The 144,179-nt window shown below is 47.8% G+C and overlaps 1 protein-coding gene and 1 long non-coding RNA gene across 2 annotated transcripts; one reads left to right on the top strand and one right to left on the bottom strand.

The window, feature by feature from the left end:
* The first annotated feature begins 43,086 nt into the window (after positions 1-43,086).
* Positions 43,087-136,152, top strand: LOC141053926 (uncharacterized). Its single transcript, XM_073551096.1, has 3 exons — positions 43,087-43,620; positions 86,530-86,638; positions 130,894-136,152. The coding sequence occupies exons 2-3, from the start codon at positions 86,578-86,580 to the stop codon at positions 133,407-133,409; spliced, it is 2,577 nt and encodes an 858-aa protein (XP_073407197.1). The 5' UTR covers positions 43,087-43,620; positions 86,530-86,577; the 3' UTR covers positions 133,410-136,152.
* Positions 89,952-94,533, bottom strand: LOC141053951 (uncharacterized). Its single transcript, XR_012221298.1, has 2 exons — positions 94,336-94,533; positions 89,952-90,587 (listed from the first exon to the last, which is right to left on the bottom strand). It is a non-coding gene; the product is annotated as an uncharacterized lncRNA (long non-coding RNA).
* Positions 136,153-144,179: the final 8,027 nt, after the last annotated feature.

Here is a 144,179-nt window from a genome sequence, read left to right as displayed (position 1 = left end):
TCTACCACATTTCTGTCTAGTCTCAAGGTTCTTCCTTGACCCGGCTCTGGGCTTCACCCTACGTTCCGTTGCTAGCTCTGTACTCTGTCTGACCCGGCTCTGGGCTTTAGCATACGCTCCGCTTCTCTTTCACTTACCCGGCTCTGTGCTTCTGCCTATGTTCCGCTCCTGGCTCTGTACCTAGTTTCTTCTCTGACTCGGCTCTGGGCTCTAGCATGGGCCCTAGCATACGCTCCTCTTCTTTGTCTGTACTCGGCTCTGTGCTTCTGCCTACGTTCTGCTCCTTGCTCTGTACTTTGAATTGCCTTGTTTCTCCGCATGCCCTTTGCACGCACCTGGTCTCGCCTTGCCCGCCTGCCTGTGCCTCAGCCGTGCCCGCCTCAATCGTGTCCGCCTGCTTGTGCCTCAGCCATGCTTGCCGGCCAGTGACTTAGCTGTGTCCGCCTGTTAATGCCTCAGCCGTGCCCGCCTGTCTGTGCCTCAGCCCGAGCACCTAGCCAGTGCCCCAGCCATGCTCTGTGCTTCCTTGCACTCTCGCTGTCCCTGCACTGTGCATCGCGTGCCTCCTAGCTCGCACAGGCCCTAGCCTGAACCCTGACGTGCCTCCTAGCATGCACAGACCCTAGCCTGAACCCTGGCGTGTCCCTTGGCACGTACAGACCCTTGCCTGCACCCTTGGCATACCTCCCAGTGTTTCTCTAAGTACGCGCAGGTCCTGCCATGAACCCTGGTGTGCTTCCTAGCATGCACAGGCCCTAGACTGAACCCTAGAGGGTCCCCCTAGCATGCATCCTGCCTTGAACCCTGCCTTGGACCCTGGCGGGTCTTCTAGCACGCAGCCTGCCTTGAACCCTGCCTTGGACTCTGGCATGTCTCCTAGCACGCACCCTGCCTTGGACCCTGGCGTGCCACCTAGCACGAACCCTGTCTTGGAACTTGGCCTGCGCTTGCACGCACCCTGCCATGTATCTCCGTGTCTTCGTATTTATGTCTTGAATCCGATTAAACCCTGAGACCACGCTTTATTGAAGATACCCTGTGACCATGTTTTGTCTTGTCTTGTACCAGGGGAAGAGTCTTGAGGAGATCATTTGCATATTCCCAGTGCCTTCTGGGATAAGTGAAGAGTCTCCGCGAGCTCAACGATCACTGGGTTTTGGCCGTTGCAGCTGAAAAGAGGAAATCGGAGAAACCAGGGGAAGAGTCTTGAGGAGATCATTTGCATATTCCCAGTGCCTTCTGGGATAAGTGAAGAGTCTCCGCGAGCTCAACGATCACTGGGTTTTGGCCGTTGCAGCTGAAAAGAGGAAATCGGAGAAACCGCGCGCCGACAGGCTCATCTTTCATCTTTTTAAGAAATCTCAAGATGGAAGAGGCCAGGAGCCATTTGGTGAGCTGCATTTCTTGCTACATGTTCACAGATTTACCAGTGGAAAAGCCAAACTTCACATGCCACAAATGCAAGCTTGTGACCCTGTTGGAGGAAAAGTTGCAAAATCTCGAAGAGAGGTTAGCTACGTTGAAGATCATTAAGGAAGGTGAAGAGTTCTTGGACAGAGCAGAATTATCTCTTCATGTTACAGAAAGAGAAGAAATTCGAAGTGCACCTGAAGAAACAGAGGAATGGAGACATGTGACCCAGAGAAGCAGGAGGATCAGGAGGCAGTCAGCACCCATACTGCTCAGAAACCAGTACCAGGCTCTCACGCAGGAAAACGATGAAGAAATACATCAGGATAAGACTTTGCCAACAAACAGCAACCTTGTACGCCTTCAGAGTCCTCCTGGATGGAGAAAGAAAAATGTTGTGAAGAAGAAACGGAGAGTGGTGGTCATGGGGGATTCCCTGTTGAGAGGAACAGAGGCCGCTATCTGCAGACCGGATATAACTTCAAGAGAAATGTGCTGTCTTCCAGGTGCAAAAATTAAAGATGTGTCTGACAGGATATCAGGACTCTTCAGACCTACAGATGACTACCCATTCCTGCTACTACATGTGGGAACAAATGACACCGCAAGAAACGACCTGGAAACCATCTGCAGAGACTTTGAAGACTTAGGCAAGAAAGTGAAAGAACTGGGAGCGCAGGTGGTCTTCTCTTCCATCCTCCCAGTGGATGGCCATGGAACAAGGAGGTGGAATAAGATTCTGCAGGTGAACAACTGGCTACGTCGATGGTGCCGTCAGCAACGATTTGGATTTCTGGATCACGGAGTGAACTACTTATACGATGGACTACTTGCTAGAGATGGGGTGCACCTTACGAAGACTGGAAAGCAGGTATTTGGAAGTCGCCTTGCTACACTTGTAAGGAGAGCTTTAAACTAGAACAACATGGGAAGGGAAGCAAAAGACCAGAAAAAGCCATACACCTGACAAATGCTACTGAGAACTCTGCTATTAGAAGTGGAAAGGAAGAACAAAGACGAAAGAATCTAATTAAAAAAAATATTGGAGAAAGAGAAACCAATCACAAACTAAAATGTTTCTATACTAATGCACAAAGCATGGGCAACAAACAAGGAGAATTGGAACTACTAACACAGGAAAAGAAATATGATGTCATTGGAATCACTGAAACTTGGTGGGACAATACACATGATTGGAATACAAGACTAGAAGGATACAACTTATTTGCAAGAAACAGACTTGATAAACGAGGAGGGGGTGTCGCATTGTATGTTAGAAATGCGTATATCTGCACAGAGATTGAAGCTTCAGAGACTGGGAGTTCTGTGGAAACTGTTTGGGTAAGAATACAAGGACAGAACAATGGAAAGGACACCATTGTAGGCATTTACTACAGGCCGCCTGTGCAAGCTGAAGATATGGATGAACTCTTTATGCATCAAATGGCCAAGTTCTCCAAAAAATATGACATAGTTGTCATGGGAGATTTCAACTATCCAGACATTTGTTGGGAATCTCTCTCAGGCAAAACTAACAGGTCAAGGAAATTCTTATCCTCTCTTGCTGACAACTTTATCTTCCAAAAGGTAAAGGAGAAAACAAGGGGAACTGCTACCTTGGATCTAATCCTTATAAACAGGGAGGAAATGGTTGAGGAGGTAAAAGTGGCTGGGACCCTAGGAGGTAGCGACCATGCTATTTTAGAATTTTGGATAACTAGAGGCGGAAGACCTGTGAAGACTCAGACGTCAAGGTTAGATTTCAGAAAGGCAGATTTTAAGGGATTCAGAAAGAGAATTGGAGGGATCCAATGGCTGGATATCCTTAAAGACAAAAATGTCCAGGAAGGATGGGAAATCTTGAAAAATGAAATTCTCAAAGCACAGTTGTTAACAATTCCGAAAAGAGGGAAGAATAGGACGCATTTAAGGAAACCAGGATGGATGAACACAGAACTTAAGCACATGCTAAAAAGGAAGCAAAAAATGTTTATAAAATGGAAAGAAGGAGGCATATCTAAAGAAGAATATAATGCTGTCTGCAGAACCTGCAAGGCACAAATCAGATTATCTAAAGCTGAAAATGAATTGAGGCTTGCAAGAGATGTCAAAAGCAATAATAAAGGATTTTGGGGATATGTCAAAAGTAAAAGAAAAGTCAAAGATGCTATAGGATTTTTACAGGATGAAAATGATGAAATGGTAAGACAGGATGTTGAGAAGGCTGAACTTTTAAATTCCTATTTTGCATCTGTTTTCTCTCAGAAAGGAAATGTAACATCAACTGTTATTCACTGTCCTATTAAGGGAATAGAAGAATCTAGGATATCTATAAACAGAAAGATAGTGAGGAAACACTTAGCTAACCTAAATGTATTCAAGTCTCCAGGTCCAGATGAATTACACCCCAGAGTACTGAAGGAGATAGCAGAAGAAATTTTTGAACCCCTCTCCATAATCTTTGAAAATTCTTGGAGAACAGGAGAAGTGCCAGAAGACTGGAGAAGAGCAAATGTTGTTCCTATCTTCAAAAAGGGGAAGAAGGTGGACCCAGGCAACTATAGGCCGGTGAGTCTGACTTCTATACCAGGAAAGATCTTTGAACAAATTATTAAACAACATGTATGTCAATACCTGGATAAGAATGAAGTGATTAAACAGAGTCAGCATGGGTTTGTAACTAATAAGTCATGTCAGACTAATTTAATTTCCTTCTATGATGGTATTACTGATTGGGTGGATCAAGGAAATGCTGTAGATATAGTATATCTTGACTTCAGCAAAGCATTTGACAAAGTCTCTCATACAATCCTTATTGAAAAAATGACTAAGTATGGAATGGACAAGGCAACTGTTAGGTGGATTCATAACTGGCTTAGTGATCGGACCCAAAGAGTGGTCGTAAATGGCTGCACATCCAGTTGGAAGAATGTCTCAAGTGGGGTACCACAGGGCTCTGTCCTGGGCCCTGTATTGTTCAACATCTTTATCAACGATTTAGATGAAGGAATTGAGGGTAAACTGATTAAATTTGCTGATGACACAAAGCTAGGAGGGATAGCTAATACTAGAGAAGAGAGAGAGAGGATTCAAAAAGATTTAAATAAACTGGAGAAGTGGGCAGCAACTAACAGAATGGTTTTTAACAGGGAGAAATGCAAAGTACTACATCTGGGCAATAAAAATGAAAAAAGCATATATAGAATGGGAGGAATAGGGCTAAGTGACAGCACATGTGAAAAAGACTTGGGTATACTAATAGATCACAGACTGAATATGAGTCAACAGTGTGATGCAGCAGCAAAAAAGGCAAATGCAATTCTAGGATGTATTAACAGAAGCATACAGTCTAGATCACGTGAAGTAATTATTTCCCTCTACTCCTCTTTGGTCAGACCTCATCTGGAATATTGTGTCCAATTTTGGGCACCACATTTTAAAAAAGACATCAACAAACTGGAGCAAGTTCAGAAAAGAGCGACCAGAATGGTGACCGGTCTGCAAACCCTGTCTTATGAGGAAAGGTTGCAGGATTTGGGAATGTTTAGTTTGCAAAAGAGAAGACTGAGAGGAGACTTAATAGCTGTCTACAAATATCTAAAGGGCTGTCACATTGTAGAAGGATCAACTTTATTCTCATTTGCACAAGGAAAGACTAGAAGCAATGGGATGAAGCTGAATGGGAGGAGACACAGATTAGATATTAGAAAAAACTTTTTGACAGTTAGAGTGATCAATGAGTGGAACAGGCTGCCACGAGAAGTGGTGAGTTCTCCTTCAATGGAAGTCTTCAAACAGAGGCTGGACAGACATCTAACTGGGATGATTTAGCGAATCCTGCTTTGAGCAGGGGGTTGGACCAGATGGCCCAGGAGGTCCCTTCCAACTCTACGATTCTATGATTCTATGATTCTATGTTCCTGTTGCCATACACACACACACACACACACACAAGTGTCTCCCTGAGCCGGCCGTCTGGTTCCAGCAGTCGTGGTGACTCACCCCCTTGGTCTTTCCCCTGACACTCCCTGTATAGGGGTGGTTCCTCACAAGGTCAGCTCGCCCTAGGTGGGTGGGTGCTATGGCAAAGAGGATCCACTCTAGAAATCGACTCAGCAGAAGCTGACTCTGTCACACTGCCAACTTTGCAAAAAATCTGAGTCAAGGTAAAAAGTGCAATAATTTGACTGCTACATGTATGAACCTTCACATGCGCAATCAACATGATTCTCTGCGCAAAAATGCGGACCTCAACAACCATCAGCTGCCCCATCAATCACATCTGCTGCTTCTTCCTCCTCCTCTGTTACCATGCCAACTATTGAGATGCAGGTGTTTGACAGCAGAACCTTGGGTTCTTTACTTGCTCCAGTCACACTGTCTGAGAGGCCACCTTCAGCTGTAACGGAAGCGGACATGTCATCTCAGAGAACGATCACACCACAAGTTTCTCAATCCACAGTAATATCTCCGCTTGCACCTCTCTCACAGTCCAGCAGTTTGTCCGGTTCACCATACTCCACACTCTCACATCACTGGAGCCAGCCCATGGTTCCACAGTTTTGGTCACATAAAAGATTGTTCCCTCCTACGCATCACAAAGCTAAGAGGTTGAACTCCACCATCTCCAATTTGTTGGTCACGGAAATGCTGCCTTTCCACCTGGTAGAAGCAGACGATTTCTGAAAGCTGACGGCCGTTGCAGTCCCCCAGTACCAATTACCCCCTCGCCATTACTTTTCTAAGAAAGCTGTGCCTGAGCTACACCTGCATGTCGCAGACATCATCAATTCCTTGACTAAATCTCTGTCTGCCAGGAAGCATTTCACCACAGACACTTGGACGAGTAAGCATGGCCAAGGGCGTTACATCTCACTGACTGGACACTGGGTGACTCTGGTGGCTGTAGGGGGCAGGAGCTGCTCCACAAGTTTTGGAATCCACAAGGCTTGCAGGACAAACCTCTACATTTAACACTTCCTCCACTGCTTCTGCCTCCCCTCCTCTATCTCGTCCAACTGCGCCCTCAACCTCTACCTTAACGAGACATGAGTTCCAACAGTGCAGAGCAAACCCCCACCACCTTGATAATGCACAGCCAGGGCTCATCTCAATCAGGCAGTATTAAAATTGAAATGCCTTGGAGATCGCAGTCATACAGCTGAAGAGTTGTGGACAGCTCTCCAGGCCGAGTTTGATCAATGGCTGTCTCTGCTGAACCTGCATCCAGGGAAGGCCGTGTCCGATAACGGTGCGAACCTGGTGGTGGCCCGATGGTGAGACAAGATCACACACGTGCCTTCCATGGCTCACGTCTTCAACCTGGTGGTACAGCGTTTTCTCAGCCACTATCTTGGCCTGTGTGAGCTGCTCCAAAAAGCATGCAAGATGTGTGCTCATTTCTGCCGTTTGCACCCTTCTGCTCACCGACTTGCATCGATACAGAGGTCTTTGTCCATGCTAGTTAACAGGTTGATATGCAATGTGCCGACACAGTGGAATTCCATTCTGCACATGTTGCAGCAATGAGCCCTGACGCAGTATGTCATGTCGTATAGCCTGGGCCAACGCAGTACGGATGTGGCACATATCTTTACAGAGTGGGCATAGATTAAGGACCTCTGCACCCTTCTGCACAGTTTTGAAATGGCTACTAAGATGGTTAGCGCTGACGCCGTCGTCATCAACATCACTATTACGGTCATCTATATGCTGGAGCAGACTTTGAAAATCCTGCGGAAGATGGTGGTCCCAGGAGAAGAGGAAGCAGAGGAGGATGCCGAAGGGATAACAATGTCTTTAAGTTCAAGACTGTCGTCACACAGGTGGGTGCCAAAGGAGGGTGGATTACTGCGATCGAGGGTGGCTGGGGATAGCAGACAAACATATTGAAGGTGCAAGATCCGAGGAACAAATGGAGGAGGAAGAGGTGATAAGTAAGCAACTGTCAGATGAAGAGGATATTCCTCCCCTCTTTGCTGTTCGTGGTTGGCGGGAGGGGATGGTGGAAACGAGCCTCATTGTTACCCAGCCACCAACACATTATGGGCTTTGACCTCATGTTAGAGCCAAACATATGAGTGCCTTCTTGCTGCACTATCTGCAACATGATCCCCATATAGTTATGAATAACTACAGTGTTGCCACGTTATTAGATCCATTTTATAAAACCAAATTTTGCCAGATGATTCCCGCCCTAGAAGGGACCCGTGAATGCTGGAGTATCGAAACAAGCTTTTACATAACCTTAAGAGAGCTTTTTCCCAAGACAGCAGTGAAGCCCACAGTTCGTATCGCAGATGTAGACTTCCAACCTCCGGCACGTTAATTCGTCAACGCCAAAACAGTAGCAGCAGCAGTGGCGGATGTGGAAGAAGCAATTTCTGTGGGTCCTTTGACACTTTTTTTAGGCAAGCTCGTGCGCCAGCACAACAGAGTCCAAGTCTTACATGTGGTGAACAAATGGAGATGATGGTGCAGGAGTATCTCAAACTAAATATCAATACCATCAGGGAGGGTTTGGACCCTTCACATTTTGGTCTTACAAAATGGATGAGCATGTCTTCGGAACGTGTTGGTGGTGTCCTGACGGATAAGCGGAGCCGGCTGTCCCCTGAAAGTGTAGACCACTTAACTTTCATCAAGATGAACACACCATGGATTTCCAAGGACTTTTGCACCCCAATCACAGACTGTAGAGACTAGGTGATATTGCATTTTTTAGTGTGATGCATTAATGTCACGTAACTGTACTCTGTGATATCTTTAGTGTGGCTTCTATGCCTGCTGCTGCTGATGTTAACACAAATTTGTGGAAATGTGAACACTCATGGTTGGTCTACATCTGCTGGGTTAGAGTACCAAACCAAAAAGGATGTGGTGGAAATAACAATGTAAAATAAATAACCTATGCACAGATAAAAAAATATACCCATATAAACTATGTAAAATATAGGTAAAATCATGTTATAAAAAATCCATGCGTCCAACCGACAAGAGTGAACAGCCACTCAAAATTAGACCCAAAACTTGAATAAGGTTTAAGAAGGAATTATGTTGTGAATTCGCTTTCTGGCCTCCCTCTGGTTATTACTGAAGGTAGTGGAGCTGGTCAGATTGACAGAGGGGTTGGGTTCGAGTTCTCTTTCTGGGCTCCCTCTGGTGGTTACTGGAGGTAATGGAGCTGATCTGATTGACAGAGGTCTGCCACCTGATAATGAGGATGACGATTGGAGATCTGGGGTTTCAGATTGGGATTTAAGACAGCCGACTCCCTCTTTCCCTGCTTGTGATTTTCCTCCTGTGCCTCCTGAGGTCTGATGTCTCCAGCTCTGTCCCTGCATGGTTCAGCCAAGTGATTCATTTGCTTTTCTGTTTGCATTTGATCTGGTTTTGTCTATCTCTGCTTTGTGCAGGTCAGCCAGCTCCAGCTGGGGCTGTGCTGAATCACCACCCATATGTACTGCTTGTGCCAGTTTGTTTTGTCCCGTTAGATTGGTATATTCTGAAAGCAGAGCAAAAGGAGACCAGAGTGCTGATATAGTGGGGGCGAAGTCGTGCGACTTCAGTGTTTTTGTGCATCAGATGGGTTGGACTTTTTGCAGGGGTTTTTTGCGTGATTGCAGACAATGTCTTTTCTTTCCTATCCTGTCTAGTTAGTGTGGGCCCCATCATTTGCTCAGTCTATTTTTCTACCTGTGTTTGTGTTTTCATCTTGTCTCACCGACAATATATGTTTGGGGGCTATCCATTCCTTTGGGGTCTGCTCTGGGGCAGTTTAGATTTCCCCTTTCTTGCTTTAGGCTTAGTTAGCTCTCCGGCTGTGCTGAGACGTCTAGGATCATCGTAGGTACGCTCCACAGCTACTGCTAGTTGTGTGGATAGGATTAGGGATCTGCAATCCGCTTAGTTACCAACCTCTCTGGTTTTCTGTGGCTTAGCCTGGGCCTGCTCTCCTCCTCGGTGACCCATTCATAACAGAATTAATAGAAAAAATGAAAACTAAAATATCCACTAATATATAAAAAGTGGAAGAGACAATAATGTTGGAAGAATAAACAATGTAAATAAACATCTGCTGGGTTAGCTGTAGTGGAAGACCTGTCAATCCCAATTATACTATTCTATTCTCGTGACATTTATGCCACTTCTGTGGTTAAGGCCCTCACTTGATTAAATGTGAACTCCTGGTATGGTGTCCATCTGCTGGACTGGGTGTATTGGAAGAACTGTCGGTCCCTATTATACTATTTCTACTGTGGTGAAATTGATGCCACTTTTGTGCTGTTTGCTAGTAATTTTTGGAAATGTGAACATTTTTCTAGTTGGGAGTCCATCTGCTGCTCTGCTGGATTGGGTGTAGAGGAAGACCTCTCGGTCCCTATTATACTATATTTCTACTGTGGAGAAACTGATGCCGCTATGGTGGTGTCTGCCAATAATTTTTGGAAATATGAACACTCCTGGTTAGGTCTCCTAACTCTCTCGTGTTGCCTCTAGCAGTAGGCCTCCAAGACCATCAGGCCTCCACTTCCTTGGACTCCACTACCCGTGTTACTATCCTTAAATGTTTCTGACAATGGTGGTCTACGAAACTGATATTTGTGGCACCTAAGTGTGGCTCAGCATGAAAGCAGTTAGAGTTGTTGCATGTGGTATCAGGGCTCCCAGAAAAGGAGGCCTACAATGATCCCTCACCCACCTCGTCTTACTGTGACGCTCAGTTAAAAGCTGTAAATGCTGTCCCAGACCCCGATGATACCTCATGCCTGGCTGATTGCTGTACTGCTATGCTGTAATTTGTACTGTGGGTAAATTGAGGCTACTTTCCTGGTGTCTGCTCCTAATTTGATGTGTTTTGGCAGAAAATGGGACCGTTATAAGGTGTTGTGCATGCGTTTGTGTTTGCCTCCCATTGACCTGCATGGCATTCGGCTATAGTCAGCGAATATTCAACAAATTAATCAGCGAATATTACAAATTCAGCGAATGTAATCCAAACCGAACACTTAAATATTCGCTCATCTCTAGTTACATCCTGAAAAGGAAGTCGGAGGACTTTGAAACACACACATAATAAAAAAAGCGTAAAATTTATTGAGTCTCCTGGATCATTACTGTGAATTTTCACCAACAGCTCAGAGGAACCACTATATATTTTCCTATATGTTCCTTAGCATTTCTGATGACTTATCCTTAGTAAAAGTCATCAATATCAAATCAATGGGGGGGTAACACTCAGCATCTCCTGTTACCAGCTGTGGCAGCAGCCAGATGTAAACAGTACACAGCGTGTAACAGCACAGCTCTGGAACCTTCTATCCATAATTCTAAAAGGTTTGTTTTGTGCCATGTCTCATCATGCATCACTAAATGATCACCATTCCCACAGTGAGGCACGGTGGAGGAATCATGAGATGAAATAAGTTTGTAAAAAATAATAAGTAGACTATATATAAGGGGGATGCTTATGAGCAGGGGAAATAATAAAGGAAAAAGAAAAAAGGAAGAAAGAAAAAATCATAAAAAAAGGGTTTTTTTTGGTTATGAGTGGATGGAAATTGATGCTTGTCAATGTAAATATAGCAGATCCGTTTTATAATTTAACCCTTTGGGAAATCTGGTTTCACGTTTTAGGATCCAGTGTGATTCACATTTGAAAAGCGCTTTTCTTCAATTTCTTCCTCGTGATGGACAATTGACCCTTTCTATGCCTGTGAACATCAGGGGGGATACGTCTCCCTGGTGTGTGTCTGGGAAATGCCTGGATAGCACTTACAATGAGCTTTTCATTCTGGCAAGCATGGCAGCGTATAGGGAACGTGAATCTGTCTGCAGAGCCCCATAGATAATTATGCTAGAAACTTCGTGCAGTGCCTCCTCATCCCCACTACTCCCTAGGTTAGGGTTCCCCAACTCCAGTCCTCAAGGCCCACCAACAGATCATGTTTTCAGGATTTCCTTAGTATTGCCAAGGTGATAATTGCATCACCTGTACAATACAAGGGAAATCCTGAAAACATGACCTGTTGGTGGGCCTTGAGGACTGGAGTTGGGGAACCATGCCCTAGGTGATGCCATTAATGAGGACGCCCACTGACCAATGGGAAGAAAGGGGAAGGGGCGTTCGGCCACACCCTCAGGGGTTAAACTCTGGTGCTAGGGTCGGAGACTTCCTCTTCCTCCCGGCTGACCACAGCAACAAGCCAGCAACAGTACTTACTGTTAGCGTGGGTGGTCTGGAGCCAGAAACTCCGGGAGTGGACCCTCTGGACCGTGGCACCGAGGGGCCCCGGGCGAGCTGCCAAGTGGAACTGACCCCTATACAGGGACCGTTAGGAGCAGGCTCAGGGGTTCGAGAACCACGGTAGCCGGTACCGAGAGGGGCGGCTCAGGATGGACCGGAGTAGGACTGTGAGACTGAAGTATAGAATGACAGAACAAGGCTGGAACCAGGAGGCCGGAATGGAGTGAGACAGTAGACTGGGCAGGAGTAGGAACACAGGAGAAAGGAAGGAAGGAGGACGGAAGGAGTGAAGCTGGATGGAACTGGAACACCGGAGGCAAGACTAGAGTAGGGCGGCAGGACTGGAGCAGGATGGAGCAGGAACACTGGAGGCAGGACTGGAGTAGGATGGAACAGGAACACTGGAAGCAGGACTGGAGTAGGATGGCAGGACTGGAGCAGGAACATGGAGGCAGGACTGGAGTAGGATGGAACAGGAACACTGGAAGCAGGACTGGAGTAGGATGGCAGGACTGGAGCAGGAACACTGGAGGCTGCTGCGGAGAGCAGACGAGAATGGAACTGCAGGAGCAGAGAGCACACGATGGAGCGAGGCCAGGGTGCTAGGAAACACAACGATCAGGTGCCTCCCTCAGGGGGAAGCGGCCTGATATGGCCCCGTCTGGTCAGCCATTGGTCCAAAGGTGCTTCCGGGTCAGGGCACAGCCGGAGCATAAGCAGGTGGGAGGCGCGGCCACGGCCTATGGCGCATGTGCATAGCATGTAGGGATGGCATCGGCCGCGAGCCCGTCACAGGTGACCGCTGCAGCCGTCGGATGCGAAGAGGCTGCGGCGTGGGAGTGGAGGCCGACTGCAGCGTGGGAGCGGAGACTGGCAGCGACGTGGGAACGGAGGCCGGGTGAGTATGACGGAGCGGTGTAACAGTACCCCCCGGAGGTTAGCAAGAAACCTCTTGAGGATACGGGGAGCATTGATGTTCTCCCGAGGCTCCCAGGATCTCTCCTCAGGACCAAAGCCCTTCCAATCAACAAGAAAGAAAGTCCAACCTCTAACCCTCTTCATAGCGAGAATGTTCTGCACTTCAAAAACATCATCGGCACCCACTGGCTGAGGACCAGGATCAGGCAAGGAATGAAAGCGATTCAGCACCACAGGCTTCAGGAGAGACATGGAAGGTGTTCGGGACCCAGAGCGAAGCAGGCAACCTCAATTTGTAGGCGACTTCGTTAATACGTCCCAGAATTTCAATCGGACCGATGTAGTGTGGTCCCAATTTGTAGGAGGGCAGTTTCAATCGGATGAATTTGGAGGAGAGCCAGACCTTGTCCCCAACACGATACGGTGGAGGATGCAATCTCTTTTTGTCGGCATAGTTCTTCATCTGATCAGCGGATCTCTTGAGTGACGTGTTGGTCTCAGCCGAAATCATGGAAAATTCAGAGGACAAGGCGTTGGCCGCGGGTACCTCAGAGGCCGGGGTTATTGGAAGAGGAACACCAGGATGTCTGCCAAAAACAATGAAAAACGGAGACTTGGCCGAGGATTCACCAGCATGGTTGTTATAAGCGTACTCTGCCCAGGGGAGTAAGTCGACCCAATCGTTCTGGTGGGCGTTGGAGAAGTGACGTAAGTACCCCGTAAGCGTCTGGTTGGTATGCTCTACCTGTCCGTTGGACTGCGGATGGTAGGCCGAGGAGAAGTCGAGGGAAACATTCATGAGCTTACACAGCAATCCCCAGAACTTGGAGGTAAACTGAACCCCTCCGTCAGACACAATGCGTTGAGGTAGTCCGTGAAGTCTGAAGATTTGGTGAATGAAGACTTTGGCCAGTTCCGGCACTGAGGGAAGACCGGGCAGAGGGACGAAGTGGGCCATCTTGGAAAAACGATCCACCACCACCAAAATGACTGTGCAACCTGAAGAGCGGGGTAGGTCGGTGATGAAATCCATGGCAATGTTTTCCCAAGGAACCGTAGGGACGGGCAACGGAAGCAACAAGCCGGACGGAGGTCTCCGTGGCACTTTGCTTTTAGCACAGGATGGACAAGAAGCCACAAAGTCGAGTACATCTTGGCGAAGCGTGGGCCACCAGTAGTGACGCGTGATAAGGTTTAAGGGTCTTCCTAGTTCCGGCGTGGCCGGCCAGTTTGGAGGAGTGCCCCTATAGAAGGACCTTTCGCTTGAGATTCTCTGGCACAAGCATCTTGCCAGGAGGGGGAGTAAGCCAGTTCACTGGAGCCACGGTGATGATCCTAGTGGGATCAATGATATGCGAAGGTTCCTCCGTGGATTCATGTGGCTGGAAGACCCTGGACAGGGCGTCTGCTTTGGTATTCTTGTTGCCAGGACGGAAACGGAGCTCGAAGTCAAATCGGGCGAATAATAAGGACCATCTGGCCAGGCGAGGGTTAAGTCTCTGGGCAGACTGGAGGTAGGCCAGATTCTTGTGGTCCGAGAAGATGACAAAGGGATGGACAGCTCCTTCCAGGAGGTGACGCCATTCCTCCAAGGTCAACTTGATGGCCAAAAGTTCCCGGTCGCCGATTGAGTAGTTACACTCGGATGGAGAAAAGGCCTTCGAGAAGAAGCCACAAGGGTGCAGGCAACCGGAGGTGGTTCTCTGGGACAGTACTGCCCTGGCACCCATCGAGGAAGCGTCCACCTAGAGTACAAAAGGTCGATTGCTCTCAGGGCGAAGCAGGACCGGAGCCGTGGAGAAGGCCCGTTTTAGGGTCAGAAAGGCCTCTTCTGCCTCAGGAGACCAATCTTTGGGAGTAGACCCTTTATGGGTGAGCGCAGAAATGGGTCTTGTGATCGCGGAGAAGTGGGAAACAAATTGTCGGTAATAATTGGCGAATCCGAGGAATCATTGTATCGCCTTTACTCCGACGGGTCGAGGTCATTTGAGGATGGCAGACAACTTCTCGGGATCCATCCTTAGACCAGTGTCGGAGATAATGTATCCCAGAAACGGCAGAGTGGTCTGTTCGAAGAGACATTTCTCGATCCTCGCATACAAGCACCAGGCGGACACTCTTTCTGTGGGACGAGAGGTCCGGCGAGAAGACGAGGATGTCATCTAAGTACACGACCACACAGGAGTACAAGAGATCCCGGAAGATCTCATTGACGAACTCTTGAAACACCGCAGGAGCATTGCAGAGACCAAAGGGCATGACCAGGTACACGTAATGGCCGTCTCGAGTGTTGAAAGCGGTCTTCCACTCGTCACCTGCACAGATACGGACCGGATTATAGGCTCCTCTGAGGTCCAGCTTGGAGAAGACCCGAGCCCCTCTGAGACAGTCAAAAAGCTCCGGAATGAGTGGAAGAGGGTACCTGTTCTTGATGGTAATTTCATTCAAGCCCCTATAGTCAATGCACGGCCGTAGAGTTCCGTCCTTCTTTTTGACGAAGAAAAACCCGGCTCCCGCGGGCGAAGAGGACTTCCGTATAAAGCCTTTGGCGAAGTTCTCTCGGACATACTCAGACATGGCGGTAGTCTCTGCAGGAGACAGAGGGTAAATTCTGCCCCTTGGAAGGGTTGAACTGGGAACAAGTTCAATTGGGCAGTCAAACGGCCGATGTGGAGGAAGGACCTCCGCCTCCTTCTTATCAAACACATCGGCGAAGGAGCTGTAGGCTGGAGGAAGACCCGGAAGGTCTGGTGACCGATAAGCGACCGCCAGACGGACAGGAGTCAGACAGCGAGCTTGGCATGAGTGACCCCAGCGGAGTATCTCCCCAGAGAACCAGTCGAGAACAGGCTGATGAGTCCTTAACCATGGGAGACCGAGTAGAATGGCGTGAGAGAGCTTATGCAAAATGTAAAACTCTATCTTCTCTCGATGTAAGGCTCCGACTTGCAACTCCACCTCTTCAGTGACCAAGGTGACGGTCACCTGTAGCGGTTTGCCATCCACAGTGGCGATCTGAATAGGGTTAGATAGAGTGACTACAGGAATTTGGTATTTGTCCACCTCTTCAGGCCGAATGAAGTTACCTGCCGAGCCCGAATCCACGTAGGCCACCTCGGAACCAAGCCTCCCTCCTGAAACCAAAAGCACAGAAATCGTAAGGGGTTGAGAGGGATCATCATCACCTAGGGAGGCCTCTCTTACCTGACCTAGGTGGAGTCGTTTCCCTGTCTCTTAGGACAGGTGTGGACATAGTGTGACGAATCACAGCAATAAAGGCACAGACCTTGTGCCCGCCTCTCTCTCTGACGCAACTCGGCCAACCTGAGATGGTCTATCTGCATGGACTCAACCGAAGAGAGAGAATAGGACCCAGCCGAATGGAGATGTCAGATCGGGTGAAAGTGGAAACTGACCTGGTGGACCTCCTGTCTCTAGCTGACTCCCGGGCGCGCTCCAGGAAGCGTAGGTCAATGCGGGCAGCAAGCGAGATAAGGTCCTCTAAGGTGGATGGGGTATCTCGACCTGCGAGTTCATCCTTTATTCTGCCTGAAAGACCGCGCCAGAATGCCCCCACCAAGGCCGCGTTATTCCAGCTGAGCTCAGAGGAGATAGTGCGAAAGCAAATAGCGTACTGTCCGACCGTGAGAGTGTCCTGGTGTAAGTTAAAGAGTGACTCAGTGAGAGGCTAACTTGACCCGGCTCATCGAAGACCCTACGAAACGTATCCAGGAAAACCGGGAGACTCGAGACTACCGGGTCGTCACGTTGCCAGAGCGGGTTCAACCAAGATAGAGCCTCTCCCTCCAGATGGGACATGATGAAGGCCACTTTGGCCCGATCTGGGGGATATTGCTGCGGCAGCCATTCAAAGTGGAGGCTACACTGATTTAAGAACCCCCTACAGAGCTTGGGATCCCCGGTGAAGCGAGGCGGCTTGGCGAGGCATCGGGAGAGCTGTAGACGCGGGAGGAGGAGTCGGGACTGCAGTGGCAGCCTGGAGGGCCGACAAGCGACTGTCAAAGGAGGCCATGTAAGACAAAATGTGGGCTTGAGTATCTTGTTGCTGACCCAGCTTCTGTTGGAGACTGGCCAGCTGAGTGGCATTTCAAGGATCGGCCACCTGTAAGGTCGACAAACGGGTGTCCATAGACTTCATGACCGACATAATGCAACCCTAATTTTCCCGTAGGAATAGCAACTCTTTCTGGGTAGCAGCCGTAGTACTGGCGGAGTCCATGGCCTGATCGTACTGTTAGCGTGGGTGGTCTGGAGCCGGAAACTCTGGGAGTGGACCCTCTAGACCGTGGCACCGAGGGGCCCTGGGCGAGCTGCCAGGTGGAACCGACCCCTATACAGGGACCGTTAGGAGCAGGCTCAGGAGTACCAGAACCACGGTAGCCGGTACCGAGAGGGGCAGCTCAGGATGGACCGGAGTAGGACTGTGAGCCTGAAGTATAGAATGACAGAACAGGGCTGGAACCAGGAGGCCGGAATGGAGTGAGACAGTAGACTGGAACGAGAAAGAATGGCAGGAGTAGTAACACAGGAGAAAGGAAAGAAGGAGGACGGAAGGAGTGAAGCTGGATGGAACTGGAACACCGGAGGCAGGACTGGAATAGGGCGGCAAGACTGGAGCAGGATGGAGCAGGAACACTGGAGGCAGGACTGGAGTAGGATGGAACAGGAACACTGGAAGCAGGACTGGAGGACGGCAGGACTGTAGCAGGATGTAGCAGGAACACTGGAGGCAGGACTGGAGTAGGATGGAATAGGAACACTGGAAGCAGGACTGGAGTAGGACGGCAGGGACTGGAGCAGGTTGGAGCAGGAACACTGGAGGCTGCTGCAGAGAGCAGACGAGAAAGGAACTGCAGGAGCAGAGAGTACACGATGGAGCGAGGCCAGAGTGCTAGGAAACACAACGATCAGGCGCCTCCCTCAGAGGGAAGTGGCCTGCGGCCTATGGCACATGCGCATAGCATGCAGGGATGGCATCGGCCGCTAGCCCATCACAGGTGACCGCCGCGGCCGTCGGATGGGAAGAGGCTGCGGCGTGGGAGCGGAGGTCGACTGCGGCGTGGGAGCAGAGACCGGCAGCGGCGTGGGAACGGAGGTCGGGTGAGTATGACGGACCGGTGTAGTACACCTAATGTTACTGCACCCATCACTAATACACTATTAACACCCCCAACGCCTGCCCATAACGCTGCTGCGGAGCGTGCTGTCCGGTCCAACCCGACCGTTCAGCGCGCTCTGCAGGAAATATAGTACATCTCCAACACATGTAACACTTTAACTCTATCCACACACTACACACTGTCAACCCCATTTCAATAATAATAAAAAGAAATAAATAAAAAAATACATTAACCCTTGACCTCCTATATACTGCCATTAATCTTAAAGATAGCAACGTAGGCCACCTCCCATGCCCCACAGCACACCTCTACTTTTCACAGCCCTGTATACACTTAGTGAACCCCTCATGGCTGACGTGAATGCCCCCAACACATCCTATAATAGCAGCGGTTCCTGGCGTAGACGCCGCAGGACCTCCCGCTCCTCCTCCCGTCACCATTCCCACTATCCCTCTAAGAGTCTTTCAATCCCGTTACCACCGCAGACACGGATCACATAGAAGCCGCCACAGATCTCGTTCCGCTAGATGGCGTTCCCTTGTCATATTCGATCGGTCCGACAATCTAAGTGTCATGATAGGCGATCGTGAATCGTCACCGAGGGCTACCAGCCAGTCCAACCACCAGATTAAACCCGGAGTTCCCCCATCGGGAGTCACTCGGGCTCGGGGACACGACAGAGATCAGACGTCACGTACCCCATCTCTGGCTATTAGCCTGGAAGATCTATCCTAACCTCCCAAGGCTTCTGGTCACGGCAGACACCAAACCTCAACCAACCATACAGCGGGAGTCGGAGTTCCTCCATAACCTGGAGTCACCCGGCCGGAGTGAAATAGTGGTGAGTGTTCTCATCCCAGCGATCTAAATGTTGTCAATCACTCAGGAAATAACGATGGTGGTTCCGCCTGGCGGTGGTACAATGTACAGTTCCGCAGGCGCCTGGCCCTACAGCCCAATCTAGGCTGGAGAGTAAAAGCAACAGATGTTTGGTTACAACTGATGATGGCTCAAAAGCAGCCCCCTTTTTCATACGCGACCACTAACTACTCCGGATTTCAAGGGTTGCACGTGACCAGAGGCCTGCTTACTATTTAAAGTTACATCTAAATTAGCGAGCCTACGCAAAGACGTACATCTCTGTGGAGTTAACAGGCATTTACAGTATTTGGCAGTATTATGGGCCAGAGGCATGAACGTGGCTCCAAATTATTAATATACCAGGATACCATATAGAAGTCATATAAATAGCCCCCCCTTTTCCATACGCGACCACTAACGACTCCGGAATTCAGTGGCCACACGTGGACCAGGGACCTGCTAACTTTTTAAGGAAGGATACTGCCGTTTGAACTTGTCTTGTTAATATTGAGACGAATGCTCTGCATCAAGGTGTACCTGCCAAGCAAGTGTAGCGCTTGACAATCAAAAATCGGTACACCAAGTTATATATGCGTCCCAAAAGTGGACTCAGTGGATGGTGGATTAAGAGTCCCTGGGGTGGAGCCAGCGGACAGCGGAGTATGGGATGGCGTTACACTAGTTTCGGGTATCACTCCTATGACACACATTGGTGAATGTTGCAAAATTGATAATGAATCAATGCCGAAAAAGGCATCTACTATGAAAACAAAATCAATAATAATTCAACACAAATCAAGAATGTTTCAATGCCGAACGAGGCATCTATTACAGAAGCAAAAGCAATAATGAATTAATGCCGAATGAGCCATTTATTTATTACCCTCTGCTCAGCCTGTGGAGGCGGACACCCTGCATCAAAGGGTACCTGCAAAGCAAATGTAACGATTACGAGGTCCGTAATTCCGCCTTTTGCCGGTGCACCCCGAAAGCTTTCATTTGTTAGGCTGTAAAGTGGACCAGCTGTTTTATTTCGACATGTGCTTGCCAATGGGCTGCTCCATTTCATGCCACTATTTCGAACTTTTCAATGCCTTCCTAGACTGGGTAGTGCAACACGAAACAGGTAGCAATTCAACAATTGACTACCTCGACGATTTTTTGTTCGTCGGGCCCAGAAAAAAAAAATAGGCATAATCCCGGTGGGTGTAACCGCCATAGGCACCTGGCTTTTATCCCAATAACGAAGCTGCCCAGCAGCCATATCACGGTTTTAAATACGGCTTTTTATCCCCTTCAAATTTAGTCAAATAATCTAAAATCCGTGCGCGCTAAATAATCTAAAATCGGCACGAGAATGCCCCAAGATTTTACCTGGGCAAATTGGCGTTCCCATTTACATTATTGCCATTCAAGAATTTCACAGTCTCGCCTTTAGGTATTGTTCCCGAAAGGAACCCAGAAAATATCGGCTAATACATCACCTTTCCTACCCAAAATGCGATTCGGTTAACGACATAATACCCCCAGAAGACACTTCCGTAACCTACGCTTCATTTGACAGAGCGGCCGAACTCGTGCGTGAAGTGGAGCCCGGTGCCCTGCTTGCAAAATCCGACATACACTCACTGGCCACTTTATTAGGTACACCTGTCCAACTGTGTGTTAAGACTTAATTTCTAATCAGCCAATCACATGGCGGCAACTCAGTGCATTTAGGCATGTAGACATGGTCAAGACAATCTCCTGCAGTTCAAACCGAGCATCAGTATGGGGAAGAAAGGTGATTTGAGTGCCTTTGAACGTGGCATGATTGTTGGTGCCAGAAGGGCTGGTCTGAGAATTTCAGAAACTGCTGATCTACTGGGATTTTCACGCACAACCATCTCTAGGGTTTACAGAGAATGGTCCGAAAAAGAAAAAAAATCCAGTGAGCGGCAGTTCTATGGCCGGAAATGCCATGTTGATGCCAGAGGTCAGAGGAGAATGGGCAGACTGGTTCGAGCTGATAGAAAGGCAACAGTGACTCAAATTGCCACCCGTTACAACCAAGGTAGGCAGAAGAGCATCTCTGAACGCACAGTGCGTCGAACTTTGAGGCAGATGGGCTACAGCAGCAGAAGACCACACTGGGTACCACTCCTCTCAGCTAAGAACAGGAAACTGAGGCTACAATTTGCACAAGCTCATCGAAATTGGACAGTAGAAGATTGGAAAAACGTTGCCTGGTCTGATGAGTCTCGATTTCTGCTGCGACATTCGGATGGTAGGGTCAGAATTTGGCGTAAACAACATGAAAGCATGGATCCATCCTGCCTTGTATCAACGGTTCAGGCTGGTGGTGGTGGTGTCATGGTGTGGGGAATTTTTTCTGGGCACTCTTTGGGCCCCTTGGTACCAATTGAGCATCGTTGCAACGCCACAGCCTACCTGAGTATTGTTGCTGACCATGTCCATCCCTTTATGACCACAATGTACCCAACATCTGATGGCTACTTTCAGCAGGATAATGCGCCATGTCATAAAGCTCGAATCATCTCAGATTGGTTTCTTGAACATGACAATGAGTTTACTGTACTCAAATGGCCTCCTCAGTCACCAGATCTCAATCCAATAGAGCATCTTTGGGATGTGGTGGAACGGGAGATTCGCATCAGGGATGTGCAGCCGACAAATCTGCGCCAACTGTGTGATGCCATCATGTCAATATGGTCCAAAATCTCTGAGGAATGCTTCCAGCACCTTGTTGAATCTCTGCCACGAAGAATTGAGGCAGTTCTGAAGGCAAAAGGGGGTCCAACCCCTTACTAGCATGGTGTACCTAATAAAGTGGCCAGTGAGTGTATATGGGCATTTGAAGACAAATCAGGAGACCCATTGTGACTGTCCCTCTGGGATTTTGGATTCACCTCCCGAGTGGCGGCCCTCGGCCTCAGGGGTGACCCGTTTAACCTATAGCATTGATACTTATAGTGCCCATGACGCTCACAATAAGTACAGTAGGCACAATCTCTAGATGGAAGCCCTCCAACACCTGGGCGACTAGAACGTGGTTTTTGGGGACACTGCTCGACTTACGGATGTCTCGCGTGGTGCATGGGATTGGCTTTTTAGTTCCTTTAAGGCTTGGCATACAGAGTCAAGGACTTGGACAAGTGCATCTGTGGTAATAGGAGTATGACCGAGAGTAGGGGCTGGCACGTACTGTGTGACCTGCATAAATGGAGCATGTGAAGGTGGAGATACGGTCGATATTCCAGCAGCCAGGTCTAGAGAACAAGGAGCAGGAGCATAGCTGGGGCAAGGTGAGTCATTACCCATTACCCGCAAGGCTAGAGCTTTAAAGTCTAAGAAATAGTGAAAATAACATGCCACTCAACTTAAGATGTCCTTAATTAGAAGACAAATTTTTATTAATGCAGTCTGTACAAAACGTTTCGGCCTATATGGCTGTCACGGGGTCCTTCTCCGAAACCACACAATCAACAGAGTGAGAGAAGAGTGAACAATCCCAAGACCTTTATTACAGGCAAAATTAGAAGGTCCATAAACAATCCACCACACTGAGGATACAATAGTCCAGAACAAGAATGTAGTCCAGTAACAGGATAAAATGTCCAGGGAGACGAGATTCCAAAACTCTAGCAGAGGATAAAATGGGTCCTTCTCTCTGAAGTGCAGTCTTTACACAAACCACTCCACACAGGAACTGACTTCTCCAGCTCCTGTTCACCCCACCCCCTTCCTTGTGTCCAGGGGTAGTCAAACAGGTTTGGGCAGTTTCCAGGCCTCCCAGAGGAGAATAAAGGAGCCTTGGGGATTAAAGAACTACAGGGGGTTATCAAGAGACAGATCCAGTCAGGCTATAGACATACAGGAAAAACACTATGAAAATAAGTGAACTAGAAATATACACAAAATGATATCCACATAGCCTATCACACCATCACAACCTCTCCCCTCAATAATAAGTGAGCACGCTATGAGGTCTGCACAGACCTCTGGCCTCACTTTAGTCCACATTGCTCAACCATTTATAGTTCCTTGTACAGTGGCAGGGGTAGGTCGGCCTGGGGAGCCTATGGTTCTTCTTGTCGAGACAGTCCATCGGCGTTCTGGTGTTGGCTTCCCCGCTTGTATTGGATGGAGAAGCTGTAGGGTTGTAAGGACAAGCTCCACCGCAGCAATCTTCCATTGTCCCCTGATATGCGGTTCAGCCATGTGAGGGGGTTGTGGTCTGTAACAATTGTAAAGTCTCTGCCATACAAGTATGGCTGCAATTTTTTTAGCACCCATACGATGGCAAGGCACTCCTTTTCAATAGTGGCATAGGCAACTTCCCGATCCAGTAGTTTCCGACTGGCAAAAGCAACAGGATGTTCTTCTCCGGCGGCGTTCACTTGGTTAAGTACTGCCCCAATCCCAAAGGTGGATGCATCTGTCTGCACGAGGAACCTGCGCTTATAATCCGGGGCAGCCAAGACAGGAGCAGTGACGAGTGTGGTCTTTAACGCTGAAAAGGCATCCTCGCATGCAGTCATCCACGTCACATTCCTAGGCATGTTCTTGCGGGTCAGGTCGGTTAGGAGCTTGGCCAAGGAGCTGAAGCTAGAAACAAATTTGCGATAGTAACCAGCAGTTCCTAAAAATGTAAGTACCTGCTTTTTAGTCTACCGAGAGTCCACAGGGTTCTCTCCCTTCGAACTACTGTTTAGCCGGAAGGTCCATGGGCCTCTCACTCTTCTGAAAGAACATTTGGAGGGAGACATCTCAGATACCGGAATGCCCATCATTCCCTATGTTCTAGAACTCAGAGACCGTCTCACCCAGCTAGCTACCTTCGCTAAAGAACATCAGCGAATGGCCCAGTCCAGACAAAAAACCTGGTATGACCGTAATGCCAGGACCCTGGAATTTATGGAAGGACAGCAAGTGCTCATGATTACTGCTTCCCCTGCCAACAAGCTTCAAGCAGTGTGGGAAGGCCCTTATCAGGTTGTCAAGAAAACTAATGACACTATGTTATTGCCCTGGACTCTAGTGGTCGACAACAGAAAACCGTCCACATTAACATGCTGAAAGACTACCACGACCGATCTCTGTCTGTTCTAGCTGTCTGCCACCCCCCTAGTGATACCGCCGACGACGAGTATCTCCCCGATCTCCTCAAGGTTGCCCAAGCGGGAGGATCACTGGAACAAGTGCCCCTGGGCTCCCATTTATCGGATATACAAAAGGACGATATTGTTGCCATACTAAGGCCGAGGGCTGCTGCTTTCTCCTCAAAGCTGGGGAAGACTACTCTCACCAGCCACCATGTGGAAACCCCCGGACAACGCCCCGTCCAGCAGGCTGCCTACCGGGTTCCAGAGGCTGTTCAAGGCATGATAAAGAACGAACTGGAGGAGATGAAACGACTGGGAGTTATTCCGCCATCTCACAGTTCTTGGGCCTCTCCTGTCGTCCTGGTCCCCAAGAAGGATGGTACAACACGATTCTGCGTTGATTACAGATGATTAAATGATGCCACCAAGAGTGATGCTTATCCCATGCCCAAGATTGATGATCTATTGGATCGTCTGGCCAGTGCCCAATTTGTGACCATGTTAGACTTGAGCAAGGGGTACTGGCAGATACCCTTAACGGAGGACACTCGGGAGCGCTCGGCCTTCAGTACTCCATTTGAGCTTTTTGAGTTCCTGGGACTGCCCTTTGGGATGAAAACTGCCCCCACTACTTTCCAGAGACTGATAGATCGACTGTTACAAAAATGTCAGGACTTTCAATCCAGAGAAAACACAAGTGAACGGCACCAAGGCATCAATCCACCAGCAACCAGCCCTGGATCAACCACAGGCACACAGTATGCAGCATGCTGCTAGGGATAACGGTGCTCTGCATCAGAAAAAACATATAAAGTATATGAATGAAGAAACAAAGATGCGGCACTCACCCAATTTGCAGTGTAGTGTTTCTTTATTCAACCATTAAAGGTCACACAATAAAGGACAGGCAGGTAATATGAGGCATGTGGTGAGAAAAAGTGGACGATAGCCGTTTCGCGTACACAGACGCTTCAACAGGTCCAGGTGTGTAATTACGTGATGTAATTTCCTTAAATAGGTATATGACTAAAGGTACTGTCACACTTAGCGATGCACCAGCGATCCCGACCAGCCATATGACGCGGTCAGGATCGCTGGTACATCGCTAAGTGATCGCTAGTGAGCTGCCAAACAGGCAGATCTCACCAGCGACATCGTAGCGGTCGGGGGTCGCTACTTATCTGTCACACTAGGCGATCCTGCGTCCTCCCGCCCCGCTCCACGCGCGTCGCTCGTCTCTCCACAGGAAGCGCCGCAGGAAGCTGACGACGAGAAACAGTCCAGGACGTTCTCGCGCGATCAGCGATAACCAGCGGGGGAGCCGGTCGGAGGTATCAGACACAGCGATATCGCTAGCAATATCGCTATAACGTCACAAGTTATAGCGATATTGCTAGCGATATCGCTAAGTGTGACAGTACCTTAACAGCAAGTGAACAGTTAAAATCATGAACAAACATTTTCACATTAAAAACAAGTGACATAATTACATCTTCATGCTGACTAAAAAAGTAATGAAAGGATCACAACAACCTATTTTCTTCTTATCTTTTCCAAAAATTCTTTTTGCAATGAAGCAAAAAATTGTTTTTTAAGAATTTTTTTTTAAGAATTTTTTTCAAAAGATTTTTTTCTTTACAGAAAGATAGACAAATCCAACCTATCATTCAGTCCTATTGGATCCTGCACTTTTAATTTAATTATCCATCTGGCTTCTTGTCTCATCAAGAGTTTATTATGATTACCACCTTGTGGTGGAAATTTTACCATTTCTAAACCAGCAAAGCGTAATAATTCAGGGTTGGAGTTGTGTTTTTCTTGCATATGTTTTATCAAGCGCAAAGACCCTTTTCCTGTACTAATAGAATGATAATGTTCACGAAATCTTGTTGCAAGTGGTCTAATAGTTTTTCCTATGTAAAAAAATAAACAAGGACAAAACAAGACATATACCACAAATTTACTTTTACAAGAAAGAAAATCTTTTACCCAATGCTGAACAGGTCCGATTTTTAGAGGATTGGAAGTCATATGTAAATGACTTTAATTACAATTACCGCATTTAAAATTCCCTTTCGTGAATTTTTTTGTAACCAATTTTTATCAAGGGGGAGCAAACGATTATGTACTAGAAGATCAGCTATATTATGAGTGCATTTATATGCAAATTGCGGAGCCAAAGTACTAATTTCATTCAAATCTTTGTCAGAGCGTAAAACATGCCAATTTTTTCTAATGGCTGTGTGTATAATCCTGTCGATGGAGCTATGTTTAAAGCTAAAGAAAAATCTCTTTTGTGGATTTATTTCACTATTCATTTGTTTTTTGTGACGTCTGGTGACCCTTTTTAATAAATCACTTTGTGAAATGGCTTTGACTCGTTCGTGAGCTTCATTTACAACACCAATAGGATAACCTCTCCTCAACAATCGTGTTTTTAATTCCTCAATTTGTTTATTACAGATGTCATCATTATTGTTCAGTTTCCTTAATCTAACCATCTGACTGAAAGGAAGCCCTTCTTTAGTATGCATGGGGTATGCACTATTAAAGTGTAGGAGTGAATTAGTCGCGGTTGGTTTTCTATGTACCTTGGTGATCATATTACCATCTACAATATCGATTTTTACATCCAAAAATTCTCTGTTTTTCTGCCCAAACTTTACATATGCGCATATTCATGAGTTTTAATGAGCGGTATCACATGACCGCTGAAGGCAGAAAGAGAGAGCGCGGAGAAGCTGGGGGCTCAAGAGACAGCATCAGGACGGGTAAGTATAGCGATACTCACCTGTCCTGCGTCCATGGCTGCTTGCTGCTGTCTGTCATCTGTCAGTGACTTCAGACAGCAGAGGACGCGGTGACGTGGTTAGTGCGCGCCGCGCCCCCTGCAATCTGAACGTCACTGACCGATGACGTGCCAGATAGCGGTGAGCAGCCATGGACGCAAGACAGGTGAGTATCTCAGGTGTTAGCAGTGACACCGGCACCTGACACCCAGCGACGGAGAGGTGAGTATGTTTTTTTTTATTTTTACATGCAGCAGCAGCAGCACATGGGGGCATAATCTATTAAGCATCTTATGTGGGCAGCATATGGGGGAATAATCTATGGAGCTTCTTCTGGGACACCATATGGGGGAATAAACTATGGAGCTTCTTATGGGGTCAGCATATGGGGGAACAATCTATGGAGCTTCTTCTGGGGACACCATATGGGGGAATAATCTATGGAGCTTCTTATGGGGTCAGCATATGGGGGAACAATCTATGGAGCTTCTTCTGGGGACACCATATGGGGGAATAATCTATGGAGCTTCTTATGGGGTCAGCATATGGGGGAATAATCTATGGAGCTTCTTCTGGGACACCATATGGGGGAATAATCTATGGAGCTTCTTATGGGGTCAGCATATGGGGGAACAATCTATGGAGCTTCTTCTGGGGACACCATATGGGGGAATAATCTATGGAGCTTCTTATGGGGTCAGCATATGGGGGAACAATCTATGGAGCTTCTTCTGGGGACACCATATGGGGGAATAATCTATGGAGCTTCTTATGGGGTCAGCATATGGGGGAATAATCTATGGAGCTTCTGGGACACCATATGGGGCAATAATCTATGGAGCTTCTTATGGGGTCAGCATATGGGGGAATAATCTATGGAGCTTCTTCTGGGGACACCATATGGGGGAATAATCTATGGAGCTTCCTATGGGGTCACCATATGGGGGAACAATCTATGGAGCTTCTTCTGGGGACACCATATGGGGAAAAATCTATGGAGCTTCTTCTGGGACACCATAAGGGGGAATAATCTACGGAGCTTCTTATGGGGACACCATATGGGGGAATAATTTATGGAGCTTCTTAAGCGGGAAGCATATGGGGGAACAATCTATGGAGCCTATGGAGCTTCTTCTGGTGACACCATATGGGGGAATAATCTATGGAGCATTTCCCACCCTAGGCTTATACTCGAGTCAATAAGTTTTCCCAGTTTTTTGTGGCAAAATTAGGGGGGCCGGCTTATACTCGGGTTGGCTTATTCTCGAGTATATACGGTACATGCTGAGATGTGATTGGGGTCTGGAGCTTTAAGAGCACTGGACAATGTATTTTGGTATTTTACAGACGGAGGTAGATGCAGCAATTAGAGGTTACAGACTTGTACTTGGGGTTATCTCCACAGTGTGTCACGGCACATGCACAAGTACTTATAGGTGAATGTAAAAACTGTGGTGAATCCAGTCAGAAATAGTTTAGATGTGGTGAATCCTGTCAGCAATACTTTAGATGTGGTGAATCCTGTCAGCAATACTTTAGATGTGGTGAATCCTGTCAGCAATACTTTAGATGTTGTGAATCCTGTCAGCAATACTTTAGATGTGGTGAATCCAGTCATAAATACTTTTTCGATGTGGTGAATCCAGTCATAAATACTTTAGATGTGGTGAATCCTGTCAGAAATAGAATGATGTCTGTACAGGTTAGAGGGAACTCAGGCTTTTACGCCTGCAGGAGATCTTGAGGTAAAAACCTCCTCCACGTTTGTTCTGCTATCCCTGATGGCATCCCTCAGACTAAAGAACATCCTACACTTGCCTGGAAAAACAGCTCCTCCTATTGACCATGTGACTAGGAGCTGGCCAATAGGAGACCGAATTCACATCTCAGCTCCTTACAAAACAATAATTCAGTCATTGTACAGTTTCACCTTTAGATGGCGACAGAACACAGCAAATGAGAAATGCATTGCATCTAAAATGAAGGTGACGAGAAATGGAGAATTACAGCTCACAAATAATGTAGAGAGCCAGTTAGAGAGTGAGCAGTAGTGTACAGAAGCTACTCACAATTCAGTATTACTTAAAGGGACAGACACACTCTGGACTGGGTCACTACACAGTCACATCGGGAGATGTGACCGCTCTACCCGACCTCCTGTGATACACTGGGGGAGATATTACCTCATGTCAGTGTATCACGGAGCTGCACTGAGAGTTCACCAGAGTTCATCACTACGGTGCTCTCCCTTTACGGCACTACCGCTGTGTGAGAACTTTCCCACGCAGCGGTGCCGTGACAGCACGGAGCCGATCAGCTGATACAACATGGGGGTGATTATCTCCTGTCAGTGTATCTCCGGCGACCAGGTAGAGCGGTCACATCTACCGATGTGACTGTTCTACACGTGAGATCGCTGTGGGACAATCTGGGTTACCTTGGACTATGGTGGACAGGAAGTACGTGTTGGTTTATCATTATACATTATTTCTAGAAGAGGGCGTCGGGGATTTGGTGTGCGGTGAGTATAATGGGTTTTAATTTCTATGTGAATATGTATGTATTATAGATCAAGATGTATGTATTATGTGAATAATGAATATGTATGTAATTTTACTTTTATTTTTTAACAGTGAGCACAGGCACCGGCAGATGATACTACTCTCCCATCAGCGGCACCTGCTGTCACTGTTATCAGTGACACCAGACATAGCCGGATGGGAGCAGTAGTCTCATGAGGGACATGCCTGCTTCACCTCTGCGGGTCACAGTCAGCTGCGGAATCACCCTGACATCTGCCAGCATGATCCCGCAGCGCTGTGACCGACAGTACCGGCATTAGCGTTACCGCACACGCAGACACCCGCACACATCTGCAGACACCAGCACGCACTCACCTGCACACACACAGGCACCCGCACACACACAGAGACCCGCACACACAGACACCAGCACACACACACAGACACCAGCACATACTCGCACACACACAAAAACCTGCACAAACACGCAGACACCCACAAGCACACGTAGACACCCACACACACACCCGCACACACGACGCAGACACCTGCACACACACACACAGACACCCAGACACCAGCGCACACGCAGACACCCGCAGATACCTGTACACACGCAGACACCCGCACGCACACAGACACCGGCACACACACGCACACACCCGCAGACACCTGCACACACACAAACACTTGCACACACGCAGACACCTGCACACAATCGCATGCATACGTAGACACCCGCACACACAGACACCCGCACACAAATGCAGACACCAGCACACACGCAGACATCCGCACACACGTAGACACCTGCACACACACGCAGACACCCTCACGCACACAGACCACACACAGACACCAACACACACAGACACCTGCACAAAGACACCCGCACACACATGCAGACACCCACACACACATGCAGACACCTGCACACATGCAGACACACACCCACAGACACCCGCACACACGCAGGCACAGCTCCATTTCTGGTCACAGTGTACTCATACATGTCGGCGCGTATGTGATGACGCTATTGGGTACGCGGCAGTCCAGGGTGGGCGGACGCAGTCGGAGCTGCGCAGCTGTCAGGGAATGATGGCCGTGCACAACTCCGAGAAAGCTCCCGGGCTCCGACACCGATGTTGTCACGCTCACCTCCTCCCCGGCACCTGGCACGCTCACCTCTCTGGCTCTGGTCTGCTCTGCGGCGTCTGCGGCCGCTGTCCCGACCGCCGCTGTCTCTGCTACCTCTGCCCGGGGCTCTCCATCTGCCGATGCCGCAGCTCCACCGCTTGCGGCGCCTTCGGTCCCCGCCGCCTCCCGTGTCTCCATGCCGTCTGGGCCTCTCCAGCGCGTCCGCTCCTCTCGCTCCGCCCCCTCTGCTGGCACCTGTCAATCATCCCTCTGGCGGCCGGCTCCTGCTCCTTCACACAGGCGTACTGTTAGATACGCCCCCTAGACCTGGCATCCTATCTCCTGGTCCCATGGTTCAGCCGCACTCTGACCCGGAAGTCCTCTAGCATGTCCTATATCAGGCAGTCTCACCCTCTGCTCACTGCCTATCATTTGTGGTATCGGGTCCACGCGCTCCTGCGTTCCTCTTCGTTCCTGCGCTGTCTACCTCTCCGTGGCCTCCGCTGTTCTTCCTGTTTGTGACTTTCCTGTGTTCCCTCCTAGATCCAGTCCGCTCCTGCTTCCGTCCTCCTGCTCCGGTGTCCTGTCCTGTACCGGTTCCTGCCTGCCGCCATTGCCAGTCTCGTCTGCCGTACATCACCATTACCGCAGTCTCAGCAACCATCCCTGTGGCCGTCGTCATCTCTCATCTGGTCGTCTGTATTTCCCTGCTTGCTTACTTACCCGGCTGTTCCTAGGTATCAGCTTCCGCGGCGATAGTCTTCCTTGGGTCTGCCCCTAACGCTCCCTGTATAGGGGGTGGTCCACCTGGTTCAGCTCGCCTGAGGGAGGTTCGTCATCGCGGTCCTGAGGGTTCACTCCGGAGGTCCCCCAATCTCAAAGTATAGTCAGGCCATGGACCCCACTGGTACCCCGACCCCGACCCAAAAGGAACTACTGTTCCTACGAGAGAATCAGATGAGGATAATGTCCTTCCTCAAGTCTATGGAGTCTCGTCTGTCCTCCCTTCGGTCCTCAGATCCCACCAGCGCCTCCCAAATGGCGGGTCTCCAGAGGGAGCTCGCTCAGCAGCGCGACACTCAGGCACATATTTTAAATTATATGGCCTCGGTGGATAACCGTCTCCTGGCCCTCCAGTCCGCAGCCTCTGCTCCGGTCCAGGCGGCAACCCCCCACCCCGTCTGGCGAGACCTCCACGGTATAATGGGGATCCCAAATTATGCAGAGGGTTCCTAAACCAATGCCTGCTCAACTTCGAGCTGTCTTACCCGCAGTACCCTACGGATCGGGCCAAGGTGGCCTTTGTTGTATCTCATTTGGAGGGGGAGGCTCTAGCTTGGGTAAATCCTCTCTGGGAGCGAGACGATCCCATTGTCTCCCAACTCTCCAATTTTTTAGACACCTTTCGGAAGGTGTTTGATGAACCGGGATGTTTGGCCTCCACTACCGAAGCGTTGTTTAATCTCCAACAGGGCACTCTCTCGGTAGGCCAGTACGCCATACGCTTTCGCACCCTATCCTCTGAACTGGGGTGGAATAACAAGGCCTTGTTAGGGGCTTTTTGGTGGGGGCTCTCTGGCCGAATCAAAGACGAGCTGGCGGGATGAGATACTCCAGCCTCCTTGGAGGATTTGATCTCCTTGGCCACCCGTATCGACCTCCGCTTTCAGGAGCGATCCCGAGAGGCTGCTAGAGAGAGGAGGCCTCGCATCCTGCCAGCCGCTCGTAGACCACCCCGCTCCCACTCAGTGACGTCCTCGACGGCTTCTGCACCGGAACCATGCAAGTGGATCATCTCAAGCCGGTGGAGGAGCGTCGGAGAGAGAGGATTGATCAGGGGCTCTGTTTCTATTGTGGGAGTGCATCCCACTTCCTCCGTTCATGTCCCATACGCCTGGGAAACGCCTCCGCCTAGGTCAGGTAAGAGAGGCCTCCCTAGGTGATTGTGATTCCTCTCTACCCCTGATTCTTTCCGTTCTTTTGCATGTAGGCTCCAAACGATCTTCTGAGTGGGCCTACATTGATTCGGGTGCTGCCGGCAATTTTATTCAGTTTGAGGCGGTTAAAAGACTTCGGATCCCTGACCGATCCCTGGAGACTCCTCGGCAGATTGCTTCGGTCGACGGTCGACCCCTGCGGATGTCCGTCACTCAGGTCACTGAAGAAGTGGAACTGCAGATTGGAGCCTTACACCGAGAGAGGATAGTCTTTTATGTTCTGCCTTCGTTATCTCACACCATCCTCTTGAGCCTGCCCTGGTTAAGGACTCATGAGCCTGGGGACATCCTGCGTTGGGGACAGTCGTGTCAAGCCGAATGTCTGTCTGCCGTTCAACCGAAGAACGTCATGCCTTCCGCTCTAGTCCCTACAGGATTACCTTTGGCCTATTGGGCCTTCGCGGACATCTTCAGCAAGAAGGGGGCGGAGGTTCTGCCCCCGCATCGGCCCTATGATTGCCCGATCGACCTGGTCTCTGGCTCTACTCCACCCCGTGGTCGGATCTATCCTCTATCTCCCTCCGAGACCCAGGCTATGACCGAATACATCCAAGAGAACCTGGCCAGAGGTTTCATTCGCAAATCATCTTCACCGGCAGGAGCAGGGTTCTTTTTCGTCAAGAAGAAGGATGGTTCCCTTCGTCCCTGCATTGATTACCGGGGTCTCAACGATATCACCATCAAAAACAAATATCCGTTGCCTCTCATTCCGGAGCTATTCGACCGTCTACGGGGAGCACGAGTCTTCACTAAACTGGATCTCCGAGGGGCGTATAATCTGATCCGCATTCGCCCCGGAGATGAATGGAAGACCGCCTTCAATACCCGAGACGGCCACTATGAATATTTAGTCATGCCCTTTGGCCTGTGCAATGCTCCCGCGGTATTCCAGGAGTTTGTCAACAACGTCTTTCGAGACTTTCTCTACTCCTGTGTGGTGGTGTATTTGGATGATATCCTTGTGTTCTCCGCGGACCTGGCTTCCCACAGAAAAGACGTTCGCCAAGTCTTACTACGCTTAAGAGAGCAGCGTCTCTACGCCAAACTCGAGAAATGCGCCTTCGAGCAGTCGTCCCTGCCATTCTTGGGATACATCATTTCCGACTCGGGTCTCCGCATGGACCCTGAAAAAGTGTCCGCCGTGCTCAAATGGCCGCGTCCTCAGGGAGTCAAGGCGATCCAACGATTCCTTGGGTTTGCTAATTATTACCGGCAATTCATCCCACACTTTTCTTCTCTGACCGCTCCTATCTCCGCCTTGACCCGTAAAGGAGCCAACCCTCACCTCTGGTCCTCGGAGGCCAAGGATGCTTTTCTGTCGTTGAGACAAGCTTTCGCTTCCGCTCCCGTCCTACATCGTCCTGAAATTAACAAACCATTCATTCTCGAGGTGGACGCGTCAGCCACAGGAGCCGGGGCAGTTCTTTCCCAGAAATCTTCCTCCGGCCGGCTACTCACCTGCAGTTTTTTCTCTAAAATGTTTTCCACCGCCGAGAGAAACTACACTATTGGTGACAGAGAGCTAATTGCCATCAAATTGGCTTTGGAGGAGTGGCGGTATCTCCTGGAAGGAGCTGTTCATCCGTTTAAAATCTATACCGACCACAAGAATCTGGCATACATCCAGTCAGCACAAAGACTTAACCCCCGACAAGCCAGATGGTCGCTGTTCTTTGCCCGGTTCGATTTTGAGCTTCATTTCCGTCCCGGTGACAAGAATCTGAAAGCTGACGCGCTATCCAGGTCTTTTCTGGTCTCCGATACTGAGGAAGAGCCATCACACATCGTAGATCCTGGTAAAGTCATCATGGTTGCACCCATTAACCTGACTTCTTTGCCGCCCGGTAAGACCTTTGTGCAAGAGAGCGAGAGAAAGCGAGTGTTACGCTGGGGTCATGCCTCCAAGCTGGCCGGCCAAGTGGGTCTCAAGAAGACACTCCTTCTCATCTCTCGTTTTTACTGGTGGCCATCTCTTCTTCAGGATGTCCGAAGTTTTATCGCTTCCTGCCCGTCATGTGCCAGAAACAAAGTTCCTCGGCATCTACCGTCTGGTCTCTTGCACCCGCTTCCGATTCCTTCGGTCCCATGGCGACACATCGCAATGGACTTTGTTACTGAACTGCCACGATCTTCTGGTCACACCGTCATCTTAGTTGTGGTGGATCGATTTTCCAAAATGGCCCACTTTATTCCGTTGCCAGGGTTACCCTCCGCACCAGAATTAGCAAGGATTTTCGTCACCCATATCTTCCGGATTCATGGCTTCCCCAAGCATATCGTTTCCGACAGAGGGGTGCAGTTCACCTCGCAGTTTTGGAGGGCCGTATGCCGTATGATGGAGGTAACGTTGGATTTCTCCTCTTCCTACCATCCTCAGACTAACGGCCAGGCAGAACGAACAAATCAAATTCTCGTGACCTATCTCTGGCATTTTTCCAATGCTCACCGGAACGACTGGTCCAACATGCTCTCATGGGCCGAATTCACCTACAACAATCACTACAGTGAGTCCTCCTCCAAGTCACCCTTCTTTATTGTCTACGGGCAACATCCAGGTGTTCCTTTGCCGGTACGTCCTGTCTCGGGTGTGCCGGCGGCCGATCTTCTGACCGAGATCTCCAGGGTCTGGCAGACCAAAACCGCGCTTGATCAGGCTCAAGGCCGGATCAAGAGACATGCCGATAAGAGACGCCTGGATTCCCCACGGTACCAGCCCGGAGATAAAGTATGGCTGTCTTCTAAGTTCGTCCGCCTGAAGCAACCCTCGTATAAACTGGGTCCTCGGTATATAGGTCCGTTTGAAGTCTCGGCCCGTATCAACGATGTGGCCTACAAGCTGAAACTTCCCGCTTCGCTCAGGATTCCAAATTATTTTCATGTCTCTCTCTTAAAGCCTGTCGTACTTAACCGCTTTCACCCCACCACCGGCTGTCCTCCTCCGCCTGTATCTGCACAAGATGTCTTTGAAGTCAAAGACATTCTCGCAATGAAAAAGTCCAGAGGTAAGACCCTCTTCTTAATTGATTGGAAGGGTTTCAGTCCAGAGGAGAGATCTTGGGAGCCTCGGGAAAACATTCAGGCTCCTCGTATCTTGGCCAGATTCCTTTCCGGTCTTAAGAAGAGGGGGCGTAAGGAGGGGGGTACTGTCACGCTCACCTCCTCCCCGGCGCCTGGCACGCTGACCTCTCCGGCTCTGGTCCGCTCTGCGGCGTCTGCGGCCGCTGTCCCGACCGCCGCTGTCTCTGCTACCTCTGCCCGGGGCTCTCCATCTGCCGATGCCGCAGCTCCATCGCTTGCGGCGCCTTCGGTCCCCGCCGCCTCCCTTGTCTCCATGCCGTCTGGGCCTCTCCGGCGCGTCCGCTCCTCTCGCTCCGCCCCCTCTGCTGGCACCTGTTAATCATCCCTCCGGCGGCCGGCTCCTGCACACAGGCGTACTGTTAGATATGCCCCCTAGACCTGGCATCCTATCTCCTGGTCCCATGGTTCAGCTGCACTCTGACCCGGAAGTCCTCTAGCATGTCCTATATCAGGCAGTCTCACCCTGTGCTCACTGCCTATCATTTGTGGTATCGGGTCCACGCGCTCCTGCGTTCCTCTTCATTCCTGCGCTGTCTACCTCTCCGTGGTCTCCGCTGTTCTGCCTGTTTGTGACTTTCCTGTGTTCCCTCCTAGATCCAGTCCGCTCCTGCTTCCGTCCTCCTGCTCTGGTGTCCTGTCCTGTACCGGTTCCTGCCTGCCGCCATTGCCAGTTTCGTCTGCCGTCCATCACCATTCCTGCAGTCTCAGCAACCATCCCTGTGGCCGTCGTCATCTCTCATCTGGTCGCCTGTATTTCCCTGCTTGCTTACTTACCCGCCTGTTCCCAGGTATCAGCTTCTGCGGCGATAGTCTCCCTTGGGTCTGCCCCTAACACTCCCTGTATAGGGGGTGGTCCACCTGGTTCAGCTCGCCCGAGGGAGGTTCGTCGTCGCAGTCCTGAGGGTTCACTCCGGAGGTCCCCAATCTCACAGATGTGTGCACCACAGGCCCACAGCGCACAGCACATTAGTGTACGATGGGGCCTGGTGAGCAGAACCACAAGAGACGGGGCCCTGCGGGCTCCCCTGTGTGCCGCTGCTCATCAGGCCCCATACAGCAGATAGGGCAGTAATGCCCTGATGGCGGCCCGGGCCACACGTCAGGGCTGAGAAGGAAGGAGCGCTGTTTCTGGGAGGTAAAATGAGCAAATAAAGTGCAGTAGAAGATTAGCTCTTATCGTTACGCCGCTCCTCGTGCGGTGTCAGAGATGAGGCGGATATATTCTTCGGGGTGCTGTGATTACAGCGATGCCGGATGTCTATGGCTTCTATGTTTTGCTGCTGTCACACACTAGACATGCTCGGAGAGCTGTCACTTTTGTTGGAGATTTCTTGTGACTGTTTCGGGGGATAATATTTAGTGATCGCTTTGTCGGGATCCCTCAGATTACTCTTTCATCTGAAGGACCGATGTTCTTAGGTGTGAAGCACCATATGTCTCTAATCAATTGCTCCGTCGAGAAGGATAACACAGACACGGGCTGCATAATACCACTCGGGATGCCTGCCAAGACGCCTCTGGCTTATCAGTTAGGCTTCCGTCTTTTATAGTAAAGAATTTAGACATTTACAGACATGCGCAGTACAAATGATTTTACAACTTGTTTTCTACAAAGAAAGTCACTTAGGCGAAAAAGCAGAGGTATTTGACCTTGGTTCACAAGGGAGATGTCTGAGACATCTCCTCGAAGAACAGATAAGGTTTTAAACAAGAGAATGCAACATAGACAGAACTCAATTTAACTCCTTCAGTTCCTATCATTCCCCCCTTTGACATCTTCATTTTCCACAATCTGGAACACTGGATCCTGCAACAACAGCGGATAGTGGCTCGTTCACCAGGTACTATCCCAGGCCGACGGGTTGCCCAAGGGAGACAGGTCTTCTACCTTCTCCATCCCCCAGATACTGAAGCCACGTCCATCATTGCAAGAGTACGCTCCTTCATGCCAGAAATGAGATGTCAACCTGAAACATCGGGATTTCCACAGGTGGGAGTTCCTTTCTCATATCCAGATGACTCGTTGCAAGGTATATTACCTGAAATATTCAAACAAGTTTCATTATTGCCCTGGGGAAATAAATTGGAATACTCCCAGGACGTGTTATGCAACCTTCTTTCTAGCAGTATTGGTTTGAAGGCATCAGTAGAGTGGGAAGTTACATTAAAACTAACTTGTAGGCCATACATTGGAATTTGCCCCAGGTAGGTTAATCGAGTTCTATTCCTGGGTAACCAAGCCCCCCCTTTATATGCCAGATATTGAAGGTATGTATTACTTCCTGAAAGATTACCCTGCCACCAAGGGTATCCTACCCATCCCACAATAGGTATACCGACAGTTGTGTTCCATAACTTCACATTATTTGTGGCATTATTAGCAAGTGTATCAGAACAACTGGTCCAGGCAAATAATTCCTCGGGTGGCACAGGAATAACAAGGAACGGAATACTGGTGGCTGATACTGGTGAATGTGTGCAGATCCAGCAAATGATTTGACCAATCATTCAGTAATTTTTCATGATGTTGTATAAACTTATTATTCAAGGACATTGGAGAATTTAGATTGTCCCACGCAGCTACCATTATTACAGATAATGCAACAAAACCAAACCAAAACATTATGCACTCTTATGCTTTGTTAACTCCTGTGGCTAGTTTGCAATGCGATGCGTGGATCCAGGTTGGTCGTCCTTCCAACTTAACAGAAGTAGGCGTTGTTAGGAGTACTTGGTAAGGTCCTTGATATCGGGGTTCAAGGGTCTTTCTGGAGTGTTTCTTGACATATACGTAATCACCAGGTTGTAGACAGTGAGTTCCTTCCACACTATCTGGATCTGGAGTGGAAGAGAAAACTAGAGAATGCATTTGAGTTAAATGCTTTTGCAACTGGATTACATAACTTGTCAAATTATCCACATTGAGTGTTAAGACCTGTGGGTAGTACAACCCTGTGTTCGGTGGTCTTCCAAACAGTATCTCGAAGGGTGACAGTTTAGTTTTCCCCGTGGGTGTGTACCTTACTGAGAATAATGCTAATGGGAGACACTCTGGCCATGGTCTATGGGTCTGCTCCATGGTTTTCTGTATTTTTAATTTCAGTGTCCCGTTCATTCTTTCTACCTTCCCTGAACTCTGTGGGTGGTAGGGTGTATGAAATGCTTGTTCTACACCTATCATTTGCATTACATTTTGCATTACCTCAGCAGTAAAGTGTGTACCTCTGTCTGATTCAATTGTTTCAGGGACACCGAATCGTGGTACTAGTTCCATCACCAGTTTCTTTGCAGTGGCTCGAGCTGTAGCCGTTTTCACCGGGTAGGCCTCTGGCCATCCAGAGAAGAGATCTACACATACTAGGATATTTGCATACACTCCTACCTTGGTAGCTGTATGTCGTCAATCTGCCGTCTCTGAAACGGGTAGAGAGGCCTAGGTGTCGCTTTCTTAGGGACTTTTACTGTTTTACCTGGGTTGTGCTGTGCACAGATGAGGCATGATTGTACAAGTTTCGCGGCTGCGCAACTGAAGCCAGGAGCGATCCAGAAGGCATCTACCATGGCACACATGTGACTTTTTGAGGTGTGATTGGGGCCATGTGCTGCTTGCGCCATGATTGGGAACAGGGACTTTGGTGGGCACATTTTATCCTTATTCTCCCATACTCCATTTGAGTTCAGCTCAGCTCCCAGTCTCCCCCGGTGTACCTTCTCTGTTTGGGCAGCCTTTTGCTGGAGGGATTTCAGGACATCTAGACCCAATGTGGCTGGAATACGCTGACTCCCCGCCACCGTCCACTGCTCTCTCTAGGCCGCCTTGTGCTATTTTAGCAGCCTCGTTCGCCCTTCTATTGCCCTCTACCTCAACGGAGTCACCTTTGTGTGTGCTTTTACCTTGACAATGCCAACCTGGACTGGTAACATCAATGCCTCCATCAATTGTTTCACCAGCTCTGCATTTTTAATGGGCTTCGAATCTGTGAAAATATTAGCGACTTTACCTGCAGCGGCTCTACACGCCTCAGTGAGTGCCTTCAACTCTGCCTCCTGCGCCGACATGTGAGGAGAGAGTGGTTCCGCTCGGATTACCTCATGTGAGGATACTACTGCATATCCAGTGTAGAATCGTCCATCCTGGTGGTATCTGGGGCCATCTACAAAAAAGAAACTCAAAGTCTGCATTAGGAACAGGTTTTTCATGAATGTGTGCAAACCCAACTGTCTCCTGACTCATCAGTCCTATGCAGACATGTTCATGCGTCATGTCAAAGTATCTTTCCTCACGCGCTAATATGGTCACCAATTCCCCCTTTTCTGAATCCACAGGCAGGAGGGTGGCTGGATTCAGAACGTTACATCTTTTGAGGAGTGACATACTCAGGAATTAGTAGAGCACACTCAAGTCGGAGCTGTCTGGCCATAGACAGATGTTTTGGTTGAACTTGTACGAGTATGGCATGGATGTCATGTGGGGAATAGATTGTCAAAAGAAACGTCAGTGTCATCTCACATGCCTTCCCTATTACGTCTCCACTTTTTTCCTTGTGCTCCAGCATACATGACAGGTCGTCTTATCGTCCTTGTTTGCTCAATTTCTTTAGCTACCTTAAGGAGGTCTTTCGGATCTACATGTCTCCATTCAGGTCTGGCTGTCTGTACTGCGTCTCGTAAGTCTTTGTTCATACCGTCAATGAATGCATCCACCAGTATTCTAACATCAAGTGGGTTTATGCAAATGTACCCCATGTCTGCCCATTTCAGCTGTAACCGTCCAAGGTATATCTCTACCCTCTCTCCTTTTTGCTGTGTCACATTAGTCAGGAGTACAGACTGCTCTGATTGTTCCACTGCAGCCCATTGTCTTAGTGACTCACAGTACGTCTCCCCAGATCGTGCAGATTTATCATCCATGCCCCAAGCCTGATTCTTTGTCACATCTGTGTGTCTTAATTATATGATCTAGTGCGTCACCTGCCTTTAAACTCACCAACCTCTCTAGGTCTGCCCAGGTACACTTATATGTCTGCTGTACTTCCTTTATGTGTCTGTAAAACGGGAATGGTTGGTCTTCAGGGTCAGGCAGCTGCTTCAGCAAAGCTAGCTGGTCAGAGGGGCTCCAGGGATAATACACCTGTATCTTTCTTATTCTAGTCACACTTCTAGGTCCTGATGGGGTTGGCCATCTGATGTCTACTGTCAGCTTACTCCTCAAGGGCCAATGTCCCCACTACCCACTATCCACACTATTATGTCAGCTTCTTATGATCTTGTCTGGATAGGATTTAGTGCAATTCGCTTAGGTCAGTAGCACAGGTCACACAAGTAGCTATTCAGTCTGGGTTTGTCTGAGTCTGACCACAGTGTTTACAAGTCCATCTGTTTTGTCTGGGTCTCTGGTTACACTTTGTCAATCAAACATTCATAATACACCTTCCACACTGCTGCACATTCTCAAGCATCATTTATTCACTTGCTATTTTCTTCCCTTGTCTGTGCCTTTTTGTACATCCAAACATTCACACTCTGGTATTTTTGCCTTTTTCAATATTTGTCCCACTTGTTTTACTGCTTCCTTCCTTCTCTGTCTCTTGTAATTTGACACAATTTGCTATACAAATCAATCACACAACTAGAAGCAGGTTCAAACACATTAATGACCAAGCAATCACTTACAATTCCCTTCTAAATTAGGCACCATATCTTACTTTTAACTTCCAATCTTCAATTAAGTACTGTTGCTTTAAAATGCACAAATCTTTCAGCGCGTACCTTACGGATAGAATTACAGAGAATTTTGAGCACAGCTCACACTCAGCAGAGATAAGAGCGAAGGGAGAAGAAACTACGCAGCGGTATCCTTCACCCCTCCCGTCAGAATGCAGCGTCGTCTTTCACAGAATTCTGTAGTTCTTTAGACTTATCAAAATCAATTTCTACAAAGAAACTCAAAATCACGGGATTTCACTGTAAGGGCAGATAACTGTATAATGAGATTAACCATGCCTTGCCCTTTTTCTGGCCAAATGCATTCAGGAAACTTTACAATGTAATGCCACATATAACACGAACTATATCATTACTCAATTCATTCAGTCTCAGATGTAGATTTGAAATATCTATAACGCATCTGTCCGGGATTCCACCACAACTAGAAAGGTCACAAATCTCTTGACACAAAAATGATGTGTGATGATTCATTCATACGTGCTCATTCACTGATTTTTTTTTTTTTTTTATACTCAATTACTCATCTCTCATCTTATTCAGAGGTTCTCATAGACATATATACAAGGATTCACACAGCCTGCCTATCTTGCACTTTGGATTTGATTAATACTTCTTCCAGGTTCTTTGCTGCACTACTTCCATATCTATCCTCAATTATATCACATAACCGATTTCCTTCTTCAGGTGTCTTTCCCTGACTGTTCCCCATCTTATCTTTTATTCTTATCCTGTCTCTCTTGTTGTCTTCCTGTTAGTCCCCTGCCTTAGGTGGTGTATTGGGTAAGCTCAAGACTAGGCTCTACTATACCTCGTTACCTTCTTCCTAAGGTGCTAACAGGCTAAATGGAGTGTCTGTTCCTCGGTGTACTACGTGTTTCGTGTACTTATATGCTATGTAGCATCCGAACAGAAATACTCCCACAACACACAGGATTGTAAATAAAGTGTCCATCTACTGGGGTTCTTCAGTCATATCCTGTCACAGGCTCATTTCACGGTCCTGTGCTCATTCGGTCACACTCTTATCTGTCACAAGCTTTATTCGTAAAGGGTGTTGATTTAAGCTTAGGCGGTGACCTCCCCGAAAGGACGCTGTCACATGACCCAGTTAGGCAATATCACCACTCTTTGAACGAATACCTACTGTGCAGCTTATTTGTCTACTTTTCACAGTCCTTCAAATCAAGGCAGTCACTCAACAACCTCCTCTATTCCTAGTGCAGAACCGTCTATTGTGAAAAACTTGTCCGTCCGGGCTGCGCAGTATGAACTGTTCACCCAGCCTTATATTCCGTAATGTCAGACCTCTCCCATTTTGATTTGCATCAGCTCTTTTTCTAAAAATAGCTGTGCACACACAGAACCTACAGTAACCTCTCATTCGAGCAGAAATTACATATGCGTGTCACACCCGATTTCCTCAGAGTTCTTATATGGACCTGATTTTACGGCCCCCTCCTCTACTAGATTCCCCTTTATACGGACCTTTGTTATAATGATAGATTATGAAGAGCAGAGAAGAGAAAAATTGATCTCTTACCTGGCCAGGTGTTTAGGTCTGCTGTTCACAATTTCATCAGTAACTGGTGTGGTCTGTAGATCGGGTAGTCTTGGAGAGGTGCCTATATCAGGTCCCTGTTCGGGCGCCAGGAAACTGTCGGGATCCCTCAGATTACTCTTTCATCTGAAGGACCGATGTTCTTAGGTGTGAAGCACCATATGTCTCTAATCAATTGCTCCGTCGAGAAGGATAACACAGACACCAGCTGTATAAAACCACTCGGGATGCCTCTCAAGACGCCTCTGGCTTATCAGTTAGGCTTCCGTCTTTTATAGTAAAGAATTTAGACATTTACAGACATGCGCAGTACAAATGATTTTACAACTTGTTTTCTACAAAGAAAGTCACTTAGGCGAAAAAGCAGAGGTATTTGACCTTGGTTCACAAGGGAGATGTCTGAGACATCTCCTCGAAGAACAGATAAGGTTTTAAACAAGAGAATGCAACATAGACAGAACTCAATTTAACTCCTTCAGTTCCTATCAGCTTTTTCTTCAGATTTATCAAATGCAAAACAGAAACTCACTTATTGTTTTTATATGTTATTTTGCGGTAAAAGTGACGACAGCGATTTATTCTTCGGGTCAGTATGATTATAGCGGTAAAACATTTATATCTTTTTACGCTTTGCTACTTTTACACATTAAAATCATATTTTGCAAAAATAAATGAGTTTCTCCGCCGCCTCCTTCTGAGAGCTGCGTCTTTGTGTGTCGCTGAATGGCCGTATTGGGGCTTGTGGGGCGATTTGGCGGTTTCGTGTGTGGATTATATCATTTCTGTCCTTCCATATCACTGTGGACGCCGTTTTCTTATATTGCTGGTGTTGTTGTCGCCTCTGTGTGAACATTTTACCTCAGCACTGCTGCTGGCTCAGGGCAGTGTTCCCTTATCCAACATGGCTGCCGCGGCGTCAGTCGCCCTATGAGCAGCACTGACCGGGTCCTGAGGTGCTGAGGAGAGTCCTATGGCCGGGGCTGGTGATGTCATGGCCGGGGGTCTCCCAGGCTCGGCTCACGCCCCTCTCTGTCTAGTGGCCCCTTCCCCCTCAGTTTGGCCTCGTGTTCCTACCTCCAGGCCTCTCTTCTGCTGAGCCCCCGACCACTTGTCTTCCGGCGTCAGGGCTTGGTGAGTGTTCTCACGGTGCGGCTTCTCACACTGCTCGCCTTCCCTTCCTGCGGTTGTGTTCCTCTCACTGTCTGCACAGCTGATGTCGCTCTGTCTGGTGGCGCTGACCTCTGTCCACACAGTCACTATGGAGCCGCCATCCACACTGGCTTGTAGTCTGTGCCCCGGGTGCCATGTCTTCTGCTGAGGAGGCTCCGGAGGAGGACGGTCCCCAGGATCAGTGCGAGCCTCGTCCTCTGTCTATAGAAGGGCCGAGAGTTACTGGACAGGCGCCTTGAAAAAGTCTTCATTCCCCGGGAACTTCTCCTCAGCTCTCACATTACACCCACAAACCTCTATGGATTCTATTGGGATTTTCTATGATACAAAGAAAAGGAAATAATACAGGAAGGATTAAGAATTATTCTACAACTATAAACCCGAACATTGTGCCGTGCATTAGTATTCAGCCCCATAGTCAGTGCTTCATAGGACCACCTTACCCTGCAGTCTTCTGGGGTCTGTCTCTCCACCTTTCTCTGCAGTCTTTTGGAGTCTGTCTCTCCTTTCTCTGGAGTCTTTTGGGGTCTGTCTCTCCATTCTCTGGAGTCTTTTGGGGTCTGTCTCTCCATTCTCTGGAGTCTTTTGGGGTCTGTCTCTCCACATTTCTCTGCAGTCTTTTGGGGTCTGTCTCTCCTTTCTCTGCAGTCTTTTGGAGTCTGTCTCTCCTTTCTCTGCAGTCTTTTGGGGTCTGTCTCTCCTTTCTCTGGAGTCTTTTGGGGTCTGTCTCTCCTTTCTCTGCAGTCTTTTGGGGTCTGTCTCTCCTTTCTCTGCAGTCTTTTGGGGTCTGTCTCTCCTTTCTCTGGAGTCTTTTAGGCCTGTCTCCACCTTTTGGGGTCTGTCTCTCCTTTCTCTGCAGTCTTTTGGGGTCTGTCTCTACACATTTCTCTGCAGTCGTTTGGTGTCTGTCTCTCCACCTTTCTCTGCAGTCTTTTGGGGTCTGTCTCTCCTTTCTCTGCAGTCTTTTGGGGTCTGTCTCTCCTTTCTCTGCAGTCTTTTGGAGTCTGTCTCTCCTTTCTCTGGAGTCTTTTAGGCCTGTCTCCACCTTTTGGGGTCTGTCTCTCCTTTCTCTGCAGTCTTTTGGGGTCTGTCTCTCCTTTCTCTGCAGTCTTTTGGGGTCTGTCTCTCCTTTCTCTGGAGTCTTTTAGGCCTGTCTCCACCTTTTGGGGTCTGTCTCTCCTTTCTCTGCAGTCTTTTGGTGTCTGTCTCTCCTTTCTCTGCAGTCATTTGGGGTCTGTCTCTCCTTTCTCTGCAGTCTTTTGGGGTCTGTCTCTCCTTTCTCTGGAGTCTTTTAGGCCTGTCTCCACCTTTTGGGGTCTGTCTCTCCTTTCTCTGCAGTCTTTTGGGGTCTGTCTCTCCTTTCTCTGCAGTCTTTTGGGGTCTGTCTCTCCTTTCTCTGGAGTCTTTTAGGCCTGTCTCCACCTTTTGGGGTCTGTCTCTCCTTTCTCTGCAGTCATTTGGGGTCTGTCTCTCCTTTCTCTGCAGTCTTTTGGGGTCTGTCTCTCCTTTCTCTGGAGTCTTTTAGGCCTGTCTCTCCACCTTTTGGGGTCTGTCTCTCCTTTCTCTGCAGTCTTTTGGGGTCTGTCTCTCCTTTCTCTGCAGTCTTTTGGGGTCTGTCTCTCCACATTTCTCTGCAGTCATTTGGGGTCTGTCTCTCCACATTTCTCTGCAGTCTTTTGGGGTCTGTCTCTCCACCTGAGGCTGAGTGCACACGTGCTTTTTGGTCCTGCGGATTTCTTCCATTTTTGATGCGGTTTTCCCCCTGCGGATTTGGTGACAGGGGAGATGGAAAACCGCACAAAAGAAGTAACATGCTGCGGATTTTGTATCGCGGAAAAATCCGCAGCGTCTGCACAGCGGTTTTTTTTTTACATTGATTTTAAGGCTACTGTACATCACAATGCAGAAACGCAACGTTTCTGCGCGGTAAAATCCGCTGCGGAACCGCTGCAAATCTGCATCGTGTGCACACAGCCTGACTCTGGAGTCTTTTGGGGTCTGTCTCTCCCACCTCTCTCTGCAGTCTTTTGGGGTCTGTCTCTCCCACCTTTCTCTGCAGTCTTTTGGGGTCTGTCTCTCCCACCTTTCTCTGCAGTCTTTTTGGGTCTGTCTCTCCTTTCTCTGCAGTCTTTTGGGGTCTGTCTCTCCTTTCTCTGCAGTCTTTTGGGGTCTGTCTCTCCACCTTCCTTTGCAGTCTTTTGGGGTCTGTCTCTCCCCCTTTCTCTGCAGTCTTTTGGGGTCTGTCTCTCCCCTTTTGCTGAAGTCTTTTGGGGTCTGTCTCTCATCTTCTTTTGGGGTCTGTCTCTCCCCAGTTTGGGGTCTGTCTCTCCTTTCTCTGCAGTCTTTTGGGGTCTGTCTCTCCTTTCTCTGCAGTCTTTTGGAGTCTGTCTCTCCTTTCTCTGGAGTCTTTTAGGCCTGTCTGTCCACCTTTTGGGGTCTGTCTCTCCTTTCTCTGCAGTCTTTTGGGGTCTGTCTCTCCACATTTCTCTGCAGTCTTTTGGGGTCTGTCTCTCCACATTTCTCTGCAGTCTTTTGGGGTCTGTCTCTCCACCTGAGGCTGAGTGCACACGTGCTTTTTGGTCCTGCGGATTTCTTCCATTTTTGATGCGGTTTTCCCCCTGCGGATTTGGTGACAGGGGAGATGGAAAACCGCACAAAAGAAGTAACATGCTGCGGATTTTGTATCGCGGAAAAATCCGCAGCGTCTGCACAGCGGTTTTTTTTTTACATTGATTTTAAGGCTACTGTACATCACAATGCAGAAACGCAACGTTTCTGCGCGGTAAAATCCGCTGCGGAACCGCTGCAAATCTGCATCGTGTGCACACAGCCTGACTCTGGAGTCTTTTGGGGTCTGTCTCTCCCACCTCTCTCTGCAGTCTTTTGGGGTCTGTCTCTCCCCCTTTCTCTGCAGTCTTTTGAGGTCTGTCTCTCCCACCTTGCTCTGCAGTCTTTTGAGGTCTGTCTCTCCACCTTCCTATGCAGTCTTTTGGGGTCTGTCTCTCCCTCCTTTCTCTGCAGTCTATAGGGGTCTGTCTCTCCACCTTTCCCTGCAGTCTTTTGGGGTCTGTCTCTCTCCCTTTCTCTGCAGTCTTTTGGGGTCTGTCTCTCTCACCTTTCTCTGCAGTCTTTTGGGGTCTGTCTCGCCCACCTTTCTCTGCAATCTTTTGGCATCTGTCTCTCCCACATTTCTCTGCAGTCTTTTGGGGTCTGTCTCTCCTTTCTCTGCAGTCTTTTGGGGTCTGTCTCTCCTTTCTCTGCAGTCTTGTGGGGTCTGTCTCTCCACCTTTCCCTGCAGTCTTTTGAGGTCTGTCTCTCCCAACTTTGCCTGCAGTCTTTTGGGGTCTGTCTCTCCCGCTTTCTCTGCAGACTTGTGGGGTCTGTCTCTCCACCTTTCCCTGCAGTCTTTTTTTTGGGGTCTGTCTCTCCACCTTTCTCTGCAGTCTTTTGGAGTCGGTCTCTTCTTACTCTGCAGTCTTTTGGGGTCTGTCTCTCCTTTCTCTGCAGTCTTTTGGGGTCTGTCTCTCCACCTTTCTCTGCAGTCTTTTGGGGTCTGTCTATCCACCTTTCTCTGGAGCCTTTTGGGGTCTGTCTCGCCACTTTTCTCTGCAGTCTTTTGGGGTCTGTCTCTCCACCTTTTTCTTGAGTCTTTTGGGGTCTGTCTCTCCCACCTTTCTCTGCAGTCTTTTGGGGTCTGTCTCTCCCACCTTTCTCTGCAGTCTTTTGGGGTCTGTCTCTCCCCCTTTCTCTGCAGTCTTTTGGCGTCTGTCTCTTCCTTCTTTCTCTGCAGTCTTGTGGGGTCTCTCTCTCTTTTCTCTGCAGTCTTTTGTGGTCTGTCTCTCCCACCTTTCTCTGCAGTCTTTTGGGGTCTGTCTCTCCACCTTTCTCTGCAGTCTTGTGGGATCTCTCTCCCTCTTTTCTCTGCAATCTTTTGGGGTCTGTCTCTCCCACCTTTCTCTGCAGTCTTTTGGGGTCTGTCTCTCCCCCTTTCCCTGCAGTCTTTTGGGGTCTGTCTCTACCCCTTTCTCTGCAGTCTTTTGGCATCTGTCTCTTCCTTCTTTCTCTGCAGTCTTGTGGGGTCTGTCTCTCCCTCTTTTCTCTGCAGTCTTTTGGGGTCTGTCTCTCCCACCTTTCTCTGCAGTCTTTTTGGGTCCGTCTCTCCCACCTTTCTCTGCAGTCTTTTGGTGTCTCTCTCTCCACCTTTCTCTGCAATCTTTTGGGGTCTGTCTCTCCCACCTTTCTCTGCAGTCTTTTGGGGTCTGTCTCTCCACCTTTCTCTGCAGTCTTTTGGGGTCTGTCTCTCCACCTTTCTCTGCAGTCTTTTGGGGTCTGTCTCTCCACCTTTCTCTGCAGTCTTTTGGAGTCTGTCTCTCCTTTCTCTGCAGTCTTTTGGGGTCTGTCTCTCCTTTCTCTGGAGTCTTTTGGGGTCTGTCTCTCCACATTTCTCTGCAGTCGTTTGGTGTCTGTCTCTCCCACCTTTCTCTTCAATCTTTTGGTGTCTGTCTCTCCTTTCTCTCCAGTCTTTTGGGGTCTGTCTCTCCTTTCTCTGCAGTCTTTTGGAGTCTGTCTCTCCTTTCTCTGGAGTCTTTTAGGCCTGTCTGTCCACCTTTTGGGGTCTGTCTCTCCTTTCTCTGCAGTCTTTTGGGGTCTGTCTCTCCACCTTCCTTTGCAGTCTTTTGGGGTCTGTCTCTCCCCCTTTCTCTGCAGTCTTTTGGGGTCTGTCTCTCCCCTTTTGCTGAAGTCTTTTGGGGTCTGTCTCTCCCCAGTTTGGGGTCTGTCTCTCCTTTCTCTGCAGTCTTTTGGGGTCTGTCTCTCCTTTCTCTGCAGTCTTTTGGAGTCTGTCTCTCCTTTCTCTGGAGTCTTTTAGGCCTGTCTGTCCACCTTTTGGGGTCTGTCTCTCCCACCTTTCTCTGCAGTCTTTTTGGGTCTGTCTCTCCTTTCTCTGCAGTCTTTTGGGGTCTGTCTCTCCTTTCTCTGCAGTCTTTTGGGGTCTGTCTCTCCACCTTCCTTTGCAGTCTTTTGGGGTCTGTCTCTCCCCCTTTCTCTGCAGTCTTTTGGGGTCTGTCTCTCCCCTTTTGCTGAAGTCTTTTGGGGTCTGTCTCTCCCCAGTTTGGGGTCTGTCTCTCCTTTCTCTGCAATCTTTTGGGGTCTGTCTCTCCTTTCTCTGCAGTCTTTTGGGGTCTGTCTCTCCTTTCTCTGCAGTCTTTTGGGGTCTGTCTCTCCACATTTCTCTGCAGTCTTTTGGGGTCTGTCTCTCCACATTTCTCTGCAGTCTTTTGGGGTCTGTCTCTCCACATTTCTCTGCAGTCTTTTGGGGTCTGTCTCTCCACCTGAGGCTGAGTGCACACGTGCTTTTTGGTCCTGCGGATTTCTTCCATTTTTGATGCGGTTTTCCCCCTGCGGATTTGGTGACAGGGGAGATGGAAAACCGCACAAAAGAAGTAACATGCTGCGGATTTTGTATCGCGGAAAAATCCGCAGCGTCTGCACAGCGGTTTTTTTTTTACATTGATTTTAAGGCTACTGTACATCACAATGCAGAAATGCAACGTTTCTGCGCGGTAAAATCCGCTGCGGAACCGCTGCAAATCTGCATCGTGTGCACACAGCCTGACTCTGGAGTCTTTTGGGGTCTGTCTCTCCCACCTTTCTCTGCAGTCTTTTGGGGTCTGTCTCTCCCACCTTTCTCTGCAGTCTTTTGGGGTCTGTCTCTCCCCCTTTCTCTGCAGTTTTTTGGCATCTGTCTCTTCCTTTCTCTGCAGTCTTGTGGGGTCTATCTCCCTCTTTTCTCTGCAGTCTTTTGGGGTCTGTCTCTCCCACCTTTCTCTTCAGTCTTTTTGGGTCCGTCTCTCCCACCTTTCTCTGCAGTCTTTTGGTGTCTGTCTCTCCACCTTTCTCTGCAATCTTTTGGGGTCTGTCTCTCCCACATTTCTCTGCAGTCTTTTGGGGTCTGTCTCTCCCACCTTTCTCTGCAGTCTTTTTGGGTCCGTCTCTCCCACTTTTCTCTGCAGTCTTTTGGTGTCTGTCTCTCCACCTTTCTCTTCAATCTTTTGGGGTCTGTCTCTCCCACCTTTCTCTGCAGTCTTTTGGTGTCTGTCTCTCCCACCTTTCTCTGCAGTCTTTTTGGGTCTGTCTCTCCTTTCTCTGCAATCTTTTGGGGTCTGTCTCTCCCACCTTTCTCTGCAGTCTTTTGGGGTCTGTCTCTCCCCCTTTCTCTGCAGTTTTTTGGCATCTGTCTCTTCCTTCTTTCTCTGCAGTCTTGTGGGGTCTCTCTCCCTCTTTTCCCTGCAGTCTTTTGGGGTCTGTCTCTCCCACCTTTCTCTGCAGTCTTTTTGGGTCCGTCTCTCCCACCTTTCTCTGCAGTCTTTTGGTGTCTGTCTCTCCACCTTTCTCTGCAATCTTTTGGGGTCTGTCTCTCCCACCTTTCTCTGCAGTCTTTTGGGGTCTGTCTCTCCCACCTTTCTCTGCAGTCTTTTTGGGTCTGTCTCTCCTTTCTCTGCAGTCTTTTGGGGTCTGTCTCTCCTTTCTCTGCAGTCTTTTGGGGTCTGTCTCTCCACCTTCCTTTGCAGTCTTTTGGGGTCTGTCTCTCCCCCTTTCTCTGCAGTCTTTTGGGGTCTGTCTCTCCCCTTTTGCTGAAGTCTTTTGGGGTCTGTCTCTCATCTTCTTTTGGGGTCTGTCTCTCCCCAGTTTGGGGTCTGTCTCTCCTTTCTCTGCAGTCTTTTGGGGTCTGTCTCTCCTTTCTCTGCAGTCTTTTGGAGTCTGTCTCTCCTTTCTCTGGAGTCTTTTAGGCCTGTCTGTCCACCTTTTGGGGTCTGTCTCTCCTTTCTCTGCAGTCTTTTGGGGTCTGTCTCTCCACATTTCTCTGCAGTCTTTTGGGGTCTGTCTCTCCACATTTCTCTGCAGTCTTTTGGGGTCTGTCTCTCCACCTGAGGCTGAGTGCACACATGCTTTTTGGTCCTGCGGATTTCTTCCATTTTTGATGCGGTTTTCCCCCTGCGGATTTGGTGACAGGGGAGATGGAAAACCGCACAAAAGAAGTAACATGCTGCGGATTTTGTATCGCGGAAAAATCCGCAGCGTCTGCACAGCGGTTTTTTTTTTACATTGATTTTAAGGCTACTGTACATCACAATGCAGAAATGCAACGTTTCTGCGCGGTAAAATCCGCTGCGGAACCGCTGCAAATCTGCATCGTGTGCACACAGCCTGACTCTGGAGTCTTTTGGGGTCTGTCTCTCCCACCTTTCTCTGCAGTCTTTTGGGGTCTGTCTCTCCCACCTTTCTCTGCAGTCTTTTGGGGTCTGTCTCTCCCCCTTTCTCTGCAGTTTTTTGGCATCTGTCTCTTCCTTTCTCTGCAGTCTTGTGGGGTCTATCTCCCTCTTTTCTCTGCAGTCTTTTGGGGTCTGTCTCTCCCACCTTTCTCTTCAGTCTTTTTGGGTCCGTCTCTCCCACCTTTCTCTGCAGTCTTTTGGTGTCTGTCTCTCCACCTTTCTCTGCAATCTTTTGGGGTCTGTCTCTCCCACCTTTCTCTGCAGTCTTTTGGGGTCTGTCTCTCCCACCTTTCTCTGCAGTCTTTTTGGGTCCGTCTCTCCCACTTTTCTCTGCAGTCTTTTGGTGTCTGTCTCTCCACCTTTCTCTGCAATCTTTTGGGGTCTGTCTCTCCCACCTTTCTCTGCAGTCTTTTTGGGTCCGTCTCTCCCACTTTTCTCTGCAGTCTTTTGGTGTCTGTCTCTCCACCTTTCTCTGCAATCTTTTGGGGTCTGTCTCTCCCCCTTTCTCTGCAGTCTTTTTGGGTCCGTCTCTCCCACTTTTCTCTGCAGTCTTTTGGTGTCTGTCTCTCCACCTTTCTCTGCAGTCTTTTGGGGTCTGTCTCTCCACCTTTCTCTGCAGTCTTTTGGGATCTGTCTCTCCCACCTTTCTCTGCAGTCTTTTTGGGTCCGTCTCTCCCACTTTTCTCTGCAGTCTTTTGGTGTCTGTCTCTCCACCTTTCTCTGCAGTCTTTTTGGGTCTGTCTCTCCACCTTTCTCTGCAATCTTTTGGGGTCTGTCTCTCCCACCTTTCTCTGCAGTCTTTTTGGGTCCGTCTCTCCCACTTTTCTCTGCAGTCTTTTGGGGTCTGTCTCTCCACCTTTCTCTGCAGTCTTTTGGGGTCTGTCTCTCCACCTTTCTCTGCAGTCTTTTGGGGTCTGTCTCTCCACCTTTCTCTGCAGTTGTGAGGGATGAGGGAGACTCCATTTTGGATTTATTAATTCAGGCCCAGTATATTGTCCAGAGATCTTCCTCCACTTATGAAGTGGCCCCCACCCTTGGGAGAAGTACGGAAATCCCCAAAACAACAGAACTTATGCCAAATGGCCCCCCGTAGGCAGACTGAAATATAAGGCAGCACCCCCCCATAGGCAGACTAATGTAAGGCAGCACCCCCCCATAGGCAGACTGAAATATAAGGCACCACCCCCCGTAGGCAGACTGTAATGTAAGGCAGCACCCCCCCGTAGGCAGACTGTAATGTAAGGCAGCACCCCCCCATAGGCAGACTAATGTAAGGCAGCACCACCCCTCCATAGGCAGTCTGTAATGTAAGGCAGCACTCCCCATAGGCAGACTGAAATATAAGGCACCACCCCCCGTAGGCAGTCTGTAATGTAAGGCAGCACCCCCCCGTAGGCAGTCTGTAATGTAAGGCAGCACCCCCCCATAGGCAGACTAATGTAAGGCAGCACCCCCCCTCCATAGGCAGTCTGTAATGTAAGGCAGCACTCCCCATAGGCAGACTGTAATGTTAGGCAGCACTCACCCCCTTAGGCAGACTGTAATGTAAGGCAGCACCCCCCCGTAGGCAGTCTGTTAGGTAAGGCAGCACCCCCCATAGGCAGACTGTAATGTTAGGCAGCAGCCCCCCCCCCATAGGCAGTCTGTAATGTAAGGCAGCACCCCCCATAGGCAGACTAATGTTAGGCAGCACCCCCCCCATAGGCAGTCTGTAATGTAAGGCAGCACCCCCCATAAGCAGACTGTAATGTTAGGCAGCACCCCCCCCATAGGCAGACTGTAATGTTAGGCAGCAGCCCCCCCCCCATAGGCAGTCTGTAATGTTAGGCAGCACCCCCCCCATAGGCAGACTGTAATGTTAGGCAGCACCCCCCCCATAGGCAGACTGTAATGTTAGGCAGCACCCCCCCCATAGGCAGTCTGTAATGTTAGGCAGCACCCCCCCCATAGGCAGTCTGTAATGTAAGGCAGCACCCCCCATAGGCAGACTGTAATGTTAGGCAGCACCCCCCCATAGGCAGACTGTAATGTAAGGCCCCCCATAGGCAGCCTTTGTATTATAATGCACCTCCATAAAAAAAAAAATACCTCTCTTCCTCCCACCTACTGCGCTGCTCTTATCTCCTGCTCTTCTCCTGACAGCGGGCGCCAGGCAGTGACGTCATTGCACCCACTGTCAGTGTCTGCATCAGATGCTGAGAGGGAGATGATGGGAGAAGGAGCACTCGTCAATGCGTTCAGTTGTATTGGCTGGATGCTGGTGCAAGAAAGCTCTTTTGTGCATGCCACACAAGAGAGTGGTGGGGTCTCTCAAACCATGCTAGGAAGGAAAAAACGGATTAAAAACACATGTGACATGCACAAATATGAACAAGTCGGTAAGACAACGTTCACACCACCCACTAACTGAGACACAACAAAAATACTCTGCAGTAAAATATATGACAGTAATCAGCAAGTGCCAGATAACAAATACAGGGTATTTAGTCGATACGTTTTTTGCAAAAAAATGTATACCAAGCTGCTTCTCCGCAGTCCCATATACCCATCATAATGTACATATCCTCCATCCCATAGTCCCGTGCCCATATACCCATCACACATATCCGCCATCCCATTGTCCCGTGCCCATATACCTGTCATACATATCCTCCACCCCATAGTCCAGTGCCCATATACCCGTCATACATATCCTCCATCCCATAGTCCCGTGCCCATATACCCATCATACATATCCGCCATCCCATAGTCCCATGCCCATATACCCGTCATACTTATCCTCCATCCCATAGTCCAGTGCCCATATACCCATCACACATCCTCCATCCCATAGTCCAGTGCCCATATACCCATCACACATATCCGCCATCCCATAGTCCCGTGCCCATATACCCGTCATACATATCCTCCATCCCATAGTCCAGTGCCCATATACCCATCACACATCCTCCATCCCATAGTCCCGTGCCCATATACCCATCACACATCCTCCATCCCATAGTCAACCATTATGACATCATAATGAGGGGCGGGGCTTGATACACACACACTGTTTCCCCCTTATGTAGATAGGTGCAAAATTGTTTGGTGAATTGGAACGCGCGGGGTTAAAATTTCACCTCACAACATAGCCTAGGACGCTCTCGGGGCCCAGACGTGTGACTTTGCCAAATTTTGTGGCTGTAGCTGTGACGGTGCGGATGCCAATCCCGGACATGGACATACATACACACACACACACACTTGAGATTTATATATTAGATATATATACATAGATAGATATTATATAGCCACACACACACATACATGTATATATATTACATAGTCTCCTTTATTATGTATATTGCTGTCCCTTACACAGTGCCCTCTCTTGTTATGTACAGTACCGTCCCTTACATATCGGATTATATAGAGCCCTGTTTTTTATTACATACCGTCCTGTCTTGTTAGCTGTATAATGCAATGATCGCTGATTAAGCATGGGAAAGCTTCCTTTCTAATGGAGGAGCTGATGGACTGGTAGTTTGGTCACTGGCTCCTCGATCAGCAGTCATTTTATATCTAAAAAGAGAGGGGACTATGTAATAAAAGAGGGCACTGTAAATAACAAAATTAGCAAGAATACACTATGTATGAGACAGCACTATACATAACAGCAGAGGAAGCTATATAATAAGGGACGGCACCATATATAACTAGAGAGGATGGTACGTAATAAGGGATGGTGTTATACATAATAAAAGAGGAAACTATGTAACTAAGGATGGTGTTATACAGAATTAGTGAGTACACTATATACTAAGGGACTGTGATAGACATAGTGAGTACACTATATACTAAGGAACTGTGTTAGACATAGTGAGTACACTATCTAATAAGGGACTGTGTTAGACATAATAAGCGATAATAATGTCTTCCTCCACCTTCCCCTGTTCCTAAGGCCATTATAAGTTCCCCTTCTTCCCATCCCAATCCCCCACACCCCTCATTGTCCTCCTCCACTCGCATCCCATTATTGTCCTCTCCCCCACCTCATCATTGCCCTCTTCACCACCTCCATAATTGTCTTCTCCCCCACGACTATCTTTCCTTTCTACCCCACCACTCCCATCATTGCCCATTCCACCACCTCCATCATTTCCTCCTCCTCCTCCACCATGCCCTTTCCACCACCACCTTCATTGCATTCTCCCCCACCACCCCATCATCATTACTTTTTCCCCCACCACCCCATCATTGCCCTCTCCATCACTCCATCATTGCCTTCGCCTTCACCCCATCACTCCCATCATTGCCTGCTCCATCACCCCATCACTCCCATCATTGCCTGCTCCATCACCCCATCATTGCCTTCTCCCCATCACTCCCATCATTGCCTGCTCCATCACCCCATCACTCCCATCATTGCCTGCTCCATCACCCCATCACTCCCATCATTGTCTGCTCCATCACCCCCATCATTGCCTGCTCCATCACCCCATCACTCCCATCATTGCCTGCTCCATCACCCCATCACTGCCTTCTCCCCATCACTCCCATCATTGCCTGCTCCATCACCCCATCACTCCCATCCTTGCCTGCTCCATCACCCCCATCCTTGCCTTCTCCATCACTCCCATCATTGCCTTCTCCCCATCACTCCCTTCTCCCCATCATTGCCTTCTCCATCACCCCATCACTGCCGTCTCTCCATCACTCCCATCATTGCCTTCTCTCCATCACCCCCATCATGGCCTTCTCCCATTACCCCCTCATGACCTTCTCCCATCACCCCCTCATGGCCTTCTCCCATCACCCCCTCATGGCCTTCTCCCATCACCCCCTCATGGCCTTCTCCCATTACCCCCTCATGGCCTTCTCCCATCACCCCAGGCATCATGGCCTTCTCTCCCCATCACTGTCTTCTCCTCATGTCCCCATCTCCTCCAGGGCCAGGCTAACCTATACACACACAGACATACATACATACATACACAGACATACATACACACACATACATACATACATACATACACAGACATACATACACACACAGACATACATACACACACATACATACATACATACATACACAGACATACATACATACATACATACATACACACACAGACATACATACACACACAGACATACATACACACACAGACATACATACACACACAGACATACATACACACATAGACAGACATACATACACACATAGACAGACATACATACACACACACAGACATACATACACACACACAGACTTACACAGACACATACATATACACACAGACACCACCTCTCACCTGTCCGCAGCATTGCCCGCGCTTCCTCGCTTTGACACAGCAACGGCCGCTGAATGATGACGTCATTCAGTGGCGCGCTACTCTCTGTGTCAGTCAGAGACAGGAAGCAGGACGGGTCCTTGCAGCTCCGCTCCTGCTATTCCCTCTTGCAGGCAGTGGAGCTGCTTGGATCGCTCCCTGGCCGCCGCTACACATGAGGGCAATCTGGCCAGGGGCCTCCCGGAGCCTCGGGCCCGGAGAAAACTGCCAGATTGCCCTCATCATTAGCCGCCCTTCAGGGGCCCCCTAGAGGCTCTGGGCCCCGGTGCAGTGCACCGGTTGAACAGACGGTATGTCCACCCATGTCTGAATCTATGCAATGTGTCTAGGTTGCAACGTCAGGAGTTTAGAAGGCGTAATAAGCTGTGTTTTTTCGGTGGGGACGCCTCTCATACTAGTTCTGTCTGCCTTAAACGAGAAAAGCGTTTTGCTCACACCCTGATCTGTTCCTTGTCTACATTTTCCGCTAAGGCTTTTGTAGATTCAGGAGCAGCTTTGAATCTGATGGATTTGGACTTTGCTAAACCTTGTGGTTTTCCCATGATACCCCTGCGGACTCCTATCCCTTTGAGGGGTATTGATGCTACCCCTTTGGCGGAGAATAAACCCCAGTTTTGGACGCGGGTCGCCCCGGACCAGCAAGAAAATTGTAAATTTTTGGTGTTGCACAATTTGCATGATACTATTGTTCTGGGGTTTCCTTGGTTGCAAACTCATATTCCTGTTTTGGATTGGAAATCTGTGTCTGTGGTGTGTTGGGGTTGTCAATGTGTTCTTAGTGATGCTCCTGTTTTCTCCAACTCTCCCCAGTCTCATGATATTCCTGACTATTTGGCTGATTTTTCTGATGTATTTAGTGAGAGTAAGTCTGCGTCTTTGCCTCTTCATAGGAGTTATGACTGTGCAATTGAGTTAATGCCCGGGTGTAAATTTCCCAAAGGTCGGCTTTTCAACTTATCGGTACCTGAACATGATGCTATGCGATCTTATATCAAGGAGTCATTGGAGAAGGGTCATATTAGACCATCCTCTTCACCTTTAGGTGCTGGGTTTTTTTTGTGGCCAAGAAAGATGGTTCATTAAGGCCATGTATTGACTATCGTTCCCTTAACAAGATCACTGTTAAATATCAGTACCCGTTACCCCTGATTTCTGATTTATTTTGCAGAGTTAAAAGTGCCTGTTGGTTTACCAAGCTTGACCTCAGGGGGGCGTATAATCTTATTCGCACCAAGCATGGGGATGAATGGAAGATGGTGTTTAATACTCCGGAGGGACATTTTGAGTACCTGGTGATGCCTTTTGGGCTCACTAATGCCCCTTCTGTCTTCCAATCTTTTATGAATGATATTTTCCAGGACTTTGTGGATGTTTTTGATCATTTATCTGGATGATATTTTGGTGTTTTCCAGTGATTGGGATTCTCATGTGGAACATGTCCGGACTGTGTTCCGGATTTTAAGGGAAAATTCTCTGTATGAATCGTAGAATCATAGAATCGTAGAGTTGGAAGGGACCTCCTGGGCCATCTGGTCCAACCCCCTGCGCAAAAGCAGGATTCGCTAAATCATCCCAGACAGATGTCTGTCCAGCCTCTGTTTGAAGACTTCTATTGAAGGAGAACTCGCCACTTCTCGTGGCAGCCTGTTCCACTCATTGATCACGCTGTCAAAAAGTTTTTTCTAATATCTAATCTGTGTCTCCTCCCATTCAGTTTCATCCCATTGCTTCTAGTCTTTCCTTGTGCAAATGAGAATAAAGATGATCTTTCTACAATGTGACAGCCCTTTAGATATTTGTAGACAGCTATTAAGTCTCCTCTCAGTCTTCTCTTCTGCAAGCTAAACATTCCCAAATCCTGCAACCTTTCCTCATAAGACAGGGTTTGCAGACCGGTCACCATTCTGGTCGCTCTTTTCTGAACTTGCTCCAGTTTGTTGATGTCTTTTTTAAAATGTGGTGCCCAAAACTGGACACAGTATTCCAGATGACTTCAATAATGACTTCATGTGATCTAGACTGTATGCTTCTGTTAATACTTCCTAGAATTGCATTTGCCTTTTTAGCTGCTGCATCACACTGTTGACTCATATTCAGTCTGTGATCTATTAGTATACCCAAGTCTTTTTCACATGTGCTGTTGCTTAGCCTTATTCCTCCCATTCTATATATGCTTTTTTCATATTTTTTGCCTAGATGTAGTACTTTGCATTTTTCCCTGGTAAAAACCATTCTGTTAGTTGCTGCCCACTGCTCCAGTTTACTTATATCTTTTTGAATCCTCTCTCTCTCTTCTCTAGTATTAGCTATCCCTCCTAGCTTTGTGTCATCAGCAAATGTAATCAGTTTACCTCAATTCCTTCATCTAAATCATTGATCAAGATGTTGAACAATACAGGGCCCAGGACAGAGCCCTGTGGTACCCCACTTGAGACATTCTTCCAACTGGATGTGCAGCCATTTATGACCACTCTTTGGGTCCGATCACTAAGCCAGTTATGAATCCACCTAACAGTTGCCTTGTCCATTCCATGCTTAGCCATTTTTTCTATAAGGATTGTATGAGAGACTTTGTCAAATGCTTTGCTGAAGTCAAGATATACTATATCTACAGCATTTCCCTGATCCACCCAATCAGTGATTCTGTCATAGAAGGAAATTAAGTTAGTCTGACATGACTTAGTAGTTACAAACCCATGCTGACTCTGTTTAATCACTTCATTCTTATCCAGGTACTATACTTACATACATGTTAAGGGATCGAAGTGCCTCTTTGGTGTACAGAGGATTTAATTTTTGGGATTCATTTTGTCCCCGTCTGCTATTGAAATGGACCTGGCCAAGATACAGGCCATTTATGATTGGGTTCAGCCCACTTCTTTGAAGGCTCTCCGGAAGTTTTTGGGTTTTGCTACTTTCTACCATAAATTTATAAGTAATTTTTCTGGTATTGTTAAACCACTGACTGATTTGACCAAAAAGGGCGCTGATGTGGTGAATTAGTCTCCAGAGGCAGTCTCGGCATTTCAGGAGCTTAAGCGGAGATTCACTTCTGCTCTGGTTCTACGGCAAACTGATGTCTCACTCACATTTCAGGTGGAGGTAGATGCTTCTGAGATTGGTGCAGGAGCTGTTTTGTCCCAAAAAGATCCGGTGACTTCTAATGAATCCCTGTGCTTTCTTTTCTCGAAAATTCTCCCCATCTGAACGTAACTATGACGTGGGGAATCGGGAATTGTTGGCCATGAAATGGGCATTTGAAGAGTGGAGACATTGGTTGGAGGGAGCTAGACATCAAGTTGTGGTCCTCACCGACCACAAGAATTTGATTTACCTTGAGTCAGCCAAGCGCTTGAATCCTAGACAGGCTAGGTGGGCCTTGTTTTTCACGCATTTTAATTTTGTGGTCTCTTTTCTTCCAGGCACTAAGAATGTTAAGGCGGACGCTCTTTCTAGGAGTTTCTTTGCGGACTCTCTTGATGTAACCGAACCTACTACCATTCTAAATGAGGATGTAGTTCTTTTCGCCATCTCACCCGATTTGAGACGTACCCTGGAGGAATTTCAGGAGGACAGACCTGAACGTTGCCCTAAGGGAAAATTGTATGTCCCTGACCAGTGGAGGAAAAGAGTAATGTCTGAAATTCATTGCTCCGCGTTGGCTGGTCATCCAGGTATTTTTGGTACCAGAGATTTGGTGAGTCGGGTCTTTTTGGTGGCCTGCCTTGTCTCATGATGTCAGGAATTTTGTGCAGTCCTGTGGGACTTGTTCTCGATCCAAGCCTTGTTCTCTTTCTTGTGGGTTGTTGATGCCCCTGCTGGTGCCCAGGAGGCCATGGACCCATATCTCAATGGATTTTATTTCCGATCTTCCTGTCTCTCAGAGAATGACTGTTATCTGGTTGATCTGTGATAGATTTTCTAAGATGGTCCATCTTGTACCACTCCCAAAGTTGCCATCTTCTTCTGAGTTGGTGCCCTTCTTCTTACAACAGGTGGTTCGGTAGCACGGGATTCCTGAAAACATTGTGTCGGACAGAGGAGTTCAGTTTGTTTCCAGATTTTGGAGAGCTTTTTGTTCCAAACTGGGAATTCAGTTATCTTTCTCCTCTGCATTTCATCCTCAGACCAATGGGCAGACCAAGAGAACAAACCAGACTTTGGAGTCCTACTTGAGATGTTTCATATCTGCTGATCAGGATGGCTGGATCTCATTTTTGCCCTTGGCCGAATTCGCGCTAAATAATAGGGCTAGTTCTGCCACTTCGCTGTCGCTTTTTTTGTAACTTTGGGTTTCCTCCTCGATTTTCCTCAGGGCAGGTGGAATCTTCGACCTGCCCAAGTGTGGACTCTGTGGTTGAGAGAATGCAGCAGATTTGGGACCGAGTGGTGGATAAGTTGTCCCACTCCCAGGAGAAAGCCCAACGGTTTTCTAACCGGTATAGGACCATTGGTCCCCGGTTTAAAGTGGGTGATATGGTTTGGTTGTCTTCAAAGAATATTCCTATGAAGGTTGCGTCTCTAAAATTCAAGCCAAGATTCATTGGTCCTTATAAGATTCTGGAGATCCTTAATCCCGTTTCTTTCCGATTGGCTCTTCCAGTTACGTTTAAGATCCATAACGTGTTTCATAAATCTTTGTTGAAGAGGTTTGTGGAGCCAGTGGTTCCTGTGGCGGCGCCTCTGGACCCTGTATTGGTTGAGGGCAATTTGGAGTACGAGGCAGAGAAAATATTGGATTCTCGTTTGGCCAGACGGAGACTCCAGTACTTGGTCAAATGGAAGGGTTATGGCCAGGAGGATAATTCTTGGGTCTCTGCTTCTGACATTCATGCCATAAGATTGGTTCGTGCTTTTCACCGGGCCCATCCTGATCAGTCTGGTGGCGTGGATGAGGGTTCAGTGACCCCTCCTCAAGGGGGGGTACTGTTGTGAATTCGCTTTCTGGCCTCGGTCTCCCTCTGGTTATTACTGAAGGTAGTGGAGCTGGTCGGTTTGACAGAGGGGTTGCAGGTTCTCTTTCTGGGCTCCCTCTGGTGGTTACTGGAGGTAGTGGAGCTGATTTGAATGACAGAGACTTGCCACCTGATAATGAGGACGACGATTGGAGATCTGGGGCTTCAGATTGGGATTTAAGACAGCCGACGCCCTCTATCCCTGCTGGTGATTTTTTTTGCTGCCTTGCCTCCTGAGGTCTGACGTATCCAGCTCTATCCCTGCATTGTCCAGCTAAGTGATTCATTTGCTTTTCTGTTTGCAATTGTTCAGGTTCTGTCTATTCCTGCTTTGTGCGGGTCAGCCAGCTCCAGCTGGGGCTGTGCTGAATCACCACCCATGTGTTGCTGCTTGTGCCAGTTTGTTTTGCCCCCTGTTAGATTGGTCTCTATTGCTTTGCTTTCAGAATCTACCAGAGTGCTGATATAGTGGGAGGTGAAGTCATGTGATTTCAGGGTTTTTTGCATCAGTCGTGTTGGACATTTTGTAGAGTTTTTTGCGTAATTGCAGACAGTGTCTATCCTTTCCTGTCCTGTCTAGTCAGTGTGGGCCCCATCATTTGTTCAGTATATGTTTGGGGGCTATCTATTCCTTTGGGGTCTTCTCTGGGGCAGTTTAGATTTCCCCTTTCTTGCTTTAGGCATAGTTAGCTCTCCGGCTGTGCCGAGGCGTCTAGGATCATCGTAAGTACGCTCCACGGCTACTGCTAGTTGTGTGGATAGGATCAGGGTTCTGCCATCCGATTAGTTACCAACCTCTCTGGTGTTCTGTGGCTCAGCTCAGTCAGGCTACAGTATAGTTTCCCCACAAAATCCTTTATACAGTATAAAGTCCCCACATTGTCCTCCTTACAGAAAAATTGGACTCACATAGTCCTCCATACAGAATATTAGTCCCCACATAGTCCTTCATACAGAATAATGAGCCCCATATAGACCTCCATACTGTAAAATGGGCCCCACATAGTCTTCCATACCGAATAATGGGCCCCACATACAGTGTGGGAAATAATTATTTGAACCCCTGCTGATTTTGTAAGTTTGCCTACTGACATGAACAGTCTATATTTTTAAGGGTAGATTAATTTTATTATTGAGAGATAGAATATCAAAAATAAAATCCAGAAAATCACATTGTATAAATTATATTATTTGCATTTTGCAGTGAGAAATAAGTATTTGATCGCTCTGGCAAACAAGACTTAATACATGGTGGCAAAACCCTTGTTGGCAAGCGCAGCAGTCAGGCTTTTCTTGTAGTTGATGATGAGGTTTGCGCACATGTCAGGAGGAATTTTGCTCCACTAGATTTTGAGGCTGTCGCTTGGCAACTCGGATCTTCAACTTCCAGCATAAGTTTTTTTAGGATTGAGATTTGAAGACTGGCTAGGCCACTCCATGACCTTAATGTGCTTCTTTTTGAGCCAATCTTTTGTTGCCTTGGCTGTATGTCTTGTGTTCTTGTTTTGTTGGAAGACCCGGCCACGACCCATTTTTGCTGTCCTGGCGGAGGGAAGGAGCTTTGTCACTGAGGATTTTACGGTGATGCAGTGAAGTAGTCCTGTGCCTTTAACAGAGAAACACCCTCAAAACATAATGTTTCCACCTCCATGCTTGACAGTGGGGACGTTGTTCTTTGGGTAATAGGCAGCATTTCTCTTCCTCGAATCACGGCGAGTTAATGCCTAAGACCTCAATTTTTGTCTCATCTGACCACAGCACCTTCCTTCTCCCAATCACTGACAGAATCATCCAGGTGTTCACTGGCAAACTTCAGACGGGCCTGCACATGTGGCTTCTTGAGCAGGGGGACCTTGCGGTCACTGCACGATTTTAAACCTTTAAAGTGTAATGTGTTACCAATGGTTTTCTTGGTGACTGTGGTCCCAGCTGCCTTGAGATCATTAACAAGTTCCCCCTGTGTAGTTTTAGGCTAATCTCTCGCATTCCTCATGATCAAGGATAGCCCATGAGGTGAAATTTTGCATGGTGCCCCAGATCGATGTCGATTGACAGTCATTTTGTATTTCTTCCACTTTCTTACTATTGCACCAACAGCTGTCTCCTTCTCACCCAGCGTCTTACTCAGGCGTATCTAAGGGGGGAAGCCGGGGCATGTGCCCTGGGCGCAGCCAGCAGGGGGGCGCAGTCAGGCCGCCTAATGCGGTGGTCCACATTGTCTCCCCCGGCGGCTGCATTCTGGCACCCCCCAGACTCTGAGTCAGCTGTTCTCTGTGCCGACTGTCAAGCTGACAGCCGGCACAGAGAAGCTGCAGCGCATCGGCTCCCATGGAATCATTATGCTTACATCTTGGAGACGCAAGTACAATTGAAGCTCTGACCGCCGGGTCAGAGCGACGCCAGCTGCGTGATCATGTCATGTGATCACGCTGCTGACGTCACTCGCCGGTGCTGCAGAGAGGCATATGGGTGTTAAGTGCTCCATTGGAGCTGAAGACACCAAAGATTAAATACATGGGGGTAGATTTAAAGTGTGGGGGGGAATTAGGAGTGAAGATGGGGGCAGAATTTGAGTGGGGATGGGGAGTGTTAGGCGTCGGGTTTCTGCATCTACTCTGCAGGAATCAGAGCTTCGCATTCTGCGGTCTCCTGCTGTCTATCTCCCGCAGAGTAGATTGTTTTTAAGCAGATCGCTCCAGAGACTAAGTCCCTCTGTTCTCCTACTGGGCATGCTCACGAGACGGTCTCCCATTGGAGATCGGGAGTCATGTGCCCAGGTCCTGCTCCAGATCTCATTGGTCCATCTGGAGATCTGGAAGCTTCCGGAAGGTCCCGGCTATAAAAAGCGCGCATGACCGTTCGGCCATGCGCTAGTATAGTCTCTAGTTGCTACTGTGTGAATGATGATGGATGTATTATTCTGGTGAATGTCTCATTAAGATCCCCTCCCTCTGATATTACAAATGTGTACAGGGACTTAAATTAGAGTCAGCGCAAGCGCGTGGCAAGCCTCAAGCCACTTCTCCATCATCCTCAGTGCTAGCGTCCGTCATTGCGCCTGCTTCTTTGCTTTGTCGACTAGTGGCAGTGTCCTACGTCGCGCTGCAGTTGCAGCCCTCTTTGGCGACCGCAGTAGCGACGCCGCACGCACAGTAGGTCTAGACGGACGCAGCTCCTCTGCCTTGGGTCCTGCTCCTGTGACCACATACTGTGTGTGAATTTATCTGAGGCCTGTGACACTAACAGGCTCAGCTTTTTGTATGTTTATGTTACAGTGCCTCTGTGACTTAACAGAGTCCGCTTTGCGCACTTCGGGTGAAGTTGAACCCGTGAGCATTATACCGCCATATAGCACGTCTGCCAATACTCAGCAGCAGTTATAACACCTTCTGCACGGTGGACCCAGAGCGGCGAACACACCTTATTATTTATTTTATTTAGTGCGTTCCGCCGTTCCTAACAGGGAGATTTGTTTTGTGTGGGGAGAATTGGAGTGGGGATGTGGGATTTAATGTGTGGGAGGGGATTTGGAGTGGTGAATGGGGGATTTAATGTATGGTGGGGAGATTTGAGGACACAAAATGAGGTGCAAAGGAGGAGATGGGGGCATGTTTGATGAAACAGTACTTGGGAATTGGGGCATGTACGAGGAAACAGTACACGGGAATGGGGGGCATGTATGGGTGAATGGGAGGCATGTACGGGGGAATGGGAGGCATGTACGAGGAAACAGTACTGGGGAATGGGGGGCATGTACGAGGAAACAGTACTGGGGAATGGGGGGCATGTACGAGGAAACAGTACTTGGGAATGGGGGGCATGTACGAGGAAACAGTACGTGGGAATGGGCGAGCAAGTACGAGGAAACAGTATAGGGGAATGGGGGCATGTATGAGGAAACAGTATGGGGGGATGGGTGCAGAAACAGTATGGTGATTGGGGATGAGTGCAGACAGTATGGGGAGGGAACGGGGAATGTATGCGAACACAGTATGAGTAGTGATGTGAAAAATGTATGTGGACACAGTATGGGGAGTGAGGGTGATGGGATGTGTGCAGACACAGTATGGAGAGTCAGGGGTATGTGTGAGAAGACAGTATAGAGAGTAAGGGGGTAAATATATGAGGAGACAGTATGGTGAACAGGGGGATGTGTGAGGAGACAGTATGAGGAGGGAGGGAAATAATATGAGGAGATAGTATGGGGGGAAAAAAGTGAGCGGGCACAGAATAGAAACTGAGTAGTGGGGGCATAGCATGGGGGGGACATTGTAAGGGCACAGCCAGAAGGGGATAGTATACCAAGGAGCGGGAGTGTGATGAGAGAGTACAGTATAAATACTGGGCCCTATAGGGGGGACACAGTATGAGAGGACAGTGTGAAGAGGGGGGTCGGTATGGAAAGGTGAGGTCAGTGTAAAGAGCATATATCCATAAGAGGGACAGTGCAGGGGTCATATTTTGTGCAGACAATATAGTGAGGGGCATTTTTTTATTCAGGAGCATTATAATGACACTTCTATCTTTAACGGCATCTTGTGGAGATTTGCTGCTGAAGACCGGAGAAGATGGAAGTCTGCAGAGACGAGATGTGGACGAGAAAACTCATCATGGGGTCTGGACAAGATGAAGAAAAGGAGAACAACTACAGAGACTACGTCATCTATAAGGTACCTGAATGTAAATGTTATTTGTGATACTGACTTATTCTCATGTTTTTATTTATGGTAGGAGCTTTAAAGGGGTTGTTCAGGACTGTGATGAGTCTGCAGTCATTCTATGTGACTGCAGACTTCTGAATTCTCACAGTGCTCACTGAACGCTGTCAGGATTCTCTCGTGCTGGCGATTTACATACATGTGGTCACATGCTGACTAGACGTGTGTGGCCTCACTCAATTAGAATGAACTGAGCGAGGTCAGACACGTCTAGTCGGAATGTGGCCAGAAGTATACAAATCAGATGCTTGTGCTGACATGACTGTCCACCGGTACGGGAGAATCTTAAATGTGTGCAGTGCATTTGTTCTGAGAATTCAGAAGCCTGCAATGTCAGGATTCAGCTCTGCAGGTTCCAGTAGTCATCACATGGACACTTCATTCATATGCGATTTTCCAGGACGTCCCTCCTGACAGCACCAGGGAGGACGTCCTTCGCCTCCTTGCAGGGACAGGAAGAGCACACAAGAGGTTAAAACAGTCTCCACCCACATTCCCTCAGTGTTTCTTCCTGTCCCTGCATGGAGGGACGCACAAGAGTATTCGTCTTACCGGAGGGGTCCAGGGGGATCGGGCGGCCCAGCCAAACCTTCCTCCTGTGAAGCGGCCCCAACGCTGAAACCCCCCTGGGTAGAGCTGCTTCCTCCCGCAGTGGAGGCTCTCAGCTCCGACGCCGGCCGCAGCGCGGGGACAGGAAGTCGCGTGGAGGGAGACCAAGGCGCACTTCCAGTGATGTCAGAGCGCCGGAAATCCAGGCCGCCGGCGGGCGCTCTGAAATAGCAGAGTGCGGCAACAGCGAGACAGGCAGCAGCAGCCTTCCTGACCTCGCAGAGGCTCAGCGAAGGATGGAGGACCAGGGAAAAGGGTCGATCCGGACGGGGTAAGTGTGCTTAGCGCAAACCGACCGACCGAGACCCTGACTTCCCTGACTGGAGCCTGACTGTCCCTCTCTTGCACTATGCAGGAAAAGGCACAACCAATAGCGCCCACTCCCACAACCAAACAGACAGGGAAAGATCCAGGGAAAACCAATAGGTGTCCTGTATGCAGGGTTAAGCTCTCCAGCAAGCACAAAAAGATGTGCGTCACCTGTACGGTCAAAGTAAGAGATGAAATCGCTGATTCGAGAGGAGGTCCAGACTTCCATGGCCACCTTTTCCCAGCCTTTGCCAGCCAATCCAGGTCCCAGTGCCAAGCGGACCTGACGGGAGATGGAGCTTAGTTCAGAGGAAAATTCCTACTCCTCAGAGTCGGATCAGGAAGAAGGCAAAGTGCGCGCTAATGAACCAGAGCATGGGAGAAGATACCTCTTTTCCTCGGACGATACAGACAACCTGATACAGGCCATCAGAGACACAATAGAGGAGGTCCAGAAACCTCAGTCCAGACAGGACATGATGTTTGGGGGCCTTAGGTCGCAGAGAAAATTAGTATTCCCAGTGAACGACCATGTGAGAGCAATGGTCCTGGAGGAGTGGGTGGAAGCGGAAAAGCGTCTCGTGATGTCCTGGAACTTTTAGAGACGTCGACCCTGAGGACATTAAAGTGTGGGATGAAGTTCCCAAGATTGATGTCCCTGTAGCAAAAGTGGCCAAGAAAACAGCTATCCCCTTCGAGGACGCCTCTAGCCTGAAGGACCCCATGGATAGGAAGGTGGATAACCTATTAAGGCGGGCCTGGGAGACATCTGCAGCCTTAATTAAAAAAAATCGTAGCAGCTACTTCGGTAGCAAGATCTATGTCTTTATGGTTGGGGCAGTTAGAGGAACACCTGACTAATAAAACCCCAAGGGAGGAAGTTATAGATTCACTCCCAATTATGAAGTCAGCCACAGCCTTCCTAGCCGATGCATCGGCGGAATATGTGAGATTCTCGGCCCGAAATGGCTCTTTGTCAAATTCGGCTCACAGAGCTATCTGGTTAAAGACCTGGTCAAGTTACAGAGCCTCTAAAAACTAGCTCTGTGCCCTTCCCTTCTCCAGGTTAAAGGTTTTTGGCCCAGCATTAGATGACATATTGGAAAAAGCATCCGATATAAAGAAGGGGTTTCCAGAGGAAAAGAAACCTAGGGACCAGCCCTTTCGTAGACCTGGTGGATATAGAAGACAGCAGTACTATAGATACCAGGGGAGTTCTCAGAGGGGTTCCTACGGTAGCACCCACTCTAGAGCTGGAAGACCTAGAGCTCCCCCTTCTGGATCACGTACTAGATCCAGAAGGACATGACTATACCAACATAGGGGGTCGGCTCAGAGAATTCAGTTCCCAGTGGTCTCGGTTCACAAAAAGTCAGTGGGTACTGAGAACAATAGCAGAGGGTTACCAAATCAGTTGGTTTCCTGTTCCTAACAAGGACAGAACTCCCTACAGATCGTCCGTCATGGATAACCGAATCCCAGGCCAGCGGACCGACTCAGGTAGCGGGGGGTTCTCCTACCTCGGTCTCGCTGGGGGCCCTGGATGCGCCACCGTGGGTCCGGGTAGGATTTCCACGGCAGTGGTAAGAGCAGGCGGAGACAGGGTCCGGCGGTCGCCTTCTCCACGGGGCCGGTGAGGTAAGCGGGTCCCCCTGTGTCTCCTTCCCCCGGGGGTGCGGTCCGTTCGGGCGGGCGCCGCCGGCGGTGTCCCACAAAGGGAGCGGCGGTTCCGAGCCGGCGGCGCAGTCCTAGCCCCTTGCCGCGCGTCCCCGCGGCCTCTATCGCGCGGTGGAAGTGACACGGCGAAGGGGGCGGGGCCTAGCGCCGAAACCGGAAGTCGGATGCCGGCGGCTTCCGGTTGTGGTGAACGCGCGCCGATGCGCGCCCGCCGCCTGAGGGGGCCGGGCACCTGAAGGGGAGGGGGAGGATCGCGAGGAGCGGTCCAATGGGGGGCCCGAACACCGGACAGAGTTCCTGCTAAACCGGAGGGGGAGCCTTCTTAAGACAGAAGGCATTGCTGCTGAGGTGCTTCTGGAGGCCCAGCAATGGACACAACAGAAGCCCCCATGGACCCACAAGAGGTGCAGCCCGTGGCAAAGCGCCCCAGTGACCAACCTAAGAGGCGGAAGGAGGGACGTGCGAGTGGACAGAGCCACAGCAGTTCCTCTAGGTCAAAGGATCCTCCTGCAGCCCCCCATGATCCGGTACCTGTCCTCATCTGCAAGGGTAAGAGATCTGCGTGAATGTACCCTGATGCAGTGTCCCCTTATGTGTTTGATTCTCAGGGGAAGAAGGCCACAGGGAAGCAGAAGCACAAGGAATGTGCCCTCTGTAGTTGCCCCTTACCAGATGGCCACCCCAAGAGATTGTGTCAGTCTTGCGTGAGACAGACGGTAGGGACGGAGATGAGGGGTAGAACGTGAGTGGAGTATCAGACTCTTACACTCTTCCCTATTTATGCAGGTAGCGGAAGAAGCTCCAAGCTTCGCTACAGACCTGAGGCAATTAATCAGGACTGAAATAAAAGCCCTATCAAAAGAAGATTCTTCTAAAAGAAGACGAGCTAGTGTTTCAGGCTCAGAGTCTTCAGTCGGCCCTAGGAAGGAAGATATCTCCTCAGAGTCCTCCGCCTCCTCTTCTTCTTCCGAAGAGGATTCCAGCCGGTTCTGCTTTCCCTTGGACCAAATGGATAAATTAATTAAAACCATAAGGTCAACCATGGGGGTAGAAGAAAAAAAGACAGAACTGTCTGCTCAGGACATTATGTTCGGGGGTCTAGACCCCAGAAAACAAAGGACTTTTCCACTAAACGAAAGAGTCCAGAGCCTGATAGACAGGGAGTGGAAAAAACTGAAAAAAGGGGGTCTATGCCGCTTGCTTTCAAGCGTAGATACCCCTTTGAGGACCCAATAGTAAGTCGATGGGATAAGGCCCCCAAGCTGGATGCAGCGGTAGCTAAGGCCTCAAAAAAGTCATCTATACCCTTCGACGATATGGCCTCCCTTAAAGACCCCCTAGATAAAAAGGCAGATTCCTTTTTAAAGGGCACATGGGAGATGTCAGCAGGCGCCCTAAGGCCAGCAATAGCAGCCACGTGCGCAGCCAGATCCATGATGGTCTGGCTGGATCAATTGGACTCTCAGCTAAAGGATGGAACCTCCCGAGTCTCCATCCGTAAGTCTCTTCCAATTATCCAGAATGCTGCTGCCTTTCTGGCAGATGCCTCGGCGGACTCAGTAAGAATGGCGGCCAGGTCTGCAAGTTTGTCTAATTCGGCCCGAAGAGCCCTCTGGTTAAAATGCTGGCCAGGAGATATCCAAGCCAGGTCCCGTCTCTGTTCTATCCCCTGTGAGGGTGAATACTTGTTCGGCTCCGTCCTAGACGAACTGTTAGAGAAGGCCGGGGATGAGAAAAAGAAATTTCCGAGTCTGCCGAATACATCCTGGAGACGTCCTTTTTCTAGGAAAGGGTATTCCCGCAGGAGACAGGCCAGAGATCAGAACAGATGGGACAACAAAAAAACCAGAGGTACGGGCTTCATGTATGGAGGAGGGGGGCGCCAAGAAGGTCCATCACGGGATAATAAGAAGCCGCCCCAATGACTAGTGGCTCCGGTAGGAGGAAGATTATCTGCCTTCTACCCGGCCTGGGCCAGAATCTCGAATAGCAGCTGGATACTGGGGGTGATAGCTACAGGACTGCACCTAGAGTTCTCCTGCGTTCCCCAAGATCGGTTCAAGGTAACTCCACTCAAATCTTCCCCGCTAGAACAAGCTGCCCTGGAGACCGAGGTCCTCGAGCTACTGGACAAAAAAGTCCTGACGAGAGTTCCAGAGGAAGAGAGGGGGAAAGGCTTCTATTCCCCCCTGTTCTTGGTCCGTAAACCGGACGACTCATTTAGGGCTATATTTAACCTCAAAGCCCTCAATAAATTCCTGGTCGTACGTCCGTTTAAAATGGAAACAATTAACACCGCAATAAAAATGCTGTTTCAAAACTGCTTCATGGTGGTCCTAGATCTGAAAGACGCTTACTACCATATACCAATTTGTCTAGCACACCAATCTTTCCTTAGACTGGCGGTTCAGTTGGATGGGTCAATCCAGCACTTCCAGTACGCGGCCCTACCCTTCGGGGTGGCGGTTGCGCCCCAAGTATTCACCAAAGTGATGGCTGAGGTGATGGCCCATCTGCGCGAGCTAAACATTCTTGTCGTCCCCTATTTAGATGACCTCCTTATAATAGGCAGTTCAGCCGAGCAGTGTTTAGAACAATTACAGAAAACAACGGCGGCTCTAGAGCGGTTGGGATGGCTACTTAATATCAAAAAATCCCGTTTGCAGCCATCAAAAATTCAACAATTTCTAGGCCTAACCCTAGATTCAAAAAAGCAGGAATGCCGTCTGCCCCAGAGAAGCTGCTGCACCTACATGGCCGGGTCCTGAACGCTTCCAACAACCCCTCCATGTCCCTCAGGAAAGCCATGTCCCTGTTGGGTTCCCTCTCATCCTGCATTCCCGCAGTCCAGTGGGCCCAAGTTCATACGAGAACTCTACAGGGCGAAGTTTTATGGTATCAGAGAATCCTGGGGGGTAACTTAGAAGGTCGACTGACCTTATCCAGAAACACAATAGAGTCCCTGGAGTGGTGGCTAGAAAGAAATAACTTGTCTAGAGGGGTCCCTTGGGAGTATAACATTACCCGCGTGGTCACCACAGATGCAAGTCCTTCCGGTTGGGGGGCGCATATGGAGGAAATTCTGTTCCAGGGCCTATGGGAACGAGATCAGATACAAATGTCTTCTAACTTGAAAGAATTAACAGCGGTAGTACTCGCAGCTAAAGAGCTCCTTATGTATCTACAGGGCCATCACGTACGAGTTCTCTCGGACAATCGAGTGGCTGTGGCCTATATCAACCACCAAGGCGGAACTCGATCCAGAACTCTGATGAATGTGGCGGGACAGTTGTTCCAGCTAGCAGAGCGTCATTTTTTATCTCTCACGGCTCTTCACATAAGAGGGAAAGAGAACATCGCGGCAGATTTCCTAAGCCGCAATCTGTTAAAACAAGGAGAGTGGGCCTTAAACCCCTCCATTTTCGTTCAGATTGTGCAGAGATGGGGTCAGCCAGAGGTGGATCTATTCGCCACCAAGGAGAACTCGAAAACGACACAGTTTTGCTCCCTAAATCCCAGGGAGACTCCTCTGGCAGTAGATGCGCTTCTGATAAAATGGGACTTCAGGCTAGCCTACGCCTTTCCTCCCCTATCTCTACTTCCTCTGGTGTTGAGGAAGATCAGGAAAGACAGGGCAAGGGTCATAGTCATCGCCCCGTTCTGGCTCAGAAGAGCATGGTTTTCGAACCTCAGGATCATGTCGATAGACGATCCTTGGGTTCTCCCGGACATCCCGGACCTTCTGTCCCAGGGCCCGGTCTTCCACCCTCAGGTGCCTGGCCTACATCTCACGGCGTGGAATTTGAGCGGTCACTGCTAGAAAGTAAAGGCTTCTCCCCAGACCTAATTGACACTCTACTAAAAAGTAGGAAAGTGGTGACAACTAAGATTTACGTAAGAATTTGGAAAAGGTTCCTCGAAAGCTCAAATATAAATACTGGTGATTCCGTCCCCATAGGCCAGATCTTGGAATTTTTACAAAAAGGGCTGGACTTGGGTCTCTCCACCAGTACCCTTAAAGTACAGGTATCCGCCTTAGGGGCCCTCTTTAGCTGCAACATCGCGGCTAATTATTGGGTCAAAAGATTTATCAAAGCAGCGAGTAGATCCAGACCAATAGTAAAGAATAGACTCACGCCATGGGATTTGAACCTAGTCCTCACAGCTATGACAGAAGCGCCATTTGAACCCATCTCGTCAGCCTCTATTAGGAGCCTATCCCTCAAAATAGCTTTCCTAATAGCCATAACGTCAGCCCGTAGGGTAAGCGACATTCAGGCATTGTCTAGGCGCCCACCTTTTCTTCAGGTAAAAGAGGATAGGGTAATACTTAGACCCGACCCAGCGTATTTACCAAAAGTAGCCTCCAGCTTTCATAGGTCGCAGGAAATAGTCCTTCCATCCTTCCTCCCTAAACCAACTAATGAGAAAGAGGAGAAGCTACACACTTTAGATGTTAGGAGATGCCTCTTGGAGTATCTAGCGGCTACCGATCCCTGGAAGAAAGACAATGCCCTCTTTGTCTCCTACCAAGGCCCTAGGAAAGGTCTTAGGGTGTCCAAAAGTACACTAGCCAGGTGGATTAGAGAAGCAATCTCGTTAGCTTATGCCTCAAAAGGTAGAGTAGCTCCGGAGAAATTGAAGGCGCATTCCACCAGAGCCGTGGCGACCTCGTGGGCCGAGAGATCGGAAGTCTCCATCGACCAGATTTGTAAGGCGGCCACTTGGTCCTCTCCGAGCACTTTTTATAGTCATTATAGACTAGACTTGGGTGCCTCTGCAGACCTCTCCTTCGGTATCAGGGTTCTGCAGGCTGTAGTCCCCCCCCTAAAGTAGTGATTACTCTCTGTAATTCTCTCAGGTGGTGCTGTCATGGACGACCGAATAAAGTCTTAGTTACTCACCGGTTAACGGTATTTTTCGGAGTCCATGACAGCACCCATAGATTCCCTTCCCTTAGTTAATTTGGGTGTGCACGTCTTCCCTTTGTACATATCCACGGGTGATAAAGATTTAAGTATTGATAGTGTTGTACATATAATCATGCATTAACCTTGGAGGTCCTCTTTTTATACTCTGTAATCCAACTGATGCGTGGGAGAGGTGCCGCCCTTTTGTATCTGTAGGTTTTCCTGTTCCTAAGAAGGGCGGATCCCCTCTCTCAGGTGGTGCTGTCATGGACTCCGAAAAATACCGTTAACCGGTGAGTTAACTTTCTCCCCTCAGAGTAAAAGACGACTCACAGATGTAGGTCGACTTAACAGACCTGGCCAACTCTGGCGTGATAATTCCGGTTCCCCGGGCAGAAATAGGTGCGGGTCACTATTCATCCCTATTCGCCATCACGAAACCATCCGGAGAATCCCGCACCATTATAAACTTAAAACCCTTAAACGCCTGGGTCGCGTACAAAAGATTTCGGATGGAGTCAATCAGATCCACAGTCCATCTGATAGACAAGAATGCCCTGATGTGTACCCTGGACCTGAAAAGTGCCTACTATCAGATACCAATTCACCCAACATCACAGAGATTCCTGAGGTTTGCAGTAAGACTTCAGAATCGGACCTGCCACTTTCAATTCCAGTGTCTTCCGTTTGGTCTGGCTTCGGCGCCTTGAGTCTTTACGAAGCTAATCGCGGAGGTGGTAGCATTCCTAAGAAATCAGGGAATAATCATCATTCCATATCTGGATGACTTCCTCCTGGTGGCAAGATCAACAGAGGAACTGCAGCGGCACAAGGAGAAGACAATAGAGGTTCTAGAGTTCCTGGGCTGGATCATAAACAAAGAAAAATCAGACTTGGTGCCAGAAAAAACTTTTGGGGGGTACTACTGGACTCCAGAAGCAGAACTTCCTTACCAGCAGAGAAACAGAGGAAAATACGAGACAGCATGAAGAAACTTCAAAAAGGTCACGTATCCATCAGAGTAGCAATGCGTGGTCTGGGCCTCATGACATCCTGCATCCTTTGTGTCCGATGGGCTCACTTCCATTCAAGAACCCTTCAAAAAAAGAAGTACTTGCCGCCTTTGATCGTCACCAGGCCTCCCTAGACAGGAAAATATCCTTGTCTCCGGCAGTAAGAAGATCCCTGGTGTGGTGGATGAAGCAGGAAAACCTGAGGAAAGGTGTCCCCTGGATCACCTCCCCATGCGTCGTAATCACCTCAGATGCCAGCAAATGGGGCTGGGGGGCACATCTAGACGGCAGAATTCTTCAAGGGGAATGGCCGGCAAACATGCGGTCCACTTCCTCCAACTACAAGGAACTTTACGCCACATGGGAGGCCCTAAGAAGAAATTAAGCCCGACTGAAAAACCAACACGTCAAGATTCTATCGGACAATGTGACGGTGGTGTCCTTCCTGCGGCATCAAGGGGGAACCAGGCATTGGAGGCTCCAGGACCTTTCAAAGAAGATTTTTTTCTTGGACAGAGAAATCTGTTCTATCAGTAACAGCCGACCATCTCGAAGGATCCCAAAATACAGTGGCAGACTATTTAGGCTGAGTGTAGACGTACTTTTTGGCCCTGCGGATTTTTCCGCGCAGAATGGAAGAAATCCACAGGTCAAATGACCTGCATTTTTCCTGCGGATTTCTTCCATTTTTAATGCGGTTTTCCTGCGGTTTTTGTGCGGTTTTCCATTGCGGTTTTCCCCCTGCGGATTTGGTGACAGGGGAGATGGAAAACCGCACAAAAGAAGTAACATGCTGCGGATTTTGTACCGCAGGAAAACCGCGCGGAAAAATCCGCAGCGCCTGCACAGCGGTTTTTTTTTTCCATTGATTTTAAGGCTACTGTACATCACAATGCGGATATGCAACGTTTCTGCGCGGTAAAATCCGCTGCGGATCCGCTGCAAATCTGCATCGTGTGCACACAGCCTTAAGCAGGCAGAAGATCTGTCCCACAGAGTGGGAGCTGAACACAAAGCTCTTCCAGAGCCTATGCCAGCGCTGGGGAAGACCGCACATAGACCTCTTCGCAACCAGCAAAAATACCAAGACGTACAGGTTTTTTTCTCTGAATCCATTGGACAATCCAGAAGGGGCAGACGCTCTAAGCCAGAAGTGGGGGCAAGCTCTCTCATACGCATTTCCCCCAATAGCTCTCATTCCAGCCATCCTCAGAAAGATTCAGGAGGATCAGGCAAGAGTGCTACTGATGGCACCTTATTGGCTGAAAAGGAGCTGGTTTCCACTCCTGGGGATTATGGCAGAGGATCAACCAGTCCGGCTTCCACAGAGGGAAGACATCATTCACCAGGGGCCGGTCTTTCACCAAGACCCAGGAAGACTTCACCTGTCAGCCTGGATCCTGAACGGCAGATCTTGAGGGCTCGAGGCCTGTCAGACCAGGTCATCTCGACTATTCAGGCCTGCAGAAAGCCCGTAACTTCTGCGATATACCACAAAATATGGAAAAGATTCTGTCTAGATTGTGGCAGGCCCGACTCAGCAGAAGGAAAACGAGACATCCCAAAGATACTAGATTTCCTTCAGACAGGCTTTAACCCCTTCATGACCAAGCCTATTTTGACCTTAATGATCAGGCCATTTTTTGCAATTCTGACCAGTGTCCCTTTATGAGGTAATAACTCAGGAACGCTTCAACGGATCCTAGCGATTCGGAGACTGTTTTTTCGTGACATATTGGGCTTCATGTAAGTGGTAAATTTAGGTTGATAATTTTTGCGTTTATTTGTGAAAAAATCAGAAATTTGGGAAAAATTTAGAAAATTTAGCAATTTTCAAATTTTTATTCTGTTAACCCCTTCACCCCACCCCATTTGGCGAAAATTTTGAATATTTCGCAATTTTCCAACTTTGAATTTTTATGCCCTTAAATCACAGAGATACGTCACAAAAAAAACTTGATAAGTAACATTTCCCACATGTTTACTTTACATCAGCACAAATTTGGAACCAAATTTTTTTTTTGTTAGGAAGTTATAAGGGTTAAAAATTGACCAGCGATTTCTCATTTTTGCAACACCATTTTATTTTTACGGACCACATCACATTTGAAGCCACTTTGAAGGGTCTATATGATAGAAAATACCCAAAAGTGACACCATTCTAAAAACTGCACCCCTTAAGGTGCTCAAAACCCCATTCAAGAAGTTTATTAACCCTTTAGGTGCGTCACAGGAATTTTTTGAATATTTAAAACAAAAAATGAACTTCTAACTTTTTTTCACAAAAAAAATACTTCAGGTTCAATTTTTTTTATTTTACCAAGGGTAACAGGAGAAGTTGGACTGGAAAAGTTATTGTGCAATTTGTCCTGAGTACAATGATACCTGATATGTGGGGGGGAACCACTGTTTCGGCACATGGCAGAGCTCAGAAGGGAAGGAGCGCCGTTTGACTTTTTCAATGCAAAATTGGCTGGAATTCAGATCGACGCCATGTCACGTTTGGAGAGCCCCTGATGTACCTAAAAAGTGGAAACCCCCCACAATTGACCCCCTTTTGGAAACTAGACCCCCCAAGGAACTTATCTAGATATGTGGTGAGAACTTTGAACCCACAAGGGCTTCACAGAAGTTTATAATGTACAGCGGTACAATTAAAAAATCATATTTTTTCCACAAAAATGATCTTTTCACCCCCAATTTTTATTTTCCCAAGGGTAACAGGACCCTAAAAGTTATTGTGCAATTTGTCCTGAGTACGCTGATACCCCACATGTGGCGGTAAACCACTATTTGGGCGCATGGCAGAGCTCGGAAGGGAAGCAGCGCCATTTGACGTTTTGGGCTGGAATTGAGATCGGACACCATGTCGCGATTGGAAAACCCCTGATGTACCAAAACAGTGGAAACCCCCCACAAATAACACCATTTTGGAAACTAGACCCCCCAAGGAACTTACCTAGATGTGTGGTGAGAGCTTTGAACTCCCCCAGTGCTTCACAGAAGTTTATAACGCCCGGGCGTGAAAATAAAAAATTTGTATTTTTTCCACAAACATGATCTTTTAGTCACCAATTTTTTTTATTTTCCCAAGGGTACCAGGAGAAATTGGACCCCAAAAGTTGTTGTCCAATTTGTCCTGAGTACCCTGATACCCCATATGTGGGAGAAAACTACTGTATGGGCACACGTCGGGGCTCGGAAGGGAAGTAGTGACGTTTTGGAATGCAGACTTTGATGGAATGGTCTGCGGGTGTCATGTTGCCTTTGGAGAGCCCCTAATATACCTAAACAGTGGAAACCCCCCACAAATGACCCCATTTTGGAAAGTAGACCCCCTAAGGAACTTATCTAGATGTGTGGTGAGCACTTTGAACCCCCAAGGGATACACAGAAGTTTATAATGCCTGGGCATGAAAATAAAAAAATCGTATTTTTTCCACAAACATCAATTAGTCCCCAATTTTTTTATTTTCCCAAGGGTAACAGGAGAAATTGAACCCCACAAGTTGTTGTCCAATTTGTCCTGAGTACACTGATACTCCATATGTGGGAGAAAACTATTGTATGGGCACACGTCGGGGCTCGGAAGGGAAGTAGTGACATTTTGGAATGCAGACTTTGATGGAATGGTCTGCGGGTGTCATGTGCGTTTGGAGAGCCCCTGATGTACCTAAACTATTGAAACTCCCCACAAGTGACCCCATTTTGGACACTAGACCCCCCATGGAACTTATCTAGATGTGTGGTGAGCACTTTGAACCCCCAAGTGCTTCACAGAAGTTTATAATGCTCGGACGTGAAAATAAAAAAATCATTTTTTTCCACAAAAATGATATTTTTGCCCCCAATTTTTTATTTTCCTAAGGGTAACAGGAGAAATTGGACCCCAAAATTTGTTTTGCAATTTGTCCTGAGTAGGCTGATACCCTACATGTGGGGGTAGAACACTGTTTGGGCGCATGGCAGAGCTTGGAAGGGAAGGAGCACCATTTGACTTTTTCAACTCAGAATCGGCTGGAATTGATATCAGATGCCATGTTGCATTTGAAGAGCCCCTGATGTGCCCAAACAGTGGAAACCCCCCAATTCTAACTCCAACCCTAACCCCAACACACCCCTAACCCTAAACTCAGCCCTAGCCCTAACCCTAACGGGAAAATGGAAATAAATACATTTTTTTTAATTTTATTATTTTTCCCTAACTAAGGGGGTGATGACGGCGGGTTTGATTTACTATTTATGGCGGTTTTTATTTTCGGCAGCTGTCGCACGCTAAAAGACGCTTTTTATTGTAAAAATAGTTTTTGCATCACCACATATTGAGAGCTATAATTTTTCCATATTTTGACCCACCAAGTTATGTGAGGTCTTATTTTTTGCGGGACGAGTTGACGTTTTTATTGGTACCATTTTCGGGCACGTGACATTTTTTGATCGCATTTTATTCCGATTTTTGGGACGCTGAATGAACAAAAACCAGCGTTTCATGAATTTCTTTTGGGGGGGTGCGTTTACACCGTTCCGCATGTGGTAAAATTGATAAAGCGGTTTTATTCTTCGTGTCAGTATGGTTACAGCGATACCTCATTTAGGTCGTTTTTTTCATGTTTTGTCGGTTTTATGCAATGAAAACTATTTTATATAAAAAATAATTATTTTTGCATCACTTTATTCTGCGAGCTATAACTTTTTTATTTTTATTTTTTAGGGAGTTCGCTAAAGGGGTTAACTAATGGGATAGTTTTATAGGGCAGGTCGTTACGGACGCGGCGATACCTAATATGTGTACTTTTATTGTTTTTTCTTTTATTTCCAAAAAATGGATTTATTGGGGGAATATATATTTTTTTTTTCTAATGTATTTGGCGATTTTTAAAAAAAAATTATTTTAACACTTTTTTTTTTTTTAACTTTATTACGTAGTGCCAGGTGGGACATCACTGTCCTGTGACAGATCGCTGGTCTGTCACATCACAGATCACTGTGACAGATCAGCGATCTGTCACAGGCACTGCTGCAGACTTCCTCATGCCTGCGCTTTGCAGGCACTGAGGAAGTCAGCTCCCTACAGGCCCCCCCGTTGTCATCTTGGATTCGGGGGCTTGTAGGGAAACAGACCCCCGCAGCAGCGCTGCACATTGCGCTGCCGTGGGGGGCTCAGGGAAGCACGGAGGGAGCCCCCTCCCTGCCGATGCTTCCCTTTAACCCCCCGGTACACCGCGATCACGTTTGATCGCGGTGTGCAAGGGGTTAACGTGTCGGGGGCGGTCCGTGACCGCCCCTGACACATTGTGCCGGGTGTCAGCTGTGATAATCAGCTGACACCTGCCCGCTATCAGCGGCGCTCACCACGTGGGTGCCGCTGATCGCGGTAGACGTACTATCCCGTCCATGGGCATAGGGGCCCGGGTCCCATGGACAGGATAGTACGTCTGATGTCAGGAAGGGGTTAAACCAGAGAGTTATGTGACACAAAGTGGTTACTAAATAACATTTCCCACATGTCTACTTTACATCAGCACAATTTTGGAAACACATTTTTTTTTTTGTTAGGAAGTTATAAGGGTTAAAAGTTGACCAGCAATTTCTCATTTTTACAACAAAATTTACAAAACCATTTTTTTTAGGGACCACCTCACATTTGAAGTCACTTTGAGGGGTCAATATGGCAGAAAATACCCAAAAGTGACACCATTCTAAAAACTGCACCCATCAAGCTACTCAAAACTACATTCAAGAAGGTTATTAACCCTTCAGGTGTTTCACAGGAACTAAAGCAACGTGGAAAGAAAAAAAATGGACATTTTAATTTTTACAACAAAAATTTTCATTTAGCATCAATTTTTTCATTTTCACATGGGCAACAGGATAAAATGGATCCTAAAATTTGTTGGGCAATTTCTCCTGAGTACACCGATACCTCATATGTGGTCATAAACCACTGTTTGGGTACATGTCAGGGCTCAGAAGGGAAGGAGCGCCATTTGACTTTTTGAATGGAAAACATGCTGGAATATTTAGCGGTTGCCATGTCGAGTTTGGAGAGCCCCTGTGTGCTAAAACTTTGGAGGTCCCCCACAAGTGACCCCATTTTGGAAACTAGACCCCCCAAGGAACTTATCTACATGCATAGTGATCACTCTGAACCCCCCAGGTGCTTCACAAATTGATCGGTAAAAAAAAAGTACTTTTTTTTCACAAAAATTTTCTTTTAGCCTCAGTTTTTTCATTTTAACATGGGCAACAGGATAATATGGATCCTAAAATTTGTTGAGCAATTTCTCCTGAGTGCACCGATACCTCATATGTGGTCATAAACCACTGTTTGGGCACACGTTTGGGTCCGGAAGGGAAGGAGCGCTATTTGACTTTTTGAATGGAAAATTAGCTCCAATCGTTATCGGACACCATGTCGCGTTTGGAGAGCCCCTGTGTGCCTAAACAGTGAAAAACCCCCACAAGTGACACCATTTTGGAAACTAGACCCCTTATGGAACTTATCTAGATGTGTAGTGAGCACTTTTAACCCCCAGGTGCTTCACAGAAGTTTATAACGCAGAGCAGTGAAAATAAAAAATCATTTTTTTTCCTCAAAAATGATTTTTTAGCACGCTATTTTTTATTTTCACAAGGGTAACAGGAGAAATTGGACCACAAAAGTTGTTGTGCAATTTGTTCTGAATACACCGATACCCCATATGTGGGGGGAACACTGTTTGGGCGCACGGCAGGGCTCAGAAGGGAAGGAGAACCATTTGACTTTTTGAAATTAAAATTACCGTACGTCGTTAGCGGACACCATGGCGTGTTTGGAGAGCCCCTGTGTGCCTAAACATTGGAGCTCCCTCACAAATGACCCCATTTTGGAAATTAGACCCCCTAAAGAACTTATCTAGATGCATAGTGAGCACTTTGAACCCCCAAGTGCTTCACAAAAGTTTATAACGCAGTGCCGTGAAAATAAAAAATATTCTTTTTTCCTCAAAAAATTATTTTTTAGTGCGCAATTTTTTATTTTCACAAGGGTACCAGGAGAAACTGGACCCCAAAAGTTGTTGTCCAGTTTGTCCTGAGTACGCTGGTACCCCATATGTGGGGAGGAACTATTGTTTGGGCGCACGTAAGGGTTGAGAATGGAAGTAGTGACGTTTTGAAATGCAGACTTTGATGGAAAGGTCTGCGGTCGTCGTTACGTTTGCAGAGTCCGTGATGTGCCTAAACAGTAGAAACCCCCCACAAGTGACCCCATTTTGTAAACTAGACCCCCCAAGGAACTTATCTAGATGTCTGGTGAGCACCTTGAACCCCCAAGTGCTTCACAGAAGATTATAACGCAGAGACGTGAAAATAAAAAAATCATTTTTTTTCCAAAAAAATCATTTTTTAGCCCCCAATTTTTTTATTTTCCCAAGGGTAACAGGAGAAATTAGACCAGCAAAGTTGTTGTGCAATTTTTCCTGAGTACGCTGATACCCCATATGTTGGGGTAAACCACTGTTTGGGCATACGTCGGGGCTTGGAAGGGAGGGAGCACCGTTTGACTTTTTGAACGCAAAATTGGCTGGAATCAATAATTGCACCATGTTGCGTTTGGAGACCCCCTGATGTGCCTAAACAGTGGAAACCCCTCAATTCTAACTCCAACCCTAACCGCAACACACCCCTAGCCACAGCCCTAACCCCAACACATCCCTAACCCTAATCCCAACCCTAACCATAACCCTAACCCCAACACACCCCTATCCCTAACCCTAATTCCAACCCTAACCCTAATTCCAACCCTAAACCTAGTTCTAACCCTAATTCCAACCCTAACCCTTATTCCAACGCTAACCCAAATTCCAACCCTAACCCTAATTCCACCTTAACCCTAATTCCAACCCTAACCCTAATTCCAACCCTAACCCTAATTCCAACCCTAACCCTAATTCCATCCCTAACCCTAATTCCATCCCTAACCCTAATTCCATCCCTAACCCTAATTCCATCCCTAACCCTAATTCCAACCCTAACCCTATTTCCAACCCTATCCCTAGCCCTAACCCTCTTTCCAACCCTAACACTCTTTCCAACCTTAACCCTAATGGAAAAATAAAAATAAAAAAAAATTATTTTATTAGTTGATCCTGCCTATGGGGCTGATAAACAGTGGGTTTATTTACTTTTCATTCTATTTTGATCACTGTGAGAGTTCATCACAGTGATCAAAATGAGTGAATGAATCTTCAGCCGGCGGGCGCACTGCGCATGCGCCCGCCATTTTCCAAGATGGCGGCGCCCATGAAGCAGGACCGCGGGACATCGGGAGCTGGAGAGGAACATCGGAGGTACTGGGGGGGGTGAAGGGGGGGGTCGGAAGGTGGGGGGAGCCTAGAGAAGGGGGAGGGGAGCCGATGATGACGGCGGCGGCACATTGCCGCCGTCAGTCGGTATCGGGGGCCGATCGGCCCCGTGAGTCGGTGGAGGGGGGGTCGGATCACGGTCTGCAGCCATGTCCGATGCTACTGCAGCATCGACCATGGCTGGGTTGTAATATTTCATCAATTTCTGTTGATAAAATATTACTATCGCTCTGATTGGCTGTTTCACTTTTAACAGCCAATCAGAGCGATCGTAGCCACGTGGAGGCGAAGCCACTCCCCCTGTGGTGAAGAGCAAAGCCCCCTGTACTGCGGGTCGGATGACCTTTCAGTGACCTCGGTCACCTGACCCGCAGGGGAGCTTTAAACTCATAGGCGTCACTGGTCAGACTGGCACATGTTTTTATGACGCCTATGTGGCGTCATTGGTCGGGAAGGGGTTAATAAAGGACTTAGGCCTAGCACGCTGAAGGTCCAGATCTTGGCATTAAGCTCTTTTCTCGATTACCCCTTGGCTTCCCACCCCTGGGTAATAAGATTTATCGGGGCTACTCAGCGGTTACGTCCCACAATAAGGAGGTCAGTCCCCCCCATGGGATCTTAGTCTTGTCCTTCGGTCCCTTTGCTCAGATCCCTTTATCCAAAACCAGTAGATGCTCATTTCACATCGAACCATGAAGGTAGCATTCCTAGTGGCTATCACCACGGCTAAACGTATAATCGAGATACAAGCCCTATCCATCTGAGATCCATATCTCCAAATCTGGGAGGATCGAATAATTATAAGACTAGATCCCACCTTTTTGTCCAAAAATTTCGTCTGTTCAAAACCTAAACCAGGAGATAGTCTTGCCCTTGTTTTGTGGGAGCCCCTCAAACAACAAAGAAAGAGCCCTACTCGAATTAGACGTACGCCAGGCAGTTATTGACTACATCAAGGTCATGGAGGGTTGGAGGAAGGACCATAAACTTTATCCTTTTTTGGGGGAAAAAATAGAGGGAAAAAGGCCTCAAAATCCTCCATCGCGAGATGGATAACGTCACTAATCAGTTTGATATATGTCTCTCAGGGGGTCCCCCCACAGAAAGGTTAAAAGCTCACTCAACACGAGCGCTATCAGTTTCTTGGGCAGAAAGGACAGGGGCCTCGGTAAACCAAATCTGTAAGGCCGCAACCTGGTCCAGGTTGGACACATTCTGTAAGTATTACAAATTGGATGTGTTGTCTAACCAGCAGACTGCTTTCGGGAGAATGGTTCTCCAGGCAGTCATCCCACCCTAAGGGGATACTTTGGTATTCTTCCTGGTGCTGTCAGGAGTGACGTCCTGGAAAATAGGCATTAGACCTACCGGTAATTATGTTTCCAGGAGTCAATCCTGACAGCACGGATAGTTCCCTTCCCGAATTAATTATGTCATATGTTGTAATATGATTCTGTAAATAAACTGTTCAGTTGCATCATCCACGGTGTGGTACTTGGAAAAACACTGAGGGAATGTGGGTGGAGACTGTTTTCAACCTCTTGTGTGTTCTTCCTGTCCCTGCAAGGAGGCGAAGGACGTCCTCCCTGGTGCTGTCAGGATGGACTCCTGGAAACATAATTACCGGTAGGTCTAATGCCTATTTTCATACTTATGGTCCTGTGACAACGAGCTTCTCTTCCTGCTTCTCTGTTTTTCACTGAGCATTTAGAGCATTAATCAGGGAGAGCAGCTCGTCCGTACATGACTAAGGGCAGAGACACACTGCCGTATTTTTCGTCCGAGAATCGCATTGTAAAACTCGCACTGGCTGTTTTACTTTTTTTTAAATAACATTTAGGCTATGTGCCCACATTGTGTTTTTGATGCAGAATATTCCTTAGCGGAAACGCACACCCTCTTCCCGGGAAAACGCATGCGTTTTATGAAGCGCTTTTGTAAGCATTTTTGTAAGCGTTTTAGCATGCGTTTTCCTGTGCATTTTTGCAATACAATTGAATGTATGCGGAAACGCGTGCGTTTCCGCAAAACTAATGAACACACTGCTTTTTTTCCGCTTAGAGTTTCCGCAGCGGAAAAAAACGCACCATTAGCACAACATGTGCGTTTACCATTATAATTACATTGGATGCTTTTCTTAAGCGTTTCCGCAGCAGAAACGCTTGTCTAAAATCGCTGCAGAAATGCTTAAAAAACGCAACGTGGGCATACAGCCTTACATTCCCTGTAAAAAAACGAAAACAAATGAACAGTATGTGAGGCAGTGACTGCTGTCACAGGTAGAGGTCACTGTGTGTTCTCCCCAGGATGCGCACGGAGGCGTATGGAGGCCATGTTGGGTGCATTGCAGACAGCTGTGATTGCAGAGGAGACTAAAAATAAGTGTTAGTCTTGGGCATGCTAGCATCCAGGGCAGAGTTGGGAAAACCTGCTCTGGGTTTTTGTATTTTGAAACAGACTGCAGGATGGTAGTTGTGCAGTCCGTTTCATTCCAGGCCCGGGTTTTCCATGTGACTGAAGGCCACAGATCCCATTTAAAATCCCTGCAGTAAAGGGTTTGGGTGTGTCAGGTCCAGTGTCAGTCTGGTGTGTGCTAGAGGGCAGAGCAGTTGGCTCTGCAGTGCTCCATCCATGTGAGGCAACACAGACACGCGGAGCCATGCAGCTCAAAGGCCTGGCACCCACAGCGGTGCAGTCGGCTACGGCAACTGGTCTCGGAGGTGGACTGTCCTGTGCCCGGCGGTGAACTGGAGGTAGACTGTCTTGTGCCCGAAGGAGGACTAGCGTGTTTATCGCCTGCAAACTTGAGGGCATGGTTCCCGGCTCCGATCTGGAGGATACTGGGTACTATTCAGTGCTGTGAATTGGAAATTAATGCTACGCACTTGTGTGAATTGGACATTAATGCTGTGAAGTAACTGCATTAAAGAGACTTTGTGTTGGAACTTTTTAAGTCACTGCCTCATCACTGCACCTTGTGCTACCGCAGCACTACAAGTAATACTCACCTAATGCCAATTCCATTGAATCCCTGGTGTCGCGTAAAAAACAAAAATGAAAAACAACCATATCCCTCACCTGTGATGAAAAAACAAAAGCAAACAAAATCCCTGGTCCATGAAGTGTTTAATAGGCCTTGGACTATTCTGTCAACATATCTAGATCTGAAGGATCCTGTGACCACACGAGCCTCTTCTGGTAATATCCACGTCTGACCTCCCGGCGTGGAGTCACATTACACGGACGGAGACACAGACGCAGTCACCAGATCCTGGTTTCTTTGCATGTAAAACGCGTAAAGCAAGAAAAGTATTGATTCTGAGTAAAAACTTTCTAGATGATTTTGGCACGGGGGTCCTTAGCTATGAATAAATTGACAACTGGGCATTTACATTATATTTATTAAAGGGGCATGTCCATACACTGACTCTGTGAACTGATTGGACTGTGCAGACACCCCCTCACCTGGTAACACCCAGCTGTCCATATATTCATACATTATCAGTAGGAATAACAGAGGAACGGTACAACGCTGAGATATAAAGAGAGATGCTCCAGAATCATATAATGGAGAATATGAGGATTTACTAAAGCCGTCGTGTCCGGAGAGCTGACGGCTCCTCTTTACCGATCTTCTCTGGTCATCTAGAACTTTCCATGTGACTTTTCCTTTGGTCTTTTTCTTGTGTTACTTTTCCTTCTGTTTGTGATTTTTCCATTATTTCTTTCACAGATCTGATATCTGGGTGTAAAATTTGAAAATAATAATACTACAGCCATAATGGAGAAAGAAAAGCGTGATGAACGGTGCACAGAGTACGGTCCCACAGGTAACAGCCCCGGTGAGGAGCCACCATTAAATAAAGCAGAGAAGAGTCACGTTCTCCTCATTCTCCGGACCAGACAGTTTTGGGATGGAGGTTTTAAATATAGGTGATATCTGGTGATAATGTGATAGCACTATATGTGATAACAACACTGTGCATCTATAATATGGGTGTAAAATGCAGCGGGAATGAGGAGGTGAAATAGGAGCAGGGTTGGGCTTACCTAAGAGAGGCGTAGCTAATCGGGTTCCTCGTTTTCACTGGAGCTCCTGATGGTGGAGTCATGCTTGAGCTGCTGATAGCGGCCGGGTACCACTCCAGCACAGTCTCCGGTACTGCTGCTGCTCACCCCAAGGATCACACACGCAGACACTGACACGGTCTCTTGCTCTGCTCTGACTATGCTGCTTCTGGATACTGAGCAAGAACGACACTGACAAGGAGTCACTGACAGGACTGAATTCGGAGACTGGTATAGCTGTCCAGACTCACGGATCTAAGGAATAGGTTCAGGCCCTGGCCACACAAGGACCAGGGAGTAGGTTCTGGCACTGGCCACACATGAACCAGGAGTTTGGGTTCAGGACAGCCACACAAGGACTAGGGGACATAACACGTGTCCACGTATCAGTCGTTAAGTGGACAATCCCAGTAAGTGCATTGGTAAGGGCATGGGTGATGTTCCTGGACACGTGCTGGTAAAAGGTGGGGATGCCACACCGGGAGACATAGTGGCTGCTGAGGACCAAGTATCAAGGGACAGCTGCCGCCATGAGTCTGCAGAAATCCTGTGTATATACAAGCTGAAAAGGCAACATTTCCATGACAAGTAGCCTGGAAATGTGCACTTTTAGCATTTGGTCCATAGGTGGGTGGCTGAGAATTTTCTTTTTCGTTTCAAGCCCTGGGATAGGGACAGCTGAATGCTGTTGTCATGATCTGAAGTGATCTGACAGTTTTAAATCACTGGGTGAACTTTTTTTACTTTGGAAAGTTCCAAGGTGTCTTGACTGTCCCCGGTGGTGGTTTTGATATTGCACTTTAGGTTTTGTGCACTTAATCATGTATCAGGTGTTACACCCTATAAAGGTGTGCTAGAGGTGTGCAATCACGGCCTGTGATATTGTGAGTTTGTGTTCACTCTGTTTTTTGGAGAGCCTGGAGGACGGATGGAGCTGGTGAGGAGTCCTGCGCAGCTTAGCCAGGGGGGAAGAGTGTCAGCTATGGTGTCTGGACGAAGGGCTGGCATGGCGTGGTGGAGTCGCAGTGATGGTGTCAGCGGGAAGTGTCTGCATGGGCTGGTGGAGTGGCGACTATGGAGAGTGGCACTCACCATGTGGGACTTGGCCGCTGAGCTGGACTCAAGCATGCTCGACTTCGTGTCAGCAGCTGAACTCATCCTTGGGACTGGTTCTAAGCAGCTGCAACTGGTGTTGGACTCTGCTCCAAGGTTGCACTAAGGTGAAGGATCCTGTTATGGTGATGGATCCGGGTGGAGGAGAAGATGCACTCAGGTGGAGGGCTCTGTTGCTAGGAGCGCACGCAACAGAGCAAAGCTAAGTGGTGTTTCCCCTGTATTGTCTCTTTCCTCATGTGTGTTATTAGTGCAGTGGTGGGATTAGTTTCCGCACCGACCAATTCCCTAGTGAGGGTTTAGGGTCAGGGCGAGCTAGGGCGTTGAGGTACGCGTGCGGCGCCCGGTGCGAAACCGGCATAGGGAACGTTAGGAGTGCAGGGACACTGGCTCAGGGGAGCTCAGGAGGTCTCCAATTCCCTTTCCCTATTGCAGGGCCCACCATTGTTAATGTTTCCCAGGTCCCCCTTATTTAAATTCGCCATACTGGAGGCGGGGTTTCCAGAATGTTTATTAATGTGTAATACCTAAATTCGCCAGGTGGAGGCGGTGTATCCATCTGCACGTATTATTATTTAAATTCACCCCACTGGAGGCGCTGTATCCAGGGTCACGTGTGTTATGGGTTCGCCTTGCGGTAACACCTGCGCCCAGACACACAGTGACCATGACAGCTGTGCTTGAACAACGATTTGGTAGCACATAATAACGGTGCCTCAGAATGTGCAATAACATGTGCAGGGTGGGAGGCATCTGCAATAGTGTCATGGACAGGGGATTGTCCATCACCTAGCTCAGGGGAAGAGGCAGTGGTGTCACCCATTGGCAGCAATTGTAGACCCAATCGTTCGTCCCACCGAGTCAGGTGCTTAGATGACATGTGCCTGCTGGTGGTGGTTAGGCTCTTAGTATTCAGGCCCTTGCTGATCTTGGCATTACACAGGTTGTAAATTACCATTTTTTTGTCTTAGAACTCTCTTTAAAAAAGTACCAGCGTGGGGATCATCTAACTCTTTGAAGGAAAATTCACGAGTGTCGGCGGAATAATTTCCCGCCTTCTCTCCCTGTTCACCCTACTGCCTATTCCTGCCTGTTTCGGTGCTGCCAATCTGTCCCCTTCAGTTCTGCTGGCCTTGCTCTGCATGCCAGCTTCTTCGGTTGGGTCAGTAACTTTGTCTTCCACCACCTCGTCTTCCACCACTACGAGCTGCCCTGGTCTTCCTGAATTGGTAACTTAACAACAACCCGACTTATTGGCAACTGTGTCTTATCATCATTTACCTCCTTTTACAAAATGTACCATTCCCCACCGTCATGGTCTTTTGGCCTTGGCTGCTCTACGTTTTGTGCATCACTAAACAGCATGTCCTCCTATCCCTCTTCGAGCATGCAGAGTAAGAAGCCACAATCAAGAAATGATGATGCAAAGTGCTCCTCGGAGTGTCCTAGTGTGGGATCACAGGTCTGCTGGGACTCAACATGGTGGAAGGAAGGAGGATCAGGGTGAAAATTAAGTGATCCAGACTCTTGGGTGGTGAGACTGGACTGTGTGGAAGACTGGGTGGTGCTGGAAGCATCTGCTATTCAACCGACCACTTGTTCACACTGGTGTGGCTACATAAGTGGTGTCTCTACTCTTGCCTCCCTGCAGAGTGGTACAGGAAGCTATGTGTCGTGGATGCGCGTGTTGCTTATGCTCCTTACCCACGTCCTCGCCTTCTACGTGCACCATCATCAGCACTTCCCGTCCCTCACCACACACCTTACGCATTTTGCAATTGCTAGGTCTCTGGAAACTAAGTTTTCTTGATTAATTGAAACTACATTTTAATAAAATAAAATTAGGTCACCTGTTCCAGGCCAAGTGTTTTTTAAAAATTTCAAACCTCCGTAACTTCACACAAAGCAGATATAAACTGTATGGAGACAGTAGTCAATTTTTGGAACTAAAAATGTGAACTGTAGCAGGCCAAGCAGTTTTTTAAAAATTTTAATGACCGCAATTTAACACAAAGCTCATTAAACTGTATAGAAGACAATACAGTCAATATATAGGTCACAGTTCACACCTCTGTACATATCACACTCCACTGGAAATGTAGACATCTGTTGGGCAGGGTGCATTTAATCACCTAACCATTCTGTTCTCCAGGTGAGTCTGGAAATCGCTTTCTTTGTTGTCTCCAATTGTCTGAAATGTTGTCTATTTTGGACAAAAGATCTTTCATCACCTGATGTCAATGAAGTTGTAGGGCCAGTAATGTGAACGTATTGTTCAGTGTGGAATAAATGGTGTAAGGTCTTAATGTGTAATGACTGTGTATTGGGCTCACCTGTTGAGGTGGAATCCTTAAGCCATACAGTGGATATAAAGTCTTCACACTTCTATTAAAATACCAGGAAAAAATCCTACTAAGAGAGTAGCTAAGCCAATCCAGAACTTCCATCTTCCTCTGGTGAAGCCGTTCTTATGGTGATTCGGAAGTCACTTTTGTCTTTGTTGTGCTGAAAGGTGAAATTCTTCTTCATCTTCAGCCTTTTAGCACAGGCCTGAAGGTTTGGATGTAAAGTTAACTGATATTTGGCATTGTTCATAATTCCCTCCTATACCTGTACAAAAAATAAGATGTGAAGCTATCACATTTGTGGCAGCATATAGCACTGACTACCAGGCTATTACATCTAGTTTAAAAAAAAATTACCAATATTATATGAAGATGAAAAATTGGCTAACATACTGCCATCTGGAGCCAGATATTCCGCTCATTAGGAGAGACGTTATCTCCAGGTTTATGCGGTTGTCCCTCTCCCGCTCACATAACCTGGTTATCTTTCATAGGTAGCTTTAGACGTGGCACAAATGTGCAAGATGCAAACTTATGGTCAAAACTCCGTCTTTTTCATCTTACAACAAGAGGATGCAATATAGTATTGATTCCTTCATCAACTGTAACATCACACAAGAGGTTTACTTAGCGGAATGCAAATTATGTGCTTAACAATACGCGGGCTGCTCCACAAGAAAGCGAGAGGTCACATTATCAGAACGTGTTTATGTCGTAGCATCCACCTCTATAAGACTGCAGAGACCCGTGTGACGTAATCCGTGCCTTCCCGCCTCCCACCAATCCCGTAATAACAAAAATGCCAACAGGCCTGGATGGGTTGAACAGGTCGGTCACAATTTATTAAATTTTGTAAGCAGAGAGAGGCAAGTACAAATTCGCAACAGACTCAATGCTGAAATCCCCATCACTGCTGGTGGCAAGAAGCCGATGAGCAGTTTACGAACCTTTGCCCCCTCTACACTACCGCCACGGAGGACCATGTGTATGACCTACACAGGACTCCGTCCCCCACACAACATCATTATGGCCTGTTCAACACTATCCTGTAAATTAGTGAAAAATATATCGAGCCCGATATCTGTGAGATGAACGCCGTCCGGTCTTAGTAAATTTGAATTGTCTTTCCGAAGCTCGTGGTGGCGAACTTTGATGCCATAGTTCACTTTGACGAATTTTGCCATCTTTGTGTTGATCTTTTTCCTTAATTTGTCACTGGCTTTAGAATCTTTAGCTCCTTACTAGACCGCTCGTGGTATTATCTCTGACCACGCCACCACCATATCCGGCAATAAGCAGGCAAAACGCTCTATGTCCGTTGACATCACTGTGTACAGCTCGGCCATTTTTTTTTTTTCTTTAAGTCATTACCGCCGGCGTGCAACACCAGAACCACCGGCCCTTTGGCCGTCTTAGGAATTTTAACCATCCCTGGGAAGATTTGCTGCTACCGCAGCCCTCTGATGCCTCAGTGATGACTCTGCGAATTGACTTAGTTCCGGGGACCCACAACTTATTTATTTATTTATTTATTTATTTAATGCTTGAGTGCAGTTTGGCTCTTTTGCATGCCTAATAAACAAAAGAATGTCTTACAACCTAACTTGTGGGCTTACAACCGCCTGTAAGAGACAAGATGTGTTAGAGCATGTCTGGTCTTACACTGTGTTCCAAATTATTATGCAAAAAATATTTCCTCATATTTTCTCTAAATTACCTATATGAATTGCAGTCACTGTTATTTTCCAGTCATCTAATATTCTAGTATAATTGCAATGTTTTTGAACAAACTGCCTTTGAAAACAGTATATTTTGAAAAATAATAAACACTCAAAAGGCATGTTCCAAATTATTATGCACCGCAGAGTTTTCAACCTTTTTATTTTTATTTTGAACAAAAAATGGTCAATTATGAAATGATAAGCATTATCAGCTTATTACAAAATGAAATCAAACAGTTTTCAAGTCAAAACTTTATTCTAGGTGATGTTACATTTGCACATAGGACCCCTTGTTCGAAAGAAGCTTCTGAACTCTCTCGTCCATTGAATTTGTCAGTTTTTGGATGGTTTGTGCTTCAATTGTTTTGCCTGTGGACAGAATCCCCTCCCAGAGCTGTGGCTTAGATGTGAACTGCCTCCCGCCATCATAGACACTCCTTTTGATGATGCTCCAGAGGTTCTCAATGGGGTTGAGGTCAGGGGAAGATGGTGGCCACACCATAAGTTTGTCCTCTTTTATGCCCATAGCAGCCAGAGATGCAGATGTGTTATTTGCAGCATGAGACGGTGCATTATCATGCATGAAAATGATCTTGCTGCGGAAAGCACGGTTCTTCCTCTTGAACCATGGCGGGAAGTGCTGTTTTAGAAACTCCACATAGATTATGGAGTTCATCTTTATCCCTTCAGGGATCCTAAAGGGGCCGACAATCTCTCTCCCCATGATTCCAGCCCAAAACATTACTCCACCTCCTCCTTGTTGGCGCCTTAGTCATGTTTTCATGGGGTGTCCATCAACCAGCCATCCTCCACTCCCTCCATCTGGACCATCGAGCGTTGCACGGCACTCATCGGTGAACAAAACAGTTTGGAAGTCAGTCTTCATGTCTCGTTTGGCCACTGGAGCCGTTTCTGCTTGTGTGCAGTGGATAGAGGTGGTCGACAGGATGGCTTACGCACAGCTGCAAACCTCTGAAGGACACTGCATCTTGTTGTTCGGAGGACATTGGATGCACCAGCAGCTTCAAAAACTTGTCTGCTGCTATGACAAGGCATTTTTGCAGCGGCTCTTTTAACCTGACGCAATTGCCTGTTGGAAAGAGTCCTCAATTTTTCTTTAACAGCACGCACACGTGTGTGCTGGGAATCGGCTGCATACTTCTTGATTGTGCGATGATCACGATGAAGTGTCTTGGCAATGTTGATTGTAGTCATGCCATGACCTAAATACTCCACAATTTGTTGCTTCTCAGCAGCCGACACATTCTTTTTCTTTCCCATTTTGGCAAAAAATGTAGGCTGCTTAATAATGTGGAACAGCCTTCTTAAGTAGTCTTGCCTTTATTTGGACACACCTGCCAAACTAATTTGCACAGGTATCTGCAATTGCTTTCAGTGATATAAAGAGCCCTGACACACATCACCATCAATGAGTTTAAATGACAAACAAAAAAATTCTAACTTTATCACTCCTAAACTCTTTTTGCATAATAATTTGGAACACAGTGTATATATTTTGCAAAAACATGCGGATTTCTAATGGCCCAATCGCTGTGCTTCGACTTCCAATATACCGGACCTAGCTGCTTCGGTGGCTGCCCCTATTCTGAAAGAATGCGTCCCGTATTCCTTTGGGTTAATGTCGGCTGGGACCCGTCAGTGTGTGAGAGAGAATCTACTTGCGTGTCTTATAACTCTATAGAGTTCAGGTATTTTCACTGGGCATATAGGGTTGTCTAACGCCTTGACCAAGACCCACGTCCCTCTATCTGCACCCTAATGCTCAAAGCGTCGCTGCATATGAGGAGATCTTTGTTGATTAACCCGCCTGTCAATGCTGATTTTGACTGCAACACCAGTTTGCTAATGCGAGGTGCCGCGAAGAATGCGATTGTAAATGCTGTAGATATTAGGGATTAGATAAAAATATATCAAGTATGATATCCGATTGGGTTTAACTCGTATTGTGACTTGCACACTGTTATAGAGATTGCGATAATGTGATGCAACAGACTTGAAGAAACGGGGCGACGACATTCCTGACTAGGTTGTAGCCATTTCCAGCCTTTAACAGCTTGCTTGATGAAAAAATATTTAGTTACGTCGTCCCACCCCAAAAGCTGGAAGAAAAAGGCTATACCCGCTAAATTTCATTGCGCTAATGTACCCGCCGCACCTTTATGCTTGAGCCGATTCAGGAGTTCTACTAACGCCGCATCTCGCCCGATCGCGCGTATCGACTGGTCTTCATTTAATTAACGAGCACCATTCTTCCCATGCCTTACCACTTACCATAAGCCTGTAGGGTAGCCAGTGTCACTGAGGAGCGGATTAGGGGCAACAGTTATTGGCCACCATGTCCCAAAGGTAGGGAGGACACTGTAGGCCCGATGGCTGTGCATTGAGGAGGAAGACTTTGAAGACCTGCTAATCGAACGATAACAGAGAGTTAACAATCTTATCCACAATAGACGTAACTCTGGCGTGGCACTAGATGTTGTGTCTAAGGTATAATAGCACTAGGCGGCGCAACAGTGAGAGAACGGGCGGGGAAGAAGAGGACATGCTGTTTAAGCTTTTTTGTGATTCCCGGGTGTTAGGTTAATGAATCTGATGTTATCATATTTTAATTGGGAACCGCACCATTGGTCCTTGTAGATTACGACAAAGCCATTTGATAAATCTCCAACAACTGCTAGACACAAAATTTTGCTTGGCGTTTCCTTCGGCAAGACGCATGTGTGCCCATTGTAGAATTCTAAGAATGTTCTACAGAATAGCAAATACGGCCTCATGGAGGGGTAGAGTCTGTGGTTTTTTTTTTGGCACGACTGGGCAATGCCCTTTGTTGTTGATGATAAACGCGTGAAAAAGCTGTGCCCACTGGCACTTGCAGTGTTTTTTGTAATTTATCTGCCGGTAAACAAGAAAAACCATTTAGTTGTTATCTATTTCGATGCTGAGGAAAGGAAGCAGGTTGCACGGACCGTTTTTTTTTTGTGATAGTGGTATTTCTGATGTTCCACGGGCAATAGACAGAAAGCAGACTATATGTCGGATTTTGCAAGCAGGGCACCGGGCTCCACTTCACGCACGAGTTCGGCCGCTCTGTCAAATGAGGCGTAGGTTACGGAAGTGTCTTCTGGGGGTATTATGTCGTTAACCGAATTGCATTTTGGGTAGGAAAGGTGATGTATTAGCCGATATTTTCTGGGTTCCTTTCGGGAACAATACCTAAAGGCGAGACTGTGAAATTCTTGAATGGCAATAATGTAAATGGGAACGCCAATTTGCCTAGGTAAAATCTTGGGGAATTCTCGTGCCGATTTTAGATTATTTAGCGCGCACGGATTTTAGATTATTTGACTAAATTTGAAGGGGATAAAAAGCCGTATTTAAAACCGTGATATGGCTGCTGGGCAGCTTCGTTATTGGGATAAAAGCCAGGTGCCTATGGCGGTTACACCCACCGGGATTATGCCTATTTTTTTTTTCTGGGCCCGACGAACAAAAAATCGTCGAGGTAGTCAATTGTTGAATTGCTACCTGTTTCGTGTTGCACTACCCAGTCTAGGAAGGCATTGAAAAGTTCGAAATAGTGGCATGAAATGGAGCAGCCCATTGGCAAGCACATGTCGAAATAAAACAGCTGGTCCACGTTACAGCCTAACAAATGAAAGCTTTCGGGGTGCACCGGCAAAAGGCGGAATTACGGACCTCGTAATCGTTACGTTTGCTTTGCAGGTACCCTTTGATGCAGGGTGTCCGCCTCCACAGGCTGAGCAGAGGGTAATAAATAAATGGCTCATTCGGCATTAATTCATTATTGCTTTTGCTTCTGTAATAGATGCCTCGTTCGGCATTGAAACATTCTTGATTTGTGTTGAATTATTATTGATTTTGTTTTCATAGTAGATGCCTTTTTCGGCATTGATTCATTATCAATTTTGCAACATTCACCAATGTGTGTCATAGGAGTGATACCCGAAACTAGTGTAACGCCATCCCATACTCCGCTGTCCGCTGGCTCCACCCCAGGGACTCTTAATCCACCATCCACTGAGTCCACTTTTGGGACGCATATATAACTTGGTGTACCGATTTTTGATTGTCAAGCGCTACACTTGCTTGGCAGGTACACCTTGATGCAGAGCATTCGTCTCAATATTAACAAGGCAAGTTGAAACGGCAGTATCCTTCCTTAAAAAGTTAGCAGGTCCCTGGTCCACGTGTGGCCACTGAATTCCGGAGTCGTTAGTGGTCGCGTATGGAAAAGGGGGGCTATTTATATGACTTCTATATGGTATCCTGATATATTAATAATTTGGAGCCACGTTCATGCCTCTGGCCCATAATACAGCCAAATACTGTAAATGCCTGTTAACTCCACAGAGATGTACGTCTTTGCGTAGGCTCGCTAATTTAGATGTAACTTTAAATAGTAAGCAGGCCTCTGGTCACGTGCAACCGTTGAAATCCGGAGTAGTTAGTGGTCGCGTATGAAAAAGGGGGCTGCTTTTGAGCCATCATCAGTTGTAACCAAACATCTGTTGCTTTTACTCTCCAGCCTAGATTGGGCTGTAGGGCCAGGCGCCTGCGGAACTGTACATTGTACCACCGCCAGGCGGAACCACCATCGTTATTTCCTGAGTGATTGACAACATTTAGATCGCTGGGATGAGAACACTCACCACTATTTCACTCCGGCCGGGTGACTCCAGGTTATGGAGGAACTCCGGCTCCCGCTGTATGGTTGGTTGAGGTTTGGTGTCTGCCGTGACCAGAAGCCTTGGGAGGTTAGGATAGATCTTCCAGGCTAATAGCCAGAGATGGGGTACGTGACGTCTGATCTCTGTCGTGTCCCCGAGCCCGAGTGACTCCCGATGGGGGAACTCCGGGTTTAATCTGGTGGTTGGACTGGCTGGTAGCCCTCGGTGACGATTCACGATCGCCTATCATGACACTTAGATTGTCGGACCGATCGGATATGACAAGGGAACGCCATCTAGCGGAACGAGATCTGTGGCGGCTTCTATGTGATCCGTGTCTGCGGTGGTAACGGGATTGAAAGACTCTTAGAGGGATAGTGGGAATGGTGATGGGAGGAGGAGCGGGAGGTCCTGCGGCGTCTACGCCAGGAACCGCTGCTATTATGGGATGTGTTGGGGGCATTCACGTCAGCCATGAGGGGTTCACTAAGTGTATACAGGGCTGTGAAAAGTAGAGGTGTGCTGTGGGGCATGGGAGGTGGCCTACGTTGCTATCTTTAAGATTAATGGCAGTATATGGGAGGTCAAGGGTTAATGTATTTTTTTATTTATTTCTTTTTATTATTATTGAAATGGGGTTGACAGTGTGTAGTGTGTGGATAGAGTTAAAGTGTTACATGTGTTGGAGATGTACTATATTTCCTGCAGAGCGCGCTGAACGGTCGGGTTGGACCGGACAGCACGCTCCGCAGCAGCGTTATGGGCAGGCATTGGGGGTGTTAATAGTGTATTAGTGATGGGTGCAGTAACATTAGGTGTACTACACCGGTCCGTCATACTCACCCGACCTCCGTTCCCACGCCGCTGCCGGTCTCTGCTCCCACGCCGCAGTCGGCCTCCGCTCCCACGCCGCAGCCTCTTCCCATCCGACGGCCGCGGCGGTCACCTGTGATGGGCTAGCGGCCGATGCCATCCCTGCATGCTATGCGCATGTGCCATAGGCCGCAGGCCACTTCCCTCTGAGGGAGGCGCCTGATCGTTGTGTTTCCTAGCACTCTGGCCTCGCTCCATCGTGTGCTCTCTGCTCCTGCAGTTCCTTTCTCGTCTGCTCTCTGCAGCAGCCTCCAGTGTTCCTGCTCCATCCTGCTCCAGTCCCTGCCGTCCTACTCCAGTCCTGCTTCCAGTGTTCCTATTCCATCCTACTCCAGTCCTGCCTTCAGTGTTCCTGCTACATCCTGCTCTAGTCCTGCCGTCCTCCAGTCCTGCTTCCAGTGTTCCTGTTCCATCCTACTCCAGTCCTGCCTCCAGTGTTCCTGCTCCATCCTGCTCCAGTCTTGCCGCCCTATTCCAGTCCTGCCTCCGGTGTTCCAGTTCCATCCAGCTTCACTCCTTCCGTCCTCCTTCTTTCCTTTCTCCTGTGTTACTACTCCTGCCATTCTTTCTCGTTCCAGTCTACTGTCTCACTCCATTCCGGCCTCCTGGTTCCAGCCCTGTTCTGTCATTCTATACTTCAGGCTCACAGTCCTACTCCGGTCCATCCTGAGCTGCCCCTCTCGGTACCGGCTACCGTGGTTCTGGAACTCCTGAGCCTGCTCCTAACGGTCCCTGTATAGGGGTCGGTTCCACCTGGCAGCTCGCCCAGGGCCCCTCGGTGCCACGGTCTAGAGGGTCCACTCCCAGAGTTTCCGGCTCCAGACCACCCACGCTAACAGTACGATCAGGCCATGGACTCCGCCGGTACTACGGCTGCTACCCAGAAAGAGTTGCTATTCCTACGGGAAAATTAGGGTTGCATTATGTCGGTCATGAAGTCTATGGACACCCGTTTGTCGACCTTACAGGTGGCCGATCCTTGAAATGCCACTCAGCTGGCCAGTCTCCAACAGAAGCTGGGTCAGCAACAAGATACTCAAGCCCACATTTTGTCTTACATGGCCTCCTTTGACAGTCGCTTGTCGGCCCTCCAGGCTGCCACTGCAGTCCCGACTCCTCCTCCCGCGTCTACAGCTCTCCCGATGCCTCGCCAAGCCGCCTCGCTTCACCGGGGATCCCAAGCTCTGTAGGGGGTTCTTAAATCAGTGTAGCCTCCACTTTGAATGGCTGCCGCAGCAATATCCCTCAGATCGGGCCAAAGTGGCCTTCATCATGTCCCATCTGGAGGGAGAGGCTCTATCTTGGTTGAACCCGCTCTGGCAACGTGACGACCCGGTAGTCTCGAGTCTCCCGGTTTTCCTGGATACGTTTCGTAGGGTCTTCGATGAGCCGGGTCAAGTTAGCCTCTCACTGAGTCACTCTTTAACTTACACCAGGACACTCTCACGGTCGGACAGTACGCTATTTGCTTTCGCACTATCTCCTCTGAGCTCAGCTGGAATAACGCGGCTTTGGTGGGGGCATTCTGGCGCGGTCTTTCAGGCAGAATAAAGGATGAACTCGCAGGTCGAGATACCCCATCCACCTTAGAGGACCTTATCTCGCTTGCTGCCCGCATTGACCTACGCTTCCTGGAGCGCGCCCGGGAGTCAGCTAGAGACAGGAGGTCCACCAGGTCAGTTTCCCCTTTCACCCGATCTGACATCTCCCATTCGGCTGGGTCCTCTTCTCTCTCTTCGGTTGAGTCCATGCAGATAGACCATCTCAGGTTGGCCGAGTTGCGTCAGAGAGAGAGGCGGGCACAAGGTCTGTGCCTTTATTGCGGTGATTCGTCACACTATGTCCACACCTGTCCTAAGAGACAGGGAAACGACTCCACCTAGGTCAGGTAAGAGAGGCCTCCCTAGGTGATGATGATCCCTCTCAACCCCTTACGATTTCTGTGCTTTTGGTTTCAGGAGGGAGGCTTGGTTCCGAGGTGGCCTACGTGGATTCGGGCTCGGCAGGTAACTTCATTCGGCCTGAAGAGGTGGACAAATACCAAATTCCTGTAGTCACTCTATCTAACCCTATTCAGATCGCCACTGTGGATGGCAAACCGCTACAGGTGACCGTCACCTTGGTCACTGAAGAGGTGGAGTTGCAAGTCGGAGCCTTACATCGAGAGAAGATAGAGTTTTACATTTTGCATAAGCTCTCTCACGCCATTCTACTCGGTCTCCCATGGTTAAGGACTCATCAGCCTGTTCTCGACTGGTTCTCTGGGGAGATACTCCGCTGGGGTCACTCATGCCAAGCTCGCTGTCTGACTCCTGTCCGTCTGGCGGTCGCTTATCGGTCACCTCCAGACCTTCTGGGTCTTCCTCCAGCCTACAGCTCCTTCGCCGATGTGTTTGATAAGAAGGAGGCGGAGGTCCTTGCTCCACACCGGCCGTTTGACTGCCCAATTGAACTTGTTCCCAGTTCAACCCTTCCAAGGGGCAGAATTTACCCTCTGTCTCCTGCAGAGACTACCGCCATGTCTGAGTATGTCCGAGAGAACTTCGCCAAAGGCTTTATACGGAAGTCCTCTTTGCCCGCGGGAGCCGGGTTTTTCTTCGTCAAAAAGAAGGACGGAACTCTACGGCCGTGCATTGACTATAGGGGCTTGAATGAAATTACCATCAAGAACAGGTACCCTCTTCCACTCATTCCGGAGCTTTTTGACTGTCTCAGAGGGGCTCGGGTCTTCTCCAAGCTGGACCTCAGAGGAGCCTATAATCCGGTCCGTATCTGTGCAGGTGACGAGTGGAAGACCGCTTTCAACACTCGAGACGGCCATTACGTGTACCTGGTCATGCCCTTTGGTCTCTGCAATGCTCCTGCGGTGTTTCAAGAGTTCGTCAATGAGATCTTCCGGGATCTCTTGTACTCCTGTGTGGTCGTGTACTTAGATGACATCCTCGTCTTCTCGCCGGACCTCTCGTCCCACAGAAAGAGTGTCAGCCTGGTGCTTCAGCGTCTTCGGGAGAACTGCCTGTATGCAAGGATCGAGAAATGTCTCTTCGAACAGACCACTCTGCCGTTTCTGGGATACATTATCTCCGACACTGGTCTAAGGATGGATCCCGAGAAGTTGTCTGCCATCCTCAAATGACCTCGACCCGTCGGAGTAAAGGCGATACAATGATTCCTCGGATTCGCCAATTATTACCGACAATTTGTTTCCCACTTCTCCGCGATCACAAGACCCATTTCTGCGCTCACCCATAAAGGGTCTACTCCCAAAGATTGGTCTCCTGAGGCAGAAGAGGCCTTTCTGACCCTAAAACGGGCCTTCTCCACGGCTCCGGTCCTGCTTCGCCCTGAGAGCAATCGACCTTTTGTACTCTAGGTGGACGCTTCCTCGACGGGTGCCGGGGCAGTACTGTCCCAGAGAACCACCTCCGGTTGCCTGCACCCTTGTGGCTTCTTCTCGAAGGCCTTTTCTCCATCCGAGTGTAACTACTCAATCGGCGACCGGGAACTTTTGGCCATCAAGTTGACCTTGGAGGAATGGCGTCACCTCCTGGAAGGAGCTGTCCATCCCTTTGTCATCTTCTCGGACCACAAGAATCTGGCCTACCTCCAGTCTGCCCAGAGACTTAACCCTCGCCTGGCCAGATGGTCCTTATTATTCGCCCGATTTGACTTCGAGCTCCGTTTCCGTCCTGGCAACAAGAATACCAAAGCAGACGCCCTGTCCAGGGTCTTCCAGCCACATGAATCCACGGAGGAACCTTCGCATATCATTGATCCCACTAGGATCATCACCGTGGCTCCAGTGAACTGGCTTACTCCCCCTCCTGGCAAGGTTCCTTGGGAAAACATTGCCATGGATTTCATCACCGACCTACCCCGCTCTTCAGGCTGCACAGTCATTTTGGTGGTGGTGGATCGTTTTTCCAAGATGGCCCACTTCGTCCCTCTGCCCGGTCTTCCCTCAGTGCCGGAACTGGCCAAAGTCTTCATTCACCAAATCTTCAGACTTCACGGACTACCTCAACGCATTGTGTCTGACCGAGGGGTTCAGTTTACCTCCAAGTTCTGGGGATTGCTGTGTAAGCTCATGAATGTTTCCCTTGACTTCTCCTCGGCCTACCATCCGCAGTCCAACGGACAGGTAGAGCATACCAACCAGACGCTTATGGGGTACTTACGTCACTTCTCCAACGCCCACCAGAACGATTGGGTCGACTTACTCCCCTGGGCAGAGTACGCTTATAACAACCATGCTGGTGAATCCTCGGCCAAGTCTCCGTTTTTCATTGTTTTTGGCAGACATCCTGGTGTTCCTCTTCCAATAACCCCGGCCTCTGAGGTACCCGCGGCCAACGCCTTGTCCTCTGAATTTTCCATGATTTCGGCTGAGACCAACACGTCACTCAAGAGATCCGCTGATCAGATGAAGAACTATGCCGACAAAAAGAGATTAGATCCTCCACCGTATCGTGTTGGGGACAAGGTCTGGCTCTCCTCCAAATTCATCCGATTGAAACTGCCCTCCTACAAATTGGGACCACGCTACATCGGTCCGATTGAAATTCTGGGACGTATTAACGAAGTCGCCTACAAATTGAGGTTGCCTGCTTCGCTCTGGGTCCCGAACACCTTCCATGTCTCTCCTGAAGCCTGTGGTGCTGAATCGCTTTCATTCCTTGCCTGATCCTGGTCCTCAGCCAGTGGGTGCCGATGATGTTTTTGAAGTGCAGAACATTCTCGCTATGAAGAGGGTTAGAGGTTGGACTTTCTTTCTTGTTGATTGGAAGGGCTTTGGTCCTGAGGAGAGATCCTGGGAGCCTCGGGAGAACATCAATGCTCCCCGTATCCTCAAGAGGTTTCTTGCTAACCTCCGGGGGGTACTGTTACACCGCTCCGTCATACTCACCCGGCCTCCGTTCCCACGTCGCTGCCAGTCTCCGCTCCCACGCTGCAGTCGGCCTCCACTCCCACGCCGCAGCCTCTTCGCATCCGACGGCTGCAGCGGTCACCTGTGACGGGCTCGCGGCCGATGCCATCCCTACATGCTATGCACATGCGCCATAGGCCGTGGCCGCGCCTCCCACCTGCTTATGCTCCGGCTGTGCCCTGACCCGAAAGCACCTTTGGACCAATGGCTGACCAGACGGGGCCATATCAGGCCGCTTCCCCCTGAGGGAGGCACCTGATCGTTGTGTTTCCTAGCACCCTGGCCTCGCTCCATCGTGTGCTCTCTGCTCCTGCAGTTCCATTCTCGTCTGCTCTCCGCAGCAGCCTCCAGTGTTCCTGCTCCAGTCCTGCCATCCTACTCCAGTCCTGCTTCCAGTGTTCCTGTTCCATCCTACTCCAGTCCTGCCTCCATGTTCCTGCTCCAGTCCTGCCATCCTACTCCAGTCCTGCTTCCAGTGTTCCTGTTCCATCCTATTCCAGTCCTGCCTCCAGTGTTCCTGCTCCATCCTGCTCCAGTCCTGCCGCCCTACTCTAGTCTTGCCTCCGGTGTTCCAGTTCCATCCAGCTTCACTCCTTCCGTCCTCCTTCCTTCCTTTCTCCTGTGTTCCTACTCCTGCCATTCCTTCTCGTTCCAGTCTACTGTCTCACTCCATTCCGGCCTCCTGGTTCCAGCCTTGTTCTGTCATTCTATACTTCAGTCTCACAGTCCTACTCCGGTCCATCCTGAGCCGCCCCTCTCGGTACCGGCTACCGTGGTTCTCGAACCCCTGAGCCTGCTCCTAACGGTCCCTGTATAGGGGTCAGTTCCACTTGGCAGCTCGCCCGGGGCCCCTCGGTGCCACGGTCCAGAGGGTCCACTCCCGGAGTTTCCGGCTCCAGACCACCCACGCTAACAGTAAGTACTGTTGCTGGCTTGTTGCTGTGGTCAGCCGGGAGGAAGAGGAAGTCTCCGACCCTAGCACCAGAGTTTAACCCCTGAGGGTGTGGCCGAACGCCCCTTCCCCTTTCTTCCCATTGGTCAGTGGGCGTCCTCATTAATGGCATCACCTAGGGCATGGTTCCCCAACTCCAGTCCTCAAGGCCCACCAACAGGTCATGTTTTCAGGATTTCCCTTGTATTGTACAGGTGATGCAATTATCACCTTGGCAATACTAAGGAAATCCTGAAAACATGATCTGTTGGTGGGCCTTGAGGACTGGAGTTGGGGAACCCTAACCTAGGGAGTAGTGGGGATGAGGAGGCACTGCACGAAGTTTCTAGCATAATTATCTATGGGGCTCTGCAGACAGATTCACGTTCCCTATACGGTGCCATGCCTGCCAGAATGAAAAGCTCATTGTAAGTGCTATCCAGGCATTTCCCAGACACACACCAGGGAGACGTATCCCCCCTGATGTTCACAGGCATAGAAAGGGTCAATTGTCCATCACGAGGAAGAAATTGAAGAAAAGCGCTTTTCAAATGTGAATCACACTGGATCCTAAAACGTGAAACCAGATTTCCCAAAGGGTTAAATTATAAAACGGATCTGCTATATTTACATTGACAAGCATTAATTTCCATCCACTCATAACCAAAAAAAACCCTTTTTTTATGATTTTTTCTTTCTTCCTTTTTTCTTTTTCCTTTATTATTTCCCCTGCTCATAAGCATCCCCCCTTATATATAGTCTACTTATTATTTTTTACAAACTTATTTCATCTCATGATTCCTCCACCATGCCTCACTGTGGGAATGGTGATCATTTAGTGATGCATGATGAGACATGGCACAAAACAAACCTTTTAGAATTATGGATAGAAGGTTCCAGAGCTGTGCTGTTACACGCTGTGTACTGTTTACATCTGGCTGCTGCCACAGCTGGTAACAGGAGATGCTGAGTGTTACCCCCCCATTGATTTGATATTGATGACTTTTACTAAGGATAAGTCATCAGAAATGCTAAGGAACATATAGGAAAATATATAGTGGTTCCTCTGAGCTGTTGGTGAAAATTCACAGTAATGATCCAGGAGACTCAATAAATTTTACGCTTTTTTTATTATGTGTGTGTTTCAAAGTCCTCCGACTTCCTTTTCAGGATGTAACTAGAGATGAGCGAATATTTAAGTGTTCGGTTTGGATTACATTCGCTGAATTTGTAATATTCGCTGATTAATTTGTTGAATATTCGCTGACTATAGCCGAATGCCATGCAGGTCAATGGGAGGCAAACACAAACGCATGCACAACACCTTATAACGGTCCCATTTTCTGCCAAAACACATCAAATTAGGAGCAGACACCAGGAAAGTAGCCTCAATTTACCCACAGTACAAATTACAGCATAGTAGTACAGCAATCAGCCAGGCATGAGGTATCATCGGGGTCTGGGACAGCATTTACAGCTTTTAACTGAGCGTCACAGTAAGACGAGGTGGGTGAGGGATCAGTGTAGGCCTCCTTTTCTGGGAGCCCTGATACCACATGCAACAACTCTAACTGCTTTCATGCTGAGCCACACTTAGGTGCCACAAATATCAGTTTCGTAGACCACCATTGTCAGAAACATTTAAGGATAGTAACACGGGTAGTGGAGTCCAAGGAAGTGGAGGCCTGATGGTCTTGGAGGCCTACTGCTAGAGGCAATACGAGAGAGTTAGGAGACCTAACCAGGAGTGTTCATATTTCCAAAAATTATTGGCAGACACCACCATAGCGGCATCAGTTTCTCCGCAGTAGAAATATAGTATAATAGGGACCGAGAGGTCTTCCTCTACACCCAATCCAGCAGAGCAGCAGATGGACTACCAACTAGAAAAATGTTCACATTTCCAAAAATTACTAGCAAACAGCACAAAAGTGGCATCAATTTCACCACAGTAGAAATAGTATAATAGGGACCGACAGTTCTTCCAATACACCCAGTCCAGCAGATGGACACCATACCAGGAGTTCACATTTAATCAAGTGAGGGCCTTAACCACAGAAGTGGCATAAATGTCACGAGAATAGAATAGTATAATTGGGATTGACAGGTAACCCAGCAGATGTTTATTTACATTGTTTATTCTTCCAACATTATTGTCTCTTCCACTTTTTATATATTAGTGGATATTTTAGTTTTCATTTTTTCTATTAATTCTGTTATGAATGGGTCACCGAGGAGGAGAGCAGGCCCAGGCTAAGCCACAGAAAACCAGAGAGGTTGGTAACTAAGCGGATTGCAGACCCCTAATCCTATCCACACAACTAGCAGTAGCCGTGGAGCGTACCTACGATGATCCTAGACGTCTCAGCACAGCCGGAGAGCTAACTAAGCCTAAAGCAAGAAAGGGGAAATCTAAACTGCCCCAGAGCAGACCCCAAAGGAATGGATAGCCCCCAAACATATATTGTCGGTGAGACAAGATGAAAACACAAACACAGGTAGAAAAATAGACTGAGCAAATGATGGGGCCCACACTAACTAGACAGGATAGGAAAGAAAAGACATTGTCTGCAATCACGCAAAAAAACCCTGCAAAAAGTCCAACCCATCTGATGCACAAAAACACTGAAGTCGCACGACTTCGCCCCCACTATATCAGCACTCTGGTCTCCTTTTGCTCTGCTTTCAGAATATACCAATCTAACGGGACAAAACAAACTGGCACAAGCAGTACATATGGGTGGTGATTCAGCACAGCCCCAGCTGGAGCTGGCTGACCTGCACAAAGCAGAGATAGACAAAACCAGATCAAATGCAAACAGAAAAGCAAATGAATCACTTGGCTGAACCATGCAGGGACAGAGCTGGAGACATCAGACCTCAGGAGGCACAGGAGGAAAATCACAAGCAGGGAAAGAGGGAGTCGGCTGTCTTAAATCCCAATCTGAAACCCCAGATCTCCAATCGTCATCCTCATTATCAGGTGGCAGACCTCTGTCAATCAGATCAGCTCCATTACCTCCAGTAACCACAAGAGGGAGCCCAGAAAGAGAACTCGAACCCAACCCCTCTGTCAATCTGACCAGCTCCACTACCTTCAGTAATAACCAGAGGGAGGCCAGATAGCGAATTCACAACATAATTCCTTCTTAAACCTTATTCAAGTTTTGGGTCTAATTTTGAGTGGCTGTTCACTCTTGTCGGTTGGACGCATGGATTTTTTATAACATGATTTTACCTATATTTTACATAGTTTATATGGGTATATTTTTTTATATGTGCATAGGTTATTTATTTTACATTGTTATTTCCACCACATCCTTTTTGGTTTGGTACTCTAACCCAGCAGATGTAGACCAACCATGAGTGTTCACATTTCCACAAATTTGTGTTAACATCAGCAGCAGCAGGCATAGAAGCCACACTAAAGATATCACAGAGTGCAGTTACGTGACATTAATGCATCACACTAAAAAATGCAATATCACCTAGTCTCTACAGTCTGTGATTGGGGTGCAAAAGTCCTTGGAAATCCATAGTGTGTTCATCTTGATGAAAGTTAAGTGGTCTACACTTTCAGGGGACAGCCGGCTCCGCTTATCCGTCAGGACACCACCAACACGTTCCGAAGACATGCTCATCCATTTTGTAAGACCAAAATGTGAAGGGTCCAAACCCTCCCTGATGGTATTGATATTTAGTTTGAGATACTCCTGCACCATCATCTCCATTTGTTCACCACATGTAAGACTTGGACTCTGTTGTGCTGGCGCACGAGCTTGCCTAAAAAAAGTGTCAAAGGACCCACAGAAATTGCTTCTTCCACATCCGCCACTGCTGCTGCTACTGTTTTGGCGTTGACAAATTAACGTGCCGGAGGTTGGAAGTCTACATCTGCGATACGAACTGTGGGCTTCACTGCTGTCTTGGGAAAAAGCTCTCTTAAGGTTATGTAAAAACTTGTTTCGATACTCCAGCATTCACGGGTCCCTTTCTAGGGCGGGAATCATCTGGCAAAATTTGGTTTTATAAAATGGATCTAATAACGTGGCAACACTGTAGTTATTCATAACTATATGGGGATCATGTTGCAGATAGTGCAGCAAGAAGGCACTCATATGTTTGGCTCTAACATGAGGTCAAAGCCCATAATGTGTTGGTGGCTGGGTAACAATGAGGCTCGTTTCCACCATCCCCTCCCGCCAACCACGAACAGCAAAGAGGGGAGGAATATCCTCTTCATCTGACAGTTGCTTACTTATCACCTCTTCCTCCTCCATTTGTTCCTCGGATCTTGCACCTTCAATATGTTTGTCTGCTATCCCCAGCCACCCTCGATCGCAGTAATCCACCCTCCTTTGGCACCCACCTGTGTGACGACAGTCTTGAACTTAAAGACATTGTTATCCCTTCGGCATCCTCCTCTGCTTCCTCTTCTCCTGGGACCACCATCTTCCGCAGGATTTTCAAAGTCTGCTCCAGCATATAGATGACCGTAATAGTGATGTTGATGACGACGGCGTCAGCGCTAACCATCTTAGTAGCCATTTCAAAACTGTGCAGAAGGGTGCAGAGGTCCTTAATCTATGCCCACTCTGTAAAGATATGTGCCACATCCGTACTGCGTTGGCCCTGGCTATACGACATGACATACTGCGTCAGGGCTCATTGCTGCAACATGTGCAGAATGGAATTCCACTGTGTCGGCACATTGCATATCAACCTGTTAACTAGCATGGACAAAGACCTCTGTATCGATGCAAGTCGGTGAGCAGAAGGGTGCAAACGGCAGAAATGAGCACACACCTTGCATGCTTTTTGGAGCAGCTCACACAGGCCAAGATAGTGGCTGAGAAAACGCTGTACCACCAGGTTGAAGACGTGAGCCATGGAAGGCACGTGTGTGAGCTTGTCTCACCATCGGGCCACCACCAGGTTCGCACCGTTATCGGACACGGCCTTCCCTGGATGCAGGTTCAGCAGAGACAGCCATTGATCAAACTCGGCCTGGAGAGCTGTCCACAACTCTTCAGCTGTATGACTGCGATCTCCAAGGCATTTCAATTTTAATACTGCCTGATTGAGATGAGCCCTGGCTGTGCATTATCAAGGTGGTGGGGGTTTGCTCTGCACTGTTGGAACTCATGTCTCGTTAAGGTAGAGGTTGAGGGCGCAGTTGGACGAGATAGAGGAGGGGAGGCAGAAGCAGTGGAGGAAGTGTTAAATATAGAGGTTTGTCCTGCAAGCCTTGTGGATTCCAAAACTTGTGGAGCAGCTCCTGCCCCCTACAGCCACCAGAGTCACCCAGTGTCCAGTCAGTGAGATGTAACGCCCTTGGCCATGCTTACTCGTCCAAGTGTCTGTGGTGAAATGCTTCCTGGCAGACAGAGATTTAGTCAAGGAATTGATGATGTCTGCGACATGCAGGTGTAGCGCAGGCACAGCTTTCTTAGAAAAGTAATGGCGAGAGGGTAATTGGTACTGGGGGACTGCAACGGCCGTCAGCTTTCAGAAATCGTCTGCTTCTACCAGGTGGAAAGGCAGCATTTCCGTGACCAACAAATTGGAGATGGTGGAGTTCAACCTCTTAGCTTTGTGATGCGTAGGAGGGAACAATCTTTTATGTGACCAAAATTGTGGAACCATGGGCTGGCTCTAGTGATGTGAGAGTGTGGAGTATGGTTAACCGGACAAACTGCTGGACTGTGAGAGAGGTGCAAGCGGAGATATTACTGTGGATTGAGAAACTTGTGGTGTGATCGTTCTCTGAGATGACATGTCCGCTTCCGTTACAGCTGAAGGTGGCCTCTCAGACAGTGTGACTGGAGCAAGTAAAGAACCCAAGGTTCTGCTGTCAAACACCTGCATCTCAATAGTTGGCATGGTAACAGAGGAGGAGGAAGAAGCAGCAGATGTGATTGATGGGGCAGCTGATGGTTGTTGAGGTCCGCATTTTTGCGCAGAGAATCATGTTGATTGCGCATGTGAAGGTTCATACATGTAGCAGTCAAATTATTGCACTTTTTACCTTGACTCAGATTTTTTGGCAAAGTTGGCAGTGTGACAGAGTCAGCTTCTGCTGAGTCGATTTCTAGAGTGGATCCTCTTTCCCATAGCACCCACCCACCTAGGGCGAGCTGACCTTGTGAGGAACCACCCCTATACAGGGAGTGTCAGGGGCAAGACCAAGGGGGTGAGTCACCACGACTGCTGGAACCAGACGGCCGGCTCAGGGAGACACTTGTGTGTGTGTGTGTGTGTGTGTATGGCAACAGGAACAAGCAGGGTACAAGACAAGACAAAACATGGTCACAGGGTATCTTCAATAAAGCGTGGTCTCAGGGTTTAATCGGATTCAAGACATAAATACGAAGACACGGAGATACATGGCAGGGTGCGTGCAAGCGCAGGCCAAGTTCCAAGACAGGGTTCGTGCTAGGTGGCACGCCAGGGTCCAAGGCAGGGTGCGTGCTAGGAGACATGCCAAAGTCCAAGGCAGGGTTCAAGGCAGGCTGCGTGCTAGAAGACCCGCCAGGGTCCAAGGCAGGGTTCAAGGCAGGATGCATGCTAGGGGGACCCTCTAGGGTTCAGTCTAGGGCCTGTGCATGCTAGGAAGCACACCAGGGTTCATGGCAGGACCTGCGCGTACTTAGAGAAACACTGGGAGGTATGCCAAGGGTGCAGGCAAGGGTCTGTACGTGCCAAGGGACATGCCAGGGTTCAGGCTAGGGTCTCTGCATGCTAGGAGGCACGCCAGGGTTCAGGATAGGGCCTGTGCGTGCTAGGAGGCACGCGATGCACAGTGCAGGGACAGCGAGAGTGCAAGGAAGCACAGAGCATGGCTGGGGCACTGGCTAGGTGCTCGGGCTGAGGCACAGACAGGCGGACACAGCTAAGTCACTGGCCGGCAAGAATGGCTGAGGCACAAGCAGGCGGACACGATTGAGGCGGGCACTGCTGAGGCACAGGCAGGCGGGCAAGGCGAGACCAGGTGCGTGCAAAGGGCATGCGGAGAAACAAGGCAATTCAAAGTACAGAGCAAGAAGCGGAACGTAGGCAGAAGCACAAAGCCGAGTACAGACAAAGAAGAGGAGCGTATGCTAGGGCCCATGCTAGAGCCCAGAGCCGGGTCAGAGAAGAAACTAGGTACAGAGCCAGGAGCGGAACATAGGCAGAAGCACAGAGCCGGGTAAGTGAAAGAGAAGCGGAGCGTATGCTAAAGCCCAGAGCCGGGTCAGACAGAGTACAGAGCTAGCAACGGAACGTAGGGTGAAGTCCAGAGCCGGGTCAAGGAAGAACCTTGAGACTAGACAGAAATGTGGTAGAGGAGCACCCTAAGACAGAGTACAAGGTACAAACTAAATACAGAGCTACAGAATATTTTTTTTTTATGTAAAATCTCGGGGAATTTGCATGATCTACTTGATGTAAAAATTCGGGGAATTCGTGTGCCAATTTTAGATTGTGATTTTAGATTATTTGCCGATGTTAGCTAAATTTGAAGGGCATAAAAAGCCGTATTTAAAATCGTGATATGGCTGCTGGGCAGCTCCTTTATCGGGGTAAAGGCTTAGCCAGGGGTCTATGGCGGTTACGCCCGCCGGGATTGTGCCTCGCAATTGCTCCGTTTGCTTTGAGGGTACACCTTGATGCAGGATGTCCTTGAATGTAACGATGGTAGCTGCGCAATTGATTTTGCTTCAGTAATAGATGTGTCGTTAGGCATTGTAAATTTTTTTTTTTTTTTAGTAGCTGTCTTTCTCAGTATTGATTCATTATCGATTTATCAACATTCACCTATATGTGTCACAGTAAGAGTGATACCTGAGCTGGTGTACTCCAACTCCTTGATCCGTATTCCGCTTTTATATGTGAGATACATTCAGTACTCCGCTGAGTCCACACCAGGGACTCTTACATATACTCCGCTGAGTCCACTTTAGGGACTCTTACTCCATTTAACGGGGGTAAAACCTGTAATCAAATCCATAATATATCCGCTGAGCAGCTTGTAAGAGCTTCATTTGCTTGGCGGGTACACCATGATGTAGGGTGTCCGCGTCCACAGGATGAACATCCATGTTTATATTTACCACGTAAATCAGCAGTATCCTTCATTAAATAGTAAGCGGGCCCCTGGTCCACGTGCGACCGTTGAGTCATGGAGTAATTAGTGGTCGTGTATGAATAAAGGGGGGGGCTGCTTTTGAGCCATCATCAATCGTAGCCAAACATCTGTGGCTTTTACTCCCAAGCCTGTTAAGGGAAGAATATATGGCACATGAATATATACAAGAATCAAAACTGTATCACTATATGGACGCTTTGCTGGATATTGGGATCATGTTGCTTTAAGATACTTCTGATTTTCTTATATTTTCTTATATTCTCTTAGGGTTGTTTCTGTATGGTATCACTCACCTAAGCTTCATCAAATATTGAATAAACTGGGTGGACCAGGGTGAGTCAAGCTAGAAGACAATACTTGTGTATATAAGTATTAGCTAGCAATGTGGGAGCAGTCAACGGTAGCCCAGAAATGTACATAATAATTGTGTAGCGACCTGGGAAAAGCAAATAGTAACTGGAAACATGCCCATGATGTAACTGATGATGTAGCTCAAATTCTGTTATAAAAGCTGTACACGTTTGATTAAAGACAGAGAAGAATCATACTGACACGATACCCTCTTGTCTTGTGTATTCTTTTCTCGAGTATACGTATACCTTGTGCCAAAGCTACAATTCGGCCACAGACAATTAAGACGGGTCGCACCTTAGTGTGACAGAATCATCAGTTGGCGCCCAACGTGGGGCTCAGGACGATACCAGATGATCACAGCCGCAACAAAATCTCCCCCCAGGACGGACGTCTTTCCAGCGGGACGAGACTGCAGCTCGAGACCTGGTGAGAAAATATATCATCTTACCTACCCTTCTGTATTCACGTCCGGCTGGGAGGAGATAGTTGGCTGTCTTCTCTGAACCCTTAAACTGACCACGTTTGAAAGTCCTGAGCCTACGGACCCGGTCAGGTATATAATTCCTTAATTGTCTGTGTGTATTATCCGGTCTAACCAATTCGGAGGGTGTATCTAGAATCCATCTAGTATCTGTTAAAAACTATTTCATACTGCACTAGGGCTACTAGAAGCATACAGAGCAGAGTACAAAGGGGATGTTTCCACTGGGTTATCACCCTGGTTCCGAACTTAGACGGTCGAAGAAGTTATGTATATATTATATATATACACATATAGGTGCTCACGTCCGGCCATACGCCCACAGTATAAACTGGGCCCGGTGACGTGAATGACACGGCATATACATATTTTTAAGGAAAGAGGTGATTACTAATTTTTCCCCCCTCTGCTGAAATATCAACCACCTATCTAGAGGTGATTACACTATTTACTATACCTAAAGTGACAAAAAGCCCAGCCCTAGTTGCCTTGGTAACAAAAGAACAGTGAAAGGGATAAGGAATACATTCATAATAGTTTTTTTTATGTTTTGAAGTATTGATGCATTGTTGAGACATGCCTGTCCGCAGCTCTCATATTGAATATACTGCCATACTGGTTAGACTGCTATTTCAGCTGCATTTCCTGAATGCAAAGTGTTTAACAATCACGCTACATTATCTGTATTCGGTCCGGAGGATATAAAATATAGAGTGTAATGAGTTGTTTTATAGTATACACACAGTAACCCTTCAAGCATATTTATAATTACGGTAATCTAAAAGTTTAATTGTCTGCCTTATCTGCTTTGCCTCTCTGCTTTGCTGTTTTGGTTGTTTGCATACGTGATTGTTACCTCAGCCAGCCTGAAAAGGAAAAAAAAAAAAAAAATAGATAGGGAGACGTACTGAGCAAATTCACTGTCACTCTGGTTCCGGTCCTGCTCTCGGCTTGACCGATGATCGCAGAAGTCTGAACTGTGTCTCTCCCAGTGGGCAAGTGGGAGTAGGGGCTTGATTACTCTCAGTGATTTTCCAACCTCTAAGTGGTTGGTGACTTCTTGCGGGTTTCCCACAGGACATCATCTGGCTAAGATGATGGTGTTTTAGCTGCAGCATAGGTTCATAAGTTATATGGGTGGAAGGGTAATTTCAATTACCGTGTTGATGTGACTGAGTGATTGCTCTCTCCCTGAAAAGTATGGTTTGCCCAGGTGTAGATTTTTCACCTCTACAAATCAGGCTGGCATATGGATAGGTAAATTGCGAATTGTTTTGGTGTCAAGGATTCGCAGTATTTGATGTCAGTACCAGTTTTAAATTCATTGTCTTTTGTAGTGTGTATAATTTGCAGGAGGCGTACTAGCATGTGGTTAAAATTTTTGAATGCATTCTATGTGTGTATACATATATATGTTGTGAAATTAGAGAATTGGATAAACTGGTTTTGTTCTGCATACTATAATTATAAGGTTAGTTGGTTCAGGTAGAAAGAGAATTACTTGAATGGTAATTGCTTGATTTGTACAGATATCTCTGTGAGATCCGAGGTCTATTGTTACTTTTTAGTTATTGTTTTACTAATGTCACTACATTTCTCTATGAGATGGTTTTCTTTGAAAGGTTTTAGAGCGAAAGTTTTGAGGAAACAGAAATTTTAACAATTTATAAGGTATTTTTATACTACGCAGTTTCTGGATACACAAGATTTGTGAAATACTCTGGTGTTAGTTGTTGGTTAATTCCCTATATTACTGTGTTCAAGATAGCTAGACATCACTATGTTCACTGAAGACCCCTTTACTCAGACATAAGGAGTACATACAGCTTTTACAGTCACATATCCAACTGTTCATAACCCCGTGAGAATTTGTTTTAAGACGCCCACATACAAATGTTTTTCAGATATACTCAGAATTCAGATGATAGAATGGGTGGGAGCAGTCAGTCGATATCTATAAGACAGATATGACCCATAGTGGAGTGAGAAAGAAAATGTACGTTAAGAAACCCTCCGATCACGAGGGGAGGAGCATTAGATAAGAAGGAATAGAAGAATGTGTTAATGAGTGGAGAGCAGCGTCCCAGCCTCAGGTATTATGAGTTGTTACAGGACCCTGAAGCATTTTATAAGATGGCAGAGGAAGTTAGGAAAAAAGGGATGAGGAGAGGAATATAACAAGATTACTGAATTTTGTGCAAAACAAATATTTACACAGGAAGATGTCAGTTGCAATATCTGCATTACATTCATTTATACTTCTATATACATTCCAGATGACTGGACGTGTGCCAGCTGTCAAACGCAGAATGCAGAATATCGTGAGACTTGTTCTGACTGTCAGATGACCAACCCAAAGAGCCGTACCTTCTTTCCAACTATTTATATAGACGGCACGTCTTATGCTACATCCTGTCCAGCATCCATTATAGGTTTATTAATTAATGTCGTTTATGAAAAGAATAATGAAGAAAAAGATGAATATGACATGGAGGTATATAATTAAACAGAACAGGAAGAGACAGGAAATAAATAGCTCAGACTGATAATCTACAGTATTTATCGTTATATGGTGAGGGGACATAATCATCATCATCTTTTAAGCCTCAAAGCTCATACTTTTATACACAATCTACTACATGCAAGGACTCCTGGAAATGCCAGGAGACAGATACCCTAGTAAACAGCTCGCCCCCCCCCCCACAAAAATACAATGGAGAAACAACATCTCTCACCCAGACAGGGTTGAGGATACTCCTCTCAAATTCCTGGTGGGTCCCGATGCAATCAGAAGATTGATCAGGGACATTGATCTACTTGCTGAAGAAGTATGTAGTCTTTTCTTTTTTTTTTTTTTTTTTTACAGGACACATCTGTAGATCATGTGGGCGTTGAACTAATGGCACTGATTCCAGATTCAATATTGGCAGGCTGAAAATCCAGTTTGTAAAGGTGGGGCAGAAGCCAGTAGCCCAGCTGCCAAGGAAATTGCAATATTTACCCTCCATTTCATAATTTGCAATTATTTCTATGAAGTTATGGATAATACATGACTTATGTGCTGTCAATGAAGTTATAGTACTGAACACATCTATGGTACCAAACCCACACACTATGTTTTGTTTTTATCAATTCTATTTATTTTTTCTATGGTTCACGGTGATTGACCTGGCCAATGCTTTCTTCAGTTTATTTCTACATGCTGCAAGCCAGTACCTGCTTGTTTTCACACGAGGGCCAGCAATATATTTGGACTATGATGCCTCAAGGGGCACAGTATAGCCTCTCTATGTTCACCCGAGCCATGACCATGGTCCTGGAGCCCTGGAAGAGGATACATCCCACAGCCACTTTTTTTTTTTTTTTTTTTACAATACATATGGATGACCTCCGACCCTGACTGAAGACAGCCAAGACAATACTGCTCTTCTACACATGCAACCTTTTTTATAACTATTTTAAGGTTAACCAAAGAAGGTATCGGTGTGTTTTATATGCTAAATTGCAATCACATTTTCACAGCTCTAGGACTGCCACGCTATACTGAACTGTTTTGTCTGTTTGTCATGAAGAAGCCTGACCATGTAAATGGAGCCCTAACACAGCTTCACGGAGGAAGACAATGCCCTCCTGGCTTCTACTCTCCAAAACCTGACCAAGTGACTCGTGAAGTCCAAACCTGCATGAGAACCGTGTTTGCAACCCACCTGTGCTGGATAAAGCTTCTGATATTTCTGTCTGCAATGCCCTACTCTGCTCCCAGACAACGTCACCATCTCCAGATGTGCTGTCCATAATCCAGCTACTCTTCTACCTCAGCCAAAGGGGGGAGGAAGATGGAGGATGAAAACCACATCTCTGTCACATTAGTGGAAGAGGTAGTCGACTCTGAAATGGCTGAACGCGATTGTCTTGCTGTCAGGATGAAAACCACATCTCTGACACATTAGTGGAAGAGGTAGTCGACTCTGAAATGGCTGAACGCGATTGTCTTGCTGTCATGAGGCAAGAGAACACCTGGAAGATCCTGACCTGATGCTCTTTGTGGCTAGACCAAGGTATGCAGACCAAGAAGGCCGTTCGCACACTGGTATAGCAGTAGCCACAGAAGTAACTTGCTGCCAGCAAAACCACTGCCTACATCCAAAGGCAGGACTGCGGGCCTTGACAGAAGCATACGAGAGGTCCACTCAACATGAAGCTGTCAAGATCAATCTGGAGGGAAAGAGGCTTCATCACGGCTAACGGAACGCCAGTCTGACACCACAAAGCCATACAAGAATTAATGGAGTCCTTGTTGATGCCAGGAAGAGTTGCGGTGGTAAAAGTAAAAGCACACACACTGGAGACACTTCAAGGGAAGCAGTGGGCAACAGACTAGCTGAAGTAACAGCAAAAGAAGCAGCAGTAATACCGGTTGACACGGAAACAGAGGAAAAGGAATAACCCTGGAAAAAGATGTTCTGACACTCCAGAAACAAGTATCCAAGGAAGAAAAGAAGAAATGGACCTAAGATGAAGTTATACAGGATGAAATATGCCTAAGGATGAACAAGGAAAATTTAAGGCCTCGAACAAAACTCTACATACTTGATGCTATACAGGAAACAGGGAAGTCATAGCATAAGAGTTTAGTCTTTCCCTTGGGTCACATACACGCACAAGTATAATTGCCTATATGTAGACTAAGTTTAAAAACATGTGACTAAAATGCATTTTCGAGTCTTTTCATCCATCCCAGAACCTGAGGACATAGGAGCCCACCAGATCCTGCCCGGTGACTGAGTCCTCATCACCAAAAGGTTCAACAGACGTACCCTTGAACCTAGAGATGACAGCCTGTTCCAAGTCCTGTCAACTATCGCAGCAGTCCATGGGTCCTCGCTTCCCACTGCAAGGAGATGCCGGATCCAGAGTCCAGTAGCGGCTGCCACTCTTCATCCATCTGGCACTTATCCTTCTCCTAGCTCAAGGGGTAGTCAATCACCAAGGGGTAGTCACTCATGAGAAGGGCATACTGACTTTCTGGTATAATGTCTCCACCCCAAGAGTAACATATCAATTTGACTACTGTCTCACAATAAGAATGTCCAGGCCCCATGGCACAGTTTCATATCAGGTTTAATACACAATTCATCTGTGTCACTACTGCTGAAATAGGGGAAGGTTCAAACTGGGAGGATTAGTCTCTTGTTGGGTGGCACACTGGTGAAAGTGACTAGAGACATCAACCAGCCCAGGCCCTACAGCGAAGGGACAAATGGGGAATAAGCCTATTAAGTCGCATGACCCTGTCCAAAGCCCATTTTAAGGGTCAGAGTGGCCTTCCAGATTCAATACTCCCTGTCACTGCCACTCACTGCCCCAAGGAGGGATGCATAGTTCTGTACCTTACTATTGACAACCCTTCAGAGTATGAGCAAGGGTTATATGTACTAGGCTCAAGTACTAAACTTGGGAGGGAAAATGGTGACACAAAAGGTAAATTTTGGCTAAGAAGCATAGATACCAGTGGGGGCACACAGGGAGCACCTGACAAATTCAAAGTCGAGAACGAGACAATGGTTGTGTTTAAACCCACCATCCCCGCAAATAAGAATGCAAAGCGGATAAACTATTTATACAATAATCAACAACGGTTTATAAAATACACTGGGGATGCCATAAAGGCAATTATTGACCCATTAAGTTTGCAAAAGTTATTTTATGTCGTTTGATCATATTTTCTTTAATTCTATGCTGCATAGTGCCATGTCTTAAGAAAATGATGATGAAAACTATGGAAACCACAGTGATGACCATGCATGCCGATTTTGAAGATCCCCTGTATGAAAAATGTCCCAATGAAAACATGCAAGCACCACCTCCGGAATATGCCTGCCTGAAGCAAGCCAACGAGGGAAAGTCCAGGATCTGACTTCCTCCTGTGCAAAGTCCGTTAGGAGGGGGTCCATCTACTAGAGATGGGTCGTCTCGTATATACGGTGAAGATTAGTTAGTTAGGTTCCAGCATTGTTGAGATAGGTAGGCCGGGAGGACAGATCGATAGGTTCGACGAGATTAGGGTTTTGATTTTGCATATCTCCAAAGGAGGGACTGTTAAGGGAAGAATATATGGCACATGAATATATACAAGAATCAAAACTGTATCACTATATGGACGCTTTGCTGGATATTGGGATCATGTTGCTTTAAGATACTTCTGATTTTCTTATATTTTCTTATATTCTCTTAGGGTTGTTTCTGTATGGTATCACTCACCTAAGCTTCATCAAATATTGAATAAACTGGGTGGACCAGGGTGAGTCAAGCTAGAAGACAATACTTGTGTATATAAGTATTAGCTAGCAATGTGGGAGCAGTCAACGGTAGCCCAGAAATGTACATAATAATTGTGTAGCGACCTGGGAAAAGCAAATAGTAACTGGAAACATGCCCATGATGTAACTGATGATGTAGCTCAAATTCTGTTATAAAAGCTGTACACGTTTGATTAAAGACAGAGAAGAATCATACTGACACGATACCCTCTTGTCTTGTGTATTCTTTTCTCGAGTATACGTATACCTTGTGCCAAAGCTACAATTCGGCCACAGACAATTAAGACGGGTCGCACCTTAGTGTGACAGAATCATCAAGCCTAGATTGGGCTGTAGGGCCAAACGCTTGCGGAACTCCTCATACCGCCACCAGGCGGAAACACCATCGTTATTTTGTGAGTGATTTTTAACATGTAGATCGCTGGGATGAGAATACTCCACTTTTTGACTCTGGCCGAGGAGTGACTCCAGGTGATGGAGGAACTCCGGCTCCTGCTGTATCGTTGTTTGAGGTCCGGTGTCTGCAGTGACCAGAAACCCGGGGAGTGTGGGATAGATCTCCAAGGTTGACAGGCCAGTGATGGAGCACGTGACGTCTGATCCCTGTCGTGTGCCCGAGCCTGAGTTTCTCATGACGGGGGGGGGACTCCGGGGTTTTCTGGTGGTTGGACCGGCTGGTCCCCCTGGGTGAAGATCCCCTCTGGCTGTCAGGCATTGATGTAGCATGAGCGGTTCTTAGAGGGATAGTGGGAATGGTGACGGGAGTCGTCTGAGGAGGAGCGGGAGGTCATGCGGCATCTACGCCTGGGACCACTGCTACTATGGGGAGTGATGTTACCCCCTTCGCCCGTTGTGGCTAGGGGCATAATTGATAACGTGCTTTTTTGCACGGTGGGGTATTTTTATTTATTTATTTATTTTTTTGAAAGGGTCATTGTGGGGGTTGGCGGAGTGTACTGTGTGGTTGGAGTGCTTGTTACGTTTTGTGTTTTGACATACTGTATATGCGGCAGAGCACATTGAACGGTCGGGTCGGACCGGACAGCGTGCTCTGCAGCAGCCTTTTGGGTTCTGACACCTGACCCCAAGTCTTCCCGAGCAAGCGGTGCAGCGTCGCCTGCCAGAGATGCTGCGGGTCAGGTGTGGGGTTAGGGTAGAATTTGTGGGGGGGAGTCCCATGCAATGTCAGCGTTTGGGGGGGCACAATCGTCTCGTGGACTGGGAGCCAGACGGGTGTCCTGGTCTCCCAACGCTTGTGGAGCTCAGGCCTGGCCAATCTGTAGCACAGGAAGAGCTCCCTGCAGACAGGCGGGGCTATCCCGTGCCTGCTGCCAGGAAGTGGGCAGAGCGCGGGTGATGATGACAGGAAGTGGGTGGAGCTATTGTGGGCCGATGACAGGGAGTGGGAGGAGCTATTGCGGGCCAGATGATGGGACGTGGGCGGAGCTATCACAGGCCCGATGACAGGAAGTGGGCGGCGCTATCACGCGCCAGCTCCCAGGAAGTGGGCAGTCTGAGAGTTCCGGAGCTGCAGCGTGTTCAGGCCCGACTCCCGACCAACCGGAAGTGGGCGGGACATGTCCGGGCCTCAGCGCGACACCGGGAGAAGTCGTGGAGGCCCGATCCTAGGCGAGTGAAGCGCGACGCCGGCAGAGGAATAATGTGCGCAGGGCACATGCTCCTGGGTCGCCCTCCCAGGGCTGTGGGGTACTCGGTACCAGGCCGGTATCTCAGAGGGGGATGTCACAGCAGCGGTGACCCGGTCCGTGGCCCTAGGCGCCCATGTAAAAGGGGTTGAGTGATGGAAATAGAGTTTATGAGTGATTCGTAACGCCACCTGTGGTGCTCGGCAATAAAGGTGTTAAGCTGATGCTGCCGGCAGATCCTCTGGGACAGATGGTGTAAGGCAGCAAGATGTAATAGCTCCCCACAGGTAGAGTTGTAGTCCCAGGGCAGTGAGGATAGGTGTTGAGGAGAAGGGTGTAGTGTCCGGCACAGAGATGTAGCAGTGCTGGAAAAGTTGCGGGAAGAAGGCAAGGACACAACAGGGTGCAGTTTCTTTACCTTTACTTTGCTTGGCAAAGGCAGTCCAGGGTCCAGATTACAGATGGCACAGGAGCTGATTAGCCTGGAAGCAACTTAGGAATCTCTCTATCAGATGGGTTGTGTAGTGTCCTTTCTAGCGCTATCTTAGGTACTTGCAGTACTGTGTTACACTGAAGTTCCACTTGCTTGTTCTCTTTAGAACTCCCTCGTATGGCAGACAGCTGTAGCCTTCTATCTCCTCCGGCTCACACGTTGCTGTTGTGCCTCCGAGTCTTATGTGGGAACAGAGCATTTACAGCTTCCTATTCCTCCGGTGTCTGCTGCAGGAACGTCAGTATCTATACAACCTTGGAGACCGGGCTCCAGATCATGCGCTATAGCTGGGAATGAGCCTGAACTCTCTGCTCAATCTCCCAGCTCCTCCTCACGTCCACACACTTCGCCCTCCTCACAGAACTGACTAATTTCCCCTTCCTGGCCCCCAGAGAGCATCTCTTCCCCTTGTTTTGGTTCAGAGCTCCCTCTGCTGGCCTGGAGTGGGAACTATGTTATATGTAGTTATTAACTGCTAGAGAGACCGTTCATTGCTTCCAGGCATGACATCACACTCCCTAGGAGGAAGGTAATGCCACTGTGGCGACCATACTCCTGGGGGCGCCACACTCCCGTGCACGGCGACGGCAACCGCAGCGGCCGACGCGATCGGGCTGGTGGATGGAGCGGCGGTGATGACCAGCCGCCGACGTGGATCTGCACCGGATGGTAGGAGGACCATGTCACCGTCATCAATGGGATTGCACAAGAGCCAGGAGCAGACACAAGGTTTCCCCATTTTATGTTGAGTGGGGAATTGTTGTACCGGGTCACGAAAATAAGGGAGGAGGTGGCAGAGCAGTTAATAGTACCAGGCCCCTATAGACAGAAAGTGTTGGACATGGCCCATTCACACATCTTGGGGGGACACCTGGGGGTGGAAAAAACCCAGGAACGGATTGTACAGAGGTTTTATTGGCCTGGGTGTCACCGGGAAATAGTAAACTATTGCAGGTCCTGCCCGACATGTCAGTTAACTGCCCCCACATCTCATTTTCGGAACCCTCTTGTGCCACTGCCCATTATTGAGGTGCCATTTGAAAGAATTGCCATGGACTTGGTCGGTCCCTTAGTTAAATCAGCTCGGGGCCATCAGTATATATTAGTCATCCTGGACTATGCCACACGCTATCCTGAGGCTATTCCCCTGAGAAACTCCTCCGCGAAGAGTATAGCCCGCGAGCTGGTCCATGTGTTTTCCCGGACGGGTTTGCCGAAGGAGATCCTGACCGACCAGGGGACACCTTTTATGAGCAAGGTGATGAGAGAATTGTGCAGAGTCTTGCAAATTTCCCAGTTGAGGACTTCAGTGTACCATCCGCAGTCAGATGGCCTTGTTGAGAGGTTTAACAAGACACTGAAGAGCATGCTGAGAAAAGTCATAGAGGAAGATGGTAGAGACTGGGATTGTCTCTTACCGTATTTACTGTTTTCTATCCGTGAAGTTCCCCAGGCCTCCACGGGGTTCTCGCCCTTCGAGCTTCTGTACGGCCGGCATCCGCGAGGTCTCCTAGATATAGCCAAGGAAACCTGGGAAGCCGAAGTCACGCCCCACAGAAGCGTCATTGAGCATGTGGCACTGATGCAGCAGAGGGTTGCGAAGGTGATGCCCATTGTTAAAGAACATCTCCGCCAGGCACAAGAGGCTCAGGCCAGGGTCTACAACCAGTCAGCCAGAGTGAGGCAGTTCAATCCGGGAGACCGAGTTCTCGTGCTAATCCCGACGGTGGAAAGTAAGTTCTTGGCCAAGTGGCAAGGGCCATATGAGGTGGTGGAAAAGCTGGGAGACGTAAACTACAAGATCCACCAACCCGGAAGACGGAAGCCATACCAGGTTTACCATGTTAACCTTATCAAGCCGTGGCAAGATAGAGAGCCAGCGGTAACTCCGTGCTTGCTGGGTAGCCTAGAAGGGGAGGTTGGAGCCGTTACCATAGTGGAGACTCTATCGAAGGCCCAGAAACAGCAGTGCCGGGAGTTACTCCAGAAAAACAGCGACCTGTTCTCAGAGTTGCCGGGGTGCACAAAGGTGGTGGAGCACGAAATTCTGACCGAGGCACATGTGCGGGTGAACGTGAAACCATATCGTATTCCTGAGGCCCGGCGAGAGGTAATCTCCAAGGAGGTGCAGCGTATGTTGAAGCTCGGGGTCACAGAGGAATCCAAGAGCGGCTGGTCGTGCCCGATTGTCCTGGTCCCAAAACCTGATGGTGAATGGAGGTTCTGCAACGATTACCGGAAGCTGAATGAGGTCTCCAAGTTCGACGCTTATCCCATGCCACGCGTTGATAAGCTCATCGAGAGACTTGGACCTGCCAGGTACATAACCACTTTGGACCTGACAAAGGGATATTGGCAGATCCCCATGGCACAGGAAGCCAAGGAGAAGACGGCATTCTCCACACCAGACGGGTGCTTCCAGTATGTCCGGATGCCGTTTGGCCTACAGGGAGCCCCAGCAACCTTCCAGAGGGCGATGGATAGAATCCTTGCGCCTCATAAGCTATACGCTGCCGCATACCTGGATGATATCGTCATCTTTACCCCGGACTGGGAGACTGGAAAAGGTCCAAGCAGTATTTGACGCTCTAAGAGAGGCGGGGTTTACAATAAGCCCGAAGAAGTGTGCCTTGGGGAGAGAAGAAGCCAAGTACCTCGGATATGTAGTGGGGCGTGGCGAGATCAAACCCCAAATCAATAAAGTGGAGGCAATTCAAACATGGCCGAGACCTCTGTCAAAGAAGCAAGTTAAAGCCTTCCTGGGGATTGTGGGATATTACAGGAGGTTCATCCCAAACTTCGCCACAATGGCTGCACCTCTAACTGATCTGCTTAAGGGGACAAAGTCAGTGATGGTCAGCTGGTCCGAAGAAGCAGAGTCAGCCTTCCAAGAAATGAAGGGAGCTCTTTGTAAGCAACCCGTTTTGGTGGCCCCAGACTTTAAACGTGAATTTGTCCTCCAGACAGATGCCTCAGATGTCGGGGTAGGAGCTGTCCTTTCCCAAGAGATACGTGGGGAGGAGCATCCTGTTCTCTACTTGAGTAGGAAGCTGACTTGTGAGAGAAACTACTCAGTTGTAGAGGAGTGTTTGGCCATAAAATGGGCAGTGGACACATTACGGTACTACCTGGTGGGACGGAAGTTTAGGTTAATATCCGACCATGCCCCACTCAGGTGGATGAGGGAAACAAAGGGCAAGAATGCTAGGGTCACCCGCCGGTTCTTAGCCCTACAAGACTTCAGCTTCCATGTAGAGCATAGGGCCGGGAAGCTACATGGGAATGCCGATGCCCTCTCCAGAATTCCTTGCCTGGTAGGTGAAAGTGCCAAGCCCCACGGCTTTAGGCAGAGGGGGGAGGTATGTGGCAGGGCTAAGGGTCGTGTAATTGATGGGAGATATGTGGTTCATAAATGGCTTATCTCCGTAATGTAGGGCATAAGTAAAGCATACCAGATATTGTGATTGTTTTTGTTTGAAGGACCTGTGGTGAGGTCACAATCATGTGACCAGTCAGCTGCTGGGTTTGTGGGTGTGGCTACAGCCTTATAATGTGGCCTGCTCCTGAACCAGGGGGCTGTGTGTGGGGAGGACTAAGCCTCCCATGTGTGCTGAGATTCCTGGTCTGAGTCTACAACCACGGACATTAGTCTTCTTTTGCCTGAACTAAAGGTTCCTTTTTGGTGTTATGCCGCCTTGTGCGTTTATGACGTGAATAAACCGCATGGACTTTGGAAAAACCTGTCTCATATTTGTCTCCCGCTGCACCTAAGCGAGTCACATCCCTACAGTGTAAATTTCCCAAGGGTCGGCTTTTCAACTTATCTGTACCCGAACATGATGCTATGCGATCCTATATTAAGGAGTCGTTGGAGAAGGGTCATATTAGACCATCCTCGTCACCTTTGGGTGCTGGGGGTTTTTTTGTGGCCAAGAAAGATGGTTCATTAAGACCGTGTATTGATTATCGTTCCCTTAACAAGATGACGGTTAAATATCAGTACCCGTTACCTCTGATGTCTGATTTATTCTCCAGAGTTAAGAGTGCCTGCTGGGTTACTAAGCTTGACCTCAGGGGGGCTTATAATCTTATTTGCATCAAGCATGGGGATGAATGGAAGACGGCGTTTAATACTCCGGAGGGACATTTTGAGTACCTGGTGATGCCTTTTGGGCTCTCCAATGCCCCTTCTGTCTTCCAGTGTTTTATGAATGATATTTTCTGAGACTTTGTGGATAAGTTTTTGATCATATATCTGGATGATATTTTGATCTTTTCTAGTGATTGGTATTCCCATGTGGAACATGTCCGGACTGTGTTTCGGATTTTGAGGGAGAATTCCCTGTTTGTTAAGGGATCAAAATGTCTCTTTGGCGTACAGAGGATCTCATTTTTGAGATTTATCTTATCTCCATCGAGTATTGAAATGGACCCAGCCAAGGTACAGGCCATTTATGATTGGCTGCAGCCTACTTCTTTGAAGGCTCTTCAGAAGTTTTTGGGTTTTGCTAATTTCTATCGTAAATTTATAGGTAATTTTTCTAGTATTGTCAAACCACTGACTGATCTGACTAAGAAGGGAGTTGATGTGCTGAATTGGTCTCCTGAGGCTGTCTCAGCATTTCAGGAGCTTAAGCGGAGGTTTACTTCAGCTCCAGTTTTACGGCAACCTGATGTCTCACTTCCATTTCAAGTGGAGGTAGACGCTTCTGAGATTGGTGCAGGAGCTGTTTTGTCCCAAAAAGACCCTGTGACTTCTAAGATGAATCCCTGTGCCTTCTTTTCTCGAAAGTTCTCCCCATCTGAACGCAACTATGACTTGGGGAATCGGGAATTGTTGGCCATGAAATGGGCATTTGAGGAGTGGAGACATTGGTTGGAGGGAGCTAGACATCAATTTGTGGTCCTCACCGATCACAAGAATCTGACTTATCTGAAGTCCGCCAAACGCTTGAATCCTAGACAGGCTAGATGGGCCTTGTTTTTCACGCATTTTAACTTTGTGGTCTCTCTTCTTCCGGTCACTAAGAATGTTAAGGCAGACGCCCTTTCTAGGAGTTTCTTTGCTGATTCTCTTAATGTGTCCGAGCCTACTACTATCCTAGGTGAGGGGGCAGTTCTTTCTGCCATTTCGCCCGATTTGAGACGCGCCCTGGAGGAGTTTCAGGAGGATAAACCTGAGCGTTGCCCTATGGGAAGATTGTATGTTCTGGACCAGTGGAGAAAGAGAGTGATGTCTGAAGTCCATTGCTCCGCATTTGCTTGTCATCCAGGTATTTTTGGTACCAGAGATTTGGTGAGTCGGTCGTTTTGGTGGCCTGCCTTATCTCGTGATGTCAGGAATTTTGTACATTCCTGTGGGACTTGTTCTCGGTCTAAACCCTGTTCTCGTTCTAGTGGGTTGCTGATGCCCCTGCCAGTGCCCAAGAGGCCATGGACCCATATCTCAATGGATTTTATTTCTGATCTTCCTGTCTCTCAGAGAATGACTGTTATCTGGGTAATTTGTGATAGATTTTCGAAGGTCCATCTTGTACCACTCCCAAAATTGCCATCTTCCGCTGAGTTGGTACCCTTGTTTTTACAACAGGTGGTTCGGTTACATGGGATTCCTGAGAACATTGTGTCCGATAGAGGGGTCCAGTTTGTTTCCAGATTTTGGAAAGCCTTTTGTTCCAATCTGGGAATTCAGTTGTCCTTCTCCTCTGCGTTTCATCCCCAGACCAATGGACAGACTGAGAGAACAAACCAGACCCTGGAGTCTTATTTAAGATGTTTTATAGCTGCTGATCAAGATGATTGGGTCTCATTTTTGCCCTTGGCCGAATTTGCGCTGAACAATAGAGCTAGTTCTGCCACCTTGATGTCACCCTTTTTCTGTAATTTTGGGTTTCATCCTCGATTCTCTTCAGGGCAAGTGGAATCTTCGTCCTGCCCAGGTGTGGACACTGTAGTTGTTAGAATGCAGCAGATATGGGACCAAGTGGTGGATAAATTGTCACTCTCTCAGGAAAAGGCCCAGCGTTTTTCCAACCGGCATAGGACCATTGGTCCCCGGTTTAAAGTGGGTGATATGGTTTGGTTGTCATCTAAGAATATTCCTATGAAGGTTGCATCTCCAAAATTTAAGCCAAGATTTATTAGACCTTATAGGATTTTGGAGATTCTTAATCCTGTTTCTTTTCGACTGGCTCTTCCAGTTACGTTCAAAATCCATAACGTATTTCACAAATCACTGTTAAAGAGGTTTGTTGAGCCAGTAGTTCCTGTGGTGGCACCTCCTGACCCTGTGTTGGTTAAAGGCAATATGGAATATGAGGTAGAGAAAATATTGGATTCTCGTTTGGTTAGACGGAGACTCCAGTATTTGATCAAATGGAAGGGTTATGGCCAGGAGGATAATTCTTGGGTCTCTGCCTCTGATATTCATGCCAATAAATTGGTTCGTGCTTTTCACCGGGCCCATCCTGATCGGCCTGGTGGCTTGGATGAGGGTTCGATGACCCCTCCTCAAGGGGGGGGTACTGTTATGAGCTCATTTTCTGCTCCACCAGTTGGGAGTTCCCCTTCCGTTCTCCCTCTGTTGGTGACAGGAGGTAGAGAGGTTGGCTTAAGTGGTAGTGATCTGCCACTTGGTGAGGAAGCTAACGATTGGATCTCTGGAGGATCTGAGTGGATATAAGACAGCCGACGCCCTATCCTATTGCTGGTGATTTAGTCTGCATCTCAGGTCTAGGACTCAGCTCTGTTCCAGTCTTCAAGATAAGTTTGTTTTTTTGCTAATGTTCTCACTTGCTCTTGTTGGTCATTTCAGTTTTTGTGTGGTCAGCCAGTCCGGCTGGGCTGGTCTGGATTTTCACGCTTATTTGCCAAATTGTCTTTTTTTTGTCGCTTATTAGATTGGCCTCTTTTTGCTCTGTCTCAAAATATTTCAGAGTGCTGATATAGTGGGAGAAGTCTAGTGACTTCAGGGTTAATTTAGCTATCAGTTGTGTTGGACATTTTTGTAGGGTTTTTTGGCAGATCGCAGACAGTATCTTTCCTTTCCTATCCTTTCTAGTTAGTTTGGGCCCCATCGTTTGCTCAGCCTATTTTCCTGCCTGTGTTTGCTTTCATCTTGCTTCACCGTCAATACATGTGGGGGGTTGTCTTTCCTTTGGGGTCTGCTCTGGGGCAGTTAGTTTTTCTCTGTTCCAGCTTTAGGCTTATGTGGTTCTCCGGTTGTGACGAAGCATCTAGGAACAACGTAGGAACGCTCCACGACTGCTTCTAGTTGTGCTGTTAAGATTAGGGATCTGCAATCTGCATAGCTACCAACTTCTCTGGTTTTCTGAGACTTAGCTTGTTGTCTTGTTTTTCCTCCTCGGTGACACAATCATAACAGTACACTATGACACGCCCCATGAGGAAGGAAATCTCCGAAATGCGCATCGGGGTGGGCAGGAGGCAGCGTGGTGTCTGGAGTCTTGCTATCTGGTATGTCTATTACATTATCTCCTGATTATGCTGGGTAGATCTACAGCTATTTGAAATAATGGATGCTTATGTGGACTATGCAATATTACTTTGCCATTTACCATATATATTCTTACTTGCATATGAGGTATATCATATATATTTCTCATATCGCTGCATAGATCCTTGCTATGGTGTTTTACATACATGCCTATTTATAACATCTAATTCACTCCAAGACTCTTTGTCTAACCGCCCGTATGGTGTATGCTGTTATAGTCCGTCACTTTTAGCCCTGTTTGTCACTGACCTCTGATATTTAATAGATAATTTTTTGGGGGGGCATTTTTGGACTACTCATTGCGGATTTTCTTTGTGGTTTGCTCTTTTTCCCAGTCATGTTGCTCAGATAGTATGGACGGAGCACAGTATCAGCAACAAAAAATAAGATTTTAAACTCTGCACCACCTCTGCAAACAGCTGAATTTCAGCGACAGTAAATTCAAAGTTGAAATATGCTGTGCTGTATCGTGTTAGTCACAGAAAGAAAAAATTGAGTGTGGATGAGGCCTGTATGTCAAAGAAGTTGTGCTAGAAACATTTTTAAAGTCAGGTCCCTTACTGTATGACGTTAGTAACAGAAAACATTTTTGTGGCCTATGGATCAGGCCTCAGTAATACACTAGATGCTACAAACTCTTTTAAAGTCATGTCCCCTATTGTAGGACACTAGGAACAGATGAAATTTTGTGGCCTCTAGATCAGGCCTCTGTAACACACTCAATACTACAAGCTATTTTAAATGAAAACGAAAACAACGCGGTCTTTAGGGAACGCTGAGGCAAAAAAGGGGGAACAATTAAAAAAAAGATAATTGCACAAACCTTTAATAAAATTCTCTGCAATCCACAACGCGTGGGATACGGCGGGTTGTCTTAACATTTTTGCAACTGAAAAATAATTTTTTTTAACGTGCCTTAGTCTTGCAGACAGGTTCATATCATTGCCACAAAATGACAACTTGGGATACAGCAGGCTGTTTTACATTTGTCAACAGAAAAATAATAACTTTGTTTTTAATGTGCCTTAGGTCTGCAGTTTTCTATCACCACAGCACTAAATGACAAGGTGGGATACAGCAGGCTGCTTAATATTTTTTCACTAGCTACATGTGTATGAGAATGCTATACTCGTGCATGGAGCACAATAGAAGCAGAGCACAACATACTTGTAGGACATGTGCCCTGCCGGCTTTCTTTGTGGAGCTCGGTAATGTCGAAAAAAGAAAAAAATAGCTGGAAGGTAAATTTAACAGCCACACTGGACAGTAGCTACCGACAGTATCTGACTGATATACAACCGCCTAACTAACTAAAGGTGGCAGCATCAGGAGCAGCCTCTGCGCTGTTACAGGGCCAAAATGGCACTAAAACAAATTATCTGCTATTTATACAGAGAGGGACATGTGATTTCAGCAGCCAATGGCACAAGCCGTTGTGTCAGGACATTGTGGGTGTTTCCTGCGCCCTGATTGGATAGCTGTAATGTGCACACAGAAAGTTAGAGAAACAAAAAAGAGACTGTTGTGCTTACAAGAACGCCGCGCCTCTGAGCTCTGCAACCCCCCCTCATCACACGTGCCAAACGCTCATCATACACCACCAATATCATTGCTAAAGTGCTGAAAATATTTTTGTGGCAAAGCAAACATTTTCCGGCACTTGTGCAGAATGTTACCAATTTTTTCCCGATTTTATAAAATTTTGATTGTGTTTCCGATCACGAATACGAATGTGCCATATTCGTGCCAAATTTATGTTTGGTGATCGATTTCCAAACAAATTTGCTCATCACTAGATATAACCACAGTGCATGGAGGAGAGCACAGGCTCAGATTTATCTCTCCCGACTGTAAGAAGCTTCACGCCTTTGTAGAGGTGATTATATGGAGAAAGATGTCCCCTCAGCATTGACTGGGATCGATTCTGGGAGTAGTAGTGCTTCCCACCGCTCCCTGGACTAGACAGGACTAGGTTGTCCCACCTTACAGGAAGTGTCAGCACTGAGCGTGGAGGCTTCTCCCTGTTTCTATGGCGGCTTCTGGGGGGAGACTGAATATATAGCGTTCATATGCACACATCAGCCAGTAAATGGCAGCAGAGTGCACCGCCCAATGCACATTAATCAGTCCGCAGTGCGCGCACGTACACTGCATTATACATCTCCTGATTCTCAGCGCGCACAGTAATTCTGGCGCAATGGAGCATTAATACTGCCACACGGCAACCATTTCACTCTGCAGTAGTACAATGGGTGGCAGGATTCCACACTGAACAACAATGAACATTAGTAGAAATGATTGATTATTCTGTCTTCACCCCAAGTAAATGACACTTCTGTCAGTCAATAATAGTTCTGCTGCTTACTTTGCAATTTGTATGGGATTTTTTTCCCCAATTTATTATATTAAGATATATTTAATATTTAAGTTTATATTGTTCAAAAATAATAACATGCATTTTATTCTTGGCAGATGACTGTAGCGGGAGCTCCGAGGGACATCTGATATCTTTAGAATTTAAAGCAGATAATTGTAGTATCACACAAGATACATGTACACAGCATGAAGACATCTCGGCTATACCCCCAGCTGTTCACAGCAGAGATCGATCATCGGATGGTTTTAATGAAGGAATATCTCCTACTTCATCACAGATTGTTACAAAAAAGAAAAGTCAGAGAAGAAATGCTGAAGATAAAAGCCCTCCTAAAAAGGAGAAGCCATACTCATGTTCAGAATGTGGGAAATGTTTTGCACATAAATCAGACCTTAATGTTCATGAGAAAATTCATACAGGAGAGAAGCCATATTCATGTTCAGAATGTGGGAAATGTTTTGCGCAGAAATCACATCTTAATTGTCACGAGAAAATTCATACAGGAGAGAAGCCATATTCATGTTCAGAATGTGGGAAATGTTTTGTACATAAATCACATCTTTATAGTCACGAGAAAATTCATACAGGAGAGAAGCCATATTCATGTTCAGAATGTGGGAAATGTTTTGTGCAGAAATCACATCTTAATTGTCACGAGAAAATTCATACAGGAGAGAAGCCATATTCATGTCCAGAATGTGGGAAATGTTTTTCACAGACATCACATCTTTATAGTCACAAGAAAGTTCACACAGGAGAGAAGCCATATTCATGTTCAGAATGTGGGAAATGTTTTACAACTAAACCACACCTTAATAGTCACAAGAAAATTCACACAGGAGAGAAGCCATATTCATGTTCAGAATGTGGGAAATGTTTTGCAAATAAATCACATCTTAATTATCACAAGAAATTTCACACAGGAGAGAAGCCATATTCATGTTCAGAATGTGGTAAATGTTTTGCACATAAATCACAGCTTAATAGTCACAAGAAAATTCATATAGGAGAGAAGCCATATTCATGTTCAGAATGTGGGAAATGTTTTGCACGTAAATCACAGCTTAATAGTCACGAGAAAATTCACACAGGAGAGAAGCCATATTCATGTTCAGAATGTGGGAAATGTTTTGCACAGAAATCACAGCTTAATAGTCACGAGAAATTTCACACAGGAGAGAAGCCATATTCATGTTCAGAATGTGGGAAATGTTTTGCACATAAATCAGAGCTTAATTGTCATGAGAAAATTCACACAGGAGAGAAGCCATATTCATGTTCAGAATGTGGGAAATGTTTTGCACGTAAATCAGAGCTTAATTGTCACGAGAAATTTCATACAGGAGAGAAGCCATATTCATGTTCAGAATGTGGGAAATGTTTTTCACAGAAATCACATCTTAATTGTCATGAGAAATTTCATACTGGAGAGAAGCCATATTCATGTTCAGAATGTGGGAAATGTTTTTCACAGAAATCACAGCTTAATAGTCATGAGAAATTTCATACTGGAGAGAAGCCATATTCATGTTCAGAATGTGGTAAATGTTTTGCACGTAAATCACAGCTTAATAGTCACGAGAAAATTCACACAGGAGAGAAGCCATATTCATGTTCAGAATGTGGGAAATGTTTTGCACAGAAATCACAGCTTAATAGTCACGAGAAATTTCACACAGGAGAGAAGCCATATTCATGTTCAGAATGTGGGAAATGTTTTGCACATAAATCAGAGCTTAATTGTCATGAGAAAATTCACACAGGAGAGAAGCCATATTCATGTTCAGAATGTGGGAAATGTTTTGCACGTAAATCAGAGCTTAATTGTCACGAGAAATTTCATACAGGAGAGAAGCCATATCCATGTTCAGAATGTGGGAAATGTTTTGCACGTAAATCACAGCTTAATTGTCACGAGAAATTTCATACAGGAGAGAAGCCATATTCATGTTCAGAATGTGGGAAATGTTTTTCACAGAAATCACATCTTAATTGTCATGAGAAATTTCATACTGGAGAGAAGCCATATTCATGTTCAGAATGTGGGAAATGTTTTTCACAGAAATCACAGCTTAATAGTCATGAGAAATTTCATACTGGAGAGAAGCCATATTCATGTTCAGAATGTGGGAAATGTTTTGCACATAAATCACAGCTTAATTATCATGAGAAAATTCATAGAGGAGAGAAGCCATATTCATGTTCAGAATGTGGGAAATGTTTTTCACAGAAATCACATCTTAATAGTCATGAGAAATTTCATACTGGAGAGAAGCCATATTCATGTTCAGAATGTGGGAAATGTTTTTCACAGAAATCACATCTTAATAGTCATGAGAAATTTCATACTGGAGAGAAGCCATATTCATGTTCAGAATGTGGGAAATGTTTTGCACATAAATCACAGCTTAATTATCATGAGAAAATTCATAGAGGAGAGAAGCCATATTCATGTTCAGAATGTGGGAAATGTTTTTCACAGACATCACATCTTAATAGTCATGAGAAAATTCATACAGGAGAGAAGCCATATTCATGTTCAGAGTGTGGGAAATGTTTTGCTCAGAAATCAAATCTTTACAGGCATAAGAAAATTCATACAGAGAAGTAGCCATTTTATAGTAACACTAGCTGAAGAGGCTGGCATTGCCTGGGCATAGTAACCAACTGTGGTTAGTTATAACAAATTTTAATGATTATATTGCACATAAAAACCGTGCATCTAATCCTATCCTGTGTGATACTGTCTGCTGAGCTGTGTATCTAATCCTATCCTGTGTCATACTGCCTGCTGAGCCATGTGTCTAATCTCCTGTGTGATACTGACTGCTGAGCTGTGTATCTAATCCTATCCTGTGTGATACTGCCTGCTGAGCCGTGTATCTATTCCTTTCCTATGTGATACTGACTGCTGAGCTGTGTATCTAAGCATATCCTGTGTGATACTGACTGCTGAGCCATGTATAAAATCCTATCTTGTGTGATACTGGGCTCCCCCTGCAGTCTGTGTCAGAGGGTGGTCTGTGTTGGCACGGTAATAAATTGTGTTATTTCCAGCTTTACAGAAGGATGATATTGTCATGATCCAGTGTTGGATCTGGCGGTATTAAAAGCACAAAGTGAACTTTTTTTACTTTCACAAGTGCAAAGGTGTCTTGACTGTCCCCGGTGGTGGTTAGTGGTATCGCACCTTAGGTTAGGTTTTGCACTTAATTATGATTCAGGTGTGATACCCTATGAAGGTGTGCTTTGTGTGTGCAATCACTGCTTGTGATATTGATTGATTCATTGTGTTGATTCTGAGTTGGAGAGCCTGGTGGAAGGATGGAGCTGGAGAGGAGTCATGCACAGTCAGCCAGAGAGAACGAGTGGCAGCTAATGGTGTCTGCAGGAAGGGCTGGCATGGCCTGGTGGAGTCGCAGTTTATGGTGTCGGCGGGAAGTGCGGGCATGGCTTTGTGGAGTGGCGACTAGGAAGAGAGTTGCACTCGGCATGCTCGACTTGGTTGCTGAGAACTGGACTCAAGCATGCTTAGATTCTTGGCAGAAGCTGGACTCGTCTTGGGGCTCTGTGTACTGGACTGCTGCAAGTGGTGATGGACTCTGCTCCCATGCTGCACGATGGTGATGGATCCAGTTATGGTGATGGATCAGGGTGGAGGAGAAGATGCACACAGGTGGTGGGCTCTGTTGCTAGGAGCGTACGCAACAGAGCAAAGCTAAGTGGTGTTTCCCCTGTATTGTCTCTTTCCTCATGTGTGTTGTTAGTGCAGTGGTGGGATTAGTCTCCGCACCGACCTATTCCCTAGTGAGGGTTTAGGTTCAGGGCGAGCTAGGGTATTGAGGCACAGGTGCAGAGCCTGTATAGGGAATGTGAGGAGTGTAGGGACTCTGGCTCAGGGGAGTGCAGGAGGTCTCCATTTCCCCATTCCTTATCGCAGGGCCCACCATTGTTAAAGTTATCCAGGTTCCCCCTTTATTATTATTTAAATTCGCCGTACTGGAGGCGGTGTTTCCAGAAATGTATGCATAGCGTGTAATACCTAAATCCGCCAGGTGGAGGCGGCGTATCCACCTGCACGCTTTATTATTTAAATTCGCCCCACTGGAGGCGGTGTATCCAGGGTCACGTGTGTTATGGGTTCGCCTTGCGGTAACCGCTGCGTCCAGACACACGTGATCATGACAGATATCACCATAGAATTGATAAGAATAATAGGCCTCAGTTACCACAACTGTCTACAAAGAAAACTGTTGCTGATAGCAACCAATCATAGCTCATTTTTCATCTTTTAAACAGCTCTGGGACAGCGTGGCGAGTTTTGAGTGGTGACTTGTGTTTCGACTTTTATGTGGCGAGGTTGGTGTATGTGTGGTGAAATGTGTGCTGAGGGTGGTATATGTGTTGAAGTGCGTGGTAGTGTGTGGCGCATTTTGTGTGTGTGTTCATATCCCCGTGTGTGGTGAGTATCCCATGTCAGGGCCCCACCTTAGTGACTGTACGGTATATACTCTTTGGCACCATCGCTCTCATTCTTTGTCCCCCTTGTTCACATCTGGCAGCTGTCAATTTGCCTCCCAACACTTTTCCTTTCACTTTTTCCCCATTATGTAGATAGGGGCAAAATTGTTTGGTGAATTGGAACGCGCGGGGTTAAAATTTTGCCTCACAACATAGCCTATGACGTTCTCGGGGTCCAGACATGTGACTGTGCCAAATTTAGGGTCTATAGCTGCGACGGTGCGGATGCCAATCCCGGACATAAACACACACACATTGAGCTTTATGCATTAGATTATAACAAACATGGTGTCTTACCTTCCTGGAGCGATGCTCTTGCTCTTAAACCCTTTGACTACAATACAAGCTGCCCATCATAGTTACACAAGCGGTGGTCACTATGATAACATATAATATGGGGAACGTGCCTATATTTTCTTTATTATGTTTTCCCCCATAGTTTGAATATCTCTTTGGTCGCGGCTCCACACTGGTAATAATCCACCATAAGCAGGAGGGTGATGGCGGCTCTTCTCATGTACAGAAGTCCCGTCCATCTCATGTAAACCTACAGGTGCCAGATAGCAGATACATTACTCACATTTCACTTTCTCACAATTGATTGTTCTCGTGAAATCTCGTTCCTGTGACTAAGAAATTACAATTTGTGTTGCTTTTCTGTGTTCTGTTCTTCTGTCTTCATCATTATTGATGATGTGCATGCTACATAGAAGGCTTCTCTTCCTGATGTCCTTTTCCCCTATTTGTTACTCTTTGTGGCTCAGGAAAGATACCAATACGATATATACTGAATCTTGTAGACACCTACTTGAAATAAAGGAAGCTTTACTGTCTCACAGTGGTTTGGACAGTTCTTGTCAGGCGTGCCCACATCCTGGATTTTCTATTGGAGATTATGGTATGATCAGAATAGGGCATCTCTTCTAGTTGGTGAAGCTCGTTTCTAGTGATGAGCGAGCACTAAAATGCCTCAGGTGTTCGTTGCTTGGGTCGAGCAAATACTCCGGTACTCAACCCGAGCAACGAGCCCATGTAAGTCTATGGAAAAACCGAGCATTTTCACCGCGATCCCTCGAGGGTCCATTTAGGGTCTAAAAAAAAATTGGAAATCGATATGAACAGTGCTCAAATGACACGGGGACATCATGGGGAAGACCGCTGGAAGCATTTCTGACTGCTAGATCACTGCTGTCACTTTTAGGCTGGTTTCACATTAGCGCTTTTTAAGCGCACGCACGGCCGGGGGTAGCTCCGCCCCCGAGCCGGCTCTCTGCCCGGCGTGCCCGCCCCTTGCTTGTAGCGCCGCCTCCTAGCGCACAGCGGCGCCTGCGATCGGCGCACCCTATCTTTAGCATAGGGTGCGCAGGCCGTGCGCTAGTTGCGCTTTGACCTGCGCTGCGCACTTTTGACGGTGCGCCGAGCACGCCGAAATCCGAAAAGTTTGATTTTGGCGCGCACGGCGCACCGTCAAAAGTGCGCAGCGCAGGTCAAAGCGCAACTAGCGCACGGCCTGCGCACCCTATGCTAAAGATAGGGTGCGCCGATCGCAGGCGCCGCTGTGCGCTAGGAGGCGGCGCTACAAGCAAGGGGCGGGCACGCCGGGCAGAGAGCCGGCTCGGGGGAGAAGCTACCCCCGGCCGTGCGTGCGCTTAAAAAGCGCTAATGTGAAACCAGCCTTACACTAAAACATACAAAAACAAAACAAAAATGGATTTTCCAGGAAAATATGTTAAGGGACATCCTTTCCAGGGTAATAATTTGTATGTAAGGAAAAATCAATAACCACCCCCCCAAAAAAAAATGTACCAACACCACTAGGGCTATGTTCACAGGTAGTGTTTTTGTTGCGTTTTTCACATTGCTTTCAACCAATACAAATGCATTCACTGGGAAATGTCAATTTAACATTTAACAACCTTTGCTGGCCATGTGGTGTGTGACACATCATCAGACACATCCTGTTTTATTTATGAGGCCGGGGTCACAGTAACCGACGCAAAATACGGTCCGTATTTTACATGCGTAATACGGATGAATGACCCCTAAATAGTGCTCCGTATGTCATCCGTAAGCAAGGTGTGGTTGCGTATTTTGCGCATGTCAGGATCCGTATGGAATCTGTATGGTGAGATTTTCTCGCAGGCTTGCAAAATGGACATTTAACGGTTTTGAGGCCTGCCAACTATTTAAATCATTAGCCTGCCCCCTATTTATTGCCTCAGGAACAGGTGGCTGCCTCTATTCTGTCCATTTGTGACTTTGCATTGACTAGGTGTGTTGGTTTTGTATGTGCAACATGGCAGACAGTCTGAGTTTCATCACAACTGAGCAGGTTCTCTTCAACTGGCTTTTGTCACGCCACTTTGGTCAGCCATACCCAGTGATGGTGGATCCGCGGAGGAGAAGCATGTGGGTCCATCCACTTTTGAGGCAACGACTCACAAGAGGTCATTTTCACCGCCTCTATTCTCTGCGGGATCATCCTGAAAAATTTTACCAATACTCTCGCATGAGCCTTGCAACATTTGATTGACTCTTGGAGTCAGTGCGCCCTGGGATAACCTTTCAGGACACAAGGATGCGCAAGGCGATATCTGAAGAGGAGCAACTTCTGACATTACGGTATGTACTACACAACCACATTTTCTATGTTCACGATGTGTTGCCCAAAGTATGTATTTTGTGCTTTTGGACTAAGTTTAAATGCCCTCATCTTATTCCAGATATATTTAAACTTACAGACCAGAATGTTATGTGTAATATGTACTGAATATCATGTAGTCATTGTGCGACCAAATATATGTGTGTGTTAGTAGATCAGAATCACTAACAAGTTTGGTATGTATGTACCTGGTGTTGTGTTAATTTGTGCATTCTAAAATGTTCCATTTCTGTTCTTCAGCTTCCTGTCCACTGGCCTGTCTTATGCCGCCCTCCACCATGAGTTTCTGATTGGAAGATCTACCATTTCTGGCATAGTGGTCAAGACTACATCAACTCGTCATGCCCGAGCCCAGGATGGAAGACTGGTTGAGGATATCAAGGGACTTTGAGGAGGAATGCCAGTTTCATAATTGTATTGGGGCCCTTGATGGCAAACATATCCGGGTGCGTAAGCCGCCGAACTCTGGCTCCCAATTCTTCAATTATAAACAATACTTTTCTGTTGTATTATTGGCTCTGGCCAACCCTCAATACAAGTTTATAATTGTTGACATTGGGGCCTATGGAAGGACTGGAGACTCTAGAGTCTTCAATACTTCCGTTATGGCTCGGCGGCTACGCATCAACCAGTTGAATCTACCACCACCACGCCTAAGGCGCATCAGATTCCTGGGGGAAAGCTGCCTCTCCAGATATTCAAATAACTCATATGGGGTGTGTGGTTGCATCAAGCATGATCTGAAAACATCCTCGAATACGTAGCCTCACCTCACGGGAAAGGGCGCAAAGATAAAGGGCCAGGCTGCGTGAGTATGCCTCCTCGCCATCATCATTATTGACTCTAGCCAGATAGTTCAGTACCCCATGTCAACATTGGTACAGGTATCTTGAGCAGGGATCTGGCGCCTTCCTCGCCGGGATTGTCCAGCAGGCTGTGGGGAGCCCCAAATCTGGGTAGTTGGGCTGCTGCTGATGTTGCACTGCTCCTCCTGTATGGCTGATGGTGCAGCAGACGGTCCTGCTTATGGATGTGGTCCTGGTGGTGGGGTATGTGGTGCAGGCACTGGGTTTTCCTGAGAGGAATCTTCACCCATGCTTCTTGGAGGGGGAGAAGATGGGCCAGCCACCTCTTCCCCTACAGACCCAGGATCTATGATGGGCTCGGTATCTGAGCCAGTTCCTCTCTCCGTAAGGTTGGACTGAGTTCTGTTATAAGATAGAACAGAGCCAAAAAAATCAATTTTTTTGGCCCTGTAAAGTATCTGTAATGTGGTGTGAGGTATTTACTTACGGTCTCATCCAGAATTGGAGCGAGTTAGGAGAGGCGGTCATAATATATATATTTCCTCTTTATGTGGCCCGCATCACCACTCCTGGACCGCTGCTGATGTTCTCGCCTGTATTGGTCGTGGATGCTGCGCCAGCGTCTCATCACATCTTCCACTGCAATGTGACAGGAAATATTCTCAATTTCACATATTTGATAGGTCAAATTTGCTACCAGTAGTCTAGGCATGTGGCCTTCTAGGGTGTGCTTTCTACCCAGGGTGGCATATATAATTGGGGCATCCAGGCCAGATCCAGGCCAGATACACAAGGGCACAATAGTTCATATATCAAGTAGCTACACTTAATAACTTGGTTGGCTGGGAGGATGAGGAGCTTGTGGCCTGGGCCAAATTATGGCAGTGTAAAACCATGGGTCTCATAAAAATCTACCCGCCTCCTGAGGTAAAAAGTCCAAGCACAGGAAGGGGGGGCTGATTCTAAGTGGCTTTTTTGATGTGAGGTAATTTTAAACAGTTTTTGGGTTGTACTTACTCAGTTGCTGCTGCTCCTCACGTGGCTGATCAGCAAAATCGTGGAACATCTGGTGACATATACGCATCCATGACGCCTCCTTTCTCGCCTGGTTGGCATAATGGGCATCACGTTGGTCCCAGATTTCTGGCTGCTTCTGCACTAATACAATCAGCATCTCCACATTGAGGAAATATAGCGCCATGACACTGCAGGACTCTGTGGAGTCGTACTTCCTGGATGTCTGGAGCGCTTTTTAAGCTAACTAGCATGTCTAAGCTTCCTGATGATGGATTGGTCCATTTCCTGTCACCTGCCAAAAGACCTGCATATTTCTCGCAAGTCACACGTGTGGTCCGTGTGTAATCCGTATTTTTTGCACCCCTATAGACTTACATTGGCATGCTGCGATTGGCACGGACTGTAGAATACGGACGAGAATTATACGGCTTTTGGGAGCTGCTCCATAGAGAATCATTAGTCCGTGTGTAATGCGTGCTTTTAAGGGTATGTGTGGGTCGCCCCCTCCCAGGGCAGTGGGGTACTCGGAACCGGGCCCGTTGGTCTCAATGGGAGATGTCACGGCAGCTGGGACCCGGCCCGTGGCCCTGGGCGCCCATTGCAAAAAGGGGGAAATGTTCAGTGTACTCCCGATGGTGACAGTCTATAAATAGATGATTTGTGACGCCATCTGTGGTGTTTGGCAATGTAGATGTTAAGCCGACGCTGCAGACATCCTCTGGGACAGATGGTGTGGTGCAGCAAGGATGTTATAGCCCTCCACAGGCAGGGCTGTAGTCCCAGGGCAGTGTAGGTGAAATGACACGTTGATGGTGTAGTGTCAGGCGCGAGGGATGTAGCAGTGCTGAGTAGGTTGACGCAGGAATAATTGGAGGACACCAGGGCATGTAGTTCCAAAGCTTTACCCACAGTCTGTTGTGGTACAAGGGCCCGCATCCGTGCTTTGTCCTCCGGGTCAGGAGCTCAGTCAACCTCCAGGCAAGATGAAGTACTCCTTTCCAACACTCCGCCAACATGTGCCTTCTCTGAACGCCTCTTCTTATGGCGCCTATAAATGAAGTACTCCATTACTGAGCTACACTGGGGTTCCTCCTGTCAGATGTTTCTATGAACTCTACTTGTACTGCAGACAGCTGTAGCCTGCTTCAGGGACTCCTTGCGACTAAGTCCCAGCTCTATCGTTGCTGTTGTGCCCCAAGTCTTGTGTGGGAATAAAGCATTTACAGCTTCCTATTCCTCCGGTGTCTGCTGCAGGACCATTAGTATCCATACAACCTCGGGGACCGGACCCCGGCCTTGCGCTGTGGACTTGGGAAGGGTTCTCCTCTAACCCTTATCCTTAGTCCTCCTTTTCTCCTTACGTTATGTACAATCCTTTCTTATGGAGAATCAGGCTTTCTCTCTAATTATCTCTTTCCTGTGCCAGCGGACCCAGGTCACTGAGGTTGTGTTAGGGTCGGCGGAACGCACCAGATATAAATAATAGGAGGTGCGTTCGCCGCCCGGGGTCCACTGTGCGGTAGGTGACAAGACCGCTGCTGAGTAATGGCAGATACGCTGGAAGTGCGATACAGCGCTCGGGTTAATGTCACCTGAGGGCGGACTCTGTTGAGTCACAGAGACGCCTAAATATGACAGAAGTGAAGGCTGAACCTGTTAGCTGCACAGGTCAGCCGGCGTGTGGCGTCACAGCTGCGAACACCAAAAGCTGCTGCTACTGCAGCGCGGCCGTAACTGAAGCCGCTAAGCGACGGTGCCGGAGGAGCCGGGCACCGATGGACGCTAGTGCAGGTGAGGAAAGCTCAGTGGCGTGTAGCTTGCCACAAACTGGAGCTGATTAACCCAACATACTGTCACCATTCGTATTATCCAAGGGAAGGGGTTTCATAATAAGTCAGTCACCAGTCCATGCATCCATCACCATACACACACACAGCATAATATGCTACACTAGCGCATGGCCGAGCCACCATGCAGGCTTTTTATAGCCATGCGCTTCCGTACCTTCCCGAGCCTCGGGACCATGACCCTTCCAGTCCACCAAATAAAATTTTTTGCCACGGAGAAACCTGCGCCCCACGATGGCGTTAACCTCAAACTCGTCTGACGATAAGTCTGATGACCCGGCAGATGGCTCGGAAAACCGGGCCATGTGAACTGGTTTGAGGAGGGACACATGGAACACGTCCGAGATGGCCAAATGTGGAGGAAGAGACAGGCGATAGACCACCGAGCTAAGTCGCTCAAGGACCTTGAATGGTCCAATGTATCGCGGCGCGAACTTGGGAGACTCGACCCGCAGTTCAATGTTTCGGGTGGAGAGCCATACCATGTCACCAGGGGAGAAGCTTGGAGCAGGACGCCGGTGTGCGTCAGCGGAGATCCTCATTCTCTCCTTGGAAGCTCGGATAGCATCCTGGGTGCGATCCCAAATGTCACGTGCCTCCACCGCCCAGTCTGCCACCCTGGAGTCGGTGGAAGACACGGGCATGGGCACAGGGACACGCGGATGCTGACCGTAATTTAGGAATGGGGTTTGACCGGTGGAGTCGGCCACAGCATTGTTTAACGCGAACTCTGCCCACGGCAGCAAGGATGCCCAGTCGTCCTGCCTGGCCGAGACAAAATGTCGAAGATATGTGATCAAGGTCTGGTTGGCTCTCTCTACCAACCCATTCGTCTCGGGATGATAGGCCGAGGAGAGATTCAGCTCAATGCTGAGTAGGGAACAGAGCTCTCTCCAGACCCGGGACGCAAACTGAGGGACTCGGTCACTGACAATCTTGTCCGGCATGCCATGCAGGCGGAAAACGTGCTTGATGAACAAAACTGCCAGGCCCCGCGCCGAAAGTAACCGGGAGAGAGGTACCAAGTGCACCATCTTAGAGAAATGGTCGGTGACAACCCAAATGACCGTGCTGCCGCTGGACTTGGGTAGCCCCACCACAAAGTCCATACCGACCATCTCCCAGGGCCTGTCTGCTGTCGGCAGAGGAAAAAGAAGCCCAGCGGGCCGCTGCCTAGATGACCTATTCTGGGCGCAAGAGACGCACGCCTCAATATAGTCCTTGACGTCACGGGCCATATGTGGCCACCAGTACGTCCTCGCCAAAAGCTCAGAGGTCCGTTTTGTCCCAAAATGTCCACCCACTCTGGACAAGTGAGCCCAAGAGAGGACCTTCTGGTCGCAGACGGGCAGGGACAAATGTCTTGCCCGGAGATACTGACTCAAGGGCAACCGGAGCCACAGTCCTCATTCTCTCGGATGGGACAATCAGCCGAGGCTCCTCCTCCTCTTCCTCCGATGACACCACAGAGCGGGAGAGAGCATCGGCCCGGACGTTCTTCTCCCCGGAGAGAAAGTGGAGGGTGAAATGGAAACGGTAAAAGAACAAAGACCATCTGGCCTGGCGAGAGTTTAGCCGCTGGGCTGTTTGTAAATACACCAAGTTTTTGTGGTCGGTGAACACCTGGAAAGGGTGGCGAGCCCCCTCCAGGAGGTGTCTCCACTCCGAGAAGGCCAGCTTCATCGCTAGCAACTCCCTGTCCCCGATGGCATAATTCCTCTCCGCCGGTGTGAAGGTCTTGGAGAAAAAGAAGCATGGATGCTTCCGACCTTGCGTGTCCTTCTGGAACAGGACCGCTCCTGCGCCGACGGAAGAGGCATCCACTTCCAGAATGAAGGGCTTATCTACATTGGGGCGATGTAGAATGGGAGCGCTAGCGAAATGGGACTTAATGGAGGAGAAGGCCTTGGAGACCGGTTCTGACCACAACTTGGGATTTGCACCCTTCTTGGTGAGGGCTACCAAGGGTGCCACCAAAGTCGAGAAGTGGGGAATGAATTGGCGATAATTTATGAACCCCATAAAGCGCTGCACCGCTTTGAGAGAATGAGGTTCCTGCCAATCCATCACCGCCTGTAGCTTGGCAGGATCCATGGCCAATCCCTGGGTGGAGATGATATAGCCCAGGAAAGGCAAGGACTCCTGCTCAAACACACACTTCTCCAACTTGGCATAGAGGGAGTTCGCCCGCAGGCGATCGAAAACTTTGCAAACCTCTCTCCGGTGGGAGTCAATATCTGGAGAGTAGATGAGAATATCATCCAGATAGACTACAACCGAGGTGGTAAGCATATCCCGGAAGATATCGTTCACAAAGTCTTGGAAGACGGCCGGGGCATTACAGAGGCCGAAGGGCATCACCAGGTATTCATAGCGCCCGTCTCTGGTGTTAAATGCCGTCTTCCATTCATCCCCATCACGGATGCGAATCAGGTTGTAAGCCCCCCCGCAGATCAAGTTTGGAAAACACCCTCGCTCCCCGTAGCCTATCAAGCAGTTCTGATATCAGGGGCAGAGGATACTTATTC

The sequence above is a fragment of the Dendrobates tinctorius genome, unplaced genomic scaffold (assembly GCF_039654945.1).
Source record: "Dendrobates tinctorius isolate UK_male_01 unplaced genomic scaffold, ASM3965494v1 ptg000173l, whole genome shotgun sequence".
NCBI classification, from domain to species: Eukaryota; Metazoa; Chordata; class Amphibia; order Anura; family Dendrobatidae; genus Dendrobates; species Dendrobates tinctorius.
Note: the sequence above shows the minus strand (reverse complement) of the source record. Positions and strands in the feature narration are given on the sequence as shown.

What these genes read in the sequence shown, in the direction of transcription:
- LOC141053926 (XM_073551096.1), top strand. Translation starts at nt 86,578, where the DNA reads ATGGAGAAAGAAAAGCGTGATGAACGGTGCACAGAGTACGGTCCCACA. An exon ending in TCCCACAGGTAACAGCCCCG is followed by an intron (nt 86,639 to 130,893) that starts GTGAGGAGCCAC and finishes TATTCTTGGCAG; the next exon opens with ATGACTGTAGCGGGAGCTCC.